Source organism: Pelobates fuscus, chromosome 4 (genome assembly GCF_036172605.1).
Source record: "Pelobates fuscus isolate aPelFus1 chromosome 4, aPelFus1.pri, whole genome shotgun sequence".
NCBI lineage: Eukaryota > Metazoa > Chordata > Amphibia > Anura > Pelobatidae > Pelobates > Pelobates fuscus.
In genome coordinates, this window is record NC_086320.1 from 357,990,038 (window position 1) to 358,097,654 (window position 107,617).

The window sequence follows — 107,617 nt, forward strand, 5'->3', positions numbered from 1 at the left end:
CAACCTTTTTGGCTTTCTTTGGGCCTCATCAGCAAGGTGTAGCCTACATTAATATAGGCACAGTGGGTATGTGGGTCCACGTGTGGATTCCATTTAAGATTTGGATGCCCTTATAGGTGGCATCAGTCTGATATGTACACGGGTATAGGTTTATGATGTAATTGCAAAAGTGACCAAAAACTATTTTGAGACCTTAGTGGGGATTTACCGAAAGGCAAGCTACTGAGTACCTCAAAGCTTTCATTTGTTCTCATGTTCTCTGTTTTTGTTGCAAGGCTATTCACAGAGAAGGGGATAAATTCTAAATTAAACACATTTTAAGGAACGCTTAAAAAAATTAAGACAATATTTTAGAAAGTGTGCAGGAATGCTGTGTGAGTCACATGCAGGAAGGTGTGACTAGGTCTGCATAAAGAAAGTGATTTAACTTATAAATAGCAGAAAATTGAGCAGTGAGACAGCAGGAGCATGCTTTATATGCCAAAACTGCATTCGGTGGTTATGATGCCTGGAGTAGCCTGGACCTGTTGCTGGAACTCTTGTTGCAGGCTGGCTTGTTACATACAAATGATGGTGACGGAGGTGGATATTTAGGGTAGAATACTTAATTATCTCTGTATTCAGTATGTCATACTGAAATGCTCAACATACAGGCTCTAAGCACCATAACCACTTCAAATCACTGATGTGAGCTTGGAGTAACACTTTAGCTAGCAGGCTAAAATGAAAGCACTAATAAATAAAATCTCTCCATCTACACTACGTTACTGTTTTACATTTTTTAATCCACCCAGAATTGCAGTTTAAAGAATATGCATTTAATTCCTTTTGATTTTTTGTTTTTTTTTTACCAAGAGACTTCTATTTAGAAATTGGTAAACAGCAGTACTGGAATCATTTGACTCAGATCATCTGTTGATAACAATATGTACATTGCTGATAATGCAGAATAGGTAGTACAAGTCTCCTTTTATAACCACATGATGCCATGTCACCGTTTGAAAAATTGTTGCTTGAAAACAAAGATTACAATAACGTTCAAAAGCCAAAGGATGGCGCGGCCTTTAATGTTAAGAGATATTGTGCAGAATATACATTATATTCACTGCACACAGCATGTGCCCATAAAATATTAATGTCAGTACACAATACGTTTATTTTTTTTTTAATCTGACAAGCAGCGATATCATGTTTGTCATTTTTTTGTACATCTTAAAGTAGATACAATTAATAGGTTATCTGTAATATTACAATATTGAGTTCTTACTTTAGGTTCTTTAAGATACATTAAAAAATGAGAAAGAAAAAAAACCAAAAGGACAAAAAAAAAAAAAAAAACAAAAAAAAAAACATCAACTGCAAACGCGATGAAAGGAGGAAAAAAAAAAAAAAAAAGTTACCCGGCCAAAAAAAAAAAAAAAAAAAAATCCACATTCCAGAAATACTTTGCTCATTTTAGTTTAGAGTTGTAAGAAATGTCAAGATGGCATGAGCCTGAAATATTTATAGGCATTTTCACAGACGCTCATGACGTGGCACTGGTGATGTTGTAAACAGCAGAAAAACAGGGGTTGCCAGGTGACAGATTATGGAGGCAAAATGCTGCTTCTCTCAACAAGAGCACACCAAAACAGGAACGGTGATGCTTTCTGCCATATGCCAACTGGACGATAGCATCATGCAACGTAACTGTATTCATCTGCAGAGGTTTGGCTTCGTTCGATGTACTGCTTATCTATAAGGACTTCAATGCACTTCTTGATCATGCTAATGCTTGGGTTAAATCTGGCTCTGGATTGGCTAATCACCTGCAATGAAATAAAAAGGAGGGTTAACTACAGCAATTAACGAAATAAAAAAAAAAAATGTTAACGCGAGGTTATAAAAATCTAGGCAAATTGACTCTAGAAATTTTATTCTCAATAAACTATACACTTCCAAGTGCATTAATGAGAAGTTTAGAATAATTGGAAAAAGTAAGACTTCTGTAAAAAAAAATTCCCAAATCACTGCAGCTAGGTGGATAAACGAACACAGAACACACAAGCTAGTAATTGTAATGAAAGATGTATGGTCATTAACATATTACAGTACATTTTTATCATAATGTTGCATGAATAATCTAAAGAATGGACTATCAGGGTTATTCACTAAAATTACACTTCAAAGTGACTTTCAGATTTGAGGTCAAAATAGCTGAATTGTTAATATTCTCTAAGTCAACTGTGCTCTCAGTTCAGCTACTTTGGTCTTAATTTTAAAATTCACATAGATTAAGTAATGATTGCTCATACACATGTGAGTGGACTACATCTGACAATTATTGCTCACATACATGTGAGTGCGCTACTTATAATAAATGATCGACTATGTCATTGTCTTTTTTCCCACAAACAGAAATGAATTAGACTCAATTGCTCAAACATGGAGGTTCTGTGTGACTGACTGTGCATCTTATTCTGCTCAGAGAGTCAGACGTCAATAGAATATAAAGAGGTTTGTTTACCTAGACTTTGATTTATTATAATCCATATGCTTAGTCTACGCCATAGATAAATAAAAATTACAATGTAGCAAGACTGGATTTCTGATAAGGATGGGGCTTTCAAAATACAACAACAAGGAAGATATAAGGTCATCCCTGTTACAACACATAACTGCTAACTATGTATAAAAACTGATCGTTTACCGAACATCACTGAATGGCTAAAACATTATTTGATGATGCATCATTATCATATCTCAGAGAATCACAATGCAGTATAACCTGTCACTCCAAATACAAAAATGAGCGAAGAACAAAAAGAGGGACAAATAAGTAATCTTAACAAAAGTTTCACAAATCCAGTCATAACAACAGGTGGCCAATGGAGCCAATATTATTGCCTCAATTGTTTAGGTTTGTTTACTATACTTTCCCTGATCTATGGAAAAGTACTTGATTAATAATTTATGGGTAGAATAGATCGTTCTTTTCATTATGTATGGTAGTACGAGTAGTATTGAATTTTGCCAAAGGTAATGCATTCAGCAAAGAAGATCACGGAGGCAGGTCAGTAGGATTGGCGATGTCTAGTGTTGAGTTGTAGGCCATCATAGTAATAATAATAAAAAATAAATCATCTTGTATGCCAGCCCCAATTTTATCTGAAAATCAAATGTGATTCGAGAGAAAACTAATTAGTAAAATGTGTTTATAGGTTCTATCCATCTGCATGTTAGAGATTGAAACTGGGACTACACTACACCTGTAGGGGCTGCAATATTGGCATCTAAGGTCACTGATGGCAACTCAAACAGTTGCCGAGCTGATCTGGCTGAGCATCATGGGATTTGTACAAAAGAGCATCCATAAGCAAGAAGATACACTTTTGTATTTGTGTCAATGAGAACAGATCATGCACGTTATTGAAGTCTGTTATTAAAGGGACACTATAGGCAGCTCATTTAAGTGATCTGGGAGCAGTGTCCCAGGCCCCTTAACCCTGCAATGCTAATTATGGCTGTTTTTCATAAACTGCAATAATTACCTTGCAGTGTTAACTAAACAACAAGTGGTTGTCTAACAGACAGTCACTAGAGCGACTTCTGGGTCGTTGGGTGACTTTTGGTCGCCTAACTGATGCTGGACGTCCTCACGTAATGGTTGAGGACATCCAGCGTCACCCTCATCTCCAAAGCTTTGTATATGCTTTCCTATGAGGGAAGACCTAATGTGAGCATGGTGATTGCCGCGCATGCGCATTAGGTCCTCCCAAGCTGATGTCAGCAGGGGAGGAGCAGAGGCGGAGCCTGAACCAGCACAGAGGGACATTGGCGCTGGAATCAGGTAAGTGATAGAAGGGTTTTTTAACAGAAGTGACAGAAGGGGGAGGCCACGAGAAAGGATGGCACTACAGTGACAGGAAAACAACTTTGTTATCCTGGCACTACAGTTTCCCATTACCAATTTTCCCTTATGCCAGCAAGGAATGTCCGGCTTAATGAGTTTTAAAAGCTCCATACAGTCCTGCTGCTGTTAACATGTAGGAAGATAAAAGAACAAATTACTATAACAACAAAGAACGTCACAATCACAGATTTATTAGACAAGGGTGTGGGGCTGCAAAGCAAGAACTTTCACACTTTTTATTCCCAAATGAAATAAATTATCCTACATCATAATGTGCAGGATGCTTCTTCAGATAAACTGCTGCACATTTTATACCTAGTGGCATTCCTTATTTTTTTAAATCAATTTGGCTTTCACAATATAGAATTCTAATTTTACGTTTTCAATGTATTGCAATAGGCTGCAGCCCTCTAATTGTAGAGTTGTATACTAACATGCCAGTCATTCACCTGCCCATCCATGAAACATTAGAAGCCGTTGCACTGGTTTGACCTGCATGCTGTATTACATATAATTACAATGGCTACAACGTACTGGAGAAAGGACAGTCCTCTTTATCAATATGCCACCTGCTTCTTTGGATTTAGATCAGATTTCGCAGGTTCTAATTAACTGCATAAACATCCAATAGAAATTTCTTAAATGTTTGTGTAGGTACAAAAACCATGTCTTTGTCTTTCTGTGTAATGAAACGTAAATTATAGTGAGTTATAAAATGAAAAGGGAATAGAACCCAATTGTTCAGCTTTGATAGAAAACAATAGACTAGGGAAGGCTGAAAAAAGTATGTTGTTGTATTAGATCATGCATGTAAGAGAAGGAAAATGACGGCTAGTAAACTTCCAATATAATTGGTTTCCAGTGGTCCTCATAGATGGAGCTGCATGCTGGTCTTACAGAAGTAAGAGAAGTAGCACAGACGGAAAGACACGGGGAAACCAAACTGCACGGAAAACCAAACTGCAATAATTAGGCTAAAGGAGCCTACAAAACTGAAACATTTGGGCTAAAACATACAAATAATGACTACAGGTGAGTTGGAAAATTCTTACAAAATTAGCACGTTATATTTTAAATATATTATGAGAACATAATCAGTTACCAAAAAAATGCCATGTTCTCCCCATTCCATTGGGAGATCTATACCACCTGAAGGCCAGTGACAAGTTTCCATAACATGTTATCTCCCCCCCAAATATTCTATATAATCCCTCACCTCAAATAAGAAGCCACACACTTCTATGTTTCTGATAGGCTAGTTTTTCCATCACAACTTAAACTACAGCACAAAATGCATGATTGGATGCCAGTTATAGCTACCAGAACCACAATCATTAGCTGATATTGCAGTAAAACCAATTAACGTGAATAATATGTACGCCAATTTTACCCATATAAGTCTTCAAACACATGTTAATAATGGTCAGACTCGAACCATGACATTCTACCGAGGCCTTAGATCATGATTCTGCACTTCAGACAGTATCACTCAGCAGATGTAACCCAAAATAAGTCAAGGATTAACAGAAAACAGTAATTTTAGGCAAAAAGGAAAGCCCCCCAAACATATCTTACACAGGGATGAAACCAACCTTCCAAAGTAATGCATTTCCCGAGCTACTAAGATATCTAGGGTGAATCTCTGCAACTGATTTGCCTGCAAGTGTTCTTGAAGGATAACCCAATTTGTATTTAAGTTGTGTCATAAGACAAGCTAAGTAAAGGAAAGAAGTGTGACACTAGATAATACCACTAATCGAATAAAGAGTAAATGGATTAAACAGATGTTAAAGAATCAAACTAGTAAGGAATTTCTCTTCGTTCGATGAACCTTTGTTATATTAATGGTTTACCATGGGATACTGCCCTATGCCTAACACAATCAGAAGAAACTCTTAAACGAGAGCCAACGCTGAAAATTAAGCATACAGTAGCAAGAAAAAAAAATTAAATCTAATTCTGAAGCATTGCTAAACACACAGACATTTTTATTTGGCTTTCTGATGGAGATTTACTATGGAGGTGCCAATAGATAAGTCAACATAATGTAAACCATTTATTACCTATGGTGGGTCAGCAACTTCTGATTCAATGGGCCTTTGTCCCCCATCTTTTGCACCTCTTCTCATTTAAATCATGGCCGGTAAATGTGTAATCTTGCCTTATATGCTACGCTTTCTTCTTGTATTTACTTAACTAGTTTTTATTATCTGCAATATATTTGTACATCTATAGTTACTTCTGATAAAAGACTGTCATATGGACACCTACAATGTCTTATTCTCTTCTGTTGTAAGAGGGCCCTTTAAGGGTGTCTTTCCGTTGGTTGGCCATTTTGCCATCCAAAGGGAAAAATAAAAGAACTGTGATTGAGTGTAAACAAGAACTTTAGTAAAAACAGATAGACATTAGTCCGGGATTTCCATAGATATAGCCCAAAGAGGTCTTTCATCTCCCTCCTTCACCTCAAGCTCAGATGGTTAATAGTAAGAAAGTCTGTGCCTTGGTAGCACCTAGCACATCTACAGTGCCTGTGCCCGTTACAGACTTTTTGTTATTCGTTTGTCCTCTCATCACAATCTGCACCAGTTCCGAGTCATGCAATTACTACACTCCAGGAACTCATGATGTCCTGTCTGGACAAGCCAGTGGAGGAAAAGTGCAAACTTTGTTTTTTAAATCTACCACTGGGGTTATGAGGTGTACAGCAGCGGGCTGTTTGTAAATCCTATCCCTCCCCCCCTTCCCATTAGTTCGCTGAACGTTAAGTACTACAAAGAACCTAAAACATAAAAACTTGTGGTAAAGATAATCAATAAGCAGTAGAAAAAAAATGAGGTCCACCCCGCTTTAAACCATACACTTACAGAATTAATCTAATTATAATTGCATACCAACACAAACACATGAATTCCATACACATACAACAACATACATATTAGGTATACAAATGGTCTACACACATGGCTTTTGGATTAGAGCATATTCGAGTCTAACTTGAATTTAGTGTCAAAAGTTAATAAGCAACCCTCCTCCCCAGCCTTTGTGTGGCATGTTATGGGGTCTGAAAAAAGAAACGTATAGTTATCCATTTTCCCATTGATGAAGACAATAAAACATTAAAATGGCCGTCCTTTTCAAGAACAGCGGATTGGCCTGCATTAAGGCTTTGATATTGAGAAACTTAGAATGTCACTAAAGGAATCTATCGGTTGAAGAAGCAATGGGCGCTCACCTCCTGAATCAAAGCATTGTGCCGCAGTACTTTGCGTGCTTTCATAATGCGAACAATAGCAGCTTGAAGATACATTTTACGGTCTTCGTCCACAGCGCTTCGTGTCTGCTCCACCTCCTGAGGAAGGAAACACAAGAGACGTTCAGTCATTAGAGCAGCTCCTACGGGGTTAAACCAGAGTTCCAAAAAACAGCTTTTGTTTTTGGAAAGTAAAACGACTGAATGCAAAGCTTGAAAAGCCGATGCCTCTACAACAGTACAACAGTGGCAGTGGAAAGAAAGCACTTTAAGGACATTAAATACACATTGCCCCTTACTTCTCACTAGGGTGTCCTCACCACACGTTCTAATTTATACAGAGATAGTTCCCTTAACTTCAAATCGTGCGCAGAGAATTGTATTATTTGTTTGACCAAAATTGTAGACTTGGAAATGAGTTGAGTTGTACAAGTAATTCATTTTTGCGTACAATGTACAATTCCCTTGCTAGTTGTCCACAATTAACAACTATTAAAAATAAAAATCCTATCGCATTGTAGTAATAAATCTGATAATGTGTTGCATTTCAGCACTATTGCATTTACATGTTCATTTTTATGGAGTTTGTGGAAGGAGGGCATATAGTCTTATGATCGTCTAATATGTAACATTGTCAATCCTTCTCTCTCTATTTTTTTTCTCCCAAGAAGAATAGGTAGTTACCTACCAGAGAGAAGCGCCTTTCTCCTCTCCAAAGCATAGATTCGTCAGCGCAGGTGGGTTGTGACCCCTTGATGAGATGAAAAAAATTGAGTAGGAGCAAATTTGACCCATGCGTTTCAAACACGTGTCAACTTTGACGAGTTCTGTTTTTTTTTTTTATTTGTATCAAAGCCCTAACAGATTTAATATTCAACTGTATCAACCCATTCAACTCTCAGATTTACCATAGAAACTGCTGTCCACACAAGGTGGGGGTGACTCATATTAGCCACCTCTACTATAAGGATTAGAGGGATGAAGCTATTTTAGGAGGCTGGCACGGTGCATAAACACCATTCGCATTTATCTGCGTTGCCCGTTTCACAAGCCCTGTTAATACTTTGAAATGGTACTTCATTGGCTGCAATATCGAAAGGAAAAAACAAATACGGTACGCACTGACATTCACAAAAATTCACAGCATAAAAAAGCAAACGCTTTATTGAAAGTATACTAAACATTTACTATGGGTGAACATCCAAATAGGAAGATTAACAACCACATGGTACACCTCTCAACAGCCACATGTATAAAGGGAATTTTGATTAAGGGGTGTGTACCCAACCGCTCTTTAATAAGAAAGGGCTAATTCCTATCAATACCAAGGCCCTAATACTTATTTAGATTTATACCATTATCAGAAGGCCATTTTACAATTTTAGAATAAATATGAACTGGAAAATTAACAGAGGCCATGTCCATCTAAATTCTAATAAAAATATATATATTTTTTACTGCAACATTTGATAAAATAAATAGATTAAGGAAAGGAACAAAGGGAAGGAAGTGGCTGATAAAACCTTCAAACTATTAATCTATATAGCAACACATTAAGAATACTGTAATCATACATATTATACAAGAACAAAATCATACAAAATGCATAAGAAAATTAAATAAAAACGTACACTCTTTAGTAAGTGAAAACAAAGTAAATACGAAAATATCTGAACCAATATTAATTTACACTGTAAATACAATAATAACATCAAAACCATTATCTCAGGCCGCACAGCACGTAAGGTAGCCCAAAGAACACGTAAAAATGGTGGCACAAAAATACAGAAAAAATGGTCAAAACATATCAAATGCACTAAGGGACATTTGCATCCTAAAAAAACACTGCTCTTTATATTTTATAAAAACCTTTACACATATATATTCTACATTTTACCCAACATCCTAGGTATCTCCAAAAGCCATTTATAAAAATATTATTCCATATGTAAAATTTCCAGAAAAAATAAATTTTAAATTATAATATTAATTTAAAAAAAAAACAAAAACAAAAAAAAAACAACAACCCTGAAGTATTAAGACCCAATAAAGCACTATGCTCAAATGGCATCATAGACAGATGAGATCACCAATTCAGGTCAAAGCTTTTCAGCAGATCAGATTTAAAAACTCTACCCTGAATACAAAATCACACCACAGTGCAATTTATATACTGCAAGAAAGTATAAAGCCACAAACATATGGTACATAACCAAGAGGAAAGATAACTCATACAACTGTTTACCAAACCAATTGAGGCACAACATATAGCTTTCTATTCTTTATGGCATCTTTTATGGTATAATGTTAGGTCAAAACTAATGGAAACGCAAGCAATATAGCAATCTACTGCTTAAAGGGACACTAATAACCAAAACAACTTTAGCTTAATGATGTAGTTTTTGGGTATAGATCATGTCTCTGAAGTTTCACTGCTCACTTCTCTACCATTTAGGAGTTTGATAACCTTTGTATCTATTCATGCTGCCCTAGCCACACCTCACAGAGACTGCATGTAAAAAAAAAAAAAAAAAAAAAAAAAGTTTCATTTTCAATCAGATGTTAACTTAATTTAGAAGTTTTTAACTCATGCTCTGTAAATTGCACTTTAATCACAGACAGGACACTACTGTAAGGTCAAGCAAGCTATTAAAAGGGCAAGAGATACATTCTTTATTAATGGACCACTATAGTGCCAGGAAAACAAACTCATTTTCCTGGCTCTATAGTGCCCTGAGGGTGCCCCCACCCCCATGGTCCGACTCCCGTGGCGCTGAAGGGGAGGAAGGGGTTAATCCCTTACCTCTTTTCCAGCGCCAGGACTCTCCTCCCTCTTCTTCCGGCATCGGCTGAATGCGCATGCGCGGCAAGAGCCGCCTGCGCATTCAGCCAGTCTCATAGGAAAGTATTCCTAAATGCTTTCCTATGGACGCTGGCATCTTCTCACTGTGAAAAATCACAGTGAGAAGCGCCTTTAGCAGCGGTCAATGAGACAGCCACTAGAGGCTGTATTAACCCATAGGTAAACATAGCAGTTTCTCTGAAACGGCTATGTTTACAGCAGAAAGGGTTAACCCTAGATGGACCAGGCACCCAGACCACTTCATTAAGCTGAAGTGGTCTGGGTGCCTTTAAACAGATTGTGCAATAAAGGAAGTCTTAATATAAGATCTCTCTTTACAGGAAGTGTTTTGGAAGACTGTATAGTTCATATGCAGGGAGGTGTGACTAAGGCTGTATAACCAACTTCATTTAACTCATTAACTATGGCAAAGAATTAAGCAGTGAGACTGCAGGAGCATGATTAAATTAAAGTTAATTTGGTGACTATAGTGGCACTTTAAAGAGATAATCCCTTGCCCAAATAAAATGATTAAATACATGTGTTGTCCTGGATTTGTCACCTAGTGTCCTGCTTCTGGGGACACTAAGAAATTGTCCCTATCAGAAGGAGCATGACTGCCTTATTAAAATGACACCGCACTGTGCAAATAAATATATTTTAAAAAGCCCTGTTTAATATATATACCCCCAATGAAAACAAGTATGTATGCATTTAATAATGCATTTTTCCATTTGAGCTATATGTAAAAACAGCTTACTTGCTGACTCTTGAGGTTAGCTTCCTGAACTAACCAAACCAGGAAGTAACAGAACCAGTTGTCCGATTGACAGCTGGAGGGTGTACTAAGGTTAATTTATGAAAGTACCAATTTCATTTGAAATCTGCACTTTTTGTAAAATTAAAATGGAAAAATAAGTAAAGTCTGGATTGTCCCTTTAATACCCCAAAACACTTTAGGCTGACGATGTCCCCCAATGTTAAATTGCTTAATATAAGTAATGCAACTAAATGCTTAAAAACAAACCAAAATAGATGGGACTTTATATATAAGATAGTCTTATGTTACAGGAGTTTAAAATTCTGAGTTTACTTTCTTCAAACTTTAGTGATGTACCCAAACAAGCATGCAAAAACAAAAATGACTGTTTGGCAAATAAGTTTAGTGTTAAGTTTAATAAATGAAAAAATAAAATAAAAATAAAAAACCCTTCCTAAAAGTTCCTTCTAAATGTAAGTTGGTTTGAGAAGCATGTGTCGGCCCCTTTGATGTACGGTCAAATGAAGTTATATTTGAAATTGCTAAATAAGTGATCACATCTGTCTAATCCAAATACCAAATCACGAGCGTATTTGGACGAGTATTCATCTGCTAATTAACATCAATTAATTGAAATCCTCCCAGCTGGATGGTAATAGATCAAGCTACACTGATCCCAGTGGATGCTATCCTGAAATGATCCTAACAAACTGGGGTCATAGGTCACATCTCAAAGAATTAATTTGTTCTGCCCATTTGTTTCACTTAGAAATAGCCATGGCAGTGTTTGGAGGGGAGAAACACGCATTTGTGAAGTTACATATTTTGTTACTTTCTTTGTTGGTTGCAGACAATACAATGCAACACAGACAATCGCGATAATAGTAAGGATGATGGAGGGGTAGATGCTCACTCCAATACTCCAACACAAAAAATGCACAGACTGTGACAAGAGGGGATTTCACCGACCAGTCAAATACATGATTAAGGATTAATGGGAATGATGTGAGGTCAGATTAGTAGGAAGACTGAACTGGCCAAGGAAGGAAGTTATATCTGCTGGGCTCCTGAATGGCATCCTAAATGTGACCACCATACCCAACCATTATTAATTTATAATGTACCAATTCATGCCAAAATGAGTCCTTCACTACCCCAATGAGTGTGACTAATTTTTGCTCAAAATGTCTACTTTTTCTTTTCTATATAAAATGTTATTTCAGTCAATCTTGAAATGTGTTGCACTCCATAGAGGTTGCAAACGGAGGAGATGATGCCATGAAGATACAGTACAGCACACGGTTTACTTTCTTGTTTCCTGCTAATCGGTCACTCCCAGAAACCTGTATTACACACAGGGAACTTTCTTTGCTCGTGCAATCATGCATAGTGTCCCTTTTCTTGTCTAATGTGCTGCTTTTATTCTGCCGCAAGTGTGTTCTTTCATTCATGTGAACAAACGGACAATGGATTGAGTCATTTAAAGTGAGATGTTTTATGCATAGTACCTGCCTAAAATAACTGAAAATGGACAGTTTTTAAAGCTTTTTTACAATCCTGTTTTGTTCCTTTTGAAAATCAATTGTCAAGCTACGTCAACCATTTTTGTGAAGGACAATTTTCAGGTCCACCAACTTTAGTGATGTACTTGCATGAAATAAGCGACAGTTTTGTTTTTGCCTCGCAAGCTACTGGCTTACACACAATCGACTAAACTACACACTAAAAAAAACATGTACTTCCCTTTCGATAGCCTGCATCTCAGTGACAAATCCTTACTGTGAAATCGGTGGGTTGCATTCAGTAAGTAGGCAGTTGCAATAAATGAAAATATGAATTGCAAAACTTTCAGCTATTTTAGCAATTGAGTTTTGAATTCACTGCAGTTTGCTGTTTAAGCAAATAAATTCCTGCACTTAACTTGAAAAAATAAGTCTGGCAGACACTCTTTTTTTTTTTTTTTTATTGGCAGCTAACGTAATGATTTTTTTTTCTAAAAACACAAAAAAAAATATATGGATATGGATATGGAATTATTAGTACTCTGGAATTGTGGTTTCGAATAGTCTTTACCCAGTAAGCACGTGCAGGTTTTGGGAAGATTTTATTTCCCAGCTCGCAGATACCGGAACACTGCACAGATTAGCAACCTGCTATGAGCTGGAAAAACAATAATCAACTTTTGCCAAGTTGAAATTCAGGGACCCTATTTCAGATTGTGAGCTCATTTGGGCTGCTTTCAGTATGCCAATTACCTTTTGTTGGAATTTAGTGTTTGCTTTGTTTAACTTATGTACAGCGCTGCGGAATATGCTGGCGCTATGTAATAATTGTCAGCTTGCTGGTTTAAGCCTGGAGGTTCTGAGTTTCGCAGTCCACTGCTAGGCCTTCATGGCAATACATGAATTGCGGTGTACCAGCTTTCCATTGGTTGCAGATAAAAAACAAACAAACAAACAAGACAACCCTTAGATTGACTCAGCCTACTTGTAGACTGTGGAAGCAGGGCCAGCAGACAAAGAATTCCCAAGTGAATGATTAGGATTTCTTAGAAATAAACATCCCGGGCATTGAGGACTGAGACGCATAGACTTTACAGTAAAATAATACCGTACTATAATGTACTGTTGTGCATCCCTTCCATATCCAAGGCGGAACTTGGGGGAAAAAAGTGGACATGTTATAGGCAGTTCTACAGGTGCTTGTGGCACCTCTTTAATACAGAGTCTCAAACTCTTCAAAAAGTATGAGTAATACACAAACACCCTGATTCATTCACAGAGCTTACCTGTGGTGTCTCCTTCTGCATAGGTGTAGTGATTTTAAACTTTGTTCTTTTACTGCTGAAACTCATATTTAGTGAAAATGTTGAGTCGCCATCTACATCTTCCTACATGAAAAACAGAGACTTTAAAAGACGAAACTTGCATTTTATGTAAAAGCACATTATATTTAAATTTGCCGATTTCAGAAGGCACACATATTCATTGTTCAGGCTGTCAGAAATTAGATTATATACCACATACATCCTATTTATTGTATCTACAGCACAGATATCATGGAAAAAACAAGACATAGGAGCGTATCTGCACGGCCAGTTTTTCTACTAGCTTGTAGTGTAAGTTAGTTTGTGATACTTTATATTCCCTGTAAGCAGATATGTGTACTTGTTTGCTCACAGGTACACCTTAAGCAAAGAAAACTGTGCAGATCTGTCACGTTTATTTTTGTTCAACAGTTTAAAGGAACACTCCAGGCACCCAGACCACTTCTGCCCATTGGAGTGGTCTGGGTGCCAACTCCCACTACTCTTAACCCTGCAAATGTAATTATTGCAGTTTTTTATGAAGGAGGAGACAGCGACGAGGGACATCGTCGCTGCCTCAGGTAAGTGACTGAAGGGGTTTTCACCCCTTCAGTAACTGGGGATTGGGGGGTGGGAGGGAGAGGGAACCTCCAGTGCCAGGAAAACGGATTGTTTTCCTGGCACGGGAGATTCCCTTTAAGCATCTAAAAACCCAGCAACATCTAAACATCAGTCACGGCCACATAGACATGAAATACTACAGCCTACAAATGTTCAAATTAATATGCGAAATTATTTCTGTGTGTAGTTTATACAATCGGAAAAAGAGGGAAATCGTCCATTATTGTAAAACTGCACAAAACAATGGAACACCTTTCTATACGCTTAGAAAGTAAACAGATTTTACCTAACATGGCAGCATTTAGCAATGTGTTTTTGTTTGTATTATGTTTTCTTTTTTATGTAAATTAATGTTTATAATAAATATTGACAACACGATAACAATGATTATCTGTTCAGAAGGTAGAAACTAGCTACATTTCGCTATACCCAAGGTGAAAATAAGAAAAATGAGAGAAAGAAATATGAGGAACGGGAGAAAAAGCATAGGAAAAGGAATAGTGACTAGCTCGGACAGAGTTTTGTGAGAGAAAAGGTATAGCAATAGTGTAGTTAATGAGTAAAACGAGTGCATTACAAATACAAACCCTACAATACAATACTGCAGATACTCATTGATACTATCAGATTGGTGGAACGTGTTACTGCCCTATTACCGTCTCTATTGTTGGAGTATCAATAAAGTCCTCCTGTGACTCCATTGGTACCTGTGAATCATGATAGTGTAGTAATGTTACAGTAAATGTCCCTTTTTGGAGTAAGCCGTGCTGCGATCTTCCTTACCGGTATGTACATTCTCACAACAGACATAGATGTTGCCGTCACCCCTACCTTGTCACAATCGTGGTTGATCATCTTCACGTCGAGGAGAGATTTTATTGTTTTTGTTAACTCTTTCTCATTCATCTGTGTGCTGTCTTGAAGCTCTTTGTAAGTGACACTCTCACTATTATTGAAGGCAAGCAGGACAGCCATTTGGTACGTGGTCACCATGGCTACATATGGTTTGCAAAGGTAATTCATTTTCACCTCACCTAGTTATAAGATAAACAAATGAAGATTTTTACATTGCCAACAATTTACAAATGCCTAACTACCAAGCATATTATAGTACCTTTGTTGAATGGCGAAAACACAAATATATTTATTTTACTATAAATATTTGATGTTTCTGTAAAGTAAAAAAAAAAAAACACAATCCCTGCTTTTAAAGCCAGGTCTGCCTTCATGTAGCGCCATCTTAGTGTTTTCCAAGATGGCGGCCGCTGGAAATTCCTGCCTCTGCTCTCCCAAGGGTGTGCATGTGAAGTCACACACATACCCACTACACCAGGACTGCGTGAGAGTCAACACAATCAATGGCGCGATGCTGTAGGAAATGACACATTGCTGGAAGGATGTGACCAACAGCTTAATGGCCAATGACAAAACTGACTAAGGACGTGGAGCTTGGCTAAAGCCCTGCCTTTTGTCAACTTGCAGGATATACGTACAAAAAGTAGTCTCTACTTATATTATGTATAACGTTAAAAATAATAATCATTAAAAAAAAATATTTTTAAAACATGGTTGTCCAGTGGGGATATTTGGTCATGCCAGTACAATAAAAAAAAAAAAAAAAAAATAAAAAAAAAATAATATATATATATATATATATATATATATATATATATATATAAAAAACCAAAACAAAAAAAATCTCTCTGGTATTGGGATGTAGTATTTGGAGACCAACAGAAAGGCTAACCTTCACTCATTATTTAAATTAGGCAAGACGCTATTCATGCCCAGAGAGCTTTGGTTCAGAGATTTGTATTTTGCATAATATTCATTTAATTCTGTTTTTAGGGTGTATATTTTCTAGATGGTTCCCAAATTACGATTGTGTAAATGCAGAGATGAAATTAACCTAGCCTCTTAGTTTGGTTTTGAGCTATGTAACATGAATAATGCTGAGGTCAGTTAACACCCAAGTGGCACTTGGAAAGGGCTAAAGGCTTAACCACGGAATGCTCAATAACACTCAGATATTGCCAGTGACAGTCACTATACAGTTACAATGTCAAGATTTACACAACAATAACCTAAAATAGTCATAGAAGTAAAATAACCCCCTTCCCCACACAAATCTGAAATCTTCAAAACAGCAAGTAAATGGGTGCCTTTAGTCAGATTTTTGATCGTTTTGTTTCTCTAAAATGAACAGAAAAAGACTCACAGAAGCAGTAAAAACCAACTTTATAATATTATAAAAGTGAGTAATCTACTTGCTACGTTTCAGTAACACATGCTGGGTTATGACCGTCTGTTATTGTTGAAATATTTTGAGTGATCACATGAAATTTGTGCGAGATTTGTTTATGTCAACATGTGTTTCAAACCTCAGGCTCTCTTATATTATGGTCACAGTGGGACTCCAGCTCTGTGCGCTCAGAATGCTGCCTCTAACACGGCTTATTAAAACAAATATGCAGCCGAAATGCGTTAGACTAAGGAATAACATTTCCTGGTGATAAATGCCTAATGCAAGTTATAATATATTAGAGTTATAAACTTCAGGAAACGTTAATCCAAAAAATATATATGTTGATCCCTAAAAACAGTATTTATCTAAATATATAAATAGATGTATTTGTTTTAGAGGAGTGCGTGTATCATTCTCTATTAAATCTCCTTAGTGTCACATGTGTCTTAAGCGCATATCCCCTGTCTGTGGTGGCTATATACATACATGGTCTTATGATCCTGGCTTGGTTATCTATGGATTCCTGACATAAGCTCAGATTTCAGCTTTCTTACACTTCCCACACACATCTTGGTATGCTCCAATGTACTGTATGACCTATGGAAAGGTGGCTTTGACCCATACTATAGACTATGTCTCATTTCTACTTAAATCCAAACAGACTGTGAAGGTCTCTGACTTTGGGTTAGCCCTGGGTTTCTATCTGGGTTCTGTCCAGGTATTGGAACTGCTATTGGGTTCACGACCAGCAAGGGCCTTAGTCAGTTATAGGCGAATCGAAAAGGAAGATCTCCACGTTGTCCCTGGCATTCGTGCGGGAGCTAGCTGTCTCTGTATGATAATGTAGGAAAGAGCTTTCCCAGCTCCCTCTCACTTACACGCACAATACCAAATAAAAGATTACATCACATCATCCTGGAGCTCTGCCTGAATTTAAACCAGCGAGTTCAACGGGAGTGTGAAAGCCGTTTCTGGAAGTTTATGTGCGTCTGTACGTAAAATGTTTGTATATCTGTATCAGTGTGTATGAAAGCATGGCGACGGTTATTGCAGAACAACCGAAAGGACCGGGAACATGTGAACGATTCACAAGTAAATTTATTGGACAAAGCAATGTTTTAGTTCAAATGAACCTTTCTCAAGCTAAGAAGAACACAAAGTAACACGTCACCAAACATGGTCAATCGGAATACGTGTTCAAGGCTATATTATCTTTGGGCTTGATAAAGTATTAGAAAATTCATCAAAATATTTTTGTGATATTAAGAGGTTAGGATTCTGTACCTTTCCCTATACATTACCCTTCTCTACTCCACGTAGGGTAAATTTATGATATATTTACACAGTAGATATTGTCCTGTACCAACGCTTTATTGACCTGTGTTAAGATATAGGTCTTATAATTACGTGCATTTTACTCCTCCATATAAATCTTTTTTTCTCCTATTCTAACCCTTTAACATCTTAGGGAGTCTCTCCCTTATTTGTCTTTTTCATCTAATGTCTGTCGATATAAGCCCACCTCTTTAAGGTCTAACTGGGACTATATTATAAGGGCCTCTTTTCAGTAAACAGACCCATGTTATATAGACATTGGTAACTTGAGAAAATAGATGCTTCAATATATCACTAGGATAATGAGCAATAGACAGGTCTATGCTTTTACAAATGGCATTTTTGTAAAATAAAAAAAAAAGCCGGTTGGTTTACCCGTCACAAACATACCTATTACCAATTTCTAGTGAATATACAGTTATCCTCCTCCTCATCTATGGTTACATGCTGTTAGTTTAATTTTTCAACCAATTGTCTTGTTTTCCTAAGACGGATTTCTCCAGAGAGATTTTCCCTGATTTTTGTTTTATACATTACTATAAAGTATTAGTAGGGTTCATGCCCACTCGTACTGACCAACCCATAGGGGGCTTTTTTGATTGATTTACACTGATATTTTTGTGATATTGTCCTATTATTCTGTTATTTGCACTTTAACGATTTGAATGTATGTCCACTGGTAATATTTCGTCATCATTGTGTCTAAATGATGCTGCACACGTTCGAATTAGATTGCACAGGGTAGTGATCGCTTTTGCAAATGCAATTATACATTTGAATGCTATATACATTATGTTAGTTTGTTTTCTTGTTGGCTTGAGAAAGGCTCTCTTACCTTGTCCAATAAATTTGCTTTTGTATTGTTCACATGTGAAGAGTCCTTCCTGCTTAATGAGAGTGGACAGCTGATTTGGTGGCACTGCGGTGGTCCGATTTTGGAGTGCGTGACGACCCATACATACTGCAATACTGGTGATTGCGTTACTGGCAAGTTATACATGTATGTCTATGTGTGTAATTGTCCTTTTGTATATATGTATATATATGTGTAATAAGTTAGTGTGCAGTTAGTTTTGCAAGCTTATACCTATTCACAAACACGAAACAGTGAGGTAATTCTATATACTGATGCTTTCCATTACCTGTACATAGATAGTGCAGCCACGTCAGCTTTCTGCCACTGAAGTGTTGGTTGTAAAATAATTCAAACTGGGAAACAAAATGGGAGAAAGACTAAATTAGAATAAGGACAAATCTCACGACACAGCACTGATTAAAGAGCATTTATAGGTATTTTTATAACTACGTTTTCTTTCTATTCAAGAAGCGTGTTCTTTTAAGAGCAGTCACAAAATATAGTGGGTTTAGATCCCACCACAAGATGCCTCCATATTACAAACACCATCACTATTTCACCAGCTGGTGTATGAGAGTGGCTGGGGTACTGGGAGCCCAGTATAGAGAAGCCAGAACTGGCCAGCATGGCAAGTGACATTCTATAACCTATCTGTAAAGAAGGTAATGGGCAAATAAGCGTATCTTAGATGAAGAGCACGTGTTCAAACATTAAAGTGGTTCTCTTATTAGAGGCAGTCTGGTTTAAAAATCTGTACAGCATAAAAAACTTCCAGCATTTCGAGAGAACTTTGGCCATGTTTGGCACAGAGAATTCTAAGAAACAGTTCCAGTTTACGACATAATGGGAAGTGAGATTCTGATTGGCTGCTGACAATGTTCTCTGCTGTCTTTATTACTCAGTGTTACTGTGGGTCTGAGAATTGCTTATTACTAAAAACTAAACAGATGTGTGGATTTCCAGGTGAGTGTCGCTTTAAGCATTGTTCCAGTTTAAAACCAAGAGTTTTAGTTCACTTAAAGTGATATGGGTACAGTGTCCCTTTTGCCCTTAGTGCTGCAATGTAAAACACTGCAGCTTTAGAGAAACTGCAATATTTGTATTGCAGCTTTTAGACAGCCTCTTGTAGCTGCCTACCAGACAGCCACTAGAGGTGCTTCCTGCTTGCTAAGCATCTTTTCGTCACCTAACTGATGCTGGACTTCCTTTGAACTCTCTATGAGGACATCTAGTGTCCGTAAAATTCCCATAGGAGAGCATCAATTTAATGCACGAGACTGCGGGATCATCATTAGACCAAACCAATTCCCTGCACCTGTCACTGTTGACAGCAGTAGCACCCCCCAATGTCTAGAACTATCAGGCGTAGGTAAAACACTGAGACAAAGTAGCCCTTATTATTTCTCAGTATATCTTTTTACTGGGTTGGAATTTCAGTGAATTTAATTGAATTAGTTTTTTGCACATGGGGGGGAGAAGGCATACAAATACCTGTAGCACTGACTAGATCGTAAGGAATACAGAAAAAAGAAGTTTGCTGTGCCGTTCCTAAGGAACCAATTTCCCTGCTCTTACCCAGCCCCCATTCCTTCACTATAATAAATGATCACTGAAAACGCACTTCTTAAAGCAGGCTTAGCAATTAAACGGTTAATAGCTTTCCCTCCTCACACCTCACTAAGCCACCTTGCTTTCCCGGCTTCAACTGTGTCAGTTAAAAAGAACCAAGCCTTTGATGTAAAATCTTATAGCGACCTACTATTCTCATACATGAAATGCATCTTGCCCTTACCCTTCGTGCCATTTTAGCCCCGTAGCCAGGAAATGGAACCCTTCAGTGCCTGTACGTCCAACTTGTCTTGCTGGAACTACCTGTGTGATAGTCCACCTATTGAACAGCGCGGTTTGTTGGCGCTTTATATATAATTACCTCTGACAGGACTTCCTCTGAAACACCGCAGGAGTAATATGATCAGAGATTTCTATCGGCCACAGTTTCTAACATGTAGTTGATGTGAATGCGTAGACAATGTAATTACTGCAATGCATCACAAACAAAAAGCAAAACATCATGCTTTATGATGTGATATGGGAGAATAAACCATGTCTTCCCGAGGAGGCTGCCGATGAACACTTTATAAACATAAACACCTCCGGAATGGTATCTGCAATTGTGTCATTGGATATTTCAAAGATACAGGTTTGCAGTTTATGCACATTACCATTTCTGTTATATATTGTAGTTCTGAGTGGATAAGCAGGGTGAAGCAGAATAGTAAGCACTTCATTAAGACACATCTGGAATGAATCTAAACCTGTGATTGTTCCCTGTAGGGATGTTAACGGGTCTTTAACAAATTAAAAACAAATTAAAAGAGACATTATGCAGGCAGCACACACAGGGGGTCGTCCTGTGAGACAGTATGCGAGACGGTGTTTTGCAATACTTTCAGTTTATGGAGACACTAAATACAGTTTGAAGTGTCTGAAATGCCAAAACGTAACTAAATTACTTGATGAATGGCCAGCTTAATATTAAGACGGCAAGTTATGAAAAAAGCACAAGTCTGGCAAATGTACCATTTAAGTATTAGAGGTCTTTGGAACTTGTACTGTATCTTGGAAAATCTAAAGCATAATCATTCAATAAATATCAAATCTAGTAGCTGTCATCATTCATCACTATTTTAAATCAGATTTGTCAAACCTAGGATTTTTATCTAAAAAGTGTATGTGATTTGTATGTGGTGTAATCAAACTCCAGGGTTTCCTATTAGAAAAATACACAAAAGCAGTGGAGTTTTTAAGGGAGTCTCCAGTGCCAGGAAAACATATCCGTTTTCCAGGCACTGCAGGACCCTGCAGTGCCCCTCTCTCTCCCACCCCCCATCCCATGTTGCTGAAGGGGTTAAAACCCCTTCGGTGACTTACCTGAATACAGCCCCGATGTCCCTCGGCGCTGGGCCAGACTCCTCCGCCGCCTAAGTCAGGCAGCGGGGGAGACCTAATGCGCATGCGCAGCAATGGATGCCCGCGCACATTAGAACTCCCCATGGGAAAGCATTATTCAATGCTTTCCTATGGGGATTCCGGCAATGCTGGAGGTCCTCATGCATAGCATGAGGACATCCAGCGTTGTTTAATGGAACACGGATGTTCCTCTAGTGGCTGTCTGATAGACAGCCACTAGAGGAGGACTTAACCCTGCAAGGTAATTATTGCAGTTTATAAATTGACACCCAGACCACTCCAATGGGCAGAAGTGGTCTGGGTGCCTGGAGGGTCCCTTTAAATAACACGTGTGAGTGAGCCTTCTAAACTTCCTATACTACTTTCACACTGCACAGATATCAGTCTCTGGGCAAAACTGGAATACTAATGGGGCAAATTAAAGGGTACATACAAAACATCCACTTTCTGTACTTGTGTTCCTCAGGGAATTCATCCTAATAATATAAGTGTTTAAAAAGATGTGAATATTCCAGATACATGCATTAACCCCTGCAGAGGCTCTTTACAATATAAAGCCATCCTTTATTCTATATTCCATTTAAACATCTCACTGCTGTAGGCACTACAGCCATTTCATCTCATTGAATTGGTTAATTGAATTGTCATGTGTCCTTAAGGGGTTAAAGTAATATTATAGGAAAATAAGTACAATGATGGAGAGCTAATTTGCATGAAATGCCATATATGTGCCTTTTCAGAAGGCAATGTACTACTCAACTCTACCAGAGAATTGTAAGAAAAGAGTGCATGTTTTTCTTGCATTAGCAAGTTTCTCAACACCAGGAAGGCAGATGTGGTTCCTATATTCAAAAAGGGTTCAAAATCCTTGCCTGGAAATTATAGACCTGTGAGCTTAACTTCTGTGGCTGGTAAAATATTGGAAAGGTTATTAAGGGATAATATTCAAGAATTCCTTGAGAAGAACATGGTTATCAGCAAAAATCAGCACGGTTTTATGAAGCACAGGTCATGTCAAACTAACTTGATTGCATTCTACGAAGAAGTAAGTAGAAGTATAGATCAGGGTGTTGCAGTGGATTTGATCTATTTGGATTTTGCCAAGGCATTTCATACAGTTCCACACAGAAGATTAGTGTTCAAACTCAAGGAAATCGGTCTAGATGAAAATGCTTGTTCTTGGGTAGAACATTGGCTTAAAATCAGAGTACAAAGAGTTGTCGTTAATGGTAAATTTTCAAGTTGGACAGAGGTGGCAAGTGGTGTCCCTCAAGGGTCTGTTCTGGGACCCCTTCTATTTAACATGTTTATAAATGATCTTGAAGACAGCATTGAAAGTCATGTTTCAGTGTTTGCAGATGACACAAAACTCTGTAAAATAATACAATGTGTGCAAGATATTACTTTGCTGCAGAGGGATTTAGATAGACTGGGGGACTGGGCACTCAAATGGCAGATGAAATTTAATGTGGAAAAATGCAAAGTAATGCACTTCGGCGTAAAGAATACACAAGCAACATATACCATTAATGGAAGCGAATTAGGGATATCAACACACGAAAAGGACTTGGAATTGTTATAGACAACAAACTATGCAACAATGTGCAATGTCAATCAGCAGTGGCCAAGGCCAGTAAGGTATTGTCATGCATGAAAAAGGGCATTCATTCTCGGGACGAGAATATCATTTTGCCTCTCTATAAATCACTGGTAAGACCACATATTGAATATGCTGTGCAATTTTGGGCACCTGTTCTAAAGAAGGATATTATGGCACTAGAAAAAGTGCAGAGGCGGGCTACAAAATTAATAAAAGGAATGGAACATATCAGCTATGAAGAAAGGTTAACAAATTTAAACCTATTTAGTTTAGAAAAACGTCGCCTGAGAGGGGATATGATAACATTATACAAATATATTTGGGGCCAATACAAACCATTGTGTGGAAATCTATTCACAAACCGGACTTTACATAGGACACGAGGCCATGCGTTTAGACTGGAAGAAAGAAGATTTCGTCTAAGGCAAAGGAAAGGTTTTTTGTTTTACTGAAAGAACAATCAGGATGTGGAATTCTCTGCCTGAAGAAGTGGTTTTATCAGAGTCCATACAGATGTTCAAACAGCTACTAGATGCATACTTGCAAAAACAGAATATTCAAGGATATAATCTTTCAATGTAGGGTAATAACTGCTTGATCCAAGGATAAATCTGACTGCCATTCTGGGGTCAAGAAGGATTTTTTTTCCTAGCTTGTTGCCAAATTGTGCTTCAAACTGGGTTTTTTTTGCCTTCTTTTGGATCAACAGCAAAAAACAAATGTGAGGAAGGCTGAACTTGATGGACGCAAGTCTCTTTTCAGCTATGCAACTATGTAACCATCAAACAGTAAACCGTGATCATTTCAACAGAATCCTCTCTAAAAAGTTACAGTTTATCTTAAAGTCGCTAGCACATAAATGATATAATGACAGTTAGGGCAAATTCCCCTATAATGAAGCATTTCCTTAGTTTACGCAATAACTGGTGTTCCGGAACATGCTGTTACCGTTTAGAGATGCTTTTACGGAGTCAGATGTTTTTCAGGATTCCCCATAAAAGATTCACAACTATGTTACATCAATGCTAATCAGAATCTCTCTGCTACACATAAGAATTTATAATTAGTATACAATTAGAATACTTTTCACAATTGTAAAAGCCATAGCCTTTAAAAGGGGAATGGTCACTTTTCTGAAATGTATACTGTTGAAGAGAATCATTGAAAAATCACCTTCTAATTTGTGTTGTTGTTATTATTATTATTATTATAAAGCGCCAACATAGTCTGTACAATTGGGGGACTAAAACGAACAAAAAATAAAATAGAAAAATATACACAAGATAAAGAGGGCCCTGCCAGTGAGCCGTGACATAGCCATTGAAACTCTTTTATACAAAATGCTTTAACAGATTCATTATTTTTTGGGTTCAAATAAAAGATATAGCACACATCATAATATAGTTCAGACAAAGCAAAGCCAGGTTTATACAACCCTAATGACGAGGAAAAAGAGAAACACTGTTTTGTTTCTCCTCTTCTCTATAAGCTTTCTCTATGCTGACAGGTGCAAATGACAGAATTTAGAACAACCATTGAACTAAGGAGGCACTTAGTTGCAGTCTATGGCGTGTGGGTTTCTACATTTAATTAATTTTTTTACACCTCACAAAAACATATTTATCAAATGTAGGGGATAAGTAAACATAATATTAACAAGTGACAGTACCCGTTTAAGATTATACATCTAATCTACACAACCACATTTCGGCTGCTTTTCCCAATTTTTCTCCAGGGATCCATAGCAAGCTTGTGTTTGTCTGCAACATAAATCTTATTATTTGAGGTCATTATTCTCTAGTTATTTTGTTTTTCTTTTATGTAGCCCATTTCCAATAAACAAAACCTTCATTAAGAATACACAAATACTGTGCTACATGGATGTGTTTATTGGAATAGCGATCTAATAATTTGATCCAGTCTGGCAGCAGTAAGAGATCTAAAACGGTGTAAATATATATATATACATTCCATTCCACTTCGAGCTCACCCAATCAGCATTACCGCAAGTTGTTTAGAACTGCAATGGTTTGGATTCCAGTGACTGTTAAAAGTTTTACAGTCCCTGAAACTAATAAACTGCAGCTTTTGAAATAGTGGATTTTAAGATTGTATTTAAGACTGTCTGAATAACCTTTCCATAAGTTGGGCATGTTAAGCACGCAGAGTCCAGTCCTGGCATTAAATGTATCTATACAGCTAAAAGACTAACGTAACATGGTTTGCCATAAGGTAATCAACTTGGGAACTCTGTACGGCTTATTTACCTAGCCATTATTGTGGACAATCAAAGGAACACTCTGCGTACCATAACCACTTTAGCTGATGGATGTGGTTGTGGTGGCAAGGTATGATACAAGAAGATTTTTTTATTTATCTAACAATATGAGACTTTAAAGTAGAGTTTGTAGTTCTGCTTACAAGCCCTCTCACCAAGAGCAGTGAGTTGACTTGTCACTGCTGACTTGGAGGGAAATGCAAGCATTGCTCCCTATTCCAAGTCCAAAGACTACTCCTGTCGCTGTGATACCTGGTGTGGTGCCAGTCATCGCAGACAAACAGTTTTTAGACTTCCAAGAGCTCGCACAGTCCCTCCATGTCTGCAAACTATGCATCCTGCCAGCCAGGCGCAGCTCCAAACGCTGCCTGACAGCCTGATTTAGCCAATTTGAGAAGCTATACAAAAGGCTGCAGTAACATTGGCACCACATACACTTCCATAGGCTATAGTGTGTATGGTGGCTTGCAAATCTTAAGCTAACAAATAGTTATTTCAAATAGGAAATATTCTCCAATGCCACTTTTTTTCCAGTCTAAGATTTTGCCAATACCTTATTAGGCAGACAACAAGCAAATGTATACAAATACATCTATCAATAAAATTGAGTCTCCTGGACTCCTGTAAGTCAAGAGGGTGTAGTTTAATGAATCCCTTATTCTATCACACCATAATGTGTTAGATAATAAAACGTAGCTAGTAGGCGGGAGTTGTTTATATTTTTAACCCTTTTGCTGCTTCTTTATTTTTGAACAAATTGATACATTATATTTGGGTATTATTCCCAAGCGATTTCAGTGCTAGTTGACCCCATCATGATGACTTTTTGTATTGGTGAATATTCCCCCACCATGTGCATCTCTTAACGGATTTCAATTCTGTAATACTGTAACCATTCCAGCCTACAAGGGGTTCCATCCAAAAAGGCTGATGAATACGAAATGCCATTATCCTCAGAAAGCCAGATCATTTATCAAACACCTTCAATCTACACCTGATTTTTAAAAGATATGTTTTGAAGCCAGCATAACCTCCAGCTTACCATTTGCACGCTCTTCTCCAGTTCCTGAGGGATGGCGAAAGTAGAAGACGGTGCCTGAGTCAGAGGCCAAGCACCTGCCTGCAAGGCAAACACAATAAATTATATCTCCAGAAAGCAAACTCACTCATACTTTGATTCACAGCTAGATGGGATGCTTAACCCGACATGCGGAGGGAGACATTCAAATTATATTGCCGGGAAAATAACAGATTGCGTTTCAAACAATTCCTTTATACCGGGAAAATATGCTTGAAAAGATGGGTTTGTCTGGGAAAGTAAAATGTAAGAAGGAAATAAAGATGCCAACTGGGAATTTTGAAGGATTGGCAATGGAATTACATAATTCATAGACAAAAACCACAGCTGGAGAGGATTTTGCTCCAATCTGTTTTAAATGTGCAGTTCACTTGTCAATTCTTATTGTGGTGGATATACCTTAACATATGAAAACCATTTAAGGGGGGCTGTTACATAACCATCTGACCCTCAAATATATGTAATTAAAAATGGGGGGGAAGGATGGATGAGGGGGATACACAAACAAATTATACCTTGGCATTTGAAAATTAAAAGTTCTCTACTTAATATATGGGGGAGATTTATCAAGGCAAAACAGGTGCTATTCTGGGTGGGTAGTTCTAAATATTGATTGCTCCATATTTAGAACTTTGTCCTTTAATAGCACCTGTTTTTTAATTTTATATAAAGTTATTATTGAAAAAGAACGCAAAACTTCCAGACACTTTTAGAAGGATACCTTGTGTGCAATAAACATGTAAATTATCACAGCTCCAATAACATCAGTAATAACACAGTGGAGACACAATGTCTTTTAGACTCGTTGACTGAAGTCAAAATAAAATGTTTTACTATTTGGAAGCACTGTGACTCTCCCTCGTCCCTCTGTTGATGCATTCACAACATTCTTTGCTGTAACACACACAGACTGCATATATCCTCTGAAGCTTCCTGCAGTAGTGGCGAGCAATGTGCAATCTACCACACTGACAAGTCTGCCAGCAAAGTGATAATCATGAAGGTGTCCGGACACAGAGAAGGTAGACCAGTAAAAGAATTGACTTCCTAAAAGTATGCTACAGAGCTAGAGTCACACACACACAAAGAATGATTCTACATGTGTACAAAAATGATATTCCATACCACGGTAATCCAAAATATGGTACTGCTTCATTTAGGAATAACAACAAAACTCTGTTGTTGAAACAAAGTGTTTTTATTAAAGGGACGCTCCAAATACAAAATAAATCAAAAGCAATGTTTAGTAGATGAGCCCTAAAGTAAAATGTGCATGCATTTAATAAGGCATTTTATCATTGGGGTTATTTTTAAAAACAGCTTGCAAAAATTGCAGTTCTCTTGTCAGCTGCCTTTGCAAGCTCCTCCCTTCATAACCCCACCCAGACTATCTGTGGCTGTCCAATCACAGACTTCCCAATGCAGTTCAATGAGAAGTCTCAAGTTCAGTGCAAATTAGCTAACTAAACCAGGAAGTAACATTATCTGTTGTCTGCTTGAAAAGCCAGAGCGGTGTAACCAGGTTAATTTATAAAAATGTCAATTTCTATTGAAATCTGCACTTTTTTCAAAATGAAAAAGAGAGGACACACAGATTTTCAGCCAGCTAAAATGCTTAATGGGTCTGGAGTGTCCCTTTACAGGGACACTAGTCACCAGAACAACTACAGCTTATTGTATTTGTTCTGGTGAGTAGAAAAGACAGTGTTTACATAACAGCCTAGGTATAACTCCACTGGCCACTCCTCAGATGGCTACTAGAGGTGCTTTCTGGGACAGTGCTGCACCCTCTGCATGGAGACACTGAACTTCCCTCATAGAAATATATTGATTTAATTAATCTCTATGAGGAGATGCTGATTGACCAGGGCTGTGAGTGGCTTGTGCTGGTTCTGCCCCTGATCTGCCTCCTTGATAATCTCAGCCAATACAATGTTTTCCTATGGTAAACCATTTTGATTGGCTGATATCACCACTTCTGATGATGTCAGCCAATGAGGAAGATCAGTGGCAGAGCCAGCGCCAGCAAACTGGAATTAAGGTAAGATTTGACTATATTTAGGGGGGGATCAGAGGGGGGAGGGGCAGGCAGGGGGGCTAGATCAGGGTTTGACAAATTTGCTTTGCATCTAGGAGCCAGCTTAAAAAGTTAGGAGCCCGATTATTATTATTATTTTATTTTTTTTAACATACAAAGCTTTTTATTCAACGACAAAAATACAATTCTTAAAGGGACGCTATAGTCACCAGGATCACTACAGCTTAAATGTAATGGCTCTGGTGTCTATAGCCTATCCCTGCAGGCTTTGAAATGTAAACACTGCCTTTTCAGAGAATATGCAGTGTTTACATTGCTTCCTAGTGACACCTCTAATGACAGTCACTAGCGGTGCTTCCTGTGCCAGTGCAGCATCTACATTCAACGACTCTACGCTCTGCAAGGAGGCGCCGAACGTTCCCCATAGAGATGGATTGATTCAATGTATCTCTATTAGGAGATGCTGATTAGTGCAGCGTTTTGCAGCCAGTCCTATGGGAAAACATTGGATTGGCTGAGATCATCAGGCTTGATCAGGCCATAGAGGCAGGGTCGAGGTTAGACCAGCACGGTGTAGGGGAAAAAAGGTGAGTAAAAGAATCATTCCCTTGCAAACGGAAGGGGTCTGGTCACCTAAAACACACACATCATGACTCCACAATCCCCCAGGTTGTCGCCCACCTCGGAAGTAACTAGCTCACATATCCCAGGCGCCAAGGCAAAATTCCTTCCAAAGAAAAAAACACAGACACACTTTATTTATATATCCCTCTATCTATCACTACACATACCCTCCCTACCCAAGCAAACATAAATGCTTACTCCACACTATTCTAAGTTTTAAGATTGGAATACACATTTCAGCATCTCAAATATACTTTGCATATTTCCATACAAGACAAAATACAGTAACAGTACGTATATCTTGTGAAAGAACTATGAAAGAATAAAAGGAAAAACAATGTTGTGGTGGGCATGATGTGGAGACCTACAAGAGGTACAACACATTCTATTATATGGAGACTGCGCACATATAAAAAAATGCCATGTAGCATGTGAAGCTCACCTGCAATACATAGATCTGAAAGCTAATACCCAGGTCTACCATGGTTTCTTGGGTTTTGATGAAATTGTTAAACTTATTATTGAGATCGGCACTGACGCTCATGTCGGTATACATTCGATGCAGCTTGCTGGTGAACTCATACCCGCAGGCTTGCTGTTAAAGAGAAGAAAGAAAACACACATTTTTTTTTGTCATTAACTAAATACTATCTACCTATCATTTCGTAGTATGCACAGATTAAATGGCAGGATATTTAATGGATTATGCCACAGTACCTTTAGTTTGTTGATCATGGTTTCTTCCGAATCCATTGACATGGATAAACCATGAATTAATCGCTTTGCCAGCATTCTAGCGTAGAACTATAAAAACAAGATGAATGCGATGGAGAGTTAGCAGTTTTTTTTTGTTTTTTTTTAACAAGCAAAAAACCTAAGAGCAGTTCGAACATCACAGGAAGCTTCATTTTAAACTTATCTCCTAATGACTAGATTTTATTCATTATAGGCACTGCAAGAATATTTACTTTTAAATATCTAGTTTGCATGTAGTCCATAAAAACTCTGTTCTTTGTTTCCAAAGGAATTTGTGTTTGTCTATCTGAAGTTTAAGGGGGAGTATTTATTTGAATGGGAACTGAAAGTTGTACTCTCTCAAATGACCAAAGTCAGCCACCATCATACAAAGCTGATTTAGACATTATAATAATGTACAATTTGCACAGACTACGGAACACAGAGAGAAATGCATTAAAGAAGATTTGTAATAACATCCAGAAAGTATCAACGATGTACTCAAATGAGCTAGAACTGAAAACAAAGCCGTTGCTTTAGCCTTACAAGTCTTAGATCTCCAGTGTATTGGAAAACAGAATAGTTAAATTAGCACACTATTAATAGTAAGGACCACTATAGGCACCCAGACCACTTCATTGAGATGAAGTGGTCTGGGTGCAGTCGCCCTGTTGTTGTAGTCCTGCCATGTAAATCATTGCTGTTTTCACTGCAGGGCTAACCACACACTAGTGGCTGTCTTCCTATCATCCACTAGAGGGTGCTTCAGCTGCTATAACAGAGTTGGAATTTATTTTGTGTCCTCACACATTGCATGAGGATGTTGAAAGTCCTCTAATGCTTATCATTTGATTATCTAGAAGACAAAGAGGAGACAGCCTCCAGGAAAAAGTCAAGGTAGATCGGGCGAATGGAGTGAGTGAGTCTTGGTAGTGGAAAAAGGGTAAAACTAAATTCCTTTTAAAAATTACATTTGGGAGGGTCATGAATCTAAATAACGCTATAGTGTTTCCATTATGCAGGAACATTAGAGACATATGTCAAAAGAATAAATACTGAAAAAGAACATATAGCTAAACAGATAATGTGAATGATGTGATGATGTTCGCCATTTACTTTGTTTAAATTAAGAAACAAACCACCCCCATAACCTTTCTAAAAATCTAGGCCTTCACAAACCCCATGGTGACAAAGGTATTACACTTGTGTTTACGTGTAGAAAACAAATTAAAGGTGGATTTTGTATTTTTAGTTTATCGAGCAAAACTGGAATCATCATTCAATAAATAGTCAGGCCATTCTTCTTATTTGAAACATACCTTCTGGAAAACATCTTTGTCATCGATATACTTGAAAACAGTAATAAAACTTGTTAACTTGTCTTCCACCTCACTCTCAGTCATTCCCTTGGCTGATTTTTTCAGCATGTTGTCACAGTACTTGGCCAGCTGCATGGATTAAAAAAAGATAAACCTAATACTAAAAGCCAGATTCTGCAAAACACACAACTTAAACATATTCATAGGAAAACAGAGAGTATAACCTTCTGCCTGGGACCGTTAAAATATTTGGAACAAGCAATCATTTAGCTGGTAGAGGTCATACTAGGAATTCTACAGGTTTGAAAAATAAATCAATAAATATATATATATATATATATATATATATATATATAAAAAATAATATATAGTGTTACACGTTGCCAAATTTGGTTTGCTTCAAATGTAAAGTAAAATGAGCCATTGGTTAAACTCTAGTTTAAGTTGTGCCCTTCCACTTACTCATAGCAGGTGAGGGGCTGAATGGTTGACAAATGGTGTCTGTATGAACGTTCGGCAAACGAGTAAGGTTTAACCCCTTAAGGACCAAACTTCTGGAATAAAATGGAATCATGACGTGTCACACATGTCATGTGTCCTTAAGGGGTTAAAGTTGTACATTTTATTTATTACGGACAAGGCTGTTTTTTGGATTTATCAGACATCTGTCCCCTTTTACTGTCGTTAACTACTAATAGATTGAATATACCCATGCCAGGTGCTGTACTAGAATATTTTAGAAGAGAGAACTGATTACAAATTAGAAGTACGGTATACAACAACATTTATAACACAGCTAGGAATTTGGGGTTTCGAAATGCATACTACGCGAAAACAGGTTACACATAACTGCTTTATATTACAGTGAATATTTAACTGAACAAACAAATAGTACTTGAAAAATATATAAATAAATAAAAAAAAGATACTTAGCATGATAATTTTATATGTACCCACCAGTTCTGGCGCTTTGCAGACGGATTTAGGTTCTCTGTAGTTTACAACACACGTAAGAGCCTGTGTACACAAAATAATACGTTAATAGAGGATAATCATGACATCAGTGTTTCAATTTAGAATGATCAACATGGTATAAATAGCCTAATTAAAAATAAAAAAAAATATGTATTAAATATTCCACTGTCAGACGAAGACCTCACAGTAAAATTGGTCAAAAAGGTTTGTAAACCATTTTTCTTTCCCCTCCCTTTTGCGTTTACGTGTTGAATTGTTTAACCTGCATATTATAGCTAATCTTCCATGTATTTACGGTTTACTGAATTTATTAATGCCAACATCTGCTGTCCACATGTATTCTGGCATTAGCTTAAATGCAAAGTGGCTCTCATAGTGTATTTCTAGGTTTCACAGGCAAGAATGAAGTGTGTGTTTGCATGTACGGTAATTTGAAACATGCACATTTTCACTTGCAATACCTTGTCTAGTGCACTCATACATTGTTGATCTCCATTCAAAACAGTGTTGACAAGCTGGACAAATTTACTATGGACTTCCAAGACAGACTCCACAAACTGAGTGGGCATCTGAAATGACAGAAGTTTATTAGTACATGAAATGCAGCCATAACACTTTACACAAAACGCATTGAACATTGGGAAATCAGCCATCAGCTTGATAAGAAAAATAACCCAGGTTTACCCTTATCCATCTTTTTGCATTTTACTTGCACATGAAGAAGGTAGAGAGTTGGAAAAATAGTAAGAGTAATAAAAAATTAGATTATATGGCTATGAACATCCAGCAGTAACGGGTAACCTTGACAGCCTTGTGAACCCCATGTCCCGTCACACTCGCAAAATGCAGGATGATTATTATCGGAACTATAGCAAGTGTCTGGAGTGTCAAGATTAGCTATCACTGGAATAGCAAAATAATCAACAAAAGAGACCACAAGCTTTTAGGAGTGAAGACACATTTTACACTTTGTAATAATCCCATAGAGGGCTATAGAATGACCGGGATTGGCTAAGAGCCTGTAGCCTTTTTTTCTCATTTTATTATAAATTTGCTCTATACTGAGCTATTCGTTTAAAAGAGAACGATTGCTTTTCGGGATTTTTAATATTAGGTTTACATGTTCTCTCTCTATATTTTTTATTTGTTCATTTTTAAAAAAATTATTTAACAACAGATACCGGCAAAGGGCATACAATGACCGTAAACGATTAAAGATATTAGGTATCACTTTTCACTTTCATTCCACAAATTTGTATTTGTAATGCGTGAAAAATAAAATGTAGAAATTCCCTCCAATCAATGTTATAAGTTCTGCCCTTTGAACCTGGCAGTCAGTAGAATAAAACATACAGTTTTGCTCCTCATTTGCAAGGTGTGCCCCGGATGCACCTGGATTAGGATATAATTTGCTAAATCTTTCATATAAATGTAATAGGGAAACTAAACAGCACATAAATAAAAAACAAATCCCAAAACAAAAACACCCAACATAGATTTTGCCAAGACTAATGCACTTATCACGGCTCAGACTCTTTCCAACTTAGCTTGTTGAGAAACACACCCGATAAGGATTTGTAGAAAATACTCACGTTTTCCTGAGAAAGATTACTAACTGCTCTAAGGCCTTCATCGTGGATATGATATTGAAGCTCTTGAATCATATGATGTAAACCATTTGATACAGAACGAAGAAGGGTGTACATATTGGCCATGTCTGCAATTAGGAAACACTGCATGAAATCAATTGCATTTTAATGAATTTACATACTATTCCTCAATTCTAACAACAAAAATTCAGCCCTTAACTTTCACTGAAGTTATTATTAAACAAACCATGAAAAAGAGTAAACTGAAAATGGGATTTAAAAATTTAGGTCAAAAATCATCAAACAAGAAAAACAGCTTAAGTGCAGAATTATTCCCAATGCAACCATTCTGGCCCACATTTAGAAAAATCAGGTTTTTGATTCACCATAATTAACTATTCAGTGCATACCCCTTTAATGTAATGATTTTTAGTTACTACTTTATAAATCAGTCCACACACTAACCCACAGCCTTAGTGAACAAACACAGAATTATCAGATGTTCAGTAGGAGATTTTAAATTGTAGGTCAAAATGAGGTTACTTCCGGCATCATAACCACTATAGTCGGCTGTAGAGATTATGATGCCAGCAGTATCCTCGGCCGGTTCCCTGGTAGTGGGACCAACTGACTAGTACTGCTTTGCCTCCTTATTGGGGTTTCCACCAGGCTCCAAGGCTTGCTCTTCTGTTTACATGCTTCCAACTTCTGGAGAAGCCGTTCCCAGTCGCTGACCACGCTCAGCCAATGAATGGCAAACTGTGCAAAAAAAATTAGCACAGAATTTACATTTGCCAGTCTGGAACGTTGGATAATGACACCCCAATGGCACCAATGGAGTTTGAGACTTTTCCCAATTCAGCTATTTTGGCAAACAATTGAAAAATCCTAGGTGAATTACCAATAATTTATAAATGAATAAATAATAACAGATTTAAATATTTCAAGGATTCTTAAAAACACCCATCTCAAGTGAAAAATAGATGTATCTGGTTAGTCAAAAGACTGCACTATTCTAAGACCACAACTTTGTCACTTGGTATATGGATACTTGAATACTTTGGCATAGCACAATATGACATATAGTTTGACCAGTTTGCAACATAGAAGTAAAAAAATTGCAAAATTTAAGGCAGAAAGTCTAAGGTCTAGGGCTGACCCAATTCTGTGTCAATGGTCATAATATGAAACCCTAGATCATTGAAGGTCAGCATGGGTTGGCTTTAAACCATATGCTCCATTTAATGCTCAACATGTGCCACTTCCTCAATGAGTACTGCTCCAATTGGAACTCACAGAATGTACAGTTTGTTACAGTATCTGCTAGATAGAGCCTCAATTCCATTTTGTAACTCTTTTCCAATTATGTCAAAACTTGATAAACATAAAAATAAGCTTTTAGATAAATGTACCCATGATGGGTTCAGGTGACAGGTATCCAACACATTTTGCTTACCATTTCTCCTTTCTTGTCGGATGATATTGTGACATTCTGCGTGCAGAAACTGCAGGTGGTCAGCCACCATTCGCTGTTGGCATTCGTGAATCACTTTAGTATAGGAATTAGGGTTTAAATACTTTCGACACCGAATCTCTTCATCTTTTAATCTACCTAAAATCTAAACATTAAATAAAAATTTTTTTTAAAAAGGCGAATAAATGATTTTTAAATGGTCATGCACAGCCAATATATATTTATATATGTAGACTTCAAGCTGTTCTGTTTGACTGAAATTCCAAAGCAGTTAACAGATATACCGGGGCTAAGTAGGGACTTTGTCTTAGAATTTTAACTACACTTGATAAAAGGCAGAGCTACCTTCTGTTAGCACTTGTCAAGTCCTCAGACATCACAGGTGAAAAGGGCTTTTTCAATGAAGTACCCGTTGAGACCCTTCATAGACCTCAGTGTTGTACTATTGAACATGCGCAAGAGTACAATGCAGAGGTTGGCTCCTGGCAGCTGTATTGCCAAGAGCTGAAGAAGATGGCAGTGACCGTGATATTCCAAACATTCTCTTCAAATTATACATGAACTAACATTAATGGTGCATGCATGTAGCAAAACAAGTGTCACTTTGACATTACCATTTATCACTGTATTTTTAAAGCATGTTTTAAGTTCCTGTAAATATGGAAAACCAAACACCTAAAAAACACTTTAGAATGTCGAAGTGCTTTATATGTGAAACGTGTGTCCTCTTTATCCATGTTACAAAAAGTGCAGTTTTCAATAGAAATTGTCACTTTTATGAATTAAACGTTTTACTGGGGGTATATCCTCTAAATAATGATGTTTAATAATTTTTTCATATCAGGCAGTGGAGTGTCCCTTTAAAGGAAAACGTTGTTACCCTGGATTTGCATACAATATTGACTAATCCTCTGTCTTTCATAAATATGTTACATGCTCAGTCATTAAACTCCCCATACAAATCTAGAAAAAAAGAGATGCTGCAAATGCAGACGTGTAACTTCCCAAATAGCAATATGCGGAGTAAAGGCCATGTCTACAGGAGAGTGATTGCGACAAACTAATGTGCCGTTGTGCTTGTGGTGTTTACTTAGCATCCCCCTTTATTTAAGAAAACCTTATCATTTTTGTTCGATTTGGTCTAATAGGTCTAGGACGCTCTTCAATAATAATATTTATAATCTTTTCAATCAACACATAAATATCGTGTTCTAATATTTAATATTTAATGTTCTAATATTTAATATTTAATGTTCTAATATTTAATATTTAATGTTCTAATATTTAATATTTAATGTTCTAATATTTAATGTAAATGATATTTGTGGTGTTCTTGTGTTAAGTTTCAAACTACTGGATGTGAAACCTGAAGTAAGTATTGCTTTGTTTCAAGATAATGGTCATAACAATGTGTTATCACAAATATTGGTTACATTACAACTGAAAAAAAAAAATCAATCAATAGGACTTCCTTATAAATAGACAAGACAACAAAAAGTTTATGCTCTGCAGGTAATACAGTGTTTCAGCTAGACACGCTGTATATGTGCAATACTGAAAGGGAATTTTTTAACCACACACGTAAAACAGACTATTTGCCATGTAAATCATTTGTGTGTATTTCTTCCCTTTTGGTCCCATAATGAGAATTATTCGCTCGTGTTCAGATATCCACAGTTTGAACTCATAAAGTCGAAAGACACATGAACACAGACTCCATTGCAATAGACCACAACATCACAAAAAAAAGTACATGTTTTAGAAAAAAAGTGTGAAAGTGAAATATAAATAAAATAAATTAAAAAAAGATATTGATTAAAATAAACAGCAATTGATATCATGGGTTCAACAATTTGTTGATATCCTTGCTTTCTCAGTAAAACAAATCTTTGCAGACTATATTTTTCAACATGTATTGGTGAAGGTTGATAATGAATTGCTAAGAAATGAACATAGCTGGTTTAAACAATTCTATTTTGAACACTGCCTAATGTAGAGTAGATTTGATTTTCGTTAGAATCACATGACTATCAGACCCTGTTTATAGATTTGTTTGGTAATATTTTCTACACGTACCACAAAAACCCCGCTAATGACAATCAACCTGTGCATGTGACACCCACAACAATTTCCCCATGTGCCCGGTTTTGTTTTTATAAAATTTTTCATGGTATTTTGTTTTGAATGTATAAACGGTATCAACACTTATTCTTGGTGAAATTTGATTACAAATAATTAGGAGAAAAAAAATGCTACTTAAAATACACGATACAGAATTTAGCACCAGATTAACAGGTGCCATTACTTCCCAAACCCCAGTGCCAGTTATCCAGCCTACCTTTTCCATGTACTGTGAGCAGTTTGATTCTTGTAATAAATTTGAAGCTTCTTGTTTGTAATACTCCCCAGTTTCAGCCAGAAAAGGCCACTCAAAAATTTCTTGATAAAACTAAATTATAAAAAAAAAAAAAAAAATATGACACATGAGTAACCTGGCACATTCAAATTAACTCACTCTAAAAATAAGAATAAAATAAAAATAAATAAATAAAAGCAATTTTGTGCATTGTTTCACTCGCATCAACCACGTACCTTTAAGGGAAATTTTTTCTTATACTGTTCAACATGAACAAAGGAGTTAATAACCCCATGGATTACTTTCTGATTTGGATCTTCCCCACAACGATCACTAAATAAATAAAATTTACAGGGATAATTAACAAGAGAACAGGCCGCATGGTAAAAGAATGCCGCCTTGTCTGAAACGTTTTGTGTGAATTTGTCCGGCATTCTGTCAAAGCTAGAGACTGGTAGTGGCTATGTAATGATATGGAGAATGGTCAAACTAAACTAAATTTCAAACTGCACCGTGAATGCTTTTATGGCCCCAGTCTCCAATATTTATTGAGTTACAATGAATTTAGGCGGTTTTGGGGAAAGTATTATCCAATAACATCTAGCGGCAACAAATAAAGCCACTCAATGTGTGAAAATATGAATATGATAAAAATCCAATCATTTGATAAATTCTGTAAATATAGTTTGTGGACTTTACTGGGGTAAAGAGTGGAGCTGCATGTTTTCGTTCAATCCAGCCCATGTAAAATAACATAATCCAATGCCATATTACATATCAAATCTCTAAGTTTAGCGTGCTACTCGAAATCATAACCTGCATTCAACTCACAGGTTTACTTACCTTTTAATCTCTTTAAGAAGCATTCTAAGGAGGGTCCCCTGAAGAGGTTCAATCATCAACTTCCTCCACAAATCAAGTGCTAACTGCAATAAATGACAGTGTAATGTGCATTGTAAACGAATACAAAGCATTGCTGCCCAAAATCTGTATCCATTTAAAATCATACAGGCATTTGTTAGAAATGATGAAGCTGAGCATCAAATTCAGGCAGAATGTAAAAGTGTACAAGGTACCATCTAAGATCAAAAGTGTTAGGGGGACAAATTCCTACTCTTTCCCCTCTCCAAAAAATACAAAACAAAACACCACAACATTAGCAACTTGCTGGCCCTGGTAACCACAGTGTTTCAATGCTCTAATAGCCCACTGTACATGTTATGCCTTGGGTTTCTGGAAGTTGCAGCTTAGCTGTTGGCTTTTTAGAGGAACCTATGACTCCTGAAATGCTTGCTGTGCCCATATAGCCTTGTTTAAGTTCAGCATTGACACAGCATTAGACATTTTCTGATTTGGCAATAACTCCCATTGTACAGCGCTACGGAATCTGGTGGCGCTATATAAATAATAAAATAATAATAACGCACAGATGATATGCATCAAAAACAGCGACTTCATATGCGAGTATATTTTTATATTATTATTCATTCTTCTTATTCTATATAACGCACTAAAAATGACCAAAGTCCAGCCTGGAGTGTCCCAGTAATATGATTTCTCCTACTGTAGATAAATAGGATTTGTTTTTGTTTAGGAAAGAGGGCTCATTCTAGTCTTATTTGTAACTTTAGCTACATATTATAGGACGATATTAAGGATGAGCATGCAGGTAGTTGGTTATAATTCTGTTTGGGTGACAGGGTCTAATAAACGGCATGACATTATTCGGATCAGAGGAGTAAAGTATGTCAAACACATGACGGAATGCTGGACTGGTTTAGAGTTACTTACTTCACCTATTTCCATCAGCGGCTCATTCATATCCACTCCCCCATAGCCATACTGCAGGTCAGCCTCTGTAAGCTTATTCTTTTTAATGAACTGCGTGTTGAGATACCTAAAAGTAGTAATAAATAAAAAGTTTTATTTGTTTATATGTGCTGCATTTCATCGCTATTCTGCAGTCAATCCCCCCCCCTCCCCCTTCATAATTAATAACATTATGGGTGATTAGCAAGAATGCACCTCCCAACATGTCAATGGCAATCATAACAAGTACATGGTAAAAGGATATGCTAAGCAGAATCTTAAACACATTTATACTAAAGGGCCGTTGAATGCTTCAATCTGATTGGTTGACGAACGTTCTAAGGTGTGCATTATTTTCAGGGAGACGCACGGCTAAAGTAGTTCCAGACAGGTCTTGACCGCATTACAGTTGCGTAAGAAATTCTACATACAAGAGCGTTTTAATGACAAAAACTTGACAAACGTCTTGAAATACATCATCTGAACAATGTTTCGAGGTGTGGTAACTGTAGTATAAGCGGAATAATTGACTCCAGGACGTTGAATTATTAGAAAAAAAATAATGCACACCCGAGGTGTAACGCCCACTCCGATTCGTGACCGCATTACCACCTCGGGTGTGCATTATTTTTCTAATAATTCAACGGCCTGTCGTTAATTATTCCTTACTTATTATTTGGCTAAATCTACCTGATCGCAGTATGAATTACGAACCGAAAGGACCATTTAAAAATTTGAGTGTGAGAAGTACATATATATTTTACCATCTTTTCACCAATTCTCTATCTGTTGTATCTCAACTGCTGTTTTTGGTTTTTCAATCCATCTCTCTGTGTAAAGTTTTTTTCCCCCACATTTTCCCTATATCTGTCTATATCTGTTCTACGTTTCTCTGCACCAATCGGTATTTTACCCCATTATCCTGGTTTATGCCCCTCTGTTACCCCTTTTATCGCTCTCATATTGAACCCTTTATCTATAGCCATCTGTTTCCCATTTATCTCTGTCTCCAAAGAATATGTCACTGTTTATGTAAGTTCTTCTTTGTCTGTCTCCAAGCCCACCTTCATCTGTCTCCCTCTCCTTGTGTCCAGCTAGGTTTGTCTCTCAGCCTCACTACCAATATCTGTCTCCCTGTCTCAACCCCATCTTCAAAATATGTCTCTCTCAGTCCCACATTCAGTCTGTGTACATCCATTTCAGAGCCCCTTTGTCAATCTCCTTATGTGTCTTCTAAGATCTCTTGTCCTACATACCAGCCCCTATCATTCAAAGCCCCTAATATTTTAGTCCCTTTCTTAATTTTAACCCATCCATTTTAATAATTATATATTGCATTTGAGTCCCTTTCCTTAAAGGATCCCGGGTAGCTTAAAGGATTAAGAGTGAGAACTGAGCATTAGTCAGTTCTCGCCCTCTCTCCAGTTTGATTTGGTGCTGGGTCATGGCTTTTATCCCAGTTCAATCCAGCAGAGAACAAGCAAGAAATGGCTGAGAGTATGCCATGAGGGGGCAGGGTCATGAGTGGTCAAGGACCTCATGCAATGTGAAACGGTATATTACAGCGAACAGTGCCATGGGACTCTAGGCACCATAACCACTTCAATTATGTGAAGTGGTTATGGTTCCTAGAGCGACACTTTAACTACACAAAATTTGAAGAATGTAATATATATTCCAAGCGAGATAACAAATAGCGCAGGCATTATTCTGAGAGTTAGTTTCATTTACCTGTATAAACAGTCCATGTAATCGGCCCCTCTGCTGTATTCCTCCCAGTACTTGTGATACATTACCAACACCTGCTCTGCCGACTCTAAGACTTTCTAAAAAAAATACAAACATAAAGAAGTAAACACAAAGTGCAAATTAGGTGCAGCTGTCCAAGTGTTAGGACAGTAAACAGCTTAACAGGAAAGAGCGTCTAAAGGGGGACGATCCTTTCTCTGGAAATCACACCACTGAATAAAACATCAAACCGCATGTAGAACTTGTGCTAACCTTTTTGCTTGTGATGCTACTTTTTCTTTTAAATGTACATTAAAGATTTAGCAACTGACAACAAATTCCAGCTAAATTGTGGCACAGCCAGGGCACACATTACATCGGAGGAAGAGAAAACTGAAATATGATCTATCTCCTCTACCTGTGCTGCCTGGCACATGCAAAGAGCAGAGCTTCTAACAATATACCTCTGAACATTTATCGGAGACAGGGGAGCAAGCCAAGGGGGTGGGCATGCCATGAGGAGGAGTTGGGCCAGTATTGAAAAACTTACCGCATGCAACTGTTGAACATGATTTTCTAGAAAGATTTTTGTCTCTGTGTACAGTCGCTCACCCAGCGGTTCTGGATATGCGACACATAGAGCATAAATGTCTCTGTGTGTCTGTTAAGGATGTGTTAAACAGCAAGTGCAAGCAGCTCTATAGGATTAAAATAGTATCACAATCAACCAGGACAGTATATATACTGATCAATACCTGTAAACATAGCAGCGAATGCACACAAATTCAAATAACATAATAAAAACAAATAAAATTAATGTAACACCTCCACACTTGTATCAATGAAATGATAAATTTGTGTTTAAAAACAGCAAAAATATCAAGCCATGGGCTTTCATACCAAGTTTGGCTGATATTTTAAAATTTAAATAAAATTCCTTGAATAGAATTTTTCTGAAGTACATAATGAGTTGAATTTTGCATAATGTGGAGTAAGCAAACACAATAATAACCAAATAGTGCCACCATTCTACTACCAATCTAACGGAGAGTAGCAGGAGGAGAATAAATAAATAAATAAAAATGATGTAAGACCATAATGGAAACATAGAGGGAATAAAATAAATGTTTTAATAATAAATGACATGAGTAATAGAGAGACTGCATGTCAGAGGGTATTAGCGTAATGGGCAGTGTAGTATGTTTGTCTATAGAAATAAGTTAGCATTGGAATAATAATTAGGGCAGACTTACAGTGAGTGGTCATGCGGTAGATAGTGGTAATGGTTGTAAGGCATACAGAGATGGTTAGCAGTAACTGGTAGTACAGTGGGAAGGTCTGGATATAGGGAGGAGTGAGTAGCATAGTGTTCATTTTGTAGACTGAAACTAAAACAAATCAGATGATTAAAATATGACAAACGGCTTTTTAGTCAACAGGCTTTGACTAAAACTATATTGAAATTTGCAGCTAAAATGTACGCAGCTTCTAGGGGTAGAAACATTTGTAACTTGGTGTTGTTAAAGCATACAGAGGCAGTGGGAATTACAGTTAGGTTTGGGCAGCCGTAGCAGCAATGAAGTATACAGGTATCCATTTGTCACCAGAGAATAATCCAATTGGTTACATTTGGCAGACCTCCCCCTGCTGGCTAGGGGAAGCTGATCCCTAATAATGCTTATTGGTTTCCTTAGCTCAGGTCCAGCTCTGTTAACATTCAGGTTATTACTAATAAATGCATGAAAATAAATGGATGAAAATTCCAGCAAATAAAATAGGTGAGAAATTTCACATGTATTCTGAATTGAATAACATTTTAATCGTTGTAAACAGAGCACAGCTCAATGTTTAGTGAATAGACCACAACAAAACAAAAACAAATCACAAACAACATAAAATTCCAGTTAACCACAATGAACAATACCAGGATTAACACGTTTTATTAGGGAAAAAAATAATTTTTAAGCTTTAACTAATGTCAGGATACTAATACAAAATTAAATAGAATGTTAGACAGCATAGATAGATTTAGACTGTGATATGATAAGTGACTGGAAGCATGTTTTAAATTATTCCTATGGTCAATATCAACCCCTTGGAAAGGATACGAAAACCTATCATTCCATGTTGCCCTTTCAACGTAATCCAACATGACCACGGCTTTGATTGTCGTTAAAAGCTTGTTCCATGTTTCATCAAAATCCACTACTCGTGGCCTCAATGACATGGTGGGATTTCAATGTTAAAACCTGTAATGAAAAGACATCATTAGATCAATAAATATATTAAAAAAAAAAAAAAAAAAAAAAAAGAAACAAAAAAAAGGAAGCTGGCAACTGTGGTTCCCAATGCAAAAGTGAAAAAAAAAAATTTTCTGGGTGTAATATCGTTGTGCCTGGAATTATTTATTTATTCCCCTGGTATTTACCATCAATAGAGGATTGCCATCTTTATGGGAACAGATGTACCCTACCTGGATCCCCACACATGCTCTGCTATTATAGACAATGTAATCTCTCCTGTCGCCCAACGCGAATTCTTCTTCTGCCCACAAGTGATAAAGAGGAACGAGAAGGGTGAAACCATATTTTATCAGAAATACATTTAGCCAAGAGCTTATTTTTTCTCGTCCATGTATCAAGAACTTTATGCTTGGCGTTTTAGTCGACCCCTATTTCTAGGGAGATTTATTTTTACACTTAAAACGACGACTTATGCCCTGTCGTATATGTTAAATTGTAATACGGCACAAAAACTACATACTGCATAATATAATAGTAATCCCCCTTGTCAGTGAAGCTAGCGGATATCAACTGAAATTGAATCCAGCAGAAATACTACTCTTACACACAAAGATACTCTTTGCCAAATTACACAAATCCTGTCTCACACTCTTTTTTGTTGCCGCTAAATCTCTTATAACCCCCTCCTTTGGAGATCCCCTCAAATGCCCTCCATTACCGAATGGAGAAGCAGAGTGGAGGTTAATTAAAAAGATGGAGGAACTTATGGCCCACCACTCCAATACCCACGCCCAACAAGCCACTAATTGGCAATCTGGACAGACTATACACACAGTCAGGGCACCTCTTTATAACTCAGTAACAATGACAAGACACCTCTAGAACATATTGGTTTCAATACTGAAATCTCATTAACTTTCGAACCTTACTGTCTACTTTATGTTTAATTTGATTAAACATTACGTGACCAGCACCCTGGGCCTGCTCTTATGTGGCAAGTCCACTCTATACTTACGCCCTGCGATTGAGTGCAGCCCCCAAATTATCCCTATCCCTCACCTGATTTACTTATCTACGGTGATAACCATGTACAGAACACGTTGCTCAGTGTTGATACCGCTTATACGCTGTAACGACTATGATTGATGCTTTGTGTTGTACAATAAAAAATTTTTTTAAAAATAAAAAAAATTATCGAAATACAGTAAAGAATTTTTTTTTTTTAATTTGACACTCCCGCAGAACCACTTTAAATTGCTTATTTTACATTCCTGATTCTGTTCAAATGGAAAATTAAACGAGTATAGCTAGTCTGAAAAAGAAAAAAAAACACACACACACAATAGGTAGTTTGGAAGTGGATTGTTCCCTTTAAGACAAATAACATAAAATGCAACCTTCAGTATAATATATTTTATCATTGAATGGGCTCCTGATCGCAAAGAGTTATTATAAACAGCACTGTACACTATGTACCGATAAACAAACTCAAACCCATAACTAAGTACACATATCTTATCTAGGACTCATAGACTGTTAAATAGATTAAAAAAAAAACAATAGCAGAATATGGGTGATACACCCACTGGAGTGGGCACACTACTAGCCGAGGGCACTAGTGAGAACTGAAATTTGTGATTGTGTTTCCAATAAAGTTTATATCAATCTTTGTACCTGGTCCCTTCTTTTGTAGTCATATGTTGTTGATAAATTACGAGTTGCAAAGCTTTATCATGTTCTATGATTAAAAAATGCTTATATGTAATTACTGTCTCAATTACAGATCAGTTTCATTTAATTACAGGTGATCCATCAGAGACACATTTTCTATGGTCAAGATTTTATACAGTCCATATGGTGAAATATTATTCTAATGTCAGATATCCTCAAAACAGATTGTTCTCTTCATTCCAGAGACATTTACTATGCCTTGTGGAAAGTCAAAGAGAAAATATTCCAGTTTACTTTTTCCTGAGGCATACATAATTTAAAGTGGTAATTATTTTGTTTTATGGTTTTCTTTTGACTGTCCTCGAATTTCAATGAAATCCAATGCAATATATATAGGCAGATTTGTTTTATAAAGAAAGATAATTCTCACGAAACAGGTTAAAATGTTAATGGTAAGAACAAGGAGAGAACACCTAGGGAAACCGTTTAGAAGGTAAACCCTCGATGGCAAGGAGTAACCCCAAAGTAAATCAAATAAAACTTAACTTTTAATAAATTAGTTTAAATATCTGATCATAAATTAACTGCATATCAGCAGAAAATACCCACAAGAAAATAATAATAGATTGAAAAAATTAATATATATATATATATAAAATTATTAAGAATATCCTATATTAAAGGACCACTCTAGGCACCCAGACCACTTCAGCTTAATGAAGTGGTCTGGGTGCCAGGTCCTTCTAGGGTTAACCCATTTTTTCATAAACATAGCAGTTTCAGAGAAACTGCTATGTTTGTGAATGGGTTAAGCCTTCCCCTACTTCCTCTAGTGGCTGTCTCATTGACAGCCGCTAGAGGCGCTTGCGTGATTCTCACTGTGATTTTCACAGTGAGAGCACGCAAGCGTCCATAGGAAAGCATTATGAATGCTTTCCTATGTGACCGGCTGAATGCGCGCGCAGCTCTTGCCGCGCGTGCGCATTCAGACGACGGGGAGGAGAAGAGGAGGATCGGAGGAGGAGAGCTCTCCGCCCACCGCTGGAAAAAAGTAAGTTTTAAACACTTTCCCCTTTCCAGAGCCCGGCAGGATTGGGTCCCTGAGGGTGGGGGCACCCTCAGGGCACTCTAGTGCCAGGAAAACGAGTATGTTTTCCTGGCACTAGAGTGGTCCTTTAACCAATAGGAAGGAAAAATATGTATATAGAAGCTGTATAAGAAGTGTGTACATAGAACGAAAAAGCAACAAATTGTTACACATAGAGAAAAATGAATTTAGCACAATACTACAATACAATTGTATGTAACTTAAATGTAACAAGATGTAACGTATATCTGTTACATTTGATAATATAAACTATACTATTCAGTCCGGAGGAGAGCTATATATTGTCTCAGTAAAGGTACAGAGTGGCTATCGTATCCTGCAATGAGTGAAAATTCCCTACTCTGTTGTGCCTTTGAGGGCACCCCTTAGCAAAATTCTGAGTACCCTTCTCCCCCCTCTGATGGTGATAATCTTCCAGTAACAAAAAATAAGAAATAAGAAAATTTAAATTACAATTAAAAATGAAGAGTATAGCTGATAATGTCAGAAAAACTCAATACTCTATGAACGTCCCGACGCGCATTTCGCCGTTAAGGCTCTTCCAGGTTAAAGTGTTACTTTAATCACCATGACCACTTCTGCTTTTAGAAGTGGTTATGGTGTTAGGAGTCTGTATGTGTAGAGTTTCTGATTAAAAAGCTGAACATACTGAAATATTTGCACGTGTGTGCTGAGGGCTAGTTACACCTCAGGCACACTTTGACAGCCTGGAAGTCTGTTCTAGAGTGCAAAATGTCAATTCTGTGCAAAAAAATATTTGCGTCAGCATGTATTGCTCGCTAGCATTAGATGTAATTAGCTTCTTGCCTGCAGGTAGAGCCTGCCGGGGGAAGCAATTGACACCCCTGCCTGCTTTAATTTAAGTCCACCCCCCAATGTTCCTGCCTCCCTATAGACTTAATATTTTATTTTTTTTAAATCCTATTTCACCCCCCTCCCTTGTCCAACCCCAGTCTCTCCCTCTCAAGCTCAAAGCGCACTCTTGGTCCAATCAAGCACTTCTCTATGACAAGTATTTTATTGGACCACGATCAGTGACAAGATAGGACGTTGGGACAGGGTGTGGAAGACCCCAACCTGGTGTTGGATTCAAGGTAAGTTTTAAACTATATTTTAGCATTTTTTTTTATTTTTAATAAAGGGAGAGAACTATATTATAGTGTCTAATAGGGCACAATGCACAGAAATAAAAACATTCCAAAAAATTGTTGAAGTAACCCTTACAAGGCCTGCTTTACAGTGCAGACACTTAGAACACAGATTTGCTTGACCTGGCCTTACAGGGGCACTGTAGGCACCCAGACCACTTCAGCTCATTGAGTACAGTGTCCCTATTGCCCTTAGTGCTGCACATTGCAGCTGCAGAGAAACTGCAATGTTTACATTGCAACACTAAGTCAGCCTGTAGTGGTTGTCTACCAGACAGTCACTAGAGGGCTTCTTGGTTTGAAATAAACCTTTGGACTGGTATCTGACGCTGGACGTCCTCACACTCTGCATGAGGACCTCCATGTCAGATTTTTCCCTATAAATGAGCATTGATTCAATGCTTGCCTGTGGGGAGGTCTAATGCGCACTAGAGCCCGCTCGTTGCGGGACGGAGGAGGAGCTTCGACCCAGTGCCGAGGGACATCGGCGCTAGGTCAGGTAAGTAATTAAAAGGTTTTTAACCCTTTATTATCAGGGGAAGCGATAGTGCCAGGAATACAACACACTATATATAGTATACCTTTAATAAGCATAGTGTAACATGGTAAACGTCATGATAATCTCTCAAAGTATGCATTTAAATTTTAATAAAATGTACTAGCTGTATTGGAAAAGTAACCACTAATTGAGAGAAAAAAAAAAAAAGGACAGAAAAAAAACAAAACAAACAAAAAAATCATCAAGTATACCAAGTATTAAGAGAATTGCACACCTACAGTGAGAATTCAAAGTGAATTTAAAATTGAAGGTGGAAATAGCTTAACTGTGAAAACTATGCTTTCAGTTGACCTATTCTGGCCTTAAAATTTGAATTTCACTTTGAATTCTCAGTTTAATACATAACCCAGTCAGTTTCCATTTTGCTTTAAAATGACACCAACACCTGCAGTAAAACAGTGCAAAGTCTGAGAAAGAAGTGTGACCTGGTAGCCATGTGGCCTTTTACTTAAACACTGTTTAATGGTGACCTCACAGATTACTGTCAATCTACATACCAGTGTGGTGCTTGACATTGGAATGTGATACCTATTGAATTCTTGACAGCCATGCATGCACTCTAATTACTACATATATCATCTCACACAGAGTTCTTCATTAAACCAAGAGCCAAGGAAAACTGAAAAAGGAGTTGCAAATGTTATGTCGGAATTATGGAAGTCCAGAGAGGTCATGCTTTTTTAATATTTTTTTCCGACTTTATTTTTGGAGAAAATAAGTCAGAAATATATTTAAACACAAAGTCTCTCTGAGCTTTTTTCAAAATAGCCGACATATAAAAAAAAAAAAAAAAAAAAAATCCATCAACTCTATTTGTCAGCTTATACAGTTGCAAGAAAATGTATGTGAACCCCTTGGAATGATATGGATTTCTGCACAAATTGGTCATAAAATGTGATCTGATCATTATCTAAGTCACAACAATAGACAATCACAGTCTGCTTAAACTAATAACACACAAAGAATGAAATGTTGCCATGTTTTTATTGAACACACCATGTAAACACTCACAATGCAGGTGGAAAAAGTATGTGAACCCTTGGATTTAATAACTGGTTGAACCTCCTTTGGCAGCAATAACTTCAACCAAATGTTTCCTGTAGTTGCAGATCAGACGTGCACAACGGTCGGGAGTAATTCTTGACCATTCCTCTTTACAGAACTGTTTCAGCAATATTCTTGGGATGTCTGGTGTGAATCGCTTTCTTGAGGTCATGCCACAGCATCTCAATCGGGTTGAGGTCAGGACTCTGACTGGGCCACTTCAGAAGGTGTATCTTCTTCTGTTTAAGCCATTCTGTTGTTGATTTACTTCTATGCTTTGGGTCATTGTCCTGTTGCAACACCCATCTTCTGTTGAGCTTCAGCTGGTAGACAGATGGCCTTAAGTTCTCCTGCAAAATGTCTTGATAAACTTGGGAATTCATTTTTCCTTCGATGATAGCAATCCGTCCAGGCCCTGACGCAGCAAAGCAGCCCCAAACCATGATGCCCCCACCACCATACTTCACAGTTGGGATGAGGTTTTGATGTTGGTGTGCTGTGCCTCTTTTTCACCACACATAGTGTTGTGTGTTTCTTCCAAACAACTCAACTTTGGTTTCATCTGTCCAAATAATATTTTGCCAGTACTGCTGTGGAACATCCAGGTGCTCTTGTGCTAACTGTAAACGTGCAGCAATGTTTTGTTTGGACAGCAGTGGCTTCCTTTGTGGTATCCTCCCATGAAATCCATTCTTGTTTAGTGTTTTACGTATTGTAGATTCGCTAACAGGATGTTCGCATTTGCCAGTGACTTTTGTAAGTCTTTAGCTGACACTCTAGGATTCTTCTTCACCTCATTGAGCAGTCTGCGCTGTGCTCTTGCAGTCATCTTTACAGGACGGACACTCCTAGGGAGAGTAGCAGCAGTGCTGAACTTTCTCCATTTATAGACAATTTGTCTTACCGTGGACTGATGAACAGCGAGGCTTTTGGAGATACTTTTATAACCCTTTCCAGCTTTATGCAAGTCAACAATTCTTAATCGTAGGTCTTCTGAGAGCTCTTTTGTGCGAGGCATCATTCACATCAGGCAATGCTTCTTGTGAAAAGCAAACCCAGAACTGGTGTGTGTTTTTTTTATAGCGCAGGGCAGCTGTAACCAACACCTCCAATCTCATCTCATTGATTGGACTCCAGTTGGCTGACATCTCACTCCAATTAGCTCTTGGAGATGTAATTAGTCTAGGGGTTCACATACTTTTTCCACCTGCACTGTGAATGTTTACATGGTGTGTTCAATAAAAACATGGCAACATTTCATTCTTTGTGTGTTATTAGTTTAAGCAGACTGTGATTGTCTATTGTTGTGACTTAGATGATCAGATCACATGTTATGACCAATTTGTGCAGAAATCCATATCATTCCAAATGGTTCACATACTTTTTCTTGCAACTGTAGGTTTTGGCCTCAAAACACACTGACTGATTTGTATAAAAGAGTTATAAAGAGTTCTGACCTATTAGTGGTTAGTTGTGTTTCCAAATTTTACGGACATGTCTACAAGAAACAGCTTCATGCCGATGGACAATATATGATAATTTCAAATGCTGTATCATGGAGATCAATTAACCAAGGATGGATCCCAAAAGAAACACCATTAATTAATGTATTTTCATCTTGCAAGATACGAATACTATCACACTATGGGGTGAAACATTTCATGTGCTAATCATAAGTATGAAGCTGTGAAGAGCATCCCAGAAAGCACTGACGATCTAACAACACGACTACAAACAAGTCTACAGCTGACAATTGTAGAGTTAAAAAATAAATAAATAAAGTGTGTGGGAAAGTAATAAGAATGACAAGGTCCCTGAATTTTTATGGTCTGTAAGAGGTCACAAAGCACAGAGTGCCTGACATGTTTTAACAGGTGTTAAAGAGATAAATATAGGAGAGCTTGCCATAGAAGCCATACTTGGCATAAGCAACTGATATATGATATTTTACCTCTGATATTAGTGTAGTGCCTTAATAAGTTTAATTACAAACACCAGCATGCTTGGCCAGCCAGGAGGGAAGAGACAGAAACAGACTGAAAAATATTTATCAAACAAGAGACCTGGTGTTTTTTCATTGTCACAATATTTGACTATTTACATTGCTTGTTCTGTCCTCAGTGTCTGACATCTGCTTACAAACCTGCAACATCTGCAGTCTCATCTGGCTATTTATTCTTCACCCTCCCTACTGTCTGGGTCATCTATGTCTGCCAATGCGGTCTGTGTAACCTGCCATAGATCAGATATAAAGTTCATCTTGGACTTTGACCACAGTTTGATGCCAGCCTTGTATGAACTCTTGTGTCCGGACATCTGCTTAATTCCTGCTCTCACCATTTAGCCTAAGCAACGTGTAAGTGGATAAATGCCCTTGGCACATCCGTTGAGGATGAACAGTTGTTCTGCTGAATCAGCTTCTAACCTTAAAGGGTCACTCTAAGCACCATCACAACTCTTTCATCCTCCGCTTACTCTCAGCTCAGCATTGTAAAGGAATGGGGGCAGAGGAACACTATATTGTTAGCAATATAGCTTTGTATAATGTTCCTTTAAGTGCCATGTACAACCTGGGCTTAGCTTTTCCATCTGGAGAGAGCTGGGCTGAGTCTCTAACGATCAGTGCACAAAGCCTGTTCACTAAATACTGAACTTAACTATGTGTTAACTACATGCCTGCCAACTATCCTGATTTTGGTGAGCCAATCCAAATTTTCAGCTCCTGTTCCGCTGGACTTTCTTTACTCCCTGGTTCCCCGCTTTTGGGAACACCAGGAAACTGTCCCTAAAAAGTATCGCAAGCACATCATTAGATGTGCATGCGCAGCCTTCAGGGAACCAGGACCATAAAGAAAGTACTTGATTGGCAGGCAGCCTGCCCTGCATTCATACTAGTAATTAGGACAGACCCCTTTGTGCAGAGTCATTAACTCAGTCACGTCATTTCGCCTGCCCCTGTTCCCCCTGCGCCCCAGTTTTCGGGACGTCAATGTTGGGGATTTGAAACCAATAGCAGCTGTTGTATGACTGCTTTGCAGAGCAGTCCCACTAATCTCATCATTTTTATTCATCTTTGGCTAGCATGAAGTTATGATTTACAATGCGCCTTTTCACTTGTGCTTCACAATTTAAGATATCACATTTATTCTGAACATCTGTCCTCGTACTAGCTGTCATTGGGCCAAACGTTCTGTTCTGTTAAGGAAAATTAACTAGAACAGAACAAGAATAGAATCAAGGAAAACGTAGATATAAAATACGTAAAATGTGTACAGTGTGAGCACACAATAAGAATTCCCCACAGTTACAGGATCATAAAATAAAACTACAACACATGTTTCTCTGTAACCATGGGGGGAAAAAAAGCAAACTAAGCAAAATTAAACTATGCAATTATGACTGTTTACTTTACTATGTAACAGGACTAAACGACAAAATAAATATCCCACTTGGTTCTAGTCAGTTGTGCTCAAGGAATTAAAAAAAAAAAAGGGAAGAAAACCACAACATATCATTACAATGTCTGCAGGGAAAACGAAACAGCAAAACAAAAATGTCTAGAACCAGCAGTGAAATGAATGTCAACGATGACACGCAAGGATTTTGGCTGGTAATAGGTTTGGCAGCTTTGAGTCGTGACATAGTGCAGTGTGAGCGTGGCTAAATTGAATACTGTGATTTAGGCTGACACACCAACTAAGAATGATTCAAACTGCATTTCATAATAAACCGGAAAATAAAGCCACATTCTGATTACACAAGGTGGTTGTCAATGCAGAATGTTGGATCAATCTTTTTTTTTCTACATTAGCAGATCTCCGGGCCTGGCTAGTATTTATGCTGCCAGGGAATAATGACAGATTTGCACATACTGGAATAAGTGCTGAGAGTCCCTTTCTTTAATTTGTTGTTTAGGAACAAGCTCTGTGCGTTTTGTCGATTTTCGCTCTCGTTTTACATAGATCAAGGGAACGTTCTTCCAGCACAGCCTGGAATTTGATAAAACTAAGCAAGTCTTATAATTTCCTGAAAGCAGATATTGTGCAAAGATTATCAGGAACACATAGGCAGCGCCTATAATGTAGTAAAGCACCATCATTTTCAGTGGCTGGTGAGAATAGGCATCATCTCACAACATGTGCAAGAGACCTATGGCAATATTCCGCAGCATTAAAATATCCTCCATAAAACCTGCTTTGTATTCTCACTCTTGGGGAGATCAGCATATCTTCCTTATCTGCTCCATCTTTGCCAACATGGGTCACCTTGACGTGACAGTGGCTTACTTTAAGTCGTCATTGTCACTTTATTAAAGGTTTGTAGAAGTAGTATGATGATGGCAATAAAATGGGCTACATGGAGCTGCTACTTCTAAACATGCATTTAAAAGGAGAAAAGAAGGGGGAGGGGCAATCTAGATAGAAGATAATGCCTAAAATGGTAAAAAAAGAATGTGAAATTAAAGTTATAGTGATGAGAAACAAAAAAAAACAAATACTATGTTCTTACTTAAACACCCTTGTGTGTCCTCTTTCTACAAATATATACTTAATTAAACTGTAGTCTCATCTTTAAAATCATAACCCACTTCTTGCAATATATGTCCTATAACTACCAAAGATAACTGAAATCTAATCTTAGAAGGGTTATTTACTACAGTGAGGATTCAAAGTGAATTTAAAGTACATTTCAAATTTAAAGGAACACTATAGCCTTGGTAATACAAAAGTATATTTCTAATGCCAGTGTCACTATTTACAAAACTGCAGTGTTTTACTTTGCAGGTTTAACCCCTTAAGGACACATGACATGTGTGACATGTCATGATTCCCTTTTATTCCAGAAGTTTGGTCCTTAAGGGGTTAAGGGGACAAGGACACTGCACCCAGACCACGTCAGCGAGATGAAGCGGTCTGGGTGCCCATAGAGTCCCTTTAAGGCTATAGTAGCTGAACTGAAAGCAGAGGTAACAGAAAGTTCTGCCATTTTGACTGTAAATTTGAAATTCTCACTGTAGACATTTAATAATCAGGAATAAGTGAATCTGTTTTGAGTTGGTTTTTCTTCGTTGCACTTCGGTAAAAAAAATGTTACAATCAAAACTATGATAGAAGTGTTGTTTTTTGTTCTCTTGTGACCTTACTGTAAAACAGGTACCCAGAAGGGTTCAGTAAATAAAGAGTCTCCAAAGCAGAATCTGACAAGTTACAGCACCTCATAAAATAGATTGGAGAAAAAGAGGGTCCCACACCCCCCCACCCCAGGCCAATCTTTTAACATTTTATTTATACTTAAAAAGTACACTATAAGCACCAAAACAACTTCAGCTTAATTAAGCAGTTTTGGTGTATAGATCATGCCCCTGCAGTCTTACTGCTTAATTATCTGCAATTTAGGGGTTAAAGGCATCCAGACCACTTCATCTCATCTCATCCCCTTAGCCCTGTAAATGTTAAAGGACCACTATAGGAACCCAGACCACTCAAGCTCAATGAAGGTTGCCCTAGTTTTAACCCTGCCGCTGAAAACATTCTGACTACTTACAATAAAGGTGGTGCACCAGAAACACAGAGCCCACTGTACTTGTTATGGTGCTGGTGCACGGATTTAAGGACTACATTTGAATGTACATGCAGACCTTTCGACAATTTTTAAGGCTAGTAACCTTCCCAATTTTTTTCCCAGATTGTTAGAACATTTATTTTGCTTCTTTGTATCTAAAATGCAAAACTTTGATAATCTTTTTTCCATGTCAGTTTATCTCAACATTTTACTCAACTAGCCATTTGGCACACTATTTGTGTAGATTATAATGCCAGGGGCATAGCTGTGAAAGAATTACAGGAGTAATATAGTCTTGAATAGCTGAAACGTCAACAGTCTGGAAAACCCCAACTAAATTAGTTGTTTAAACGTTAAAAAAAAAAAAAAAAGTGATTTACATCAAGATTGATACGGCCCATGGTTAAGTGTTATAATAAAGCTGCAAGCAGCCCAAAGTTTGACATCTTCCATTACATATCCTGGACTTCTTTTATAAGTACATCTTATCGACAAGTCTTCACTAGGTTTGTCATTACTAGAAGCCAACACAATGATCAACAAACTGCCCAATCCCATGCTCGTCCAATAAATGCTACAAAAAACACATTCAGCACTCCCTCACTGACAGTCCCAAGACCCAAACGATCCCATAAAAAGCCAACAAGCTCCAAATTTCTCTACCACACTGACGGTCGCTAAACACCCAGCACTGCCCACCTGACAGGAAACCAAGACCTTCCTACTAACAGTCCCCAACCGAGGATTGCTGTACTGACAGACCCCAAATCCTAAAATTTCCCCGCTAACCCAGCACGGCTCCCACTGACAGCCCCCCAATCCAGCACTGCCCTCACTGACAGCCACCCAGCACTGCCCCCACTGACAACCACCCAGCACTGCCCTCACTGACAACCACCCAGCACTGCCCCCCACTGACAACCACCCAGCACTGCCCCCCCACTGACAGCCACCCAGCACTGCCCCCCCACTGACAGCCACCCAGCACTGCCCCCCCCACTGACAGCCACCCAGCACTGCCCCCCCACTGACAGCCACCCAGCACTGCCCCCCCCCCACTGACAGCCACCCAGCACTGCCCCCCCCACTGACAGCCACCCAGCACTGCCCCCCCCCCACTGACAGCCACCCAGCACTGCCCCCCCCACTGACAGCCACCCAGCACTGCCCCCCCCACTGCCAGCCACCCAGCACTGCCCACACTGACAGCCACCCAGCACTGCCACACACTGACAGCCACCCAGCACTGCCACACACTGACAGCCACCCAGCACTGCCACACACTGACAGCCACCCAGCACTGCCCTCACTGACAGACACCCAGCACTGCCCTCACTGCAGCCACCCAGCACTGCCCTCACTGACAGCCACCCAGCACTGCCCTCACTGACAGCCACCCAGCACTGCCCTCACTGACAGCCACCCAGCACTGCCCTCACTGACAGCCACCCAGCACTGCCCTCACTGACAGCCACCCAGCACTGCCCTCACTGACAGCCACCCAGCACTGCCCTCACTGACAGCCACCCAGCACTGCCCTCACTGACAGCCACCCAGCACTGCCCTCACTGACAGCCACCCAGCACTGCCCTCACTGACAGCCACCCAGCACTGCCCTCACTGACAGCCACCCAGCACTGCCCTCACTTACAGCCACCCAGCACTGCCCTCACTGACAGCCACCCAGCACTGTCCTCACTGACAGCCACCCAGCACTGTCCTCACTGACAGCCACCCAGCACTGCCCTCACTGACAGCCACCCAGCACTGCCCTCACTGACAGCCACCCAGCACTGCCCTCACTGACAGCCACCCAGCACTGCCCCCCACTGACAGCCACCCAGCACTGCCCTCACTGACAGCCACCCAGCACTGCCCTCACTGACAGCCACCCAGCACTGCCCTCACTGACAGCCACCCAGCACTGCCCTCACTGACAGCCACCCAGCACTGCCCTCACTGACAGCCACCCAGCACTGCCCTCACTGACAGCCACCCAGCACTGCCCCCCACTGACAGCCACCCAGCACTGCCCTCACTGACAGCCACCCAGCACTGCCCCTCACTGACAGCCACCCAGCACTGCCCTCACTGACAGCCACCCAGCACTGCCCCCCCCCACTGACAGCCACCCAGCACTGCCCCCCCACTGACAGCCACCCAGCACTGCCCCCCCACTGACAGCCACCCAGCACTGCCACACACTGACAGCCACCCAGCACTGCCACACACTGACAGCCACCCAGCACTGCCACACACTGACAGCCACCCAGCACTGCCACACACTGACAGCCACCCAGCACTGCCCTCACTGACAGACACCCAGCACTGCCCTCACTGACAGACACCCAGCACTGCCCTCACTGCAGCCACCCAGCACTGCCCTCACTGACAGCCACCCAGCACTGCCCTCACTGACAGCCACCCAGCACTGCCCTCACTGACAGCCACCCAGCACTGCCCTCACTGACAGCCACCCAGCACTGCCCTCACTGACAGCCACCCAGCACTGCCCTCACTGACAGCCACCCAGCACTGCCCTCACTGACAGCCACCCAGCACTGCCCTCACTGACAGCCACCCAGCACTGCCCTCACTGACAGCCACCCAGCACTGCCCTCACTGACAGCCACCCAGCACTGCCCTCACTGACAGCCACCCAGCACTGCCCTCACTGACAGCCACCCAGCACTGCCCTCACTTACAGCCACCCAGCACTGCCCTCACTGACAGCCACCCAGCACTGTCCTCACTGACAGCCACCCAGCACTGTCCTCACTGACAGCCACCCAGCACTGCCCTCACTGACAGCCACCCAGCACTGCCCTCACTGACAGCCACCCAGCACTGCCCTCACTGACAGCCACCCAGCACTGCCCCCCACTGACAGCCACCCAGCACTGCCCTCACTGACAGCCACCCAGCACTGCCCTCACTGACAGCCACCCAGCACTGCCCTCACTGACAGCCACCCAGCACTGCCCTCACTGACAGCCACCCAGCACTGCCCTCACTGACAGCCACCCAGCACTGCCCTCACTGACAGCCACCCAGCACTGCCCCCCACTGACAGCCACCCAGCACTGCCCTCACTGACAGCCACCCAGCACTGCCCCTCACTGACAGCCACCCAGCACTGCCCTCACTGACAGCCACCCAGCACTGCCCTCACTGACAGCCACCCAGCACTGCCCTCACTGACAGCCACCCAGCACTGCCCTCACTGACAGCCACCCAGCACTGCCCTCACTGACAGCCACCCAGCACTGCCCTCACTGACAGCCACCCAGCACTGCCCTCACTGACAGCCACCCAGCACTGCCCTCACTGACAGCCACCCAGCACTGCCCTCACTGACAGCCACCCAGCACTGCCCTCACTGACAGCCACCCAGCACTGCCCTCACTGACAGCCACCCAGCACTGCCCTCACTGACAGCCACCCAGCACTGCCCTCACTGACAGCCACCCAGCACTGCCCTCACTGACAGCCACCCAGCACTGCCCTCACTGACAGCCACCCAGCACTGCCCTCACTGACAGCCACCCAGCACTGCCCTCACTGACAGCCACCCAGCACTGCCCTCACTGACAGCCACCCAGCACTGCCCTCACTGACAGCCACCCAGCACTGCCCTCACTGACAGCCACCCAGCACTGCCCTCACTGACAGCCACCCAGCACTGCCCTCACTGACAGCCACCCAGCACTGCCCTCACTGACAGCCACCCAGCACTGCCCTCACTGACAGCCACCCAGCACTGCCCTCACTGACAGCCACCCAGCACTGCCCTCACTGACAGCCACCCAGCACTGCCCTCACTGACAGCCACCCAGCACTGCCCCTCACTGACAGCCACCCAGCACTGCCCCCCACTGACAGCCACCCAGCACTGCCCCCCACTGACAGCCACCCAGCACTGCCCCCCACTGACAGCCACCCAGCACTGCCCTCACTGACAGCCACCCAGCACTGCCCTCACTGACAGCCACCCAGCACTGCCCCCCACTGACAGCCACCCAGCACTGCCCTCACTGACAGCCACCCAGCACTGCCCCCCACCGACAGCCACCCAGCACTGCCCTCACTGACAGCCACCCAGCACTGCCCTCACTGACAGCCACCCAGCACTGCCCTCACTGACAGCCACCCAGCACTGCCCCCCACCCAGCACTGCCCCCCACTGACAGCCACCCAGCACTGCCCCCCACTGACAGCCACCCAGCACTGCCCCCCACTGACAGCCACCCAGCACTGCCCCCCACTGACAGCCACCCAGCACTGCCCTCACTGACAGCCACCCAGCACTGCCCTCACTGACAGCCACCCAGCACTGCCCCCCACTGACAGCCACCCAGCACTGCCCTCACTGACAGCCACCCAGCACTGCCCCCCACTGACAGCCACCCAGCACTGCCCTCACTGACAGCCACCCAGCACTGCCCTCACTGACAGCCACCCAGCACTGCCCTCACTGACAGCCACCCAGCACTGCCCTCACTGACAGCCACCCAGCACTGCCCCCCACTGACAGCCACCCAGCACTGCCCCCCACTGACAGCCACCCAGCACTGCCCTCACTGACAGCCACCCAGCACTGCCCTCACTGACAGCCACCCAGCACTGCCCTCACTGACAGCCACCCAGCACTGCCCCCCACTGACAGCCACCCAGCACTGCCCTCACTGACAGCCACCCAGCACTGCCCCCCACTGACAGCCACCCAGCACTGCCCCCACTGACAGCCACCCAGCACTGCCCCCACTGACAGCCACCCAGCACTGCCCCCTGTGACTCCGATCCCGGGTGTGGAGGTTCCTGTCCCGGGCCGGGCCGGGCTGTGGCCTACCCATGTGTGCCAGGCGGTGAGCGGTGTCCCCGGTGTGGGCTGCCCGCGGGGAGCGGTGCTGGTGGGGATTGGCGGGTAATGGAGGAGCCCGGCCGGTACCTGTCACGGGGATCCCACGGGGGAGGGAACCATTCGCTGTTACTCCTGAGCGCGGCTGCCGTTCACTCCGCAGCCATTACCTGGGATCCCGGGATTCACCATCCGAGTCCGGCGGCGGAGGGGGGAGTCGGGTACCGGCGTTTAGCTGGCGGAGGTGGCTCGGCTCTCAGCCCCGCCCACCGGGTGGCCCTTGCTACCAGGAATGTGTGCGGCCCACAGCGGCAGCGGGGGGAAACAGGAACCCAGAGAGCCGCCTGCAGCCAGGAATGCAGGAAAAATACACCCCCTCTCCCTGAATGGAACCTTCCATGTTACGGAAGCCGCAGAGGCCCACACTTCCTCTACTGGCGTTCCAGACCAGGAGGGAGGAAGCAGGGCTTTTTCTATATACAGGCTGGGCCCTTGAGGAAAACTGCTGCCCTGTAATATTCTGAAATGTAATTTAATTATTATTATTATTTTATTTTTTTAAATGTGGTTTAGTTTTTTCCCCCAATGTTTAGCAAAGATGTGTTTGTAATGGCTGTAAAATAAAATGACATGTTAAAATCCACATTGTTGTATTCACAATCATCCTGGAACTGAGCGCCTCCTATCATCATGGAGATAGATAGAAGAAGCTACGGCCTTTTCTGTCGTTGCGTTGAACATAGTTTGAGGAAGAAGAAAATCAACGTTTCGCCTATAATTGATACCGGAGAAACTGACGGAAGCAAAGCACAGAGAGATGGACACAGGTTTCTTCAGGAAGGAAGAGATTCTTTATTGGATCACCGATCGGGACTCAGAGGGACTAATGTCACCAAAATACAGCAAGTTCTGAGCCCCAGACAATAGTGCAGGCTCCTTATATAGGCACATAACTCCTCCCATATTAAGCTCCACCCGCACATTCTCTTGACCAATCAATACAAATAAGAATTAACTTCCTGCTTGACCGCATGGCCTGTCCAGCACAATGGAGGAGGGGAATACTACATCCTGTATTCTTGCACATGCTCCGTACACTACTGATCGTATCTTGCCTCGTGCAACCAACTGATCGATACGTCAGCATATGCACGTACACATGCCACGTGGTAATCTCGGCCTACTAAATTTATTTTTACAGAGATTCCACCACATTCCCCCCTTTGATGCCTCTTGATATTTCACAATTACTTGAGGCATCATTTAACCTTGGTTTGCATACACCGCAAGTTACCTTGAACCAGACCAGACTTATCTTATGATGTGAATCTTCAACACTCATCTTCCTGCATTGGTTCTCCCTGATCTAGAGCCTTATATTTATAAATTGCCATTATCTGTGCAGCAGCCTTCCTCTCTGCTATATTTTCTATCAGGCTTTGCACAGACCTAACTACTAAGGGTATAAGACACGGCAGGAGTAGACACAACATTAAAATCAGTAGGACTCCACCTACCACTGCCTTAAGCCCTCCAAACCACTCATACCAGCTACCAAACCAACTGCTTGGATTATACCCTTTCCATACCTGAGTAGGCACATGCGCTAGTTTAACCATATGGCTAGTAAGCTCAGCTATTGCTTGCCCTTCGTCATCTATTTGAAGACAGCAATTGCTCAGGTTAAACTTCCCACATACACCTCCCTCTACTGCCAAAAGGTAATCCAAGGCTAATCTATTTTGGTAGACTGCTGTCCTCATCCTGGTATTATGCTTCGCTAGAAGATTGAGCGCTTGTGATGTCTCGTTAGTAATAATCTCAACCACCGCCTGTAATCTTATAATACGGTTGAGCATATAAATAGGGGTTCTATAACCAAAGGTACCATCTTCTGCCCACGTGGCTGGCCCATAATAATCTATAATACGCTGGGGAGGCCATTCATTATCTTCCCAGGCGCCTATCTCTATGGGTCCCCTTTTCTTCCTATGATTCACATCATACACTTTAACACCTAAAGTCTCACCTGTTTCAATAGGCAACAAGAAGAAGGATGGTTTGAGCATACCCAACACACATGCCCCTTCCCAGTCCTGTGGCAACTCCGAATAGGCTTTCTTACCACAGATCCAGTACAAATTTGCTGGGGCTCTCCAGGTAGATGTGATGGATAGGTCAAACCACACATCCTTTAAATTGGCGTATCTAGCAAACGGGTTAGATGGTTCTGAGACATTTGAAGCCGACCACCAAGTTGTATTCTTTGTATCATCATCATAAGCTTTTTGCCCTAGACAAGTTAATTCTCCTACAGAAGTATTATACATCATTCCTTTCCTTGCTATGCAAACATAACCTATGATGGAGGTCTTTAATCTCCACTCAGATTTACCTCTAACACTCATATGATAATCGGCTTGTGTAGATATTGATTGGTCAACTGCCTCAGAACCGGACATTACCTCCTTTGCTTCCCAAGGCCATTGGTCTCCCATGTTAGTACCTCCACACACATAGCAGTTGGTAACATTAAGACTACCGGCAATACTTTCGGCTAAATCAATGAACAGGTTTTTAGCATTATGGGGGATCTTATTATCTATACTCATCTCTTCATAAAAGGAATGGTATACTTGATGAGTCTGGGAGGATACCGTATCAGTCTCTATCCCTATAAACAATACTGTCCCAGGATCTAAACCCGTCCCATATATTTGAAACCCAAATAAATTACCATATGTATCTAAGAACTTGTCGGGGTTATTTATAAGTATATGGACTGGATTGCATTCCATAGACTTACAATATGGGCTGGTAGGCAACTTAGTCACTATCATGTCCTTGTCTACTGTCTGTCCCCAAGTTGCCCACCCCACACAAGACCAATATGGGCAAAAGTTATAATCTCTATTTGGGCATCTAGGACTCACATATTTATTTTTACTACTGGGACAAATATATTTATCGTTAGACCCATACGTCCTCTCCCATCTAAGATCCCCACATACATTCCACGGCTTTCTACCACTTGATATCGCCTTACACGCATCAAATAGCAGAACACCCGAAGAATGTACGGATTCTAATACTGTCTTGTTAATTAGGGTCCCCTGAGGATCTCCATTCCTGAGAGTCAACCAAATTGTACGAGGTTGATACTCCGGACTGAAGCACTTAGGTTCTCCTACTCCTAAATGGCACACACTATATTCTATATTTAGGTATCTACATCTTGATACATCTCCTTTACACTCGTATTGTGAATGCCAAATTAGGGTTTGGGAAATATGGTTACCTGTTCTTGTAGTCTTAATGCATACCTCACAGCTAGGAGTGTCGGTACCTCTACCTTCCTGAATATAAAAATACACATAAATAAACATTATCATAAACACATCTTTCGTCGTCATCCTCAGTCTTCGTCCGTGCGAAGGCACCTCAGCTTCCAGGATGTAAGGGCTGCAGGGAATGGAGTTCTGCTCGTCTTCACAGGAGTCCCTTCGAGACTTTCCCTGGCTTATACACTATACGTCGGTGGGCGGACAGGCTTTATTATGGCCTTCTCACTCATGTACCAAATCTCTGAAACAAATAACATTTTGTAATCCACAAAGTTCCTCGTTACTCCGACTGAGTCGTGCGTTTTAACCGGATCTTGCAGGGATTCTCTGGATCTGCTGTAACTTGCCAAGAATCGACTGCTGCTGGTTTAACCCTGGAGTGATGTATCCACGGAGTCACTTCGGCTACTTTTATCGCTGTAGGGGTAGACAAAAGAACAACATAAGGACCTCTCCACTTGGGCCCTAACGGTACATTATTCCACTCTTTAATCCACACTTGATCTCCTGGATGATAACTATGAACTGGGGGATAAATATTCACAGGTAATCTATCTTGTACCCATTTCTGTACCTCCTCCATAGTCTTACCCAACTCTACAACCTGCTGCCGGGTAATTCCTTCTCCCAACTGACTCAAATCCCCCCTTAAGTTACCAAGTACGGGAGGTGGTCGCCCATACATAATTTCAAAAGGAGAGAGGCCCATCCTTCTGGTAGGGGTACTGCGGATTCGCAATAGAGCTATGGGTAAGAGAACGTTCCACTTAAGTTGGGTTTCCTGACACATTTTAGCCAACTGATTCTTAATAGTTCTATTCATTCTCTCTACCTTACCAGAACTCTGGGGTCTATATGCCGTATGAAGCCTCCACTTTATACCAAGCATATGAGTCAGTTGTTGTAGGCACTGATGAACAAAAGCTGGACCATTGTCCGATCCTATAGAGCAGGGTAGTCCATATCGGGGTATTATTTCTCGTAACAGGAATCTCACAACTTCTCCTGCTTTCTCTGTACGAGTAGGACATGCTTCTACCCAGCCTGAATAGGTGCACACAATTACCAGCAGTTAACGATGTCCACCCGATTTAGGCATCACTGTATAGTCAATTTGTAAATCGGACATGGGGAGTCCCCCCATAAACTGGACTCCTGGTGGCTTTACTGGTCCTTGTCTTGCATTATTTTTAGCACACGTTACACATCTTCGTACAATGGCCTGAGTCAAGTTGGACAATCTTGGTATGTAGAAATGTTTTCTGAGAGATTCTTCTGTGCTGTCTCTCCCAGAATGTGTCCCGTTGTGATAATTTTGGACAATTTCTACCGCTAGTGATGCTGGAATAACTATTCTTCCATCTTCTAACTGATACCATTTGTTCTCCAAATACTTTCCAGGTTCAGTCTTTAACCACTCCTCTTCTTGAGCTGTATAAACTGGAGTCCATTGAGACAGTGGAGTTGGTATAAGAGCAGCTATATGCCCCACATATTCCTGTCTTCCCGATTCAGCGGCACGCTTAGCTGCACTATCTGCCATCCGATTTCCCTTGGTTACATCACCATCTCCTCTCAGATGCGCTCGACAATGAATAATACCGACTTCTTTCGGCTCCCACACTGCTTCCAATAGTTGTAGGATTTCAGCTGCATACCTGATTTCTTTGCCTTCTGAATTCAATAATCCTCTTTCTTTATACAAAGCTCCGTGGGCATGAGTGGTTAAAAACGCATACTTGGAGTCCGTGTAGATGTTCACTCTTAAACCTTCAGCCAATTGTAACACTCGTGTCAGTGCTATCAATTCTGCCTTTTGTGCTGATGTTCCTTTCGCCAGTGGCCGAGCTTCTATCACCTTGTCTATTGTTGTTACTGCATATCCTGCATAGCGGATCCCTTCTTTCACATAACTACTGCCGTCGGTGTAATATTGAACATCGGGGTTCTGGATGGGAAAATCACGAAGATCTGGTCTACTTGAGAATACTTCATCCATTACTTCCAAACAATCATGTTGACTTTCAGTAGGTTGTGGCAAAAGGGTAGCTGGATTTAAGGTGTTTACAGTCTCTAAATGCACTCTTGGGTTTTCACACAACATTGCTTGATACTTGATCATACGGCTATTACTGAACCAATGATTTCCTTTGTAATCCAACAACGTCTGTACTGCATGTGGGACTCGTACATAAAGTTCTTGACCCAGAGTGAGTTTATTGGCTTCAGCTACTAGCAGGGCGGCTGCAGCTACGGCTCTTAGACAAGGTGGAAGTCCACTGGCCACTGCATCCAGTTGCTTAGACATATAGGCAACAGGTCTTTGCCATGATCCCAAGTACTGTGTCAATACTCCCACAGCCATTCTTCTTTGCTCATGTACATACAGGTAGAATGGTCGTGTGTGATCAGGTAGACCTAATGCTGGGGCACTCATCAAAGCCTTCTTCACATCTTCAAATGCCGTTTGCTGTTCTTGAGTCCATAAGAAGGGGTCGTGCTCTGTACCTTTGATAGCTGCATACAGAGGTTTTGCCAGTATCGCGTAGCTGGGAATCCATATCCTACTGAAGCCTGCTGCCCCCAAGAATTCTCGCACTTGTCTTCTATTCTTGGGTATCGGTATTTGGCACACAGCTTCTTTTCTCTCTGGCCACATAATTCTTTGACCTTCAGAGATATGGAATCCCAGATATTTGACAGTTGGCAAACACAACTGAGCCTTCTTTCTAGACACCTTGTATCCTGCCTTCCAGAGAATGTGTAGTAGATCGTGCGTTGCTTGCTGACATATTTCCTTTGTAACTGCTGCTATCAACAAGTCATCTACATACTGTAACAATACACACTCTCCTGGGATGGACTCGAAATCCAGTAGATCTTGACTTAGAGCTGAACCAAATAGGGTAGGTGAATTTTTAAACCCTTGGGGCAGTCTTGTCCAGGTCATTTGGCGTTTTGAGCCCGTTACAGCGTTCTCCCGTTGGAAAGCGAAAATACATTGACTTTCTGCTGCAATTCGGAGGCAAAAGAAGGCATCTTTGAGGACTAAGACTGTAAAGTAAGTAGCCCCGCCCGGAATTAAAGCAAGCAGGTTATATGGATTGGGTACAACTGGATGTATACTAACAACCGCATCATTGACTGCTCTCAAGTCCTGCACAGGTCGATACTCATCTGTACCGGGCTTTTGAACAGGCAGCAATGGGGTGTTCCAGGGGGACGTACAGAATTTTAGGATACCATACCGTATGAACTTATCCAGATAAGATTGGATGTTCTTCTTAGCCTTCTGCGGGATGTGATATTGTCTTAGGCTCACTGGATAAACCCCAAGTTTTAGTTCGATTTTAATAGGTGGAATATTGCGGGCCAGTCCTGGTGGGTTGTTCTCTGCCCAAACTCCTGGTATGTTGAATAAGGGCTCATCACTCCTAGGGTTTTGGCTAGTCAACGCTGTATAAAGTCGCCACTCTTCTTCCTTTGGTACGGATAATGTCATAATACCTGAAGGTCCATTAAACTTTAAGGATGTTGTTCCATTTGGTAGGAACGTAATCGGTGCTTGTAATTTAGATAGCATATCACGTCCCAGCAATTGGACTGGACATTCAGGCATATAAAGGAATTGATGTTTTACTACGTGGCCTCCCAATGTACAGAGTCGACTTTTAAGAACCGGTTTTTCAGCACTTCTTCCAGTTGCTCCTATTACAGTAATAGTCCTTCCAGATGGAGGAGCAACTAGATTAGTCACCACTGAATGTTCAGCACCAGTGTCGATCATGAACGCACTCCTTTTTCCCCCTATTGATACATCGACCATAGGCTCCGCTCGACCAAGGGGGATCGAGCCCGGTCGGTATCAATAGTCCTCCATGACCGTGTCAGCCAATCCTACAAAGTCCCTACCTTCTCTATCGCGGGACCTTTGCGCTGCTGGAAAATACCTATCTTCCCTAACACTTCCTCTGTTCCCATTGCTCCCTCTATTACCATTACTCCCTCCGGGGCCTCCTCTACCTCTCGCTCTGCCTCTAAAGTTTCCATAACCTGTCCTAGGTCTGTCTCTCTCATACTGTTCTCTTCGCGGACACTCATTTCTCCAATGCCCTTCTTCCCTACAGTATGCGCACGGATTTCTACTTAGAGGTTCCTCATTCCACTTACTATCGCCTCTATCTGGGCCCCGTCTATCTACGCCTGCGATCGCTACCGCTAACATATCTGCCTTTCTACGCATCTTGCGCTCTTCCTCTTTCTTACTTTCTGTTTCCCTGTTCATGTATACTTTATTCGCTACTTCCATTAGTTGGGTGATAGACATACCTGCAAACCCTTCTAACTTCTGTAGCTTGCGCTTAATATCTCCGTAAGCTTGGCTGACAAAGGCGGAGTTCACCATTCGGGAATTATCTGCGTCTTCCGGATTAAAGGGGGTATACAAGCGGTATGCCTCCAATAATCGGTCATAAAAGACACTGGGCGCTTCATCACTTTTCTGAATCACCTCAACTGTCTTCGACATATTAATGGCTTTCTTTCCTCCGGCTTTCATGCCAGCAATTATAGCGTCTCTATAGGCTCTGAGTTGAACCATATCAGCACCATTTACATTCCAGTCGGGATCTGTGTTAGGATAATGTGTTGCGGCCCATGCTGCTGGATTGGCTTGATTCAAAGCACGGGCTCTATCCTCTAGCGCTTTAATGGCCGCTTGGTTAATCCTTGTCCTTTCCTCATTGTTAAACAAAGTCATTAATAACTGCTGGCAATCAGCCCATGTCGGGTTATGTGTCTGAACTATTGAGGTGAACAGATCAGTCATAGCTTGTGGTTTCTCAGTATACGAGGAATTGTGGGTCTTCCAATTCAAGAGATCGGTTGTCGTGAACGGGACATATACGAAGACTGGGTCAGCATGTGCCATTTGACCTGCGGCATCGATATAGGCTGACCCGGGATTCAGACGAAGAGGCATCTGATAATGTTTTAATTGTTGGGTACCGGTCAGTTGTCGGGTTAGTATGGGGCTACGTAGAGGGGCGTCAGTTAGAGGTTCCGGTCGGGGGGTAATAAAGCATGAGGATGTGGGAGCTTGGTTTTGGGAAAAATTAGTAAATAAAACACTTCGAGCCGAGCTAGAAGAAGCTTGACCGGAAGTCTGAAGTGGCGCCAAATCAGGATATTCAGATCTAATGGGGGTTGGTTCTGGTTCCGGAAGGGGAGATTTAGTACGAGAGGGGGTGGATTCTGTACTGGAGGAGGAAGCGGAAGTGGATGGGGGAAGGGGTGCAGGACTTCCTGCATTTGCGTCACTTCCTCTTAAAGGAAAGTAAGGGGGCGGCAAAGGGATCTCGGACTCAGGGGGCGTGTCCAAAATGGGCCTAACACCAGTCCTAGTGGACAAACAAGTCCTAGCCACCATGAGGCGACATTGCTCCTCGTGGCATGTCTGAATCCATTTTGGCGAGTCATTTACAGCCTGTCTCCAACAATCAATATAAGGAAACTGCCCGTAAAGTTCAGGCCTACCCGATACAGCCACGTGTAAGCGCTGTACCAGAGTTGGATCCAAACTGCCACGTGGCGGCCATGCCGCAACCAAAGTAGGCCACTCCCTAGTACACAAAGTGACCAAACGTACAGGAGACATTTTAACCCCAAAATCACATGTTTTGAATCCCTTTTTAAAATTCTTCACCATACAACCTAAGGGATCCGGAATCGTTGACTCCGACGCGCCCATACTTATCAATGGAACGTCGTTGACAACGAATACTATGCACGCGTACTTTTCAACAGTCACACCTGTTTCCTCTGGCAACAGCACCACGTGGTACGGTTACCAAGTGAAACGTACACAATAACACAATAAACACTCAGGGAATTCCCATACACACACAGCTGTTACACCAGTCACTAGATAATCAATATTATGCCCTTTGGCGAAACTATACAGTCACCCACGCTATAATTCTCTATATACGAATTACCCGTCTATAACACACCCCAGTAACATCGTCTTTTACAAAGAGCGGTTACAGTACGGTTAGCATAGGTCAAAGCACAATTTAAGGTCACAATACAATTATTAGTGGTTATGGTGTTAAACATGCAATAGACGACAATGATTAGTACTTATATACAGTGTCAGTAAATATACAGGGTTATGGTACCGTGCACTATGATACAGCAACACACTATTAACACTCTCGCTAGACGGATGAGCTTGCGCTATCTAACAAGATATACACTTTACTAAACAATCTTTAACACATTTACAATTCCCAACTAAACTATTGGCCAGTACCTTGAATGGACTACCTAAAACTATCTACATCCGTTTTGGTTAGCCACACTGCCCAAGCACCACATATAGCGAGCTAGAGGACCGAATTTACACAGACGCCTCTTAGTCGATTACTATCAAAAATCTAGTGGGTTCCAAATTTACACGCCTTCCCACTTAGCCAAGATAGGTTGAGAGCTAGCGAACCGAATTTACACAGACGCCGCTTAGTCTCCCGGTCCCTCCGACCTAGCGAACAAAATATACACCCTAGAACGCTAGTCTAGACAAGACACCGGTGTCCGGCTAGGGCTATTTACACCAGAACCCCGCCTGACTAACAAAATCAAACGGTCTGACTAAAGAGCGTTCGATCGAGCGGTGCGCCTTCGCTCCTTCCCTCCGACAGAGGGGGCAGATTCCATACACAAATAACCCCTTATGGGCCTACCGCACAATCGGTATACCCCTAGTGGGTCTGCCGTCTAAAACAGCAGTTGTCTTACCTCCTCGTTCCTGAACCTGAGTTCACACTCATCGACGGGGACACCCCAGCACTTCTTACGTAGAGGCCGATGATCTCCTGGACAACAGACCAGTGGCGCCGAGACGAAGGGAGGTCCATGCAGAAGTTCAGGGGTGCAGCCGTAGAGAACGTGGGCAAAGATAGACCGTCTCACGCCTCTGCCTCTCAGCTACCGTTGAACGATGAGCTTCCCGGCCAATGCACCAAATGATACCGGAGAAACTGACGGAAGCAAAGCACAGAGAGATGGACACAGGTTTCTTCAGGAAGGAAGAGATTCTTTATTGGATCACCGATCGGGACTCAGAGGGACTAATGTCACCAAAATACAGCAAGTTCTGAGCCCCGGACAATAGTGCAGGCTCCTTATATAGGCACATAACTCCTCCCATATTAAGCTCCACCCGCACATTCTCTTGACCAATCAATACAAATAAGAATTAACTTCCTGCTTGACCGCATGGCCTGTCCAGCACAATGGAGGAGGGGAATACTACATCCTGTATTCTTGCACATGCTCCGTACACTACTGATCGTATCTTGCCTCGTGCAACCAACTGATCGATACGTCAGCATATGCACGTACACATGCCACGTGGTAATCTCGGCCTACTAAATTTATTTTTACCGAGATTCCACCACATAATGTCACGTGTGCCTTTGTTATGTCTGCACTGTATTGGATTGTGGCGCCAATTGGTTAACGTTGTAAGGTGCACAACACATAGTGGTTACATTGCTCAGAGTGCCCTTGAAACATACATGTATAAAAAAAAAATTAGCAACGGATTGAAGAGAACTTTATTTTTCGTGTTTTACAAAAGTATAGTACAGAGTAGGTGTACACACGCTGTGTGAGGACCTCCAGCGTCGCTCAAAACCCCATAGGAGGGGGGCGTGGCCGGACCGTGCATGAGAGCAGACGTGTAGTCTCCGAGCTCCGTGCCCTCGGCCTATACTTACAGCTACCAAAGCCTGCAAAAGAGCCCTAAATGGTCCGTACAAAGAGGCACCTGCTCCTGGGTACCCCCCACACCGGTTCCCCGAGGAACAGTAGAGGTACCTTAGACGATTTTGTGTCCACACCGTCGGACTCTCGCTCCGCCGGGCCTACTACAAAGATGGCGTCGGCTTCCCCTGATGCAGAAAGCGCGGGAGCCCCCTCCGAAGACGGGGACCAGACGGATGCGCTGACACTGATCCGGCAAGAACTCTCCCGGATCTCGTCCAGCATGCTCACTAAAGCAGACTCTACCGGGATGCTGAAAGAGTTTCGCGCAGCAATGCGAGAAGAGATCGCCTCCATGCGCACCGAGCTGACGGCGGTAGAGGTGAGAGTTGAGGCCCTTGAGACTGAAGCGGAGGCGAGCCGGTCCCAACACAGGTCTGCTGAGGTTGCCGCCACAAGACAAGGTAACCTCTTACTCACTCTAAGGCGGCAGGTAGAGGACTTAGAGAACCGGAGCCGCCGCCAGAACATCCGCATCCGCGGCCTACCTGAACCAGACTCAACCCCGCTGTCTGAGAAGGTACAGGCCCTGTTTAGGCAGATCCTAGGCCGCAACTGCCCAGAGACCATCCAATTCGACCGGATCCACAGAGCCCTGGGCCCCCCGAGGCAAGATGGGAAACCCAGAAATGTGCTATGCTGCCTACACGCCTACAGCCTGAAAGACGCACTAATGGCTGCCACCAGGGGCTCAGACTCCGTATCGTTCCAGGGCGCAAACGTGGCGCTGTTCCAGGACCTCTCCAGCCTGACCTTAGACGCTAGGAGAGCACTACGGCCCATAACTGCCATACTACGGGAGAAAAATGTGCCCTACCGCTGGGGCTTCCCGTTCAGCCTACAGATTCGACAGGGCAATACCTGGCTACACATCAGATGGCCGGACGATGTGGCCCCCACTCTACGTGCGTTACACATCCCCTTCATACGCACCCGTAACTGGCTTCTAGAGACACCATTGGCACCCAACCGGAGACGAGGTACGGGCAGCCCACCGCCAGACGCGAGGAGAGAGCGAGACTCCCCGGCTCGGATGATTGGAGGCCCGGCGGGATCTGAAGAGTGACCCAGAAGAGATCTACTACTGAGGTACCTGGGATGGGCATCGAGGTTGACCATAGTGGGCAGTAGTGGATAGGTTGGGAGGGGGGCCTGAACCTCGGACACTGGCCTAAGGTGACTCTGCTGCTGCCCCCCCCCCCCATGCTGGTCGGCATCGCCATGAACTTGGGACGCTATCCAGTAACTACGCTCACCACCTCACCCCCCCCCCCCATATTGATAACTTTGGGTTAGCGTATTTACCAAGCGTTAGCCCCTCCCTGGGATTTGGGTGGGGGACCGGTTTCCGGACAATACCACCCGGATGGGACTCGGGTGAACTGGCTAAAACGACCTAACTTGAATGTTGCTTTTGGGGTGGCATGGGTAGGGGAATTGAATGTGAGTAAAAGATAGCAATAGGCCCAGTAACATATGGTGTGCCTCGCAGACCGGGGGGCTGGGGTTTGAAGATCAGTCCGTTAGCCTTGATTTAAGCCCCCTGCACTGTAAAATAATAACCGAACCCAGAGAAGTACCTAGACCTTAACCCTAGTTTTGCTCAAATCAGACCGGCCGAGGGCCGGACGTTGTAATATACGACACACTAAATTTCTTTTTTGTTATCACACTGTACCACATTCACACTGAATGCATTGAGTATACCTGTACGGTTTCTGTGCACGACCCCGAGGACAGACTGCGGGTTACAGACGGGAGGACCGCGGGCGACTGAGTCACTTAAAGGGTTTGGGGACTCAGACCTGTCGGACGCCTTCCACACAGTCAAGTCCATTCACTTTTGATAGCGGTAAAACCGCTATTTCCTGACCTCTCTCCCTACCTCACTGACCCCCACACCCCCCCCCTGACAGTTGCCCTACCCTTCCCCCCCCCCCCCCTGACTGCACTCCTCCCTCCCTCCCACTCTCCGAACCCACCCCCCCCCCCTTGTCGGCTATGGCGGGGAGCCCTGGTGGGGGTTTCGGCCCGGCCCCTCTGCGCCTCTGGACCAACAATGTGAGGGGCCTTAACACCCCGGAAAGGAGGTCTCATTTGCTCCGGTCCCTGTGGACGGCTCGGGCCTCCATAGCGTTCCTCCAGGAGACCCACTTTAAAGGTGCTGCTCCCCCCCCCCTGAGGTTCACTCGAGGTTCCCAACTGGATATTTCGCAAACCACCAGTCAGCTAAGAGGGCAGGTGTGGCAATTCTAATCGCCCAACACATCCCGTTTTGCTGCCTGGATACGAAAATAGATCCGAACGGGCGCTACTTATTCCTAAAAGGTACAATTGCCGATAAGAAGTATACACTGGCCACGATTTACGCCCCGAACTCGGGACAACACCGATTTCTATCAAGGACCCTCCAACTCCTAGACAGGTTCCGAGAGGGACTACTCATAGTAGCTGGGGACACGAATGTCCCATTAGACCCACGTCTCGACACCTCTAGAGGGTGTAGCTCGCACTCCGGTCTCTGTGTCCGGACAGTAGGGAAGGCCCTGCGGGATTCGGGTTTGGCTGACGCTTGGAGAGTGCTCCACCCGGAAGACAGAGACTACTCGTTTTACTCGCAGGTCCACCACGGTCACAGCCGCCTGGACTATATCCTGATTGCTCAGGAATACCTGCACCTCCTTCTGACCTGCGACATCCAGACGACCGTCTGGTCAGACCATGCCCCGGTACTAGCCACGCTGCGCTCACCCTTATTTAAACCAAGTGACAGACAATGGAGACTGAATGAACAGGTGCTTGGAGATTAAGTTGTGTGCACAGACACGAGAGAGGTCATCCGACGCTACTTCCTAGAGAACCCGGCCACGGACACCTCTCCACAAGTTCGATGGGAAGCCCACAAATGTGTCCTCCGCGGCCACTTTATTAAGACCTGCACAAGACGCAAACGGGACCAAAATCACGCGCTGAAGGACCTACACAAACAAACAGCGCAGCTGGAACTGGCACACAGAGCCGATCCGACCGAAGACAATCTCCGCCCCCTGCTAGAGGCGAGGAGGAACCTACGCTCCCTCTTGTCCAGGAACCTGACGCACACACTCCGCAAATCCCGGAGATTCTTCTATGAGAATTCGAACAAATGCGGTCGCCTTTTGGCTCACATGCTCCGCAAGAAAAGGAGACAGTCCCGCATTACTCTCCTGCAAAAGGCTAATTCGCCCCCTGAACGGAGGCCACAAGCCATCATGGAAGAATTTGGAGAGTTCTATGCGAAACTATACAACCTACCGAAGGAGGAAGGAGAAGAGGCGAAACTTCGGAGACGTGCCGACATTCGGGAATACCTGGAACAACATCTCACCCAGAAACTCACACGGACCCAAGCCGAGGACCTGGACGCCCCCATCACCCTTGAGGAGCTCAAAGGAGCCCTTAAGGCAGCAAAAGCAAACAAGGCACCGGGTCCCGACGGCTTCCCAGTGAGATATCTGCGGACATTCGAAGAGTTGCTCATGCCCGAACTACTGGCAAGCCTTAATTCGTTGCTGGATGGTGGGAGGTTCCCAGAGGATACATTGATGGCCACAGTAGCGGTGGTCCCCAAAGAGGGTAAGGACCCTACATCCTGCGCCAGCTATCGACCTATCTCCCTCCTTAATGCGGACCTTAAGCTTTTTACGAAGATCCTGGCCCGACGTGTGGGGGAGGTTGCACCAGAACTGGTGCACCCGGACCAAACAGGTTTCATCCCAGGACGTGAGGCGAAAGATAATACGACCAGAGCCCTCAATATCATCCATTCCGCTAAAACCACCTCCCGAGGGGGCCTCCTGCTCTCCACCGACGCCGAGAAGGCTTTTGACAGAGTAGACTGGCAATTCATGGAAGAAACCCTCCAGGCTATGGGCTTCGGCCCCAACATCAGAACTTGGATAGCAGCCCTATATACGTCACCGAAGGCCCGACTGAGGATTAACGGAGCACTATCCCCCGCTTTCCCCATCAGCAACGGCACGCGACAGGGGTGCCCCCTGTCCCCCCTCCTGTTTGCCCTCACGCTAGAGCCCTTTCTGGCGGCGGTCAGACAGGATGGGGGTATTACGGGAATACAGGTAGCCAAATCGGAACACAAAGTGGCCGCTTATGCGGATGACTTACTCTTCTTTATCGGCAACCCGATAGTCTCGCTTCCCAATCTGCTACGGTCCTTTCGAACGTATGGAGCACTCTCCAACCTACGCCTGAATACGGAGAAATCCGAGGCTCTGCCCTTGGGGCTCCCCCCCGGACTAACAACCCATCTAAGGGCAAACTTCTCATTTCGTTGGTGCACGCAACGCATTAAATACCTCGGCATCTGGTTGATGAGCGACCTAGCAAAGATGTTCACGGAAAACTTCCTTCCCCTCCTACGGACACTGGCCGCGGACATGAAAAGATGGGGGGGATCCTGTATTTCATGGTTCGGGAGGATAAACGCGGTGAAGATGAACCTCCTACCGCGCCTCCTGTACTTGTTTCAGACGATCCCCATCAAAATCCCCAAAACCTTCTTCAACGAGATGACCACGGCCATCAATCGCTTCGTCTGGGCTTCAGGAGTAGCCAGACTCCGACACACGCACCTGATTAGACCAAAACGCCAGGGTGGAGTGGCACTTCCCTCGATTCAAACATACTACCAGGCAGCTCACCTCCTCAGGGTGATAGAATGGCACGTGCTGGACACGGATAAACAATGGGTTAGTCTAGAGCGAGCTGCTTCCAAAGAGCGCCTGCCCTGGATTACCTGGTTGCCAAAACCCGCACAGACTAATGAAATCAGGTCTCACCCACTCATTGGAGCTACACTGCAGATTTGGGCGACTCTACGGTACAAGCTCGACCTCACCACCAACCCCAATCCGCTGACCCCCGTGATCTATAATCCAGAGATTGCCGGAGGTTTGGCCCCAGGGGACATCACAGGCCTAGGTAACCCGAACGCCCCATGGCTTGGAAACTGGTGTGCAGACACACACTTGAAACCTTTCGAGACACTAACCTCCTTAACACCTCCAACGGGGCTAGCCCGTTTCCGATACCATCAGATCCAACACTACCATAGCTCCCTCCAAGGAAAGCAACTACTAACCAGGAAAAAGACGGGCTTCGAGACTCTCTGTACGGAGAATCGACACCTTCCGCGAGGTATTTCCACGCTGTATTCCATGATATTGCAAGCTACCAGGCTCCCCCCTGCGAGATACCAATCTAAATGGGAACAAGTCACGGGAACTACCCTCTCTGAAATGGAATGGGGAAAAAATACACGTCCTCGCCCATCAAGGTTCGACCAGTGCGAAACTTCAAGAAACCAATTACAAGCTTATGACGAACTGGTATCGGACCCCCAATAAGCTTTACCAGATGGGGTTGCTGCCATCGGCTAGGTGCTGGAGATGTGGAGCGGACGATGGCACGGACCTACACATCTGGTGGTCATGCCCGCCTATCGAGGCATTCTGGCGACAAGTACACGAGAAGCTACGCGAGATCCTTGACTCCGACATACCACTACAACCCCTACCGATGCTACTCCACCACTCCACGATGCCCCTAGGAGCCTACAAGAGATCTCTCACGCGACACCTCCTAAACGCTGCCAAGAGCCTCATCCCCGCCCGCTGGAAATCCACAACAACCCCCACCATGGCTAACTGGATGGAAGCAGTTGAAGAAATGTACAGTATGGAGAGCCTCACAGCTGACCTACAGGGGACGGCGGAAAAATGCGCCCGGCTTTGGGCCCCCTGGATCGAATACATGGCTCGTGTACCGGCGGGTTCCCGGGGACGTGGGGCCGAATAAACGGGAGTGTGGGTGGACTCGGGTTGTTGGGCTATGGGCCGGGGTGTCGCTGGCGGACCCTCCCCCTGGTTTCCTCCCTGCTGCTGCCGACCCTCTCTCCCCCCCCCCCCTGTAATCCCTCCCCATCTGCCATATACTACCTTGCCCATGCAACAGTTCCCCCACTGTATGGCCCTCTGACCTAGCTATGGTTACGGATGTATCATACTGTATATAGACGACGAATCTACCCGCCTTCTCTTGAGTTGTATGGATCGAGGTGCCTACCCACACCACCGGGCGCCTAATTGACGTTGACAAGTCCTGACAAGGGACCCTTGACCACTCAGACTTGCCCCTGACCTGTTTCTCTCTCCTTTCCCCCCCCCCCTTCCCCCCCCCCATAGGGGGACAGACAGAGACCGACTAGGGACAATATAGTAGCGCAGTTGCGCCTGTTCAGGGCATCTCCAATTAGGGTTTCAGTAGGGCGACAGCTCCAACATTGATCTAAGTGATTAGTCAACCAAGCTAACATACACCTGGGCTTAAGTTTGAAATTATGTAATAAAGCTGAGTTGGGTGGCATATGAGACCTATCAGGCAATCTCTGTGTTATAAGCACGACCCCCTAAGCTGAAAAAGGTCCTATGTATCCCACCTGACTCTGGGTGACTAAGCTGAGCCTCCCCTTTACAAGACGGGGCTGAAAATCCCTGGTTGAGTCTCCTGTTCCCTCAATGTAGAGGAGAACACCCAACCCGCTTTGTTCACCTATTTCGATATACTACTCCCACTGTGTATGTTTACTCATTTTCCCTTATAACTGCTTATATGTTTGTTATGTTATAATGTCTTGATAAAATCTAAATAAACACTCAGATTGTCAAAAAAAAAAAAAACCCCATAGGAAAGCATTGCGCATGCGCATTAGGTCCCCTCGGTCGGTGGGCGAGATCAGTCTCACCCACCGGCCGACGCAATGAAGAGGAGGAGCGTCGCGGAGGTCGGAGACAGCGACGAGGGACATTGCTGCTGCCTCAGGTAAGTCACTGAAGGGGTTTTCACCCCTTCAGTAACCGGGGATTGGGGGGTGGGAGGGAGAGGGACCCTCCAGTGCCAGGAAAACGGATAGTTTTTTTGGCACTGGAGTTTCCCTTTAATAGCTACGCCCACATATACCTTTAACCAATCAATGAGCAGAGTATAGACTTGTTCATCTGGTCAGACCACATGGCTCATCCAAGACAAAGGAGAAATATGTGCAATTTCAGTTCCTGCATTCCTGCACATGCTCAGTACATTGATGACAGTATCCTAGCTACGTGTAGCTTACTAACTGACACAACATATACATATGCGACGTGGAAATCTCGGCCTACTAAATTTACATTCACTGAAATTCCACCACAATATAGCATATGTGGTTAAGGACCACACTCCTTCTTTCATCTGCATTTTTGCGTTGCCCACCGCTGACGTTCCTGAACCGTCACAGCGGTCTTATGTACTTACCCGATTGCCGTCATTCCCGCGGCGGCGATCGGCGGTGCTCCCGGTGTGGGGAGACTGCCTGCAGCCCAGGCAGTCTCCCCGCGGCGGATTAGGACCCCTGTGGCCATGTGATCGCTCAACACAGCGATCACATGGTCACAATAGGTGTCCACAGTACTGCCTGCAGGGGGACTGCCTGTGCTGACAGGCAGTCTAACTGTTAGTGTAAAATCATAAAAAATTAAAGGTACATGTTAATAATAAAAAAAAATTATATATGTGTATATAAATATGATATATAGACATATATTATATCTATATCATTTATATATGTCTATATATCATACATATAATGTTATACTAAGTGTATTTTTATATTAATATGTACATATATTAATATAAAAATACACTTATAATTAAATTACACACGTATATATATATATATAATATACAATAACTATATATATTGTATATATATTATTATAAAATACAAATAATAAGTAAATTAAATTAAATAAAAAATGTAAAAATAATAATACATTTAAAAAAAATTAGATATCTATATGAAATTTTATTCTAACTGTATTTTGATATTAATATATATATATTTATAGCAAAATACACTTAGAATGAAATTGTATATATATATCTATGTACATATAAATAAATAGAAATAATACAAAATATACCTATGTCCATATACATAACTACGTACATAAATAATTATATAAATATACACGTAGACTTATTTTTACTCGGGAGACTTCACTGAACACAAATATTAGTGTTTCAAAACAGTAAAACATATCACAGCGATGATATTGTCAGTGAAAGTTACTTTTTTTTGCATTTTTCACACACAAACAGCACTTTTACTGATGATATAATTGTTGTGATATGTATACCTGTTTTGAAACACTAATTTTTGTGTTCAGCAAAGTCTCCTGAGTATAACAGTAACCCCCATGTACAGGTTTTATAGCGTTTTTGAAAGTTACAGGGACAAATATATGGGTCAAATATTTTTAAATTGAAAACGGCCAGGTTGGTTACGTTGCTTTTGAGAGCGTATGGTAGCCCAGGAATGAGAATTACCCCCATGATGGCATACCTTTTGCAAAAGAAGACAACCCATGGTATTGCAAATGGGTTATGTCCAGTCTTTTTTAGTAGCCACTTAGTCACAAACACTTAGTTTTTTTACTTTTTTTTACACACAAACAAAAATGAATGCTAACTTTGGCCAGTGTTTGTGACTAAATGGCTACTAAAAAAGACTGGACATACCCCATATTGAATACCCTGGGTTGTCTACTTTAAAAAAAAATATGTACATGTGGGATGTTATTCAGAGATTTATGACAGATTATAGTGTTACAATGTCACTATTGATAAATTTAAAAAATGTATGTTTTGAAACCACAATATCCTACTTGTACTCATAGCCCTATAACTTGCAAAAAAAAGCATGTAAACACTGGGTATTTTTAAACTCAGGACAACATTTTGAATCTACGTATTTAGCAGTTTTTTTCATTCGCTTTTGTAGATGAGTAAATGATTTTTCAAGTAAAAGTAAAAAAACATGTATTTTTTTTTATTTTTTATCATATTTTTTTATTTATTTTTAATTAAATTACATGAAATTATATAAATAATGGTATGTAAAGAAAGCCCTTATTGTCCTGAAAAAAAAAACCAATATATAATTTGTATGGGAACAGTAAATGAGAGAGCGGAAAATTACAGCTAAACACAAACACCACAAAAGTGTGAAAAGAGGCCTGGTCGCAAATGTACAACATCGCAAAAACAGTCCGGTCCTTAAGGGGTTAATATAAGAAAAGTGACTGAGTCACACCACACAAAAACAAAAGTTTTAGACTTTAGAAAAACAGATTTTTCGAAAATTAGAATGTGTAAAGGAGTCATTATCAGACTGGAGCAGATTAAATGGAGTCCAAGAGAAATGAGATTATTTAAAAGTTGCACTACTGAAGGCAACAGAAAATTGCGTTAGGCTTGTCAGTAAGAGCAAACAATTAAAGAAACCACTGTGGTACTCTGCAGATGCGGCCAAAATAGTAAAAAAACTATTTAGTAATTATAAGCATTTAGTATAGAAAATCCAAAGAACTTTCCCACGCCGTGTAAAATGACAGAGCACTTTGATTGGTTGGATTTCAAGCCAATCAATCAGAGTGCTGTGACAGGTAAATGTAGAGACTTACCTGTCAGAGCACTCTGGTTGGTTTAAGCCAACCAGAGTGCTCTGAGCCTAATTGCAGGGCGTGGGAAGGCTTTATGAGCCTTTTCCCGCCCTGCTGAGCTCAGTCTGCGCCGTGCCCTCCATGGGTGAAGATGGATTATTGTTTTTAGCGTCAGGTGTTTTTTTTTCGCCTTTTTTTAATTTTATTTAAATGTATTTATTTAATTTTTTTGCGCTCCGTTTTTTTATTTTATTTGATAAGTTCGACTGGTATTATGGATTTTTATTTGGCCTTTTTGGGGGGTGAAAAAAGAAGACCTCAAATGGTAATTTTTTATTTTTATTTTGTACAGGTATTTAGTTCTCTTGTTACCCCCTCACTATTTTTAGGGTGAGGCGGGTAGGTAGGGGTTTATTAACTTCTTTTGGGGTGGGGGGTGACTTGGGGACCCCTAGTCTCCTTGGGGGGGGGTAACATTTTCATTTAGGGCCCCCACCCGCCACTCAGGGGTGGGGGCCGGGGGAGGGAGGACAATAGGTCCTCCCCATTTTAATTTAGGGCCCCCACCCGGTGCTCATGGGTGGGGGCCTGGGGGAGTACAATAGGTCCCCCTCTATTGTAATTTAGGCCCCCCACCCGCTGCTCATGGGTGGGGGCTGGGGGAGGACAATAGGTCCCCCCCATTTTCATTTAGGGCCCCCACCTGCCACTCATGGGTGGGAGCCGGGGGGCGCGCTAGGTCCCCCCTTTAGTTTAATAGCCCCCACTCGTGCAGCACGGGTGGGGGGAAACTAGGGTGTTTTCTTTTTTTTTTAACTAGACATGTTTACTAGACATGACCCTACTCGCACAGCGCTCCCTCCTGCCTGTCACCCAATGTAGTGTGGCCGGGCGGTGTGGACCGCGGTGCAGGAACTTCTGTTTCTTGTACCCGGCCGCTGGACTGACAGGAAGTGCTCACTTAGGGAGCACTTCCTGTCAGTCCGGCCAGGTACAGAAAACAGAAGCTCATGCACCGTGCCACCCAGCCATGCTACAATTCTAGGTAGGATGCACAACAGGAAAGGGGGACCACAAAAGGGGGAGGAGGGGGAGAAGGAGAAGGAGGACCACTAACGGGGGAGGGGGGAGGATGAGATGGAGGACAACTAAGGGGTTGGGGGAGATGGAGGACAACTAAGGGGTTGGGGGAGACCACTAAGAGGGGGTGGAGGAGATGGAGGATCACTAAGGGTGTGGGTGAGAGAGGACCACTTAGGGGGAGGGGAGACCACTAAGAGACAGGAAGCAGAGTGGAACACTCAGGGACAGGGAAGAGAGGGGAGAAACCACTAAGGGACAGGGGGCAGGGGAGAGCTCTAAGGAAGGAGGGGACATCTCTAAATGAGGGGAGGGGAGGAGAGAGTACTAAGGGACAGAGGGGTAGAGAAGATCACTAAGGAACAGGGGAGACCACTAAGGGACAGGAGGGGAGGTGAGAGAACTAAGGGACAGTAGGGGGAGCTCTGAGGGACGGTGGGGAGAGCACTAATGGACTGGAGGGGAGGGAATATCACTAAGGGAAAGGGGTGGGAAGGAGAGCACTAAGGAAAAGGGTGAGGGGAGATCACTAAGGGACTGGAGGGCAGGGGAGATCACTAATTGACAGGAGGGGAGAGGGGCACTAGTAAAAAAAAAAAAAAAGAGCTGCTTCTCAGCCCCTATCCTACCCCACAAATCCTCTCTTTCACACTACACACATGCATAATGCATCCCTACTCACACACACACACTGCTTCTATTACACACACACAGAAACAAAATACATCTCGGGTATGCTGTAGGGGATAGAAAAGAATTGTGTGGGATACAGACTTTATTATTATTATTTATATAGCGTCCTCCAAAAATTCTGTACAATAGGGCTTTAGTTTTAGTAGGGGGGATAGGGGCAGTATTGTGTGGAACAGGGGCTTTAGCAGTGGGGGAGATAGGGGTAATTTTTTGGGATAGCGGCTTTAGAGTGGGGGAATAGGGACAGTATTGTGGGGGATTGGCGCTTTATTCTGATGGGGACAAGGGCTTTATTGTGGCGGATTGATTCTTAGTGTGGTAGGACAGGGGCAGTATTTCAGGGGATTGGGGCATTAGTGAGGAGATGGGAACAGTATTGTGGGGGATTGGGGCTTAGTAGGGGGTTAAGGCAGTATTGTGAAAGACTGGGGTTGTGGTTGGGGGGTGGATAGGAACAGTATTGTGGGGGACTGGGGCTATGGTGGGGGGATAGGAACAGTATTAGGGACGGGGCAGTATTGTGTGGTGGTTAGTGCAGCATTGATGTAGGTTAGGGGAAAATTGTGAGTGGGGATAGTGACAGTATTGGGCGACAGGGACAGTTTTGTGGGTGGTTAGGGCAGCATTGTGTGGGGGATAGGGACAGTGAAAGTATGGTGGTGATTAAGGACAGTATTGGGGGATAGGGACAGTACTATGGGACGGGGGCAGTATTGTGGGGGAGTGAGGGACAGTATTGGGAGAAGTGGGGCTTTGGAGAATACACACACGCCACCCAACCTCCCTACCTGCTAGAGAACTGTGGTGGATCCTGGGGTCCAGTGAACTGGCACTGCGCTCTTCTGAGGGAGCTCCGCTCTACATGCACTCTCTTCCTGTATGGCGCCCTCACGCGCCATGTACAGGTCCTGGGAGCCGTAATGTGAAGTCACATTCCGGCTCCCAGACACCACTGCGGGGCGCGCAAGGGAGCTATACAGAAAGAAAGTGTGGCGGAACAGACCTTGCCACATGTTCTTGGAGGGGGCTGCTTGCCCACCTCCTACCTTCCGACTATGGCCCTGGGATATATGGAATTTGAAAGCACTATGTGTGCCCTGTGAGAAAACTGGGGATTGTGCACAAATATAACTATTGTCCATATTTTTTATGATTCCCTTCGTTTGTTGCACTGTTCCCCATGTGTTTCATCTGTTGGTTCGGCTGGATAGACTACCAGACAAACTGTGGAGTTACTGGGTGGCCACCATTTCATGTATCAGAGGCACATGGTGAGAACAATGGATGAAGCACATGGTGAGAACAATGGATGAAGCACATGGTGAGAACAATGGATGGCGGCCATTTTAACTCACAGACACTGTTTTGACTTTTCTACACGGTGCCATCTCGCCGGTATTTGGTGCACAAAGACATCGTTCAGTAGTTTTAAACTACAGAACAGGGGACACATTTACCAGTAATTATTTTTCATATAGCCTGTATATGTAATGCGGAATCTGCATTAAACAGTATCTTCCAAACTACTGAACGGATCTGGGTGAATTTTGGATATGTAGTTCACCCAGATCCCCCGGTTCCGATGATATATTTTATGGGGTTATTGCATGTTTTGGGGTCCCTGTGATATGTTTTATAATACTGTATTTTCCTGCCTGTGATAATTAAGTTAGTCTATTGTGTTGAAATAATTGTATCACGGGCAGAGGGGAGGATTTCTGATGTAATGAATGGGAGTGTTAGCTGTGTTGTAATGTGTTGATTGGTTGTTCTTCAAAACCCTGTGGGCAGTACTATGTTTGTAGAATGTGAATAAAAGAGGCTGTATGTGCCAGTACAGTCAGTTCTACTTCACCCTCAATTTGGAGTGCCGTCTTATTGGGGGAATCTGCTACAAGGGATTGCTATGCTCTGCATACTCTCTTGCTATATTCACTGCTAAGCTCTTGTAAGATCTTGTTCCTGTCTTGCTCTCTGAAGGAGTCTACGGTGGTTATGTTGTCGGCTGGAGTGCTTGGAGCCCTCAGGAAGCGCTAGGAGCATCCTTTAACGGAGGTATCCAGTCGGGGTGCCAGGTGATCCATTACAGAGAGTGCATGTAGAGCAGAGCTCCCTCGCTTGTCCCCCCTGCTCTGGTGCCGGGCAGCTGAGCTTCAAGAAATAACCGGCAGGAAAGAAGCGCTGTGAGCTTCCCTCCTGCCGGTCACCCGGACATTTGTGCCCCCAGGTCGGCGCGCCCCAAGGCGACCGCCTGTGCCGCCTTATGATAGCGCCGGCCCTGACTGTATCCCCTATACACACGCTGCATCCCTTTACACTACATTCTATAAAAACACACACACATTACATCCTTTACAATAACACATCCCCATCACTCCACTCCTTGTAAGCTAACTCATGGGTGGGCCATGTAAGTGGACTTATGGGCAGGCCTTGTAGGCATACTCATGGTCAATCCGTGGGGGCCCAGACTTTGAGCTGTGTAAGGGGCCCCCAAAAAATAGAGCTGCTTCCTGTTCGTTGATTTGTGTGAGCACTGTTACAAACAGTCTCCAGAGAGCCTCTTCTACTCTAGACCAGTGGAGCCAGACTGCAGCCTCTTGTCCTCATCTGGTGGTAATTAGGCAATCCAGTATATTATTAGTGGCACTAATCTCTAATTTATCTCACATTAAAGGGCCACTATAGTCACCAGAACCACTACAGCTTAATGTAGTGGTTCTGGTGTCTATAGCCTGTCCCTGCAGGCTTTTTAATGTAAACACACACTGTGTGCAGAACTGGCGTTGGCCCATATGGCAGATCATATGGGTGGGGCATTGTGATGTCACATGGTGTGCAGAACATATAAATGGGGACGGCAAATTTCTGTTTGCCTAGGGTGGCAAAATGCCTTGCACCAGCCCTGCATGTATGTGCATCATTTCAAACTGTAACGCTGCCCATACTGCACGTTAGTGAAGTGCTCAAGGTGCTCGAAGAAACCCTCTTACACTTTATATTCCAGTGTCTAAGACCCGCTCATATGGATACAAATATGGATTCACCCCCCTTTCCATCTCAAAAGACCATAATAAAAAATGGCCAAAAATTATAGGTAAAAGCGTTGGTGACCCCTTGATGAATTCCCCCTATTGTGGTGGAATCTCTGTAAAAATAAATTTAGTAGGCCGAGATCACCACGTGGCATGTGTACGTGCATATGCTGACGTATCGATCAGTTGGTTGCACGAGGCAAGATACGATCAGTAGTGTACGGAGCATGTGCAAGAATACAGGATGTAGTATTCCCCTCCTCCATTGTGCTGGACAGGCCATGCGGTCAAGCAGGAAGTTAATTCTTATTTGTATTGATTGGTCAAGAGAATGTGCGGGTGGAGCTTAATATGGGAGGAGTTATGTGCCTATATAAGGAGCCTGCACTATTGTCCGGGGCTCAGAACTTGCTGTATTTTGGTGACATTAGTCCCTCTGAGTCCCGATCGGTGATCCAATAAAGAATCTCTTCCTTCCTGAAGAAACCTGTGTCCATCTCTCTGTGCTTTGCTTCCGTCAGTTTCTCCGGTATCATTTGGTGCATTGGCCGGGAAGCTCATCGTTCAACGGTAGCTGAGAGGCAGAGGCGTGAGACGGTCTATCTTTGCCCACGTTCTCTACGGCTGCACCCCTGAACTTCTGCGTGGACCTCCCTTCGTCTCGGCGCCACTGGTCTGTTGTCCAGGAGATCATCGGCCTCTACGTAAGAAGTGCTGGGGTGTCCCCGTCGATGAGTGTGAACTCAGGTTCAGGAACGAGGAGGTAAGACAACTGCTGTTTTAGACGGCAGACCCACTAGGGGTATACCGATTGTGCGGTAGGCCCAAAGGGGTTTAAATCTGTGTATCTGCCCCCTCTGTCGGAGGGAAGGAGCGAAGGCGCACCGCTCGATCGAACGCTCTTTAGTCAGACCGTTTGATTTTGTTAGTCAGGCGGGGCTCTGGTGTAAATAGCCCTAGCCGGACACCGGTGTCTTGTCTAGACTAGCGTTCTAGGGTGTATATTTTGTTCGCTAGGTCGGAGGGACCGGGAGACTAAGCGGCGTCTGTGTAAATTCGGTTCGCTAGCTCTCAACCTATCTGGGCTAAGTGGGAAGGCGTGTAAATTTGGAACCCACTAGACTTTTGATAGTTATCGACTAAGAGGCGTCTGTGTAAATTCGGTCCTCTAGCTCGCTATATGTGGTGCTTGGGCAGTGTGGCTAACCAAAACGTATGTAGATTGTTTTTAGGTAGTCCATCAAGGTACTGGCCAATAGTTTAGTTGGGAATTGTAAATGTGATAAAGATTGTTTAGTAAAGTGTATATCTTGTTAGATAGCGCGAGCTCAGCCGTCTAGCGAGAGTGTTAATAGTGTGTTGCTGTATTATAGTGCACGGTACCATAACCCTGTATATTTACTGACACTGTATATAAGTACTAATCATTGTCGTCCATTGCATGTTTAACACCATAACCACTAATAATTGTATTGTGACCTTAACTTGTGCTTTGACCTATGCTAACCGTACTGTAACCGCTATTTGTAAAAGACGATGTTACTGGGGTGCGTTATAGACGGGTAATTCATATATAGAGAATTATAGCGTGGGTGACTGTATAGTTACGCCAAAGGGCATAATATTGATTATTTAGTGACTGGTGTAACAGCTGTGTGTGTACGGGAATTCCCTGAGTGTTTATTGTGTTATTGTATACGTTTCACTTGGTAACCGTACCACGTGGTGCTGTTGCCAGAGGAAACGGGTGTGACTGTTGAATAGTACGCGTGTATAGTATTCGTTGTCAACGACGTTCCATTGATAAGTATGGGCGCGTCGCAGTCAACGATTCCGGATCCCTTAGGTTGTATGGTGAAGAATTTTAAAAAGGGATTCAAGACATGTGATTTTGGGGTTAAAATATCTCCTGTACGTTTGGTCACTTTGTGTACTAGGGAGTGGCCTACTTTGGTTGCGGCATGGCCGCCACGTGGCAGTTTGGATCCAACTCTGGTACAGCGCTTACACGTGGCTGTATCGGGTAGGCCTGAACTTTACGGCCAGTTTCCTTATATTGATTGTTGGAGACAGGCCGTAAATGACTCGCCAAAATGGCTCCAGACATGCCACGAGGAGCAGTGTCGCCTCATGGTAGCTAGGACTTGTTTGTCCACTAGGACTGGTGTTAGGCCCATTTTGGACACGCCCCCTGAGTCCGAGATCCCTTTGCCGCCCCCTTACTTTCCGTTAAGAGGAAGTGACACAAATGCGGGAAGTCCGGCAACCCTTCCCTCATTGTCCTCATCCACTTCCGCTTCCTCCTCCAGTACAGAATCCACCCCCTCTCGTACTAAATCTCCCCTTCCGGAATCAGAACCAACCCCCATTAAATCCGAATATCCTGATTTGGCGCCACTTCAGACTTCCGGTCAAGCTTCATCTAGCTCGACTCGAAGTGTTTTATTTACAACCTTTTCCCAAAACCAAGCTCCCACATCCCCATACCCTATTTCTCCCCGACTGGAACCTATGACTGACGCCCCTCCACGTAGCCCCATACAGACCCGACAACTGACCGGTGCCCAACAATTAAAACACTATCAGATGCCTCTTCGTCTGAATCCTGGGTCAGCCTATATCGATGCCGCAGGCCAAATGGCACATGCTGACCCGGTCTTTGTATATGTCCCGTTCACGACAACTGATCTCTTAAATTGGAAGACCCACAATTCCTCGTATACTGAGAAACCACAAGCTATGACTGATCTGTTCACCTCAATAGTACAGACACATAACCCGACATGGGCTGATTGCCAGCAGTTATTAATGACTTTGTTCAACAATGAGGAAAGGACAAGGATTAACCAAGCGGCCATTAAAGCACTAGAGGATAAAGCCCGTACTTTAAACCAAGCCAATCCATCAGCATGGGTCGCAACACATTATCCCAACACCGATCCCGATTGGAATGTAAATGGTGCTGATATGGTTCAACTCAGAGCCTATAGGGACGCTATAATTGCTGGCATGAAAGCCGGAGGAAGGAAAGCTATTAATATGTCGAAGACAGTTGAGGTGATTCAGAAAAGTGATGAAGCGCCCAGTGTCTTTTATGACCGATTATTGGAGGCATACCGCTTGTATGCCCCCTTTAGTCCGGAAGACGCAGATAGTTCCCGAATGGTGAACTCCGCCTTTGTCAGCCAAGCTTACGGAGATATTAAGCGCAAGCTACAAAAGTTAGAAGGGTTTGCAGGTATGTCTATCACCCAACTAATGGAGGTGGCGAATGGGGTATACATGAATGGGGAAACGGAGAGTGAGAGAGAGGAGGAGCGCAAGATGCGTGGAAGGGCAGACATGCTAGCGGTAGCGATCGCAGGCGTAGATAGACGGGGCCCAGATAGAGGCGATAGTAAGTGGAATGAGGAACCTCTAAGTAGAAATCAGTGCGCATACTGTAGGGAAGAAGGGCATTGGAGAAATGAGTGTCCTCGAAGAGAACAGTGTGAGAGAGACAGACCTAGGACAGGTTATGGAAACTTTAGAGGCAGAGCGAGAGGTAGAGGAGGCCCCGGAGGGAGTAATGGTAATAGAGGGAGTAATGGGAACAGAGGAAGTGTTAGGGAAGATAGGTATATCCCAGCAGCGCAAAGGTCCCGCGATAGAGAAGGCAGGGACTTTGTAGGATTGGCTGACACGGTCATGGAGGACTATTGATACCGACCGGGCTCCATCCCCCTTGGTCGAGCGGAGCCTATGGTCGATGTATCAATAGGGGGAAAAAGGAGTGCGTTCATGATCGACACTGGTGCTGAACATTCAGTGGTGACTAATCTAGTTGCTCCTCCATCTGGAAGGACTATTACTGTAATAGGAGCAACTGGAAGAAGTGCTGAAAACCCGGTTCTTAAAAGTCGACTCTGTACATTGGGAGGCCACGTAGTAAAACATCAATTCCTTTATATGCCTGAATGTCCAGTCCAATTGCTGGGACGTGATATGCTATCAAAATTACAAGCGCAGATTACGTTCCTACCAAATGGAACAACATCCTTAAAGTTTAATGGACCTTCAGGTATTATGACATTATCCGTACCAAAGGAAGAAGAGTGGCGACTTTATACAGCGTTGACTAGCCAAAACCCTAGGAGTGATGAGTCTTTATTCAACATACCAGGAGTTTGGGCAGAGAACAACCCACCAGGACTGGCCCGCAATATTCCACCTATTAAAATTGAACTAAAACTTGGGGTTTATCCAGTAAGCCTAAGACAATACCACATCCCGCAGAAGGCTAAGAAGAACATCCAATCTTATCTGGATAAGTTCATACGGTATGGTATCCTAAAATTCTGTACTTCCCCCTGGAACACCCCATTGCTGCCTGTTCAAAAGCCCGGTACAGATGAGTATCGACCTGTGCAGGACTTGAGAGCAGTCAATGATGCGGTTGTTAGTATACATCCAGTTGTACCCAATCCATATAACCTGCTTGCTTTAATTCCGGGCGGGGCTACTTACTTTACAGTCTTAGACCTCAAAGATGCCTTCTTTTGCCTCCGAATTGCCGCAGAAAGTCAATGTATTTTCGCTTTCCAATGGGAGAATGCTGTAACGGGCTCGAAACGCCAAATGACTTGGACAAGACTGCCCCAAGGGTTTAAAAATTCACCTACCCTATTTGGTTCAGCTCTAAGTCAAGATCTACTGGATTTCGAGTCCATCCCAGGAGAGTGTGTATTGTTACAATATGTAGATGACTTGTTGATAGCAGCAGTTACAAAAGAAATCTGTCAGCAAGCAACGCACGATCTACTACACATTCTCTGGAAGGCAGGATACAAGGTGTCTAGAAAGAAGGCTCAGTTGTGTTTGCCAACTGTCAAATATCTGGGATTCCATATCTCTGAAGGACAAAGAATTATGGGGCCAGAGAGAAAAGAAGCTGTGTGCCAAATACCGATACCCAAGAATAGAAGACAAGTGCGAGAATTCTTGGGGGCAGCAGGCTTCTGTAGGATATGGATTCCCAGCTACGCGATACTGGCAAAACCTCTGTACGCAGCTATCAAAGGTACAGAGCACGACCCCTTCTTATGGACCCAAGAACAGCAAACGGCATTTGAAGATGTGAAGAAGGCTTTGATGAGTGCCCCAGCATTAGGTCTACCTGATCACACACGACCATTCTACCTGTATGTACATGAGCAAAGAAGAATGGCTGTGGGAGTATTGACACAGTACTTGGGATCATGGCAAAGACCTGTTGCCTACATGTCTAAGCAACTGGATGCAGTGGCCAGCGGACTTCCACCTTGTCTAAGAGCCGTAGCTGCAGCCGCCCTGCTAGTAGCTGAAGCCGATAAACTCACTCTAGGTCAAGAACTTTATGTACGAGTCCCACATGCAGTACAGACGTTGTTGGATTACAAAGGAAATCATTGGTTTAGTAACAGCCGTATGACCAAGTATCAAGCAATGTTGTGTGAAAACCCAAGAGTGCATTTAGAGACTGTAAATACCTTAAATCCAGCTACCCTTTTGCCACAACCTACTGAAAGTCAACATGATTGTTTGGAAGTAATGGATGAAGTATTCTCAAGTAGACCAGATCTTCGTGATTTTCCCATCCAGAACCCCGATGTTCAATATTATACCGACGGCAGTAGTTATGTGAAAGAAGGGATCCGCTATGCAGGATATGCAGTAACAACAATAGACAAGGTGATAGAAGCTCGGCCACTGGCGAAAGGAACATCAGCACAAAAGGCAGAATTGATAGCACTGGGGGGCGTGGCTTGGATGCCGACCAGGATGGACGCTTAAGCCTCGAGCTCCGCTCCACCGGTCCCAACAAAGCCCTTCTAATACGCCAAAACTGCTCCTAATGGGAAGGAATCGCAGGGGGGACCCTCCGAGAACCCCAAGGGGAACCCAAGCACAACAACCGGTGGGCCCGATGGACGATTTCGTTCACTCTCCAGCGGACTCACATAAGGAAACCGGAGGCCCCAAAATGGCGTCTACCTCCTCCATGTCAGGGGCACCGTCTACCTCCACTCTGGACGGGGTCATGGATGAAATTCGCGCCCTAGCAGCCAACATGGTCACCAAAGCAGACCTGCTGGTACAGACCACGACCATCCAGGACGCCCTGCGAGCTGAAATAGCCGGCATTAGAACGGAAGTAGCGGCGCAAGGTACCCGCGTGCAAGGCCTGGAGCGCTCCCATGAGGCCATTAACACCAGACTGACTGCCACAGATACAGCGGTGGCCCGTCAAGGCACTATGCTCCTACAACTGCGGAGAACGACAGAGGACCTAGATAACCGCGGACGCCGCTGCAATATACGGATACGCGGCCTGCCAGAAGCAGATGGCGAGGAACAAGTTGAGACCGAGCTGACGGCCCTGTTCCGCCTGATTTTGCCCGACACTAACACCATGGAGATCAGGTACGACAGGGCACATAGAGCACTCAGACCCCGCTCCTCAGACGACAGCCCTAGGGACATCATCTGCTGCTTACACTCATTTGCAGTCAAGGATGCCATCATGAAAGCGGCCAGATCCCAACGCACATGGGACTACAAAGGGGCTCATGTATCTTTATTCAATGACCTGTCCCCAATAACCCTAGAGGCTAGAAGAGCACTAAGACCCATCACCACGCTCCTTAGTGAACGCAACATCGCATACAAATGGGGCTTCCCATTCGCCCTTATGGCGAAACACCAAAACGGGTGGATAGCCATTCACTGGCCGGAAGAGATCCCCAAATTCCTAGAGGACCTCGGCCTTCCACATGTGACTGTACCGGACTGGGTATTGGGTCCGCTGGAGGCGGGCCCGAGACCACCACGAGCGTCACGTCGACGCAGGGGTCGATCCCCACTGGAACCACCCCGCCACCGCCGGGAAGAAAGAGGGGGACAAGACTAATGACAACCAGCGATAACGTTGCCCCATCGGATAACTTCCACCCCATGCACCCTGGAACTACTCCTACCCCGTGATGCCCCACGGCCTGCTAACCCAGGACTGCACATCTCTCTGATGTCTACACGGAACTGTAACTCGACACTGGACTACCGTTGCCAAATATTCTGACTTGCCCGAAACCCGCCACAAGAACGTTGCTGGTGCCCCCGGATGGGTATTAGACGCCCCATCTCCACGGACCTACGGACTTGCCCAGTTCTGACCCCATCGCACATGTTGCACCGATGACCTCGTTTTTCATTCCCCTCTACGGCCCCGGACACCCAAACCCTCATCCAAAAGTGTATACAAGGGCCCAAGGGTTCAACCATGTTGGGGTGGGAGGGGAAGGGGGAATAGGGGTTCATGGACTGCCTGGTCCCTGTCCAGATGTCATCACTGATGCCCTCCTCTCCACTGTTGACACGTGGGACGCTGTTACGCAGGAAACAACATTGAACACCGCTGCATTGACAGATCTATGGGACATTTTCAATAGCTGGATCCAGAGACTATCCGCAATTGCTAAGTACCCACAATTACCATACTGTCATATACATGTTTCGCTAATATATCCCTTTATATGTTTATTTGCCCGTCATATCTAATGTTGTTATTTTACACCTCCTACTCTCTGAATGGGGATGTCAGACTGGGTACAGAACTGGACACCGGGGCAACTAACACTGGTTTAAAATCGGTGGGGCACAGACAACCTGGTTAATACTATAGATGCTGCAGGGAGTGACCTGGGTACAGTAGATTTCACGGGACGGACACCTAGAACCCCTCATGTATGACCCCTAGCGAGCCTCACATGTATCTTGGGACTAAGATAAAACGCTAACCAACCACAGCTAACCCACACCCTTAACTCCCATATAGACTATAGAATACACTCACCACTGGCGCACAACACTGGGCGGGTTGCAGGGACGAAGACCACAGGGGTTGACCCAGGGGGTGGGGAACTGGAATAACTACCTGTAAGATAGCTTCTACGGATGGGGCGGGAAAGGGAGGCTACCGGTTGTTATTATTATTATTGCTGTTGTTATTGTTATTGCTGCTATTATAACTGCATATACTCATGATGTTTGAAATGCTATGACGTTGTGTGATCCCCTCTAAGGTGACCTTACCCACGACTACACACTAGGGCAGGGTACTGGACGGAGCGTATAAAACTGGAACCAGACTTATCTATAACACCCAGATCACACAACTCCTGGACGGAAATCCAACCACTGCTCTACACTACCACCGGCGCAAAAACCCCCAGAGGAGCACCAGGTCTCCCACCTACCGATCTGGCCATCGGAGGGACGCTTGGCCACTCCTGCTGCGGCGCCAGTGACTCTCCTTTTCTAGGAGATAGCGGGGTACCTTCACCCCCGCTGGGGACGCTCCCCTGAGGGCGAGCACACCTGACTCGCCCTTATTTTAACTTATTCCACCCTAATCTTTCCCTTATCTTCCCCCCCCTCTACACTACAACCCATTGCACACTTCCCTCACACCCCCCCCCCATACACACCCGCACATACTTACTTCCACCCACACTACCCCTGGCGGCGACTGCACACGTCCTAGCCAAGCAAAGATAGCTAGCAGGGACACCCCCACGAGAGTCGACCTCACTCCGAGACCCGAGGGACCCCTGTCCCCCTGACTATACCCAGGACTAAACTAGACACATCGGACGGTACGCCTCATAGTCACACTCCTGACATTACTAACTGCCACTGCTTTCCCGACTGCCCGTCTCGCCCGAACACTCCATTCGCGTACCGGACAAGGGGCCACGAAAGCGCTATGGCATACAGCAGTGCACCCCTGTCCGTCATGACCATCAACTGCAGAGGGCTTAATATACCGGAACGTCGTTCCCACCTTTTACGATCCCTGCGACAAAAACACGTTTCGATAGCAATGTTGCAGGAAACCCACTTCAGGGAGAACGCGGCCCCCAAACTTAGGAGCCCCCACTACCCGGTGAGCTATTGTAACAACCACCCAGAGGCTCGCCGAGCGGGGGTAGCGATTCTCCTAGCTGCGAATCTGGGCTTTCAGGAGTTGGATAGAATGGCCGACGGAAACGGTCGCTACCTTTTTCTGAAAGGCACAATAGCCGACAGGCTATACACCCTCGCAACCATATATGCACCCAACTCGAAACAATCGCAATTCCTACGTGGGACACTGGACAAGCTCCACGATTTCTCAGAAGGGGCGCTGATAGTGGGCGGAGATTTTAATGCTCCCCTAGACCCTCTCATGGACTCCTCTACTGGCCACAGTTGCCTATCCCAGACCCGCATCAGGACCATCCGCAAATCTTTGGACAAATTGACTTTAGTAGACTGCTGGAGAGCGACCCACCCCTCCGTCAAAGACTATACACACTATTCGGTGATACACAACCGATATTCCCGAATAGACTACGTGTTCGTTAAACAAGACGGACTCTCTCGTCTACGGTCGGCCAACATAGAACCGGCCTCATGGTCAGACCATGGCCCGGTCCTGGTGGAACTGGAATCCCCACTATTTAAGCCAGCAACTTGGACGTGGCGACTGAACGAATCACTACTCCAAGACGCCGGAGTGAGAGGGGAAATCTCACGGGCCTTGGGATCTTATTTCACCGAAAACGGAACGGACGAGATGTCCCCGGTAACGGTGTGGGAAGCTCATAAGAGCGTGATTCGAGGCACTCTAATCAGTATCGCTACGCGAAAACGGAAAGACCTGACTAACGCGATGGCTGAAGCGTACAAATCCATCACACGCCTAGAGATGCAACATAAACACTCCCAGCTGTCCGCGACCTACGATGCACTGACAGAAGCCAGGCAACATCTACTGACCCTACTCACACAGAGATACCACCGATCACTTCAGAGATCTAAATCATTCTTCTATGCCCACGCGAATAAAGGTGGAAAGCTCCTCGCACACCTTTTGAAAGGAGACACACCCCGCACCCAGGTGAGGAAGCTACGACTAACAAACGGCAGCACATCCCCGTACCCGGAAGAAATAGCTAATGAATTTCGGGAATACTACAATGCTCTCTATAACCTCCGCACCTCGGAGAGCCCGACGCGCAGACAAGAATCCTCGACACTCGCCAGAGCATACTTGGAGAGCAACGTACGAAAACGACTGAACCCTGAAGCAGTGACCGCACTAGACGAACCAATTACTACAGAAGACTTGGCTGCAGCACTGAAGAACACGAAAGCTGGACGAGCTCCTGGCCCGGATGGATTCTCCACGGGATACTATAAACACTTCGCCGAGATACTCTTGCCCTGGCTAATGAAGGCGATCAACAGAGTCGCAGACGGAAGCAGCTTCGGTACGGAATCCCTGACGGCGACAATCACAGTCCTGCTTAAACCCGGCAAAGATCCGGAACAATGCGGCAGCTATCGTCCGATTTCCCTACTGAATGTAGACACCAAACTCCTGACGAAAGTACTGGCGACCAGACTCCAAAAGACACTACCGAGCCTGGTCCACGTGGACCAAACGGGGTTCATCCCGGGCCGGGAAGCACGAGACAGCACGCTACGACTATTTTCCATTCAACACCATGCACGGAAACATCAGAAACAGCTCCTTCTACTATCTACGGACGCCGAGAAGGCATTTGACCGGGTCAACTGGGACTACATGTTCCATACACTGCAATATTTGGGCTTTGGTCAGAGGACTATGACGTGGATCAAGGCTTTATACAGTAAGCCGAGAGCGGCGGTTAGGGTCAACGGAGCGCTGACGGCAAGCTTTGGTATCGCAAATGGGACCAGACAGGGCTGCCCCCTGTCGCCGCTCCTGTTTGCACTCGCATTAGAACCACTCCTGCAGGCGATCCGGGACTGTCCAGACATCCACGGCTACACCTGGCAGGGCACGGAACATAAGGTGGCTGCCTACGCGGATGACCTTCTGTTCTTTATCTCACAACCTCGAATCACACTGCCGTGTGTACTCTCGGAGATGGACAGGTTCGGCCGAATATCGGGGTTCAAACTCAATTTGGCGAAATGTGAAACGCTCAATGTCACCACTCCCCAGGCGGAATACTCGGCCCTCAGTTCACAATTCCCATTCCGGTGGTGCACAGTGGAGATGCGATACTTGGGCATCTGGGTCACCGCGGACGACCAGGACATATACCCGCGCAATTTTACGAAACTCCTGTCGAGCATCGAAAACGACTTACAGAAATGGTCCCACCCATACATCTCGTGGCACGGCAGGATAGCGGTCCTTAAAATGAATATCCTGCCAAGGATCCTATACCTGTTCCAGACTATACCGATAGCCCTACCAGCCAAATTCTTTTCGTCCCTAAAATCTGCGGTCATCAAATATGTATGGAGGGGGGAGAGGTCCAGGATACGCCACGACATTCTCTGCAGGCCTAGACATAGGGGGGGCTTAGCACTCCCCGACTTCAGAAAATATCACCAAGCAGCTACGTTACAGAGGATCCTGGAGTGGCATGACAATGAGACGACCAAACAATGGGTGCTCCTGGATCGAGAAGGCAGGGACACCGACCTGAAAGCGGCAATCTGGAGGAAGCAAGCAACGAGGACCAACAGGAACGTAGATAGCGACCCGATCACACAAACCCTCCTCACATGGGAAACCCTCAGGGAGGTGACACGAATTTCCCCTACCCCCAGCCCCTTGTTACCCATCGCCCATAATCCCGACATAGGGGGTGGATTGCCGCCAGCTGCCTGGTCTTTCATGGGCGAAACAGACTACATCCCAATATACAAAGCCACTAGGAACGGCAGTCTGAGATCCTTGGACTCCCTACTGGACACACGACCGCGCTCACATATGGCAGTCTTCAGATACATGCAGCTAAAGCACTACTATGACGCAATCCCACACAAAGATAGGCTCCACAGAGACTTAACCTGGTACGAGAAGTTGTGCTCTCAGGGCACCCCATTGGAAAATGCTATCTCAAAACTCTACCAACATCTACTAACTAGCCCCGAACTGGAAAATAACACCTTTAAACGACACTGGGAACAGGCCATGAATAAGACCTTTACATCCACGCAATGGGACAAGGCCTTGATATGGCAACATAAAAGCTCCTCTAGTTCCCACTACCAAGAGGTAAATTATAAATTACTCTCCATGTGGTATCGCACACCAGTGTTACTCCACAGAATATTTCCCACCACACCACCAACGTGCTGGAGATGCCAGGAGGACAGGGGCACCATGCAACACCTATGGTGGGACTGTGAACAGATCGCTCCCTACTGGAACCGAACTAAAACCGACATTCAATTAATCCTGGGTGATGACCTTGACTGGTCGGAAGAATTAGCCTTATTACACATCTCCTCCCAACCAGTATCTGCCTACAAAAAATCTATCTTACGCCACCTACTCAACGCAGCCAAATCACTCATACCGGTATACTGGAAGAAGACAAACATCCCCACAAGGGAAGAATGGATCCGCAGAGTCGAGGATATCAGATCTGCCGAAGCCCTAAAAGCGGAACTGACGGGCAGGGAGACACAATTTGCTGAAGCCTGGTCACCATGGTACACCTACCGGGCAAGACCATAAGTGGTGCTCGGGACGCAGACGGGCCGTGGGACAGCTACACGTCCACGACACCTACGATACACACAACACAACCCGAGACCACTATATCACACCCACTCATGCAGACTGTGACGCTAATATAACACATGCATGACACAAACGACCGAGAGACAGAAACGCCCCCACCGACTGGACGAGCACTTGAACCTATACCCCTTACAGTGACCTTCCTAGACCACATTTGAACGCGACTACAGGAAGACCCCTAGAGATATAGCCCACACCCTCGCAGGGAACACAACGAGGGGCGCCTCGCACGGACACCACTGGGGCACATACATACCGAGGGAACAACTTTGCGACAAGGCCCTGGGACATGTGCAGCCGCCCTGAGGTTCCGCAACATACACACACTAGACTTCCACACCACCTCTCCCCGAAACGCCACGGACAAGTACGGTCCAAGATCACATCGCACCACGCATTACCAGGCATACCTATCCACTCTTCACCCCCGTCATGCCATAACACAACCACAGGAACAGTCAGTGCTTCCACTTGGACACAGACCACCCTCCCTGGCCATATAACCATCACCGAACTAGATCGAGTGGCAGCACCCCTACATTTCTCCACCTATGCCCATCCTCGGAGGAGAGACGCAAACGCCCAAAGTGCGAAGCCAATACATGATAGAAAGTGGCAAGATAGGAGGAGACTGATCACACAAACTCGACCCACACGGATCACACCCACCCCCCCTCCCCCCCCCGCCAATTCCACTATCCTAATACCAACACCTAACAATACCCCATCAAGCCCCCCCCCCCACATGATCTCTAGGTAGATCATTCCCCCCTTTCAGAACTACCCCGCACGACATACCCTCACAGACGACGGTCTGGGAACCCAACGTGACCAATGAACACCACCTGTTTAATACCTATGGCCGTTAGTACACCCATCCCACCCTAAAACATCGGTATGCTCCAGGCCTCAAAACATGTTGACGCCCAGACCCTTTGTGCTTTGACTATGACTCAGGAACAGATCTCGTAACATTATTGATACTTGGCAACGCTATAAAATCGAACTCTGTTTTCACTTGTATACACCTATGTCACCTGTAAAAATGTTAACCTACTACGTGTTGCACCAAATGTTCCCTGAGGGCCTGCGTGCCCACCTCTAACCTATTTTTCTATCAATAAAAACTTGATTTACAAAAAAAAAAAAAAAAAAAGAATTGATAGCACTGACACGAGCGTTACAATTGGCTGAAGGTTTAAGAGTGAACATCTACACGGACTCCAAGTATGCGTTTTTAACCACTCATGCCCACGGAGCTTTGTATAAAGAAAGAGGACTACTGAATTCAGAAGGCAAAGAAATCAAGTACGCAGCTGAAATCCTACAACTATTGGAAGCAGTGTGGGAGCCGAAAGAAGTCGGTATCATACATTGTCGAGCGCATCTGAGAGGAGATGGTGATGTAACCAAAGGAAATCGGATGGCAGATAGTGCAGCTAAGCGTGCTGCTGAATCAGGAAGACAGGAATATGTGGGGCATATAGCTGCTCTTATACCAACTCCACTGTCCCAATGGACTCCAGTTTATACAGCTCAAGAAGAGGAGTGGTTAAAGACTGAACAAGGAAAGTATTTGGAGAACAAGTGGTATCAGCTAGAAGATGGAAGGATAGTCATACCAGCATCACTAGCGGTAGAAATTGTCCAAAATTATCACAACGGGACACATTCTGGGAGAGACAGCACAGAAGAATCTCTCAGAAAACATTTCTACATACCAAGATTGTCCAACTTGATTCAGCCCATTGTACGAAGATGTGTAACGTGTGCTAAAAATAATGCAAGACAAGGACCAGTAAAGCCACCAGGAGTCCAGTTTATGGGGGGACTCCCCATGTCCGATTTACAAATTGACTTTACAGTGATGCCTAAATCGGGTGGACATCGTTACCTGTTGGTAATTGTGTGCACCTATTCAGGCTGGGTAGAAGCATGTCCTACTCGTACAGAGAAAGCAGGAGAAGTTGTGAGATTCCTGCTACGAGAAATAATACCCCGATCTGGACTACCCTGTTCTATAGGATCGGACAATGGTCCAGCTTTTGTTCATCAGTGCCTACAACAACTGACTCATATGCTTGGTATAAAGTGGAGCCTTCATACGGCATATAGACCCCAGAGTTCTGGTAAGGTAGAGAGAATGAATAGAACTATTAAGAATCAGTTGGCTAAAATGTGTCAGGAAACCCAACTTAAGTGGAACGTTCTCTTACCCATAGCTTTATTGCGAATTCGCAGTACCCCTACCAGAAGGATGGGCCTCTCTCCTTTTGAAATCATGTATGGGCGACCACCTCCCGTACTTGGTAACTTAAGGGGGGACTTGAGTCAGTTGGGAGAAGGAATTACCCGGCAGCAGGTTGTAGAGTTGGGTAAGACTATGGAGGAGGTACAGAAATGGGTACAAGATAGATTACCTGTGAATATTTATCCCCCAGTTCATAGTTATCATCCAGGAGATCAAGTGTGGATTAAAGAGTGGAATAATGTACCGTTAGGGCCCAAGTGGAGAGGTCCTTATGTTGTTCTTTTGTCTACCCCTACAGCGATAAAAGTAGCCGAAGTGACTCCGTGGATACATCACTCCAGGGTTAAACCAGCAGCAGTCGATTCTTGGCAAGTTACAGCAGATCCAGAGAATCCCTGCAAGATCCGGTTAAAACGCACTACTCAGTCGGAGTAACGAGGAACTTTTGAGGATTACAAATTTTATTGTTACAGGGATTTGGTGAAGTGAGTGTTTTAGACGGCCATAATAAAGCCTGTCCGCTCACCGACATATAGTGTATAAGCCAGGGAAAGTCTCGAAGGGACTCCTGTGAAGACGAGCAGAACTCCATTCCCTGCAGCCCTTACATCCTGGAAGCTGAGGTGCCTTCGCACGGACGAAGACTGAGGATGACGGCGAAAGATGTGTTGATGATAGTGTTTATTTATGTGTATTTTTATATTCAGGAAGGTAGAGGTACCGACACTCCTAGCTGTGAGGTATGCATTAAGACTACAAGAACAGGTAACCATATTTCCCAAACCCTAATTTGGCATTCACAATACGAGTGTAAAGGAGATGTATCGAGATGTAGATACCTAAATATAGACTATAGTGTGTGCCATTTAGGAGTAGGAGAACCTAAGTGCTTCAGTCCAGAGTATCAACCCCGTACAGTTTGGTTGACTCTCAGGAATGGAGATCCTCAGGGGACCCTAATTAATAAGACAGTGTTAGAATCCGTACATTCTTCGGGTGTTCTGCTATTTGATGCGTGTAAAGCAATATCAAGTGGTAGAAAGCCGTGGAATGTATGTGGGGATCTTAGATGGGAGAGGACGTATGGGTCTAATGATAAATATATTTGTCCCAGTAGTAAAAATAAATATGTGAGTCCTAGATGCCCAAATAAAGACTATAACTTTTGCCCATATTGGTCTTGTGTGGGGTGGGCAACTTGGGGACAGACAGTAGACAAAGACATGATAGTGACTAAGTTGCCTACCAGCCCATATTGTAGGTCTATGGAATGCAATCCCATCCATATACTTATAAATAACCCCGATAAGTTCTTAGACAAATATGGTAATTTATTTGGGTTTCAAATATACGGGACGGGTTTAGATCCTGGGACAGTATTGTTTATAGGGATAGAGACTGATACGGTATCCTCCCAAACTCATCAAGTATATCATTCCTTTTATGAAGAGATGAGTATAGATAATAAGATCCCCCATAATGCTAAAAACCTGTTCATCGATTTAGCTGAAAGTATTGCCGGTAGTCTTAATGTTACCAACTGCTATGTGTGTGGAGGTACTAACATGGGAGACCAATGGCCTTGGGAAGCAAAGGAGGTAATGTCCGGTTCTGAGGCAGTTGACCAACTAATATCTACACAAGCCGATTATCATATGAGTGTTAGAGGTAAATCTGAGTGGAGATTAAAGACCTCCATCATAGGTTATGTTTGCATAGCAAGGAAAGGAATAATGTATAATACTTCTGTAGGAGAATTAACTTGTCTAGGGCAAAAAGCTTATGATGATGATACAAAGAATACAACTTGGTGGTCGGCTTCAAATGTCTCAGAACCATCTAACCCGTTTGCTAGATACGCCAATTTAAAGGATGTGTGGTTTGATTTATCCATCACATCTACCTGGAGAGCCCCAGCAAATTTGTACTGGATCTGTGGTAAGAAAGCCTATTCGGAGTTGCCACAGGACTGGGAAGGGGCATGTGTGTTGGGTATGCTCAAACCATCCTTCTTCTTGTTACCTATTGAAACAGGTGAGACTTTAGGTGTTAAAGTGTATGATGTGAATCATAGGAAGAAAAGGGGACCCATAGAGATAGGCGCCTGGGAAGATGATGAATGGCCTCCCCAGCGTATCATAGATTATTATGGGCCAGCCACGTGGGCAGAAGATGGTACCTTTGGTTATAGAACCCCTATTTATATGCTCAACCGTATTATAAGATTACAGGCGGTGGTTGAGATTATTACTAACGAAACATCACAAGCGCTCAATCTTCTAGCGAAGCATAATACCAGGATGAGGACAGCAGTCTACCAAAATAGATTAGCCTTGGATTACCTTTTGGCAGTAGAGGGAGGTGTATGTGGGAAGTTTAACCTGAGCAATTGCTGTCTTCAAATAGATGACGAAGGGCAAGCAATAGCTGAGCTTACTAGCCATATGGTTAAACTAGCGCATGTGCCTACTCAGGTATGGAAAGGGTATAATCCAAGCAGTTGGTTTGGTAGCTGGTATGAGTGGTTTGGAGGGCTTAAGGCAGTGGTAGGTGGAGTCCTACTGATTTTAATGTTGTGTCTACTCCTGCCGTGTCTTATACCTTTAGTAGTTAGGTCTGTGCAAAGCCTGATAGAAAATATAGCAGAGAGGAAGGCTGCTGCACAGATAATGGCAATTTATATGTATAAGGCTCTAGATCAGGGAGAACCAATGCAGGAAGATGAGTGTTGAAGATTCACATCATAAGTTAAGTCTGGTCTGGTTCAAGGTAACTTGCGGTGTATGCAAACTAAGGTTAAGTGATGCCTCAAGTAATTGTGAAATATCAAGAGGCATCAAAGGGGGGAATGTGGTGGAATCTCGGTAAAAATAAATTTAGTAGGCCGAGATCACCACGTGGCATGTGTACGTGCATATGCTGACGTATCGATCAGTTGGTTGCACGAGGCAAGATACGATCAGTAGTGTACGGAGCATGTGCAAGAATACAGGATGTAGTATTCCCCCTCCTCCATTGTGCTGGACAAGCCATGCGGTCAAGCAGGAAGTTAATTCTAATTTGTATTGATTGGTCAAGAGAATGTGCGGGTGGAGCTTAATATGGGAGGAGTTATGTGCCTATATAAGGAGCCTGCACTATTGTCCGGGGCTCAGAACTTGCTGTATTTTGGTGACATTAGTCCCTCTGAGTCCCGATCGGGGATCCAATAAAGAATCTCTTCCTTCCTGAAGAAACCTGTGTCCATCTCTCTGTGCTTTGCTTCCGTCAGTTTCTCCGGTATCACTATGATCCATAGGATGGATTCCCTGTGCACCTAACACACGGGATGGATAGTGTTTTTTATTTATTTATTTATTTATTACACATTTAACCTGTTTTACTGCTGCTCACACCTCGGTTTTCAACTTACAGTCACTAATCACCTGAAATGACCTGCTGCAGGATCTGTGGGTGCTAAGCGGCCCTTCCAAATCATGCTGTGCCAATAATGCTGCTCTATCTGGTACTCTGGGTACCAAGAACAAGCAGGGGGCTGCCATTATAGTGGAGTACCCAAACAGCCCAAATAATATCTTGTATCATGAAATAAATATATTAATAAAACACACAGCAGCCATACGAAATGAGCACCCCTCCATAATGCTACAATATAGAGGCAGCACTATTCATGGACTGCCCATCAGATTGTAGCAGTGACATGTGTCCATCCATCTTGTCTTGGTCCATTTCCCATGCACAGTAACTGTCTGTTATACTCTAAATCAGCCACTAGATGGCGCTGTTGTAACCGCGGCCGGAGATGGGGAAGTTACCAGCCGTGGCCAGCAGGTGGCGCGGGAGGGATCTCGTGCTCTGTGTAACCGTAGTCACGTGACGCAGGGCGTGCCCGCTCCCCCCTCCCCTTCACCCCTGGGTGCCGTGACGCTGCCTGCTCCCTCCCTCCCTCCTCCCTCCGGGTGACGCACCCGGTTACGTGTACTGCTCACACCGCCCCGGAGCCGTCCTCCCCGCCGCCTGTGACGAGGCCCGTTACGTAGAGAGCTCGCGGCACGGCCCACCGCCACTGACTGATAGGGTGAGTCCGTCACGCGCGCTGTGTGCCAGGCCCTGCACCACCCGCCATTCACCGCTAGAGGGCGCTGCTATGCGCCACCGCCACCCACTGCCGCTCCATGCAGGTCCATTACAGAGACAGATAATACCATGTCCATTACAGAGAGATAGACAGAGAGTCCATGCAGGTCCATTACAGAGAGAGAGAGACAGAGAGTCCATGCAGGTCCATTACAGAGAGAGAGAGACAGAGAGTCCATGCAGGTCCATTACAGAGAGAGAGAGACAGAGAGTCCATGCAGGTCCATTACAGAGAGAGAGACAGAGAGTCCATGCAGGTCCATTACAGAGAGAGAGACAGAGAGTCCATGCAGGTCCATTACAGAGAGAGAGACAGAGAGTCCATGCAGGTCCATTACAGAGAGAGAGACAGAGAGTCCATGCAGGTCCATTACAGAGAGAGAGAGACAGAGAGTCCATGCAGGTCCATTACAGAGAGAGAGAGACAGAGAGTCCATGCAGGTCCATTACAGAGAGATAGACAGAGAGTCCATGCAGGTCCATTACAGAGAGAGAGAGACAGAGAGTCCATGCAGGTCCATTACAGAGAGAGAGAGACAGAGAGTCCATGCAGGTCCATTACAGAGAGAGAGAGACAGAGAGTCCATGCAGGTCCATTACAGAGAGAGAGAGACAGAGAGTCCATGCAGGTCCATTACAGAGAGAGAGAGACAGAGAGTCCATGCAGGTCCATTACAGAGAGAGAGACAGAGAGTCCATGCAGGTCCATTACAGAGAGAGAGACAGAGAGTCCATGCAGGTCCATTACAGAGAGAGAGAGACAGAGAGTCCATGCAGGTCCATTACAGAGACAGATAAACAGAGTCCATGCAGGTCCATGACAGAGACAGAGAGTCCATGCAGGTCCATTACAGAGACAGATAGACAGAGAGTCCATGCAGGTCCATTACAGAGAGATAGACAGAGAGTCCATTCAGGTCCATTACAGAGAGATAGACAGAGAGTCCATGCAGGTCCATTACAGAGAGATAGACAGAGAGTCCATGCAGGTCCATTACAGAGAGAGAGACAGAGAGTCCATGCAGGTCCATTACAGAGAGAGAGACAGAGAGTCCATGCAGGTCCATTACAGAGAGAGAGACAGAGAGTCCATGCAGGTCCATTACAGAGAGAGAGACAGAGAGTCCATGCAGGTCCATTACAGAGAGAGAGACAGAGAGTCCATGCAGGTCCATTACAGAGAGAGAGACAGAGAGTCCATGCAGGTCCATTACAGAGAGAGAGACAGAGAGTCCATGCAGGTCCATGACAGAGAGAGAGACAGAGAGTCCATGCAGGTCCATGACAGAGACAGATAGACAGAGAGTCCATGCAGGTCCATGACAGAGACAGATAGACAGAGAGTCCATGCAGGTCCATGACAGAGACAGATAGACAGAGAGTCCATGCAGGTCCATGACAGAGACAGATAGACAGAGAGTCCATGCAGGTCCATGACAGAGACAGATAGACAGAGAGTCCATGCAGGTCCATGACAGAGACAGATAGACAGAGAGTCCATGCAGGTCCATGACAGAGACAGATAGACAGAGAGTCCATGCAGGTCCATGACAGAGACAGATAGACAGAGAGTCCATGCAGGTCCATGACAGAGACAGATAGACAGAGAGTCCATGCAGGTCCATGACAGAGACAGATAGACAGAGAGTCCATGCAGGTCCATGACAGAGACAGATAGACAGAGAGTCCATGCAGGTCCATGACAGAGACAGATAGACAGAGAGTCCATGCAGGTCCATGACAGAGACAGATAGACAGAGAGTCCATGCAGGTCCATGACAGAGACAGATAGACAGAGAGTCCATGCAGGTCCATGACAGAGACAGATAGACAGAGAGTCCATGCAGGTCCATGACAGAGACAGATAGACAGAGAGTCCATGCAGGTCCATGACAGAGACAGATAGACAGAGAGTCCATGCAGGTCCATGACAGAGACAGATAGACAGAGAGTCCATGCAGGTCCATGACAGAGACAGATAGACAGAGAGTCCATGCAGGTCCATGACAGAGACAGATAGACAGAGAGTCCATGCAGGTCCATGACAGAGACAGATAGACAGAGAGTCCATGCAGGTCCATGACAGAGACAGATAGACAGAGAGTCCATGCAGGTCCATGACAGAGACAGATAGACAGAGAGTCCATGCAGGTCCATGACAGAGACAGATAGACAGAGAGTCCATGCAGGTCCATGACAGAGACAGATAGACAGAGAGTCCATGCAGGTCCATGACAGAGACAGATAGACAGAGAGTCCATGCAGGTCCATGACAGAGACAGAGACAGATAGACAAGAGAGTCCATGCAGGTCCATTACAGAGAGATTGAGAGTGAGTCCATGCAGGTCTATTACAGAGATAGATAGAGAGTCCATGCAGGTCTATTAGAGAGACAGATAATACCATGTCCATTACAGAGATAGATAGATACAGCTCCATGCAGGTCCATTACAGAGACATATATAATACCAAGTCGATTACATAGATAGATACCGCTCCATGCAGGTCCATTACAGAGACATATAATACCATGTCCATTACAGAGAGAGAGAGTCTATGCAGGTCCATTACACAGACATATAATACCATGTCCATTACAGAGATAGATAGATAGTGTCCATGCAGGTCTATAGAGAGACATATAATACCATGTCTATGGGTCCATGAGAGAGAGAGAGAGAGAGAGAGAGAGAGAGAGAGAGAGAGAGAGAGAGATAGAGTCCATGCAGGTCCATTACACAGATAATACCATGTCCATTACAGAGAGAGATAGATAGAGTCCATGCATGTCTATTACAGAGATAGTGAGTCCATAGATGGATACCGCTCCATGCAGGTCTATTACAGATAGATAGAGTCCATGCAGGTCCATTACAGAGATAGATAGATAGATAGATAGATAGATAGAGAGTCCATGCAGGTCCATTACAGAGATAGATAGATACCGCTCCATGCAGGTCTATTACACACACAGATCGATAGATAGAGAGTCCACAGATAGACAGAGAGTCCATGCAGGTCCATTACAGAGATAGATGGATAGATAGATATAGAGTAATAACGATCAGCAAGGATCACAACACACAGCAACTACAATATATATATATATATATACATACACACACACAGCAACTACATGGTATATATACACAGCAACTACATTATATATATATATATATATATATATATATACACACACACACCAACTACATGGTGTATACACAGCAACTATGATATGTATATACAGCAACTACATGATATATATATACACAGCAACTACATGATATGTATATAGAAATAACTGTCATACTAGATCACAAACAGCAACTACATGATATGTATACAGCAACTACATGGTGTGTATATATACAGCAACTACATGAGAGATATATATATATATATATATATATATATATATATATATATATATATATATATATATATATATATATACAGTAACTACAGTTGCAAGAAAAAGTATGTGAACCCTTTGGAATGATATGTATTTCTACACAAATTGGTCATAAAATGTGATCTGATAATCATCTAAGTCACAACAATAGACAATCACAGTCTGCTTAAACTAATAACACACAAATAATGAAATGTTGCCATGTTTTTATTGAACACACCATGTAAACATTCACAGTGCAGGTGGAAAAAGTATGTGAACCCTTGGATT

At 43.3% G+C, this 107,617-nt stretch overlaps 2 protein-coding genes across 4 annotated transcripts in view; one reads left to right on the top strand and one right to left on the bottom strand.

Moving 5' to 3' along the window:
- Positions 1-1,037: 1,037 nt before the first annotated feature.
- Positions 1,038-59,688, bottom strand: CUL2 (cullin 2). Of its 3 annotated transcripts, none has more exons than XM_063452639.1 (22): positions 59,547-59,688; positions 43,292-43,432; positions 41,734-41,836; positions 41,187-41,281; positions 39,438-39,543; positions 38,490-38,572; positions 37,883-37,979; positions 37,629-37,739; positions 35,273-35,435; positions 33,820-33,944; positions 32,689-32,796; positions 32,210-32,269; positions 31,253-31,381; positions 29,916-30,002; positions 29,641-29,793; positions 26,501-26,578; positions 18,897-18,963; positions 15,006-15,208; positions 13,536-13,637; positions 7,834-7,896; positions 7,128-7,244; positions 1,038-1,808 (listed from the first exon to the last, which is right to left on the bottom strand). In XM_063452639.1, the coding sequence occupies exons 2-22, from the start codon at positions 43,408-43,410 to the stop codon at positions 1,677-1,679; spliced, it is 2,301 nt and encodes a 766-aa protein (XP_063308709.1). In that variant the 5' UTR covers positions 43,411-43,432; positions 59,547-59,688; the 3' UTR covers positions 1,038-1,676. The 3 variants fall into 3 exon arrangements, with proteins under 3 accessions (XP_063308709.1, XP_063308707.1, XP_063308708.1); XM_063452637.1 differs by having other exon boundaries at positions 59,467-59,688; XM_063452638.1 differs by lacking the exon at positions 59,547-59,688 and adding an exon at positions 59,368-59,443.
- A 44,063-nt stretch (positions 59,689-103,751) lies between these two features.
- The window catches only part of CREM (cAMP responsive element modulator), a 27,022-nt gene continuing 23,156 nt past the window's right edge, over positions 103,752-107,617 (top strand). Inside the window, exon 1 of the mRNA XM_063452625.1 lies at positions 103,752-103,875. The gene's annotated coding sequence lies outside the window, so the exon portion shown is untranslated. The remainder of the gene's footprint in view (positions 103,876-107,617) is intronic.

What these genes read in the sequence shown, in the direction of transcription:
- CUL2 (XM_063452639.1), bottom strand. Translation starts at nt 43,410, where the DNA reads ATGTCATTGAGGCCACGAGTAGTGGATTTTGATGAAACATGGAACAAG. An exon ending in GCTCACAGTACATGGAAAAG is followed by an intron (nt 35,436 to 37,628) that starts GTAGGCTGGATA and finishes TTTAATGTTTAG; the next exon opens with ATTTTAGGTAGATTAAAAGA. An exon ending in CCGACAAGAAAGGAGAAATG is followed by an intron (nt 33,945 to 35,272) that starts GTAAGCAAAATG and finishes TCCTAATTGCAG; the next exon opens with ACATGGCCAATATGTACACC.